The 125,750-nt window shown below is 40.4% G+C and overlaps 6 protein-coding genes across 9 annotated transcripts; 4 read left to right on the plus strand and 2 right to left on the minus strand.

Moving 5' to 3' along the window:
• Positions 1 to 3,161: 3,161 nt before the first annotated feature.
• LOC130167312 (P2Y purinoceptor 14) lies at positions 3,162 to 12,578 on the plus strand. Its single transcript, XM_056373328.1, has 2 exons — positions 3,162 to 3,273; positions 9,645 to 12,578. The coding sequence occupies exons 1-2, from the start codon at positions 3,271 to 3,273 to the stop codon at positions 10,674 to 10,676; spliced, it is 1,035 nt and encodes a 344-aa protein (XP_056229303.1). The 5' UTR covers positions 3,162 to 3,270; the 3' UTR covers positions 10,677 to 12,578.
• Positions 12,579 to 29,877: 17,299 nt separating this feature from the next.
• LOC130167186 (P2Y purinoceptor 14-like) lies at positions 29,878 to 39,401 on the plus strand. The gene is made up of 4 exons (XM_056373146.1): positions 29,878 to 29,951; positions 33,141 to 33,303; positions 33,394 to 33,653; positions 37,583 to 39,401. Exons 2-4 carry the CDS (start codon positions 33,154 to 33,156, stop codon positions 38,292 to 38,294), a joined length of 1,122 nt encoding a protein of 373 aa, XP_056229121.1. The 5' UTR covers positions 29,878 to 29,951; positions 33,141 to 33,153; the 3' UTR covers positions 38,295 to 39,401.
• Positions 38,159 to 88,930, minus strand: clip3 (CAP-GLY domain containing linker protein 3). Of its 3 annotated transcripts, XR_008827247.1 has the most exons (16): positions 88,783 to 88,930; positions 84,141 to 84,544; positions 72,440 to 72,579; positions 68,119 to 68,212; positions 67,075 to 67,236; positions 66,665 to 66,783; positions 65,406 to 65,642; positions 63,603 to 63,653; positions 63,167 to 63,302; positions 62,456 to 62,611; positions 62,148 to 62,279; positions 61,596 to 61,719; positions 61,206 to 61,273; positions 58,739 to 58,811; positions 39,414 to 39,506; positions 38,159 to 38,222 (listed from the first exon to the last, which is right to left on the minus strand). XR_008827247.1 is itself a non-coding variant. In XM_056373142.1 (15 exons), exons 2-15 carry the CDS (start codon positions 84,526 to 84,528, stop codon positions 57,837 to 57,839), a joined length of 1,935 nt encoding a protein of 644 aa, XP_056229117.1. In that variant the 5' UTR covers positions 84,529 to 84,544; positions 88,783 to 88,930; the 3' UTR covers positions 56,055 to 57,836. The 3 variants fall into 3 exon arrangements, 2 of the variants coding, with proteins under 2 accessions (XP_056229117.1, XP_056229118.1); XM_056373142.1 differs by lacking the exons at positions 38,159 to 38,222; positions 39,414 to 39,506 and adding an exon at positions 56,055 to 57,891; XM_056373143.1 differs by lacking the exons at positions 38,159 to 38,222; positions 39,414 to 39,506; positions 63,603 to 63,653 and adding an exon at positions 56,055 to 57,891.
• Positions 41,060 to 44,532, plus strand: LOC130167185 (piggyBac transposable element-derived protein 3-like). 2 transcript variants are annotated; one of them, XM_056373144.1, is made up of 2 exons: positions 41,060 to 41,763; positions 42,554 to 44,532. In XM_056373144.1, exon 2 carries the CDS (start codon positions 42,645 to 42,647, stop codon positions 43,989 to 43,991), a length of 1,347 nt encoding a protein of 448 aa, XP_056229119.1. In that variant the 5' UTR covers positions 41,060 to 41,763; positions 42,554 to 42,644; the 3' UTR covers positions 43,992 to 44,532. The 2 variants fall into 2 exon arrangements, with proteins under 2 accessions (XP_056229119.1, XP_056229120.1); XM_056373145.1 differs by having other exon boundaries at positions 42,557 to 44,532.
• On the plus strand, positions 47,583 to 50,313 carry LOC130167187 (homeobox protein goosecoid-like). The gene is made up of 3 exons (XM_056373148.1): positions 47,583 to 48,234; positions 48,446 to 48,645; positions 49,257 to 50,313. Exons 1-3 carry the CDS (start codon positions 47,922 to 47,924, stop codon positions 49,374 to 49,376), a joined length of 633 nt encoding a protein of 210 aa, XP_056229123.1. The 5' UTR covers positions 47,583 to 47,921; the 3' UTR covers positions 49,377 to 50,313.
• Positions 88,931 to 97,209: 8,279 nt separating the features above from the next.
• On the minus strand, positions 97,210 to 120,013 carry LOC130167205 (NACHT, LRR and PYD domains-containing protein 3-like). The gene is made up of 14 exons (XM_056373169.1): positions 119,989 to 120,013; positions 118,891 to 119,226; positions 118,240 to 118,363; positions 118,107 to 118,117; positions 115,740 to 115,872; positions 115,464 to 115,643; positions 114,030 to 114,203; positions 113,613 to 113,659; positions 112,525 to 112,665; positions 108,784 to 108,819; positions 103,355 to 104,316; positions 100,081 to 100,236; positions 99,905 to 99,997; positions 97,210 to 99,246 (listed from the first exon to the last, which is right to left on the minus strand). The coding sequence occupies exons 1-9, from the start codon at positions 120,011 to 120,013 to the stop codon at positions 112,613 to 112,615; spliced, it is 1,083 nt and encodes a 360-aa protein (XP_056229144.1). The 3' UTR covers positions 97,210 to 99,246; positions 99,905 to 99,997; positions 100,081 to 100,236; positions 103,355 to 104,316; positions 108,784 to 108,819; positions 112,525 to 112,612.
• Positions 120,014 to 125,750: the final 5,737 nt, after the last annotated feature.

Raw genomic sequence — 125,750 nt, forward strand, 5'->3', positions numbered from 1 at the left:
TGCTAGCTTTACATTAGCCGCATGTTAGGTCTTAAATTACATTTAGTTAGGTCTTAAATATGTAAGTCCATTTACTGCTTCCTTCGTTGCTTTTTTTTTGTTTTGTTAAAAGAGTGAATGAAGTTGTGACGGTCTCCGCTGAGACAGAGGAGAGGAGAAGCTACTAGCCCTCTCTCGCTGTCACTTCTAGTCACGTTGCTCTCCTCCCCAGTAATGTTAAATTTAGCACAGAAAAAAACATAATAGTGGTAATTTAAATAGCGGTTCATGGGATTTATTAACCCTCAGGGGTCCCTCTGTCCTTTTTTGGACATTTTCTTCACTTTTCTTTTTTGATTTGCTGATCATTTTGGCTGTGTTACAGCTGAAGGTATGGATTTCTGCAAGAAAGTGTCTTTTTTGACATATTTTTTAAAATCTAATGTCAGTTACTGTTACAGGTGTATTATACACTGGTAACACATTTTATACCCTCTGGGGTTCCTCGCGTCCAAAAAAGGACACACAAAGAAAATGCTATAAAATCATCATATATCAATATTTCTTTCTGCTTTTTTTGCATAAATCTCTTAAACCACTTCAGTTCTGCTCAAACCTACCAAATGTTTATTAGTTTTCAGGATTTTAACCCTTTAAATGCCAGTTTGAAGACATGTTGCCTCTTGTTTTATTAAAAAAAACAACACAGAATATGAGATATTTCCCACATAATACATGATGGAGGGATGTGACATTGTTTTATATCAGAGTCTTTTATATCAAGACATTTCTCAAAACCAGAATATGATCTGGGTGACTTTTGAACACTGGAAATAAATCATGTACTCATCCCGGCAGTAGCCCCCGTGGCACTCAAAATTTCCCTGGAATTTTCTAGTTGTACTTACCATTCGACCGGGGGGGTTTAAAATGTCCGAACTTGATGTGGTATTACTGGGCTGCACAACTGAGGTCTATTATGTTTTATTTTTCAATGGATAATGCCCCTCACTGGGCCGAAATGGAATCTTATGGCTTAAATCTATCTCTCCCTTCATATATTTATTCAGACACTGTACAAAAGCTTTGTAAACAAACTAAAAATCCAATTGTTAAACAAATGATAAAGATTTGGTATGAAGTGAAGAAATACTTAAACGAACCACAATTACTATCACAATTTACCCCGATTTGGGGTAATCAGTTCTTTGTACCAGGCAGGGCAGATGCAACATTCAAATTGTGGTTAACTAAGGGACTAAAAACAATTCAAGATCTGTACACAACAAACTCAGATGATATGATGTCCTTTGAAGAACTAAGAGCTAAATATCATCTTAATAGAAAACATTTCTTCAAGTACCTTCAGCTTAGAAATGATGTTAAAATAAATCAAAGCAATGTACTTTCTAAACCCTGTAGCACAGAACTAGAAAAAATTGTAACAAAGAATTGTCTGAGAAAGGGTGCAATATCAGAACTCTACAATTTGTTGATATCATTTTCAAGTGAGAACTCAACATATAAGCTAAGGGCCTGTAAGGAAAACATACAAACAGATATTTCCAAGGAAGAGTGGGAAGCCGCATGTGCCAACGCTCATTCTGGATCCATAAATGCACGCCTTAGAATAATACAATATAAATGGTTAATGCGGATGTATGTGACACCGATGGAATTGAATAGATATGACCCGAATATACCAGACATATGCACAAAATGTACAGAAGATAGAGGAACACTATTTCACTGCCTTTGGCAGTGTAGAATAATTATTAAATTCTGGGAAGAGATAAGAGTAATAATCGAAAAGATTGTTTCCAAATCAATATCATTGGATCCTAAGCTTTTCTTGCTGGGCCTTTATCCAGAGAAACATAACTTCAGTAAATATGAAAAAGCACTTATAGATCTAAGCTTGTTAAATGCCAAAAAATGTATTACACTACTATGGAAAAGAACCCATCAACCAAGTACCAGTCAATGGTTAAAACAAATGTTATCAAGCCTACCGTTGGAAAGAATTACTTATATTCTGAAAGCCAAACAGCATGTATTTGAAGGTATATGGAAGCCCTTTATTGAATATGTCAAGAACTCAGACTTAACAGAAAACCCAACTGATGACTAACTGTGGGTATGGCAATTTCCAAAATTGTGAATGTTAATATCTTTTTCGCTATTACAGTTATTATTATTATCATTATATATATATTTTTTTTTGTTACTTTTAAAAGCCCGTAGCTTATCATTATCATTACTATTATTTCACAATCCATTACATTGTGTTGGTAATCTGTCTAATAACAAGAGAAGCATATTGTTCGTTCTGTGTTTCTATTGTGATTGTTTTGTTTTAGGCTGTGTTTTTACTATATTTGGCAGCTAATCTATAAGAAATGACATACGGCCATGGCTAGGCTATACATGTCATGATTGTTTGTACTATGACTATCTTGTGCTGCTATAAAACTCAAATAAAGATATTGTGGGAAAAAAAAATGTTCACTGACAACATATTTGCTTTCCACTAAAACATCTGATTTAACCATACAGTAGTGACTCTAGCTGTATTAAAGTGTGTTATGGTTCTGTTCAGACTCGCAGCTCTTGGTTCAGGTCAGAGAAAGAGCCTGGTCTGGTTTAATACAGAACAAGTTCACAACCTGTTTATTTACATTTACAACCACCATATTTCCCTAACCTTATCCAAAGAGCTGCTGTTGTCTAGACCACAGATGAGACTCCAAATATGAACCTGGTCTCTGGTGTGACCATCGTGCGTACACTCACCAACCACTTCCTGATGATTCCACTGATGTTCATGTGCAGCTTCATTAATTTATTTTCATTTAAAAATTCTCAAAATCCAGATTTTGTTTCCTACAAAATGTTTTTGTTGTTGCAGTTTATATGAACATGACTGTGTTGAAGTAAGATGTCTCAACAACTGGACGGATTAACGTGGGCAGACACATGATGGCTGTGTTTAGTGACATTTAGCGAATGCTAACACACCATGCTAAGATGGTGAAGATAACATGCTGATGTTAGCATCAAGCTCAAAGCACCACTGTGTCTAAGTAGCCACACAGACCTGCTAATGTGACTATAGAGAGAGAGCGAGAGAAGGGGAGGAACAGTGAGTAAGACAGGAAGTGGAGCTCCTCCACAGACTTTAAACAGCTCAAACGTTCAGCTCTGAACCACACTGCATCATACTGCAGAGAATTATATCACAGCTGAAGGGAACATCTAAATGGGAACCTGACTGAACATCAGACTCTTCATATGGTGAGTAAACACTTGTTTTGATAAATAAATCTATTGATAGATTTAATACTTATGCTTTCATTTAACGATGGACTTTAAATGTGTCATTGAAAGCCATGAGGCTAATTTTCAACAGTTGTGATGAATTAAAGCAATAAAGCTGACTACAAGTAAGATCGGACCAGGAGCAGGTGGGTGAGACAAGGAGCAGTTAAACACAAATAAAACATAAAGAGTGAGACAAACAACATCCATGGAGGCAACAGATAATATAATTCTGTATAATAACAGGAGACACTGAGCAGGCACAATTTAATGCAGTTGAATCATTTCTTTTAAACCACCTACTGCTGTTATTTCATTTTTTCCAGTTTTCTAAATACATGAGTTCATTGGAATTTTAAATTGTATAAAATCCAAAGAAAAATCAGAAGCTGCAAAAAAACAAAAAAAACGCACACTGTCTGTGGTTATTTACAAAAATACCTTGTTCATAGTTTTCTGTTTGTTTTTTTTTTTTGCTTTGAAATAAACCTTTGAAAATTGGAAGGGAGAGTGAGAATGAGCCATAACAGGAACAAACAAAGAAACTAACAGGACATTAATATAGAAATATATGTGAGGATATTATGTCAGGACCTACAAACACAGGGGTCATCATGACACATTTTTGGGTCACTGAGTGTGGGATGTATGACTGTGTGTTAGAATGTATGAATGTGACCTGTAAAGTGCTTTGAGTGGTCAATAAAACTAGAAAAGTGCAGTGCATTTACCATTCCATTCAATTAATCATAAAGTTTATAAAATGTCAAAACCTAATGATAAATTAATATAATATCTCAGAGCTCAAGGTGACGTTTTCTTGTTTTATACAAACAAAAACATTTTTTTAATGAACTGAGTGCAAATGAAATGACAAAGTCACATAGAATGTAAAACATTAAATATAAATATCCTATTTTGGTATGAGTATTTTAATGATGGGGTTGGGATTTTCATTTGGGTGTTTGGACCTGGCTATAACCCTGAATGTCATATTCACACTGAGAGAAGCAGCTGTGCTCTGTGATGGTAAAACCATTAAACCACAGCACTTCATCAGAATGTTGAGGTTTATTTATTCTGTGAGAAGGTGTTTACTGTGTGATCTCCATTTCTTACGAGCTTTATTCTGAAAATATAACTGCTTTTACTTTAAAAAGAAAAACATTTATTCATAATATAGTGAGAACATCCTGTAAAATTACTATTTTCAAAACTTTATTCTCACAACATTTTTTTTCTCATATTATAACTTTATTCTTGAAGTCTTGAGTTTTCCCCCAGCATTGGCCCTTGTCCCTCCTTGTTCAAAATAAATACATCAGTAGGGCAGCAGCCAAAATCATGTCATAAGGGAGACTCGTGACAAGTCATCCTCAGAATAATTTTACTCTTTAAATACAAAACAAGGCAAGACAAGGCAAAAACACATGATAAGATAAGAATAATTATCATCCAAACACCCAAAGATGATAAGGCATAGCAGGTTAGTGCACAGAACAGAGAAGTCACTCCTCAACTTTTCAGTTGTTTGTGAATGTCCAAGTGCAAAGATTTTCACCACAAGATTTGAATGAACATAATCCACCCACACTTTGGTCATGTTGTCCTGGAAAAAAGTTTAGTTTGAAACTGCTTGATTCACTTTGATCAAACAATTTGAAGAAGGTTAGGTTATTTATTTGCTTGTGCGCAACAATGGGGAGATGTGGCAACAGGTTGACACCAGAAACTGACTCCTCATTGCTTCCTCTGGGTTCTAATAAATTTTCTGTCTGTGGTTTTTATGGCCCACCGAAAGTATGTCAGTGTAAAAAGTTCTGGCTCAACGGGAAATGATAAAACCAACACAGTTTACCAGCTGGTTTACAGGACTAACACCATCAGACGGGAATCAGCTTGGTATTCTATCAACTGAACTGACTACATTGCACTAGGTCAGCGGTCTGCAACCTTAATTATTGAAAGATCCATATTTGGCCCCTCTCCCCCAAATGAAAATCATCCGAAGCAGCAAAACCTATTCAACCCTTAAAATGAAGATAACACAGTGTTAAAGTTTTATAATAGTTATACTATATATTACAAAAAAACTGTTGACATTTTATTGCTGTTTTTACCTGTTATAACAAAGCAATACACCAAACTCTTATGAATAGGGAAAAAAAACACTGGCATGTGTGCCCCTACTTTTAAATAAAACACAGAACTATGCAGGCCTACTTGAGTCCTTCTCTTATTTGTGAAGGATTAAAAAAATAAAAAGTAACCCACTTTGAAATGAATAAAACATATAGTTGCAGCCTAATAGCTTTAAGAAGAGTAATAGCGTTAAGAAGAGTAAACATAAGAACAAGCAAGTTTGTATTTAACTATGACTCAAGTCCATTTCAGTGTGCGATCATCACACCGACTTTTCTTTTTTTCGATTTATCCATGGTTAGCTTACTAGGGGTCCGAAACTCAAGATTAGCCACCTTTTGGCAGCAGGAAGAGGCAGTTGGCTGTAAATGTTGCTATGGAGACATTGTAAGATGTGACGTATATTTTAGTCGACGAAATATTATCAGTATCACCTAAATCTCCAAAATATGAGGTGAAAAAAGAAAAAGACAATAAAAAATAGCCGTTATTTATTTTCATATTATTTTATTTTCATCAAAGCTACAGGGAGCCACTGTAGAAGGGCTGAAGAGCCGCACGAGGCTCCAGAGCCGTGGATTGCCGACCCCTGGACTAGGTGGTCACTACTACTGATGCTTTGACATGTTAGCATTTTGATATTGTTGATGGTTGTGAAGGAGCTAATTTTAACAACTTTGTATGATTAGAGATGTTGTGATCTATTACTGTATCATATTTACAACCCGATTAAAGGTTTTGTTTGTAAAATTTTAAACAGTTAAGTAAGTAAAAGTAAGGGGGGGGCAAGGCAATAATTATATTTTCATTATCTTTCCAGCCACTGGTCAAAGCCACTCACTCTAGGCTTTTCAGAACATTTGGGAAGATTTATAAAAAACTGATGTTAAATTCATGTTAACTTCGGCTTTAATACACTCATTAATACACTCCTAAAACCTTGGTACTCTGGCCTTGACTCCTTTTATGACAATTTCGGAATGCTCTGCCTGATGCACGGATTACGATACAGCGGCACTACATTGCTGTAGTGGCGTGCAGCCGCAGTTGCAGTTACAAATGTCAAATCCACTGAGTACTGAGAAAACAAGTACTAGAATTTTGTCATGAGGTGGCCGCCTCCCAATTCTCTATGCAGGAAAAACCCTTTGTAAAACACTCTCTTACCTTCAGAGTTTTTGATTTAGATAGATTGTTGATTTAGATAGGTAATGTTAGCTAGTTTCTTACTTTAGCCTTACAGATAAGCCAGCTAATGTTAGCTAGTTTCTAACTTTTGCCATAAGGACAGTTTAGCTAACTAATGTTAGCTTGCTGATAGCACACAACTTCATTTCCGGTGTTAGCTTGTCATTTCATTACCAATAGGAAAATGTCATATGTGAACTAATTTTGCTGGTGCTCAGTCATGAGCAGTGAGACAATGGAGGATTAGTTGTTGTAGAGATATGTTTTGACATCAGTAGAGTTTATTATTTCATGCTAATAGTCTTTGTGTGGCTGTGGTGGTTTAGTGTTTTACCTTTTTGATATTAGGCACCTCCTTTCAGGAGTTTTACCTGTTGGGTTATTGAACAAAATAAAATCTATCTGCGCTGAAGGCTCAATAATTGTATGGGCAGTGGTGGAAAGTAATTAAGTACATTAACTCTAAGAAGGCTACTGTGCTTAATTACAGTTTTGAGGTACTTGTACTTAAATGAGTATTTCTATTTTTTGCAACTTTATACTTCCACTACATTTATTTGACAGCTTAAGTTAAACAAGCAAGATTGTAACACTTAACTTCGCTGAAACACTGTACTGCACTGGTTCCCTTTCACCCTGTAGAAAAAGGTTACACCCCTGATTATCATTTTATGATTCACACCCTGACCATACCTGCAATATGTGCACTCAGTAAAGAAAAAAGGCATTACACATGATTCAGTGGTTTAGAGAATTGACGTTAAACTGTTCAGCTCCACATATGAAGGACAGAATCAACAGGAGCATGTATAAATGAAAAAGCAGTGGTCTGAGGATTTAGAACTGCTCATAGACACAATGAAACTCCAGTTTTCCCAAAAATTTACACATGACTGTGTTTAACTGTAACTGTAACTCCTGAACTGATACTTAATGTTTCCTTCTTCCAGTAAATCCCACCTCAATGTGACTCTTTCACACAAACACTCACAGTGAGCTAAAAGCTGTTTTGCTTAACAAATGAGTCTTGCAAATGTTCTAATTTTGTTCTCCTGAACATTCATAGCAGCTCCACCTGAAATGCTGCTGAGGAGCATTGCATCACATCCTGTATTGGATCATCTGTGGGGGAACAAAGCAGAAGTTGTTGCTTTTCTGCTACAGATCAGCTTCATCCAACATCCAACAAAAAGTAGAAGTCAGCTTGAAAAAATTAATTAAAAAATAAAATCTGTGTAAGACAGAAACTTCATTGCAAATTTACTTTTAGTTTCAAGATATATCAGCTGTTTGAGACAGTTAAATGCCCTCATTCCCAAAAAAATGTAACCTTAAGAATCCACTGGCCCCATGATGTTTCACACTGCACCACCCTCAGGACAGATTTCACATCTTTAGCTAAGAATAGATGAATCCTCAAGTGCGTCCAACACTGTACTACTGCGGCTGCAATGAACACGGAGACGGAGATCTAAGCCTCTGATTGGTGGAAAAAAAACAAGTCAGCAGTGTCATTGCTGTGTGTATTTGCTCTCAATCTTGCACTCAAACTAAATTAATTTCTCTCACCCTGTCCAAAATAAAGTTTGAATTTTGCAACAATGCATTTCAGGTTTTCAATAGTATTCTATTGTAATTATAGTATTATAGGTCAAGTATTCAACATCTGTGTTGGCCAAAAACTGGAAGCAAAGTAGTTTTAATTCAGCAAATAACCAAACTGTCAAATCTCACATTCATGTATTTCTGGTAATTCGAATCCTGACATGGAGTCACATTATCAGTCAGAAACGATATTGCTGCTGAGAGTATATGTGTGTTGGAAAGTAGTTTTACATACAAAAGAAACACTGAGATGCAGGAGAAGAACTTCTGTGTTATGAGCTGAAGGTCTTCTTACTGTGGGCCACAGCTGTGTCATGTAAAATATTGTGTTCTCAACATAAGGAGATCAGAGGACATGATATTCTTTAAGATATTAACTGTTTCCGGGACTTAGTGGTTTTCATAACTAGAGTCAGATCAGCACAACAAGCCTCAGTGTTTAGAAGTGTTTCAGGTTGTTCGTAGCCTGAACACTGGGTTGAACCTCTGTAACGATCAACTGGCGAAACAATCATCTGGCACCAGCCGAGGTCACATGATCCACACTGGTTTGGGTCAATACGGGGGCTAAAAATAATTGAATCAGGACAAGAGAACAAAAAGCCACCCAGTGTCGTCCTCCTCCTCTGTCACTGCCAACTGTAAATGTCCTGTTATTATAAGAGTGGATGAAGGAGGAGTGAGGTAGAGCTTGTGTGTGTGTGTTGGACTGGGATGAATCAGAAGTAGGAGGGAAGTGTGTGGGATCAGCAGGACAAACAGGAGTGCAAGAAACTTTTTATTTGTGCACGTGCCCCAGTGTAAACATACCGCTGCATGCTCAGTCCATGAACATGAAAGGCTCCTGTGGGGAGTTAACGGGGAAATTCAGCAGAGCAAGACACACGGAAATTGCTTTGTGACTCCTTTGTTGACATGTGAACGTAAAAGGAGTCATTGTGAGAACAAGACTAAGAGTCTAAGAACACAAGTAAAAATAACCAAACTGTTCTATAGATAAACCAAAGTTTTATTAGTGTGAATTCTTATTTGATGATGGCACTATATGAAAAGTCAGAGCATCACCAGTGTTAACAGTTCATCCTGAAGGGAGCATGGCTCAAACTAATTTTAACACAAGCCAATAGTGGTTGAGATATTTCACTGAAAAGTTGGACCTGGTGGTGGTCCAGAATGTTAGAGGAGCACCAAAGTCTTGAGAGTTTATCCTCTGGGGACCTCGAATCTCCGCAGCAAATTCAGTAAAAATAAATAAATAAATAAAGTCAACAGCTTTCTCTCTGTTTCAAAAATGTGAATCTTGTGGTGGCACTAAACAAAAAGCCACGTGATCACCAAATTCAATAGGATTCATCCTCTGGAATATGCAGAATATATCAGACATGATGATGATTATTATGTTGTGTTTCCAGGGTATGGAAAACCTCAACTCCACCCACTTCCCCACCAACCAATCAGACTTCAATAGCACCTTCACCCGCCAGGTGCTCCCTCCGCTCTATTTTGTGACCTGCATCGTGGGCATCTGCCTGAATGGTGTGGCAGCATGGATCTTCTTCAGAGTGCCGAGTGACTCAGGTCTCGTGGTCTACCTGAAGAACATGGTAGTGGCCGACCTCCTCATGCTGTCCACTTTCCCCTTCAGGCTGGCGGCTCAGCTGGGTCTGGGCGGCTGGCGCATCCATGTCATCATTTGCCGCTACACCGCCGTGCTCTTCTACTCCTCCATGTACGTGGGGATCCTCTTCATGGGTCTCATCAGCCTCGAGCGCTACGTCAAGATCGTCCGACACACCTCCTCCTCCACCTGCAGGTCCAGGTTAGGCGGGATGTCTGCGCTGCACCTCCTGCAGAGTGTCGGCTTCGCCCGGGTGCTGGCTTTCTTCACCTGGAGCCTGCTCCTCCTCTGCGTCCTGCCCAACGTCCTGCTGACCAGCCAGTTGGCAACTGAGGTGAACTCTCGACACTGCATGGAGTTGAAGACACCTCTGGGTGTGCAGTGGCACCGGGTATCTACCCTCTTCAGTGTGTCCCTGTTCTGGGTTACGTTGCTGGTCCTCGCCTTCTGCTACGCCTCCATCGTCCACAGGGTTTACCAGTCATACCGCCGTGTGCGCCGCAATAGCAGTGAAGCCTGCCGCAAGTCCAACCGCAGCATCTTCAGCATCCTGGCGGTGTTCTTCATCTGCTTTGTGCCGTATCACATCTGCCGCGTGCCGTACACGCTGAGCCAGATGCCTGACTCGGGCTTCAGCCATGACACCCGGTTCCTGCTGTTCCAGCTAAAGGAGGGGACGCTCTTCCTGTCGGCGCTCAACGTATGCCTCGACCCCGTCATCTACGTCCTGATGTGCCGGAACTTCAGAGAGTCGCTACTGAGGAAACTGTCAGGGAGGGAGAGGAGGAGGTCCTTGACCACCGCCCAGAGTCTGAGTAACATTTAGGAGGAGAGGAGACAAAGCAAGGACAGGAGACAAGAAGAGGACACAAGGAAAGGAAGCAAAGAGAGGAGGAGAGGAGAAGAGGAAACAAGAGAGCAGGGGATCGATCATTGACAAAACAGTCTAAACGGTTTAACAGCTTTCAAATGTCACACAATCTACATCACCACATTGAATCATTTAAGTGGTCTAAGAGGTTATTTGAGATTGTTTTGTCCACCAGACCTGAATCACACTGTGGTGTAGAAAAAATTAACAAAAAAGATAGAAAAAAGGAAATTGGTAATGAAGGTACCATCTATGTCTGTTTCTCTTGAAGTAAATCAAATCTATATTTTGACTCACAGATTCCAAAGACAATATAACATTTTGATTAAGTATCAGGTCTCCATGAGTGAAACTAAATGTCATTTTAAGAAGGGTTAGTGCAGCAACAATGCAACAATTTACATGTACATGTAATAATGTAATACTCTGATAGCAATGTGTATACATTCAGAATTATGTATACATAATGGTAATTATTGAAATAACAGTAAACTGTATATTATGAAATGAGATTTATATAAAATGTCTGATTCACATAGTTTCATTTTTGTTTTATTTATTATTAAAGAAAGAAAAGGAAAGGAATAGAAAAGAAAGGAAAGGAGGAAGCCACATTGTGATTTTTGCTGTTATGGAAGTGAAACTGGACTCTGATGAATGGGCATCAAACCTGTGGCACCAGACTCTGTTGTGGTGTCCAGTTCTCTTCCAGCATCATGTTACTGTGACTGATTCACTTTTCAGTAAATTCAGCTGATTTGGTGTTAGTGGCTCTGAGGTCACATGAGCTTCTCCTCTCTCTGGAGCTTCAGATGACTGTAATGTTTATACTTTTGAACTGAGGGTGTGTTTGGACTGAATATGTTCCTCCAACCACCCAAAAACGTGAAAATCATGAATTATGTTAAAACTCATAGGATGTCCAATGCCAGATTCAATTAGTGTGGATTCATCAAATAAAACATTCGTGCCGTGAAACAATACATGTTGTGTCTTTCCAGCTGGTGCAGAGTAAGCTGAAATCAGACACTCCCTTGAGAACATTTTATTTTTATCTTCTTTTAAAATATGTATATTTTGAATATCAATATACTATGTAAAAGAGAAATATGCTTAAGTGAACACATTTAAAAGGTTGAACCTTGTAAAGCGCCAGTTAATTTCAAATTGTTGGGCTTGGACAAAAGAGAGATGTGTTTAAAAACATTATTTCAACTTCATTATCGTTGATATTTAAATTGCTAACATAAAACTCCTGTTACATACAAAAGCAAGTGGATAATTTAAATGATGTAACATCAGCACAGATGCTTAGCCTATGCTATTGAAGAATTAAAGCTAACAAGCTAGTGTTACAGCAAGCTAGTGATAATGTTATTATTGTAAACTCAGCTATTTAGCATTTTTAAATGATGATAATACATTTTGTGGCATTACAAGGGGGCAGGTAGTAGAGGGACGCTACATCTCCATACAGGAGCAGCTGCTAGATCACAAAATGGCTGCCGTGGCACACACTCCAACTTCCAGAGTGCCTCACCGCTCAGACAGGTGCAGGTGCTTAAGCCACCTGATTGCAGCACTGAGAAATATGTGGAGTAGATCAAAGAGGGCAGGGAGGACAGAGAGCACAAGGCTGGAAGGAGCAGGATTGAAGCCACACCAGAAAGGACTGTGAAAGGACCCACCTTTAAAGGAAAGTGGACATTTTATGTTGGACTTTATGTTGAAATTGCCCTTCTCTCTGTTGGGACCTTTTAAGTTGAGTCACAGGCCTTGATTTTGAGTGGGAGAACATACCTGAGTTACCTTTCTGTTAACCTGCTGGTTGGAAAATAAAAATTCCCCTTGCTTTGACGCTGATAGTTTGCCTGTGTTTTTGCCTGCCCTAGTGACCTCTCAAGACATTACAGTTTCTTACAATTTATTAGCTATTATGTTATTGCAAACACAACATCACATTATGGCCCAAACACAGTCCGTTCCCTACACCCTCCCAGGGTCTCTTCATTAAGGGGAAGGTTATAAATGACAAGCTTTGGGATGCCCTATTCCTTTCTCTTACAGAAACAGGAAATTCACTTACCCAAAATATTTCAGACAGATATTGTAATTAACTAATTATATTTATCTAAAAGATAATCTTTTACACACCACTGACAGAGATGTAGGTGTGCGGGCAATGACATGGCACCCTTTACAATCATTCCATGAGCTTGTGAAATAAATAGAAAATCACTCCCATGATACTTTAGCTGCATTTCTGTTTTGTTGAATATTTTTTCATTTGCCATCTTAGTCTGATTGGATCTTTGTGTTTTCCCCATAGTTTGTTTTTTTTTAAATAATTCAACACAGGCATCAAGTCAAATAAATATATAGACCATTTTCTCAGGTAAGCAACAGCATGTTCGTTACAAATTACAGTGTAACCTCTAATTTCATCATGTGTGTAGTAAATACTCTATCAAATGTCTGTTTGAGGTGAGATAACTTATGACTTATCCTTTGGAAATGAGGGTAATTCGAAGGATATCAATAACACAGCTACAGAGGGGGAAGAGGAGACTACAAGAGGGGATGCAGCTGATATTGAGGTGAACAGGCCAGTCAGAGAGAGAAATATGGAGCAGAAAACTAGGGTTAAATGGCCGAGGGCAAATAGCAAGAAAGAATGGGAGTCAGTCAATAGAGATCTGTCAGTAATTTTAAGCAGACTAGGAGGAAATGCAAGCGATAGACTAGAGAAGATGGGGGATATAATTTACTCCTATGGTCCAGAAAGATTTGGGGTACAAACAGAAAGAGGGTTGAAAGAGCACAGTTAGTTAAGTCTAGACTGCAAAGAGAAATGGAGAAATTAGTTAAGGAAAGAAGACAATTAAGAAAGCAGTGGAAAAGAGCAACAGAGGAAGAGAGGGGGGGAATTAATGTGTTGCAAGAAGATTTGAGAGGCAGACTAGCAGTACTTAGAAGGGCTGAATATCTTAGGAAAAAGAGAAAGAAGAAAGAATATGTAAGGACAGCGTTTTACAGGGACCCTTTCAAGTTTGTTAAATGATTGTTTAACCAGGAAAAGGGAGGGCAGCTTAAGGCAACAAAGTTAGAAGTGGAAAAGTATTTAAGAAACACTTATTCAGATTTGGAGCAGAATAGAGTAATAGGCCTTCCACCCAACATGCCACCATTAGGAAAGATAGATCATGAGATGGATGTAAGACCACCCAGGTAGTCAGGCGTGCAAAGGCTTCTTCGGCCCCAGGGCCAAATGGAGTCCCCTACCGGGTTTATAAAAGCGCACCTGATATTCTAAAGTTTTTGTGGAAGCAATTAAGAATAGTTTGGGAGAAACAGGTTATTCCCAGAGCATGGCATAGGGCAGGAGGTGTTTTTATTCCAAAGGAGAAGGAATCCTCAGACATAATGGTAATTACATAATGGTAATTATTGAAATAACAGTAAACTGTATATTATGAAATGAGATTTATATAAAATGTCTGATTCACATAGTTTCATTTTTGTTTTATTTATTATTAAAGAAAGAAAAGGAAAGGAATAGAAAAGAAAGGAAAGGAGGAAGCCACATTGTGATTTTTGCTGTTATGGAAGTGAAACTGGACTCTGATGAATGGGCATCAAACCTGTGGCACCAGACTCTGTTGTGGTGTCCAGTTCTCTTCCAGCATCATGTTACTGTGACTGATTCACTTTTCAGTAAATTCAGCTGATTTGGTGTTAGTGGCTCTGAGGTCACATGAGCTTCTCCTCTCTCTGGAGCTTCAGATGACTGTAATGTTTATACTTTTGAACTGAGGGTGTGTTTGGACTGAATATGTTCCTCCAACCACCCAAAAACGTGAAAATCATGAATTATGTTAAAACTCATAGGATGTCCAATGCCAGATTCAATTAGTGTGGATTCATCAAATAAAACATTCGTGCCGTGAAACAATACATGTTGTGTCTTTCCAGCTGGTGCAGAGTAAGCTGAAATCAGACACTCCCTTGAGAACATTTTATTTTTATCTTCTTTTAAAATATGTATATTTTGAATATCAATATACTATGTAAAAGAGAAATATGCTTAAGTGAACACATTTAAAAGGTTGAACCTTGTAAAGCGCCAGTTAATTTCAAATTGTTGGGCTTGGACAAAAGAGAGATGTGTTTAAAAACATTATTTCAACTTCATTATCGTTGATATTTAAATTGCTAACATAAAACTCCTGTTACATACAAAAGCAAGTGGATAATTTAAATGATGTAACATCAGCACAGATGCTTAGCCTATGCTATTGAAGAATTAAAGCTAACAAGCTAGTGTTACAGCAAGCTAGTGATAATGTTATTATTGTAAACTCAGCTATTTAGCATTTTTAAATGATGATAATACATTTTGTGGCATTACAAGGGGGCAGGTAGTAGAGGGACGCTACATCTCCATACAGGAGCAGCTGCTAGATCACAAAATGGCTGCCGTGGCACACACTCCAACTTCCAGAGTGCCTCACCGCTCAGACAGGTGCAGGTGCTTAAGCCACCTGATTGCAGCACTGAGAAATATGTGGAGTAGATCAAAGAGGGCAGGGAGGACAGAGAGCACAAGGCTGGAAGGAGCAGGATTGAAGCCACACCAGAAAGGACTGTGAAAGGACCCACCTTTAAAGGAAAGTGGACATTTTATGTTGGACTTTATGTTGAAATTGCCCTTCTCTCTGTTGGGACCTTTTAAGTTGAGTCACAGGCCTTGATTTTGAGTGGGAGAACATACCTGAGTTACCTTTCTGTTAACCTGCTGGTTGGAAAATAAAAATTCCCCTTGCTTTGACGCTGATAGTTTGCCTGTGTTTTTGCCTGCCCTAGTGACCTCTCAAGACATTACAGTTTCTTACAATTTATTAGCTATTATGTTATTGCAAACACAACATCACATTATGGCCCAAACACAGTCCGTTCCCTACACCCTCCCAGGGTCTCTTCATTAAGGGGAAGGTTATAAATGACAAGCTTTGGGATGCCCTATTCCTTTCTCTTACAGAAACAGGAAATTCACTTACCCAAAATATTTCAGACAGATATTGTAATTAACTAATTATATTTATCTAAAAGATAATCTTTTACACACCACTGACAGAGATGTAGGTGTGCGGGCAATGACATGGCACCCTTTACAATCATTCCATGAGCTTGTGAAATAAATAGAAAATCACTCCCATGATACTTTAGCTGCATTTCTGTTTTGTTGAATATTTTTTCATTTGCCATCTTAGTCTGATTGGATCTTTGTGTTTTCCCCATAGTTTGTTTTTTTTTTAAATAATTCAACACAGGCATCAAGTCAAATAAATATATAGACCATTTTCTCAGGTAAGCAACAGCATGTTCGTTACAAATTACAGTGTAACCTCTAATTTCATCATGTGTGTAGTAAATACTCTATCAAATGTCTGTTTGAGGTGAGATAACTTATGACTTATCCTTTGGAAATGAGGGTAATTCGAAGGATATCAATAACACAGCTACAGAGGGGGAAGAGGAGACTACAAGAGGGGATGCAGCTGATATTGAGGTGAACAGGCCAGTCAGAGAGAGAAATATGGAGCAGAAAACTAGGGTTAAATGGCCGAGGGCAAATAGCAAGAAAGAATGGGAGTCAGTCAATAGAGATCTGTCAGTAATTTTAAGCAGACTAGGAGGAAATGCAAGCGATAGACTAGAGAAGATGGGGGATATAATTTACTCCTATGGTCCAGAAAGATTTGGGGTACAAACAGAAAGAGGGTTGAAAGAGCACAGTTAGTTAAGTCTAGACTGCAAAGAGAAATGGAGAAATTAGTTAAGGAAAGAAGACAATTAAGAAAGCAGTGGAAAAGAGCAACAGAGGAAGAGAGGGGGGGAATTAATGTGTTGCAAGAAGATTTGAGAGGCAGACTAGCAGTACTTAGAAGGGCTGAATATCTTAGGAAAAAGAGAAAGAAGAAAGAATATGTAAGGACAGCGTTTTACAGGGACCCTTTCAAGTTTGTTAAATGATTGTTTAACCAGGAAAAGGGAGGGCAGCTTAAGGCAACAAAGTTAGAAGTGGAAAAGTATTTAAGAAACACTTATTCAGATTTGGAGCAGAATAGAGTAATAGGCCTTCCACCCAACATGCCACCATTAGGAAAGATAGATCATGAGATGGATGTAAGACCACCCAGGTAGTCAGGCGTGCAAAGGCTTCTTCGGCCCCAGGGCCAAATGGAGTCCCCTACCGGGTTTATAAAAGCGCACCTGATATTCTAAAGTTTTTGTGGAAGCAATTAAGAATAGTTTGGGAGAAACAGGTTATTCCCAGAGCATGGCATAGGGCAGGAGGTGTTTTTATTCCAAAGGAGAAGGAATCCTCAGACCTGAGTCAGTTTCGAATGATTTCTCTCGTAAATGTAGAGGGAAAGATCTTCTTTAGCGTAGTCGCACGGAGATTAACTAGTTATTTAGAAAGGAATAGCTTAATACATACTGCAGTACAGAGGGCAGGAATACCAGGTTTCGCAGGGTGTTTAGAGCACACTAGCATGATTTGGCATGAAATTCAGGCAGCCAAAATTCAGACAGAGAAAAGAGACTTGCATGTCATATTTTTGGATTTAGCAAATGCGTTTGGTTCAGTGCCACATAGCCTTATTTGGGAGGCATTTGATTATTTTAGAGTGCCTGGAGTAGTGGTTAATTTAGTAAGGTCGTATTTCCAATACATTAGACTATGCTTAAGTACAGCAGGCTTTACGACAGGGTGGCAGAGGCTAGAAATAGGCATTATGGCAGGGTGTACGATTTCTCCATTGGCATTCACAATGGCGATGGAGGTAATCATTAGAGCTTCTAAGTGGGTTGTAGGTGGAGAGAGGCGGCAGGATGGGATGCGCCTTACACCAATTAGGGCCTACATGGATGACATGACGTTGATAACTACAACGGTGCCATGTATGAAAAGAGTACTTGAGAGACTTAATAAAAACTTAAAGTGGGCTAGTATGAAAATCAAGCCTAGTAAGTCTAGAAGTATCTCAATAAGTAGAGGGAAGTTAAGTGATAGGAAGTTTGTAATAGACAAAGAGGAAATTCCATTAATTAGGTGAAAAATCTGTAAAGAATCTAGGTAGGTGGTACAAGGCAGACTTGAATGACGGAGAACAGGTAGTGCAGTTTCGGAAAGATGTTGCTGAGGGACTTGATAGAATAGATAAATCAGGGCTTCCAGGAAAGTTGAAGTTGTGGTGTCTGCAGTTTGGGTTATTTCCCAGGTTGATGTGGCCACTGTCTGTATATGAGATTCCATTATCTGATGCATAAAAAATGGAAAGATTAGTTAGCTTTTACATTAGGAAGTGGCTAGGTGTTCCTGGATGTTTAAGCACAGTGGCACTGTATGGGAAAGGCATACTTCAGCTCCCAGTAACTAGTCTAGTGGAGGAGTTTAAATGTACTAAGGTTAGGACAGAGCTCCTGTTATCTGGGAGTAAAGATGCGGTAATTAGTAAGGTGGTTCCAAACCCAATCAAGGGGAGAAAGTGGAATCCAAGAATGGCAGTGCAGGAGGCGGAAGCATGTTCAGGCATACAGAGATTGTGGGTAATGTCCAAATAGGCCGGGGAGGCTTGGGGCTTGGCCGGTGTGGAGTAGAGCAGGTCCCAAAGAGAAGAGAAAGCTAGTCGTTGCACAGGTTCGTAGACAGGAGGAATTATTAAGGGGTGCAAAGGCAGTGGCCCAGGCTAAGCAGGGACAGTGGTTGAATTGGGAAGGTGTAGATAAGAAAAAGCTTAGCTGGAAAGAGCTGCGGAGTATGGAGGAAAGTAGCATTAGATATTTGATAGGGGCAACATATGATGTATTGCCAACTCCCCAGAACCTAGAGCTCTGGGTAAATGGAGACCCACTATGTTCATTGTGTTCAGGTACTGCAACTTTAAATCACATTTTGTCAGACTGTAAGGTTAGTCTGTTGCAAGGCAGGTATACGTGGCGACATAGCCAGGTTTTAAAAAGCTTAGCTGCAGGAATTGAAGATTTACGGAGGCAGGCAAATTTAGGAGGGTCTAAAATAAAGAGAGTTGCAATCAAGTTTGTTCAAGAGGGAGAGAAAGTTGGTAAGACAGCAAGGAGGCAAGGCAGCTTAGAAGGTGCTTGTGATTGGGAAATGCAGGTAGATTTAGGAGGAAAGCTTCTTGTTCCCCAGGAAATAGCCAGTACAAAGCTAAGGCCTGACATAGTCTTGTGGTCTAGGAGTAGAATGAGAGTGTATTTCATAGAGCTGACTGTTCCGTGGGAGGCCTTAGTTGTAAAAGCATATGAAAGGAAAAAGCTCAGGTATGTAGAGTTAGGGGCAGAAGCAGAGTAGCGAGGATGGAAAGTTAGGATTTGTCCAGTGGAAGTAGGATGTAGAGGATTTGTAGCAAGGTCTGTTGTCTCTTTGGTAAGGGAGTTAGGAGCAAGTGGACAGAGTGTGAGGAAAATAGTAAAGGACATGTCAGATGAGGCAGCAAGATCCAGTCAGTGGATTTGGATGAGAAGAAGTAATGGTAGCTGGGGGCCCAGCAGGGGGAGCACTTAGGATAGACAGACTCTTAGGAGAAGCAAGGAAGATTTGTTTGCTGAATCTGCTAGTGTGTTTTGTCCTAGTTGATGATGGTGTTGTTTGTGGTAGTATAGGCAAGATAAAGGAGAAAATAGTTGTGGTGTGAGGAGCAGTGATGGCTGGCATTAGGGGAGTGACTCTGGGACGCCAGTGATCACTGTCTAGCCTCCTGGAGGTGTCGTGGGACCAACTAGACGAAACACTTGTGAAAGGAGGTTCCCACCTGATGACCCCAAAGACATGTTAGTTATCACTGCTCATTAGTCTGTATAACTAAATTAATAGTTATCATAGGACATGTTAAGCTTAGGGAGCTATTCACTGAGTCTGGTCCATTTTCTGTAGCACAAGTTTCTTGTGTTTACCTTAAATTGAATGAAATTGAATGAGTTACTAATGGGGAAACATTGTTGCATTTGCACCCAAACTAACCTGTGAATGTTGGCCAACATAAATTAGGTTTACAAATACGTAAAAAAAAAAAAAGATAAAAGAAATATAAAATAAATAAACTTAGGTCGTGTCAAGATTCGCCCGCCAAAATAGGGAACGTGAGACATACAGGCAACAATAGATGGTGTATGTCAAGATTTGTTTGCCAGCCATAATGTGAGATACTCATAAGCTTTAGGTGGTGTATAGAGACCGTTTGCTAAAATAGGGGAGGTGAGACTGAGCCAAAATACGTTTAAAAGTGAAATGCGAAAAGTGTGCGTCAAGAATCTGGAAAAAAAAGACCTTGAGACCCGCAGCTTATTAAAAAACAATGTAAGAATCTCGTTTCATCTTAAAGTGAGCAATGTCAGATCATAGGATGGTGTACGTCTTGAGCAACCGTATGCTTTGGGTGTACATGCAATGAACCAAATTAATTATTAATTATCAGACCATCTGAAGGACCTTCAATTTGTGCATTTATATCCCTATGTATATATTGCTGATGCATGCAAAGTAGATCATGGGGCAACAGACTAGTAAACCATTGTGCCAAAATATGATACTTAAAAGAAAATCTGAACATGATTTACCACTAAAGGAAAGTGAATGGATTCAGAACAAAATTGTCTTATGTTATGTTGAACCGTTTTTTACTAATTTGGATAATTGGACGGGTTCCAGGGTTTTGAGAAGGATAAGATAGATCTGGTCCGGAAATATTTAATTGATAATGAAGATGTAGTAGATCCACATTGGAATCTAACTTATATGAGAGAAGTTTTTAATGCTTGGAAATTGTTGAGTACTCGATATCCTGCTAATATTAATAATGTACAGAAAAAGAAAGAAAACGCAAAATTAAGGCCTTAATGATGACACAGGAACTTGTGAGTGAAAATGTCAAACGGGAATCTGTTCTTTCTGTGACGCAGCCTGAGCCGGCTGTATCCTGCCCTTCAACTAAGAGCATGTACATAGACACAGATTGTATGCGTGATGAAAAGACTAATGACCCTGTTTTTGTGCAGAATGCGGATAAGTGTTATATGCCGATATATATCCAGCATTGTCACAGTTGATGCAACCTCCTGCTTATAAGGATGTGCAATGTGATGATGATGATGATGATCTGGAAATGTGGATGTTTGCTCAGGATGAAAGGCCAGTGTATGGTGTAAGTATGAGTGAGCAGAAGTGTGGAAGAGTAGTTCCAGCTGTAATCTTTCCCAAAGCAGATACGTTGACTAGACAATCTCCTATTTGGAGAGGACAGTGCGGATGTGGTTTGGAAATTGTCAGAGTGTTTGAAACAGCTGAGAGAAAGTATGCTGGGAATGAGACAAGCATTAATGAACGATAGAAACAATTTTTGTGCGTGAATGCATGGAAGTGGAATTTAAAAAGATAATGGCAATTAAAAAAGCAGGTCAGATAATAGAAGTGAAGGATTCTCCGATTGCGGAGAAGTTATTGAAATATCTAGGTAATGCAATAAAGCAATATCAAAGTAATTAACGTGTTACTATTGTTTGGACTGAACTTACTATAAAGCAAATAGGAACTATTCTGTGTCATATTTTATGTGGAGATGTGGCGGAACTCTGTTTAGAGATTCAAGCTGTGATAGTGCTTCAGCCCCCTCCATTGCAAGCCCCAGTACACGCTGGACACAGACCCGCTTCCTTCATGTGGAATGCAGGATATAACCCATAGGGAGACTGACAGAGGGACACGGATAGTTGTCAGTCATAATTAATGCAATGCAAGTGCATGTTTCTGACACACCTATACATTAACATAACATATTTAATTTAAAGGTAGTAGGAAGTTTGATTCATTTTTTGATAGATACATGATTAATTGCATTCAAATATTGTAATTGTCAATAGGGATTCAGAAGGTTGAGCATGGTATATGTTGCCAGAATTGCATCAATTGCCTTGATGACTCATCTGGCCACAGGTGGACAAAGCATCACGTGCGAAGCTCCAGTTTTGTCAGGACTATGTTCACTATTTGGGATATGTTCTGAAAGATGGTTGTCGGTATCTGTCAGCTGAACGAATCAATGCAATCAAGGAGATTTGGAGACCAGTAAACTATTGCCAGGCATGGTTACTGGAATATGCAACATATGATGCTGTGTTACGTGCTGCTACACTAAAAGAGACTACTCCAACTATTCAGTGGACTGAGGAAATGAAACATGCTTTTCGTCATGTGAAATATATGCTGTGTTCTGCTCCAGCTCTGGGTCTGCCAGACTATAAGTTGACTTTTCAGGTGGAAAAGGATGGAAATGTAGCTGCACCTGTGTCGATGTAGATGCATGAGGAGAGACCAAGACCAGTAGCCTAGTATTCTAAAATCTGCCATTAAATGTAAAAAGCATGGTCTCTAGTTTGCGTGCAGTGGCAGCAGTGAAAATAATGGTCGAAAAGGCGCAAACTAGTGTACTGTGACATTCCATGATTCTTCACACTTCCCATGCAGTAAATATTATTTTGTTAAATATCACGACGCAACATATGACTAATCAGAGACGTAGTAATTATGAACATATTTTGACAAGGACACAACATCACCTTCAACAGCGGCACACACAAATCAAGCGGTGTACTTGAATGCATTATTTTAAGGGTAAACAGGAAGAAGATGTTGATATTGATCATGATTGTACAGAGTTAATTAATTCAATATCCAGTATTAGAACAAATTTGTAACAAAATCCATTGGAAAAGAATGACATGGTTTTGTATTATGATGGGTCATCAATGCGTCCAAATTATAAGACAATTTTGGTATGTTATTCAGTTGTGAATGCTGCAGGGAAATGCATAAGAGTAATATCAGTTACCAGTAGAATCAGCACACAGACAGTGAAATTAATTGCATTGACAACAGTTTGCTTGTTAGCAGAAAATAAAGCAGTAACAATTTACACAGATTCTAAATATGCTTTTTAAGCAGCACTTGACTTTAGTAAAAATTTTGGAAAACAGAGACTTTGTAACAACAGCAGGAAAGCCGATTGAACTTGTAGGTCTTATTAAGGAATTATTAGCTGCAATGATGTTGCCATAGATTGCTAGAGTGGAATGTGCATGACAGGCTAAGAGAGATTCATCTGTTGCTCGAGGCAATAACTTAGATGATAACTACTGGTTTGTCATTGCATGAGCTATTAATGGGGTGACCATTTCCTTTAAGTGTTCTGATGAATAAGATCTAACAAAATTATAGGAAAAATAACAACAATATGTCAAGAACTTATACTCTGTTGTATCCAAGTATTTTCGACAGGTGATTGACACTGCCAGGACCAGCAGAAGAAGCACTACACCCATTCCAGCCAGGAGACTGTACATATGGGTGAGGAGCTTGACAGTGACTGCTGGGGAACCACGTTACAGGCCACCAACTCAAGTCCTGCTGTTAACAAGAATGGCAGTTAAGGTCAAAGGTCAGCATCAATGAGTCCATACCAGCAGAGTAAGGCGGGAACCAATGCAACAGTCAAGGAGCCAAGGAGAATCAGTGGACTGAGGACCTTGGAGAAGCAACAACAGAGACTAGAACAGATGAAGGAGAGCTGAACTCTGCTGACTGATGCGGCAATTGGATTAAGTAAAATAAAAGAAAAAGAAAAAAAAAGAGGAGCAATAGAAGATAAGTGTGAACTTTGTTTAGCATGTTTTAGTTTATGAAGTAGAAATTGTAGTTGAAATATTTAATATACTTAGATTTTATGTTAGCATGTATATTATTCATTTATTCATGTTCATGTATTCATGTTATTGTACTGTAAAGGAAATATCAAGGGAAGAATTAAGTGAATGGAAAAGAATATGTGCCCAATGCAAGCCTAAAAACATGGCTGGAAAGTTTTTCTAGGGGTCACAGGGGAATTTTCCCTTTTCATAGGGTTTCTTGCCCCTATTTGCATTGAGGACTTTGATCACAATGTATGTGATGTCAAATGTTATTTCTTATAATTAGATGCTTGAGTTGTTGAACATATGTTAATTAACATGTAACCTCTGCCCCAGAAGGAAGAAAAAAAGAGGATATAAAAAAGGGAGGATTGTAAGGTTGTATTTGTTTTTTTCATGTTGGCAACTTTGGTTTAAGGATGTTAAGAATGTGAACCTTAGGTAAGCTGCTGACCTTTCACTCCCTTCCAGGAGAATGTGAGCAATAAAAGTGAAACACGGAGGGAAAGGTCTTGAGGTTAACAGATGATAGTTACCATACTCAGATCAATTTAGGATATAAGCAGCTCAAGTTCTATCATTCAGTGAGAGACTTGGTGTACCCAGCACCAGATCTGTCCTTCGTCCACAAAATAAACCAGCCAAATTGAAGTGTTGACTTGTTGGTCTGATTTGTACACTTTTCCATCTCTCGGTCACAAGAAATCATCTTTTCAATTCCCTTCAGCTCATTCAAAATGCTGCAGCTAGACTCCTAACTGGTTCCAAAAAATGTAATCATTTACACCCATTTTAGCCTCCTGATATAGGCTACCTGTGTCTTAGGCTAAATTTTAAAATACTTCTGATCACTTTTAAGGCTCTGCCCGAGATCCTCTGGTGAAACTCTGTTATCCGTCCCTAAAACCAAAGGTGACTGCACATTTACTGTTAGAGCCCCCCAACTTTGGAATGCCCTGCCCAAGGAAATCAGGTGTGCTGAGATGTTATACCTGTTCAAATCACTACTCAAAACACACTATAAAGCAGCTTTTAATTCTTGATTTAAATTTTAACTTTGATCCTTACTTTTGGTTTTATTTAGTGCCACGGGTGCTCAGCTCCGAGGCACTCCTCTACAGCTAGAATAGCTGAGAGGTGTTAAAATTCCAATTTTTCCCAAAGTTATTCCCAAAAGCCTGGGAATAAATAATGCATTAGGAATGCATTGGAATTTAATTTAGAAACCCACCTTTTTTCAACAAAATTTCACCTTTTTTCTGAGTCACCCAGCTCTCTCATACCTGCATGTAGAAATGTGATTCAAACTATAAAACGGAGGAAAACTTCTGCTCTCTCAAAAACACAGGAACTATTTTTACATAACATGTAAACTTTTCAAACTGTGAGCACTCAAAGGAGGAGTGCAAATCACTTTTTCTTCAAAGTTAGAGTGACAGTGTCAGTTGACTAGATTGCGTGAAGCAGTAAAAAATAACCTTTATTTTTATTTTTAACTCGAGCTCACGGCCAAACCGTAAAAAGGAGACAAATAATTCTTTCTGAAAATGTAGACATAGTTGTTGGCATTCATAAAATGTAACTTTGACAGGCAGGGTCTGCACAAAACTTAAACGGGGGTGCCGAGTCCGGCAGCAATACCTGTCTCACTCTCATTGACACCTAATGTAATCGTCTTTTTTTTTCAAAAGAATCTCACTCTGTCTTCGCACTGAGCTTACACACTCATTTTAAGGAATATCTGAATAAAATAAAGTCTGTAGAAACTTCTGGCTTCAGTGTCTGTCACGGTCTTTTCGGTTTTTGAAAAGAAGTAATGGTTTTCTCATAATTTGCAGTTGTTTGAAGTCATGTAGAAGTCAAATTCTGGGCAGATTTTCACATTGCCATGGCAACGGCAGCTCCTGACCTGTGTGCGTGCCTGCGTGCGCCTAGCAACCAGATAACCAACTCTCCAAGCTCTGCTAGCTTTACATTAGCCGCATGTTAGGTCTTAAATTACATTTAGTTAGGTCTTAAATATGTAAGTCCATTTACTGCTTTCTTCGTTGCTTTTTTTTTTGTTTTGTTAAAAGAGTGAATGAAGTTGTGACGGTCTCCGCTGAGACAGAGGAGAGGAGAAGCTACTAGCCCTCTCTTGCTGTCACTTCTAGTCGCGTTGCTCTCCTCCCCAGTAATGTTAAATTCAGTGGCGGCTGCTGGTCTTATAATGAGGGGAAGCTCATTTTCGGCTTACATCATAAAATGTGTCAGTTTATTTATATGTAAATTTGCAGAGTGACAGCAGAGAGTCCACTGGTAACACATTTTGTACCCTCTGGGGTTCCTCGCATCCAAAAAAGGACACACAAAGAAAATGCTATGAAATCATCATATATCAATATTTATTTCTGCGTTTTTGCATACATCTCTTAAACCACTTCAGTTCTGCTCAAACCTACCAAATGTTTATTAGTTTTCAGGATTTTAACCCTTTAAATGCCAGTTTGAAGACATGTTGCCTCTTGTTTTATTAAAAAAAAAGACACAGAATATGAGATATTTCCCACATAAACCATGATGGAGGGATGTGACGTTGTTTTATATCAGAGTCTTTTATATCAAGACATTTCTCAAAACCAGAATATGATCAGGGTGACTTTTGAACACTGGAAATAAATCATGTACTAATCCCGGCAGTAGCCCCCGTGGCACTCAAAATTTCCCTGGAATTTTCTAGTTTCATTTAATGTCTTATGGTCATGGTGGAAAACTGATGTGCAAGTTTATAGGTAAACTCTAGAATTAAACTATTCAAAAGTTCCATGGAAAATTACTCTCTTCTCCAAGTTGAAACATAGGAGAAGAAGGGTGACACCCCTGAAACGTGCGCCAGCCCCCAGGGGATAAAACAGTCGTGATCCATTCACACATTATAAAAAAGCTTGATGCTAAGACAAGAGAAGCTAGTGTCTCCAGGGTTACCACGGCAACCAGAGCCACCTGGGTTGGAACCCAAGGGGTCCTCATCTACAGCGCAACTCACAGAAGGTGAGGCTGGTCTTAACGCTCTGCTCATGACTGGGTTGATGTTGAAATATAGTAATATTTAATCATCAAATCTTATTCGTAGACATAGTGTCATTACTGGTATAGCCACAGTGTATAGCCATAACATATTCTCTCCCGCGATTGCTAACTCATCACACCGCTCATTTCATTATTATTTTCATCTTTATGATTATTACACCTTGCATTTACTCTGTAGATAGTAGATTAGTTAATAAACCAGCTGTTGTCCAGTTGTATTCTTTTGACGTAGAGACTGGAGATCCATTGAATCGAGAAATCATGGCTTCTGATATGAGATTGATAAATTTATCAATGAAGTAATTCATTGTTGTCCTCCCAGAGGACTGGTGCCCCATTTCAACGAGAGTAAATTCTAAATTATGGCGTCAACGCTGCATTATATTAATAACTAGAAAATTCCAGGGAAATTTTGAGTGCCACGAGAGCTACTGCCGGGATGAGTACATGATTTATTTCTAGTGTTCAAAAGTCACCCTGATCATATTCTGGTTTTGAGAAATGTCTTGATATAAAAGACTCTGATATAAAACAATGTCACATCCCTCCATCATGTATTATGTGGGAAATATCTCATATTCTGTGTTGTTTTTTTTAATAAAACAAGAGGCAACATGTCTTCAAACTGGCATTTAAAGGGTTTAAATCCTGAAAACTAATAAACATTTGGTAGGTTTGAGAAGAACTGAAGTGTTTTTTTTTTTCTCTTTTTTTTAAAGTATATTTTTGGGGCTTTTATGCCTTTATTTGATAGCACACAGTAGAGAGACAGGAAATGGGGAGGCAGAGAGAGGGGGAATGACATGCAGTAAAGGGCAGTCCGATGCGGGTGTCGAACCGGGGCCAACTGCAACGAGGACTGTGTAGCCTCTACACATGGGGCACCTGCTTAGACCACTACGCCACACAATGCCCCAGAACTAAAGTGGTTTAAGATATATATGCAAAACAAATATTGATATATGATGATTTTATAGCATTTTCTTTGTGTGTCCTTTTTTGGACGCGAGGAACCCCAGAGGGTACAAAATGTGTTACCAGTGTATAATAGACCTGTAACAGTAACTGACATTAGATTTTAAAAATATGTCAAAAAAGAAACTTTCTTGCAGAAATCCATACCTTCAGCTGTAACACAGCCAAAATGATCAGCAAATCAAAAAAGAAAAGTGAAGAAAATGTCCAAAAAAGGACAGAGGGACCCCTGAGGGTTAATAAATCCCATGAACCGCTATTTAAATTACCACTATTATGTTTTTTCCGGTGCTAAATTTAACATTACCGGGGAGGAGAGCAACGCGACTAGAAGTGACAGCGAGAGAGGGCTAGTAGCTTCTCCTCTCCTCTGTCTCAGCGGAGACCGTCACAACTTCATTCACTCTTTTAACAAAACAAAACAAAGCAACGAAGGAAGCAGTAAATGGACTTACATATTTAAGACCTAACTAAATGTAATTTAAGACCTAACATGCGGCTAATGTAAAACTAGCGGAGCTTGGAGAGTTGGTTATCTGGTTGCTAGGCACGCACACACGCACAAAGGTCAGGAGCTGCCGTTGCCATGGCAATGTGAAAATCTGCCCAGAATTTGGCTTCTACATGGTTTCAAACAATTGCAAATTATGAGAAAACCATTACTTCTTTTCAAAAAACCGAATACACTGTGACAGACACTGAAGCCAGAAGTTTCTTACAGTCTCTATTTTATTCAGATATTCTTTAAAATTAGTTAGTAAGCTCAGTGCGAAGACGGAGTGAGATTCTTTTGAAACAAAAAGACGATTACATTAGGTGAGTTAGCTGTTCCTTGCTAACTCTGCTTTGACTCAGGTTGCTTGGAAAATCAGCTGGCTGACCTTGTGTTGTAGCTGCTGATTCTGAAGAAAACTTGGTTTACTCTCAGTTAATCCGAAGCAGGTGGCTGCTGTTGAGGAGAAGAGTGTTTGCAAGCTGTTGTGAGCAGGCTGGCAAGAGAGCTGGTTTCTCAGGTAGCAGGGCTGACCTGCGCTAGGACCTTGTTGCCCTTTGTACAGCCGAGAGGGAAGAGCAGGAGCTGCTCTCCAGCACAAGCTGAGAAGAGAGGGGAGAACAAATAAAGGAGATCTGGTTTTGTTTGGTGACTGCCTGGGGGGTCACATGTCACACACCGACCAACACTGACTGGTAAGTGAGGTCCCTGGGGGAGGGTCGTCCCCAGTGAGGAACCATGGGGAGGTGAGTTCCTTTGTCTGTGGAGCAAAGAAACATCTGGTCTCTTGAATGAGTCCCAACAACTGCAGACTGTGAACGACCCCTAATAGAAACTCATTTTGAAAGAGCAATAGCCAATGGTGTATCTTCATGACTCAGTCACATGGCATTTCTCTTACAAATGGTGTAACTCAATCACACGACTTAATCAGTCAGTCAGTCAGTCAGTTTATAGAGCTGGGTCTGCTGTTGTCCAGCCAACACAGGCCAGTCCAAACAGGTTGCCTTTACATTAAAAGAAATAGTTCAACTTTTTTTGGAAAAATGCATATTCTCTTTCTTTCTGAAACTTGGATGTTCAGACGAATACCACTCTCGTCTCTGCAGTGAATATGAAACCATGAACTAAAGTTTCTTTGTTTGGGGGGGGTGGGCATTTTTGCCTTTATTGTGATAGAGACGGGAAGGTTGGGGAGAGACACAGGGGACGACATGCAGGAGAGGGCCACAGGTCAGATTCGAACCCATGGTTGCTGTGGTTAGGACTAAGCCTATGTGGTACGCACTCTGCCATGTAATGCAACTTCTCAGCTTAGCTTTGCATAAAGACTGGAAATGGGGAAACAGAAGTAACAAAATCCACCTTCCAGCACCACTAAAGATCACTGAATAATGCATTATATCTACGCTGTTTAATGCATACAAAAAACAAAGTGTAAAAAATACACCATTTTACCAGAGGGTTAGTTCACATGCTGTACTCTTTCTCTTTCATGGCTGGGAGCAGTAGCCTCTAAGATTCTGTACTGGTTAATGCAGCACAGAAGCTTTTTAACCTCTTGTAGCTCCTGTAACTTTGACTTTTCATGATTCGGACAGTGATAGACACAAACTCACACACTTAATTTAGAGGCTTTTCCTCTTTTTAGACATTTGAGAAAAACAGTATGACACAATCAGATTAAAAGGTGTTTTCCAGTTAATCACAACAACACAGGAAAATAGTCTGCCTACTGTATATGTTTTCATGACTTGCAAATGAGCTGCAGCACTAAACAGTGACAGCACAGTTATAACCTTTTTTTTCTGCAACCCCCCCCCCCCCCCCCCCCCCTCAGTACTTCCTGATGTGATCGCTGAGCAGGAGGAAGTCAAATAGTTTCTCCCACCAGATTCACACTGACAGACACGCAACGCAGACAGGTGAGTGCTGCAGGTGACTCTGCCCTCATTCTATAGCACTAATATTTGTCATATTCCTGGACTGTAGATACTGAGAAGTACAGATATATATACACACATTATAGCTGTTAAAGATGGAAAATCTGCATTTTTGTGTTTTTCAACTCATCTGTTTATTTGCTGGCGTTTACAACCAATACAAGTACCAATGCAACAATGTAAGAATACTCTAGGAAAGTTCAAAGTCCTGTATTAAAATCTTACTTGAAAAATATCATCAGCTTCATGTACTTACAATACATATTTTAGAACTATATAAAAACAAACTTTTCACTGTTAGTGTTTGAAAATGTAGTGAATTCCGTTGACACTTAACTTAAATGTAGAACTTGAATAAATTAACTTTTTACCACCAAACATCAGTGATGTCAGAGGATCAGAAAATATTACAAATATTTACAATTATTTACTTATTTTCAAATTGTGCATTTTTCTTAGGCTTGAGTTCAAATTTAAGGAAAAAAAAACAACAACAACAATAAAAACAAAAAATCTGAATTGGAATTACTGTGGAATGTTAATTTACAGAGATATTCAGAAATAGTCTTATTGATTTGTTGTGTAAGTTTATTTTCATTGAGAGTAGTTCCTGGATGACGAGGGTTTTGGCTTAGTGCTGAACATGACCTAAATCAAACATATTACATACTCATTTGCAACCACTCTCATGTTGGTAAATATGAAACTACAGCCAGCAGCTTCTTAGCTTAGTTTAGCATAAAGACTGCAAACAGGGGAAAATGTTAGCCTGGCTCTGTTAACTGATTATCATGTAATATCTTGTTTGTTTGATTCGTACAAAAAAACAAAGTGTTCATTAATGAGCTTCAGAAGTGATTATATGGGAGTTTTTTCACTATTGGACAGAGTCCAGCTGTTCGCCTTTGTTTGTGCTAAGCTAACTATAGAAGGCAGTCTGTTGACTGTTGCCTTATATGTAACATCAGACATGAGAGTGGTGTCAATCTGTTTTTACATGTTTTTACCTTAAATGCCTTCGAAACTGAACCAGGAAAAATGATCTGTGTCTGTACTCCTTAACTTGAATTATATATATATATATATATATGTGTGTGTGTGTGTGTGTGTGTGTGTGTGTGTGTGTGTGTGGTCGCAAATACACAGTTAAACAGCTTTGAAAAAACCTTTACCCTTTTCGTTTCCTACAGAATGAACATTTTCAATGATTGTGAAGGACTGGCCATAAGGGGGAAATTTCAGACAGGCAGGAAAACAACATTAAAATCCTGTACAACATTTTTTTTTTAATCTGTAAAATAAGAATCTCATAAAAATAAGTTTGAACATTGATCAACTTTTGCTATCTGTTGTGGTACAAGTATAAATCAGTGGAAGACTGAGGAAAAATGTGATCTGAGCAAAGTAATGTCACAGAGTTGAAATAGTTAAAACATTTCCAGAACCACCATATACAGAATATTGTAAAAGAGTTTTTCTCTTGTAAATTTTAAATTTGCTTGTTTGGTCTCAAATGAATTTCAGTGACCATAGAGCGATATGTTTGTTTTCATCTAAAATATCTGATGCAGCACGACATCCTCCTGTAGTGACTCCAGCTTCATTAAACCGTTCTATTCAGACCTCACAGATCCTGGTTCAAGTCAGAGAAAGATCAAGGGGCCAAATGCATACACACAAAAAACATGCGTACACCATGTTCCACACATAATTGGTTTCTATAAACACGGAATGTGGCACCTCACATATTCCTTTGACCATGTGAATATGATCACTTGTGGCACAGACAGTGTTTTTATACAAACTGATGGATTAAAGGAGTGTCTTCATCCATTTGTGGTTAATTGTCGGAGTGGAAATTAGGCACATGCGCCCAATTTCTCCATGAGTGAGAGTTATAAAGCAGAACTATGCGAACGCACAGCTTTTTAAATCCGATGACAAGAATGTGTATGAATATTTCTGGTTTTGTGCATCACATAGTTTAGTCATGAATCTAAACAGAGCTTTATGCATCCGGCCCCTGGTCTGGTTTTATCTCCTTTATTTACATTTAACCTAAACCACCATCTTTCACTGACCTGAACCAATCATGAATCACGAATTTCCCCGAGGAGATAAATAAAGTATCTATCTATCTATCTATGAAAGAGCTGCTGATGTCTGGACCTCATCTCTGGTGTTACAGTCTAAACCTTTGACTCCGAGGACCATCAGGGCCACAGCAGACTGTAGTCCAAACACAACCGATGGATTTATCAACAATGGTCGAAATAGACGTCAGGGTGAGCACGACCCAAAATAAACAACAACAAAAAAAAAAAACAGTGTTCACTAACCTACTTAAACAAACAAAAAGTAAACGGAATCAAATACAGGCATCTCTGCCTCCTTAACATAACCATGAGAAAAGATGTTTCAACAAAAAGACATCTCACCCCTACAGTGAAATATTTATTTTATATTCAACAAAGATCATTTTAATCAATCAGTCTATCTGACTCTAAATCAGCGATTGTTTGGCTGCATGGTCTGGTTGGGGAGCCAGAACAAAAGCCAAGTGCAGCTGGCATCGACATGTACAGTGGACGCCATCAGTATCCTGTCCAATCAGCAGACAACTCCACGTACGACAGGTGAACAGAACCACCTTCAGGCAGGGAGGGAGCAGATTGAACATGTCAGTCTGATACTTCCTGAGCAGTTTAATCATTTGTATGTTCATGTAAACAAAACCCTGTCCTCCCTTTGAAATGGCTCATTGATCGGATTCAGTTGAGAACATGGTGTACCCTCCACCGTGCATATTGTTTCATTTTTACATCACTATAACTGTTGACCATGATTTATAATTACACTTCAAATGATCATCAGCAACATCCCACTGTTTCCTCTAAATAAACATGTCTTGCAGACCAAGATCTGGGCTGAGAACGGGGTCAAGTAGCAGTGCTGAGTCCGACCTCAGCCTCCTGAGCTTTGGTTCATCCTGTCTGTGGCAGACAGACATGATGTATCTCAGACAGCTGTCGTTGAGCAGCTGAAGTTTTTTCAGTGCTGCTGTGGTGATCTGTCAGTTTCCTTTCAGCTGTCACCACTTCCTCTCTGCAGACTCTTGATGTTTAAACCATTTTCAAAAGATCATCTGCTCTGATTCACCTCTTTTCTCAGAACATCCAGAAACATGAGTGACCTTGGAGGGGTGGGAGAGACCCTGTCCTTCAACCAGTCCTCAGTTACCAACAAGAACGCCACCAGTTCGACTCACTGTGGTCCGGTGGAAACACAGGGGGCTCATCTTTTCCTCATGCTGTTCTACAGCCTAGTGTTTCTGGTGAGTCTCAAATATTCAGACCCCTGCCTCCCTCCCTCTCTCTCTGTCTACCTGTGAATGTTTAAAATCCAGGTCCTGTTCCCTGTGCAGGTGGGTCTGCTGCTGAACGGCTTCACTCTGAAGGTCTACTTCTGCCGTGCTCAGCAGCAGACGTCCAGCAGCGTGACCATCTACCTGAAGAACCTGGCGGCTGCCGACTTCCTGATCAGCCTCTGCCTCCCCATACGAATCATCAACTTAGCCAGCAGCTCTGTCCCTGTCCGCCTGGTCTACTGCAACTTTGGTGCCTCCGCCTTTTACCTCAACATGTACGCCAGCATCCTGTTCATGGGTTACGTCGCAGCCAACAGGTAGGCCTGGGCTGGATAGAACAGCTTCTCTTTGACTGGTCACAGGTTTGATCTGGTTACAGAACACTGTGAGAACAGTGACCCTGCACTCCTGAACTTATACGTGTATATCTGTAACAGTCAGTAAATGTGTCTTTAGTATAAACGGTGGGTGTTTGGCGTTTGGAGTCAACTTAGTCAAAACCAAGTGGTGATGTAATTTCAAAGAAGCTAAATGTGGTTTAATGTTTCTTTGAATCATCAGTCGAGGTTTCTTGAGGTCATTGTGCCACATGTGTTTGTTGAGAAGGATTGATACTTTAACTCAGTGTGGCTGCTCAGCTGGTTGGTTAATGGGCCACATCCTCAATTTGTCTTCAACAGTTTGAAAACCTCAAAGCTATGTGCAGAGTAATTCAACAAAATGCTTAATATGAAGAAGACACTTTATTTTCCTTCAGTGAGAAAAAAACCTCAAGAATCAAGATTTCAGACAGTAAAACAGTGAAATAACAGAAAAGAAAAAAGCAAACTTGAATTTCAGTGAAATTTAACTGAAGCTGTTGTGCAGACAGATGTTGTTAATAAAGTAATTGACCAACAAAAACCTGGTCTGAAGTCATGACACAGCATTTCACTGTTATTTTAAGGGTGAATTATCAAGAGAGTGATATGCTCCTACATAGGCAGAGCCTGTTTCACACAAGCAGAGTGCGCCACAGTGTTTCCCATTCATCAGCGAGACTCCCACCACTTTACCATACATTCACACTTTTCATCATATAACATGAATGATGTCTAACGTTTAGATTTTTGTCACTACTCAACAGTAGAGCTGTGTGCAGTGCGTTGATTCGCTCAGCTCTTCTTTGCCCCTCAGAATGCACAGAGCTGGACTCACTGGTCAGGACTCACTGGACAGGACTGAGCTCACTGGTCAGGACTGGAATCACTGGTCAGGACTCACTGGACAGGACTGAACTCACTGGTCAGGACTCACTGGAAAGGACTGAGCTCACTGGTCAGGACTGGAATCACTGATCAGGACTGGGCTCACTGGTCAGTCACAATATGTGATCAACTGACCACAAATAGAATCTAACTCAATGAAACATGGGAACATTATAATAGCAATATGTCAAGGTGCAAGTACGCCTGGCGAAATAGCAAAAGTGACACAGACACGGAAAGTAGTTTGAAAATTTCTGAATTGTTGTTGTTGCCCGTCAGTGGTAGAATCAGGAAAGACACTGTAGCAGGCAGCTGAAGATAGAGCAGTAAAAACATTCTCTCATTTTCTGGCTCCTGACTGAGATACATCAATGAAATAAAGTTAGAGGTTGGAGAGAAAATTATCGAGGCTCCAGTTGGTTTCTAAATTCAATGTCATGAAAGGTTTATTCCAGTTAAATGTTTCCTGATTTTTAGATATTGACTTGACTCTTTGTATCTTTAAATTGTCAAACTTTGTTATCAAACATTAAAAGTTTTTGTTTAACTATGAATTCACTCAGAGTGAGGAGGAGTTCATGTCTGAGTGTGTAGGATTTTGCTTGATTTTAAAACAATGACTCTTATTACATGGCACCTGAGATAATTCAACTAGATGGAACAGGTAAAGAGAATCTGTCACATGCAGCCATTTCTGTGTGTTGTTTCAGCACAAAGGAACATTGTTGGCAGATGTTTTGTTGTAATATTCAGGTGATTTTATGCACTCGATGCTCCACCTGTTGAACACTACAGGTCCTGTATTAGTAACATATGATAGACGTCAGTACAGGTACATAAATACTAGCAGTCCAGGATCCTTATCTGTATTTCAGAGCAGATTTCAGTGAGAATTTTGTAGAAATACTCAGAAATCAATGGACCTGACGTGAAACCCTTGACATGGTTTTATCAAAACAGGTGGTGAGACAGAACTCACACAGATTACAGTTCAGAAGCTTCAGACTGTGTTTAGCTGCCAACCTGATGAACCTGGATAAGATCAGAAGACAATGAACTGGGAACGTGAACAGACTATAAATATGAGCTGCTGTTCTGAGCAGGTTTCATATCATTAAAAGGATGTGAGATTGTTATGATCACATGTGCTTAAAAAGCATAAAGGATGTGGTTTGACATGATAAAGATACAGACAACACACACGCTGCAGAGTTCCACAGAGACAGAGCTTCAAACCTTTAGTGTTAGAATTTAACCTCAGTGTCTCCAGTTTATTCCTTATGTTTCTTGTGTTTTCTAATGATTCACTCCCACTAGTGTTCATCCACTCTTCAGTAGATCATTGTTTCAGCCAGTGTGTTGTTCAGATGCATGTTGAGAAAAGAATGAAATATTAAAATTAAATAGAATTAAAACAATTTTCAAACATGACCAAATAGAGGTGGAAATTAAATGACAATAATTTATTGGATAAATTATTGGATGTTTTGGCTTCTATGTGACTGAAGAAATCCACAACAAGCTTATAAACACAGAACATAGACATATGATGGCTGATGTGTTAGTAAAGAGACGCCATCCAGCAGACATGGAGCAACATGATAATCTCACAGTTTTATCATTTGACGAGTCATTGTTGTAGTTGTGAGATGCAGAGTGAGATAATATGGGAACATCATAGCAAACAGCTGGACTTCCAACACAGTGAGACTGACATGGTAGAAACTAAATGGATGAAAAAAAGACATACAACTTGATATGCTGCTGTATTCAATTAGGGCAGAACCACCAACAAGATTTAATCACTGTTTTTTATTTTACTGTGTGTGCACCAACCAGTGTGGAACTCATTAACCACAACCATAGTCAGCATTATTTGTATTACATTAATAATGTTCCTGACATAACTAGTTATTGGTTCTAATGTAACCACTGCAGAGTTTTTACAGAGTCTTTACTGTTCTCTGTCACACAGACTGGCTTTAGTCTTTTAGGTCACGTCTGGGCTTGAGACTCACGTTGGAGATGTAGCCTGTGATTGATTGGCAACGTCACACATACAAAACACAGTGTCACTACATGCAGGATCAATGATCAAGACAAAACTTAGCTTGGTTCTGTCACCAGAGGAGGTCTGACCCAGACTCAGTCCAAACCAGCTGTTTAAAACATGCCTGTAACTTCCAAAACAAGAAGGGACTCAAGTCCAGTCAGATCTGATTCAACTAGACCTGAAACATTTAGGCCTGATCCAAAATCTGGTCAAGCTGAGTTATTAAACATAACTGACACACAGACCCATGATGACACAATGGGACATTATTTCAACCCACTTAGGTTGAATTTAATTTGACCTCTGTCTACTGTACAGTGAAGCGGCCAGACAAAGCTTGGTTCTGGTGTGAATTTGGGCTGAGAAGCAGCAAGCATTGGGCCAGTCAGCACCTGGACTCAGACCAGTGTTCTTGTGCATAAATTAGTCAAAAGTCTTGAAGGAACCTTGCAACCAGACATGCAGGATTTAGTCACTGCGGGAATATGGGGTAGCAGGGCCGTTACTACAAGCCATTGGGTCCTTATATAACCAGAGTGAGAGATGTGTTCGTGTTCTCAGCGGAAAGTCCAGCACGTTTCCAGTTGGTGTTTCATGATGTGAAACTTTAATCACCTCCATTTGAACAGCTATCAGCCGGTGTGCAGAGCTGGGGTCTGAGTTTATATCAGTCTGACAGTAAGAACTATTTCAGAACATGATATGTGGTTTCAAGGCTGTGGTCCCCTTTAACTTCCTCTTGAGCTTCTACCCTTGACTTCACTTGACTCATTGATATAAGGGTGTGAAGATCAGTTTGGTCTCTCCCCAAACTGTACTATACCATTGATGCAGAAACCAAGACAATTTAATAATCTTTTAAAAGCTCGTTGTCATTGAACATAACGTGGTTTTGAAGATTTGGTTGGTTATGTCTCATGTCCTGACACCTGCCTCTCCTCTGCAGGTATTTGAAGATCGTCCATCCTTTAGGAACTCACATCCTGCAGACGGTACGAGCTGCTCATGTCATTTCCACGGTAACCTGGGTTCTTCTCCTGGCCATGATGATGACATACGTCCTCCTGTCGCTGCTCACACAGGAATCATTACAGTCTGTCCCCATGACAGCAAGCTGTGACGTCCTGCACAGCCAACTGCTCGGGGTGCTTTACAAAGTCTTCCACACCTGCTCTACCGTCACCTTCCTGCTCGTTCTCATCTCCCTGGTCTTCTTCTACTACAGCACCTCCCACAGGCTGTCGCTGGCACAGCAGAGGCAGCCGGCATCCTCCAGCTCCAAGAAACTCGCCAAGTCCCGCAGGAACATGTTGGTGCTGGTCAGTGTCTTCTGCATTTGCTTTGTTCCTTACCACCTGGTCCGTCTTCCCTACGCCTTCTTGAAGAGGCAGTGCTCGTGGAGCCAAGCGTTCTTCTACCTGAAGGAGCTGACTGTCATGGTGACCGCTCTCAACGTCTGCCTGGACCCACTCATCTATTTCCTCTTCTGCAAGGCCTTCCGGGCCCAGATGAGCCTGAGGAGGATGTTCAGCACCACGCAGGTCACGACACATGCAGAAAGATTTGAGGGGAGAAGCAGCGACGAGCTGAGGAGCACCATCAGAACCAACAGGAAGACGTCACTCAGTATGACAACAAAGCAGAACTGTGTGCTGTAGCTTCAGGCCAACAGAGACTGACACCCATGACTCTTGTTAAAAACAACAATCACATCACAACTATAAGCATACAACAAGTGGAGTCCGCAGGTATAAAAAGACCAGCCAATAGGAGTCGTCCATTTCAGTCACCTGCTTTCAAACAGAAGAATTCAGGCTCCTTACAGACGTGGGTCTTTTACTCTTGCATTTTGTGTTTCTTTCTTCTTTCTGATTTTTTTTTGACACTGAACATTAGAAGGTCAAATGATAAATCATGTAAAGTGACATCAGTGAGCTAAAGTTGCCAGGCCAGATTTATCAAGGAAGTAAATTTCATAATTCATCAACTATTGTATTTTATGTGGTTCAGTACACTGTATGGACATCTAAGGACTATATTTTGAGAACTACAACAGGAATGAATGTAGAGAACATAGCAACATAAAACATAGGCTATATATACAGTATACAGTATATAGCCTATGACTATATGTAATATGTAATATGTATGTTTAAGTATGTATGCTTATATTGTAGTTATATGTTAAATGAATATATATCCATCCCACAGCCTGTCAGTATAAGTCTATATTATATGAAGTAGGGTCAAAAAGTCTGAGAGCACTTTCCCATAATGAGAAGGTAGACGTAATTAAATTAATCAGAAATTAAAAAAAAAAACATATTAAAGTGTGTGTATATATATATGTATGTTTTAATAAACTTACATATATTACATATAACATACATCAGTCTTGATATAGAGACATACTGTATATGTCATAATGTATATTACATTTCTGTATGGACTCCTGCCGCACGGAAACTTTAGTGATGTCCCTCACTTTGGATAAAAGCTTCTGACAAATGAGTGAATGTTAATGTAAGTGGTCACAAAACTGATCCTGTGTTTTGTGGCTTCACAACCTGAACCTTGAGAAAGCTCAAGGCAACAGACTACCACAGCACTGTAACATACTGTTTGGAAGGTCAGTGATGTCTTGACACAGACAACAGTTGAAGAGGTGCAATGATTTTTAAACATCAGCACCATTAAATTATTTGTGTTTGTACATGATGCGATGTGGATCTTTCAGACTGTGGGGCGGTGCAGGTGCAGACTAAGTGTTCAGGTACCTTGAACTTGGATTTCATATCATCTCCTGAGCAGTGCCCAAATTCACTTCCAGTCACCAAAGGAGGTCTAGAACAATATGAAAATGGCAGCATCTGTGACAATGGAAACATATTATGTTACAGGTAGGTAAATAGTAAACAATTGCACTTACATAGAGCTTTTCTAGTCTTATCAACCACTCAACAAGCCACATTCACCCATTCACGCACACATGCATACTGTAAATCCCCGTTTCTCATCATTGTTCTTGCAGTGGAGCACTGCCTCTGTCTGGGTAACAAACTGCTGCTCCACCTCTCTGATAGGAGATATAGATATAGATATAGGAGCAGCATATATAGTGCTCCGCTGCAAAAACAATGATGATATATATATATATATATATATATATATGGAGAGAGAGAGAGAGAGAGAGAGAGAGAGAGAGAGAGAGAGGGCAGTCGACTGTCGACTCTGCTTAATAGCCAAAGTTTGTCCAAAAAGTCACTAGACTTGTCATTATGTTCGTTTTCGAAAAAAAAAGTCTCTAAATGTAGCACCAAATGCTCTAAGTTGTCAACATTGCAGACTGTGAACACCCCCTAATAGAAACTGTTTTCCAATTCATTTCTTTTTTTTATATATATTTTTGGGGCTTTTTATGCCTTTATTTGACAGTATAGTGGAGAGAGAGAGGAAACGGGGAGGCAGAGAGGGGGAATGACATGCAGCGAAAGGCCATCCGATGCGGGATTCGAGCCGGGGCCGAGTGCAGCGAGAACTGTAACTTCTACACATGGGGCGCCTGCTTAGACCACTACGCCACACGACGCCCCCAATTCATTTATAAAGAGCAGAGCAACGGTTAAGGAGGAAACTCTAACTTGTCACGTGGCATTCAACTGACCAGTCGTTTGACTTGGTCATCCATTTTATCAGTCAGTCAGTCCGTCAGTGGTTGTCATTATTGGTACTAGTATTAAAGTATTATGACTGTGTAGGAAATCCTGTGAGGGGAGTTTGCTGAAGGGAAGTGACACTTCCTCTTCTCTGCTCCTGCATTAGACTGTTCAGGCTGAGTCACATCAGGCTGAATGTTGCTGCAGCTAATGGCATGAATAATGGAGAAGGCTGCTATAAGTGTGCTATTTAGCACGGATGGTAACTCATTCACTTCTTTGACATAAGTCTGCTGACAGAAATAAATATACATATTGTTACAGATACAGAACAATTGTTATACTTTCAAGATGTTTTTCTCTCATGTTATTAATCTGCCATCATTATCATGTTGTGCTGAATAGATCATTCTCAACTATAATTCATTTCACACCTACCAAAATGATTGAAACTGACACTCATGGAGCAAAACCTCAGCTCACCTCTCCAAAACTCTAAACACATTTTCACCTTTGCACACAAATTGCAATTCAACATGAAACTTTTTGCAATGCACTGCACACAGCTCACTATGTAAAACAAAGGAAGCTGACATAAAGTTTGCTGACATTTGTTTGCCATTTCAAAACGCTGCTATTCAAAATGCTAAACCTATGGACCAGTTGGCCAAACACCTAACTGCTTAATTATTGACCCATCAATCAGGATGCAAGCACTGTAAAAAAAAAAGACACATTTTTACAACAACAATGGAAGCAGCAGCGAGAGGAAGAAGTGGACGGAGGGTGAGAGTGGGAGGTAGGGGTAGAGCTGGAGGGGGAGGACAAAAAAGGGCACAGCTTTCAGATGAAATCGGGGCAACATTAGTCGACCATGTTATCAACCATAGGTTGACATTGAGAGAGACTGGACAGAGGGTCCAGCCCAGCATCAGCTGATTTACTGTAGCCTCTGTCATCCAGACATTGAGGCTTGAGCCCAGGTAAGTAACCAGAATACCATTCACTCTGCATAATTCAGGATTCCACCAATCATACTGTGTCCATCACTTCTTGGTTGCATTGTTCACAGAGCCATTGTAGATGGTGTCCTCCATTACCATGCCAACCTTGGTCGATACAACACAGACCACATTGTCACATTTTTGGACAGACTGCTACACATTGTGATACTGGTGGACCTCCTCTATTGCATGGCGTTGCCGTATGGCAACAATTACTTTATCTCAATTTTACTAAAAGGCAGTAATGTAAAATCCATGTTTTACTGTTCAGTTGTGAAAAGGGGGTCTTTTATTTTGATAAGACAAATAATGCAGCACATCACATGACCAGGAAATCCTGTTTGCACCTCCTTTTTGCATGGACACAGACATTGGGATGAGTCAGCATCTGAGGGCCTCCAAAGTTGTCTAATTGCTACGTATTTAAGCAAAAGTCCCTCAAGAAAAAAATTGAAATACTATCTGGGGTAAGTTAACTTTTAATTTTCATCATTAAAACCAGTTTAGATATGATATGTTTTTTGTAAAATGCTAAAATGAATTTGTTGCCATATGGCAACTATATGCGAATATGGAAGTGATCTGTGTGCATTCAACCTATTGGACTGTAATTGACTTACATAGCACTAGGCTACTCTGAGACTATGTTAACAGTTTTTTATTAGATTTAAAAGGGAAAAAACATTATTTGTATTTATATTTTGTAATTTCAGACATTACAGTACAGTACTGACAGTACAGTACTTGGAATTATATGCAGCATTTTCTGCTATTTTTGACTGTATAGCCAGTTTACATATGTCGCTTTCATCCATAGAACATGAAAGCCAGTTTCTTCTATGGGAGAGGGAAAGAGAACAGGGCAGAGTTAGCTCTTCCACAAGAGGAGAGTGAGGATGAGCTAGTGAGCAGTGATGAGGAGAGCGATGTTGACGTGAACCTGGATGACCTGGTTGAGAGCAGTGACAGTGCTGAGTCAGAGTCAGGCACAGATACAGAACCAGAGGAAACAGGTATTCGATAGTTACGCTAAGGTGTGGGTGTGCGGCGTGAGTGAGTGAGTGAGTGAGTGAGTGAGTGAGTGAGTGAGTTTCTGTGTGTGAGGAGTGAGATTGGGGGGGCAGGGGACAAGTTTGAAATGAACATGTTACCCTTCCATGATATGGTTAAAATTTTTAAAAGTAATTAGTGAACCGAAACAAAAAATAAATGTTTCATATATAGCAGCTTTCCATCATAGTTACTTACAAATTTCAGCAGGTGGACCAGTGAGAGATGACATACCAGAGTTCCATAAGTTGAAAAACCTGAAGTGGCAGACAAAGAAAACAATTCCACCAGTGCCACAATGGAAAGATCTCTCCCAGAGTCAACTGGAGTAATGGAACCAGTAAATTACTTTCGCCAACTTTTCCACAGAGAAGTAATAGAAGATGTTGTCAGGGAAACTAACCTGTATGCTTTACAGTGCAACGTCACTAGACCCCTCAATGCTACTGTTGCAGAAATGGAGCAGTTCATTGGAGTGTGTTTCTACATGTCTGTCCATGGATTGCCAAAAACCAGGTTGTACTGGAACCCCCAAACGAGGGTGGAGATGGTCGCAAACACCATTACAGTGAATCGATGGGAAAATATCAAAAGATATCTCCACTTTGCTGACAACAACAATCAGGCGCCAGGGGGAGACAAGTTGTTCAAGGTGAGACCTCTCCTCAACTTCCTCAAGGACAGCTTCAACAAAATCCCTATGGATGAAATGCTCTGCGTGGATGAGCAGATGGTGCCCTTCAAGGGGAAAAGCCAACTAAAGCAGTACATACCTATGAAGCCGAAGCGCTGGGGGTACAAGTTTTTCATCCTTGCAGACCAACATGGCATTGTATATAACTTTGACGTGTACACAGGGTCCATTCAGCCCCATCCTGGATTCCCTGACATTGGTGCCAGTGGAAACATTGTGCTACAGCTGGCCTCAGCTATCCCAACCAACATTTCGTATAAACTGTTCTTTGACAACTGGTTCTGCAGTGTGGACCTGCAGGTACTCCTGGAGAAGAAGAAGATCCATAGTGTCGGAACTGTGAGACAGAACCGTCTTGCAGGCTGTACATTTATGGACGATGGTGCCATGAAGGCAAAAGGACGAGGAACACACCAAGAGAAGATGACCATTCACGATGGTGTGACTCTATGGGCCGTCAAGTGGTTTGACAACTGTCCTGTGACCCTCCTGAGCACATTTGTAGGAGCAAACCCAACCACAGAAGTGCAAAGGTGGGACAAAAAAAAGAAAGAGATGATCCGCGTTCCACGCCCCAACATTGTGTCAGTGTACAATAAGAGCATGGGAGGAGTGGATCTTTTGGATTCTTTGATAGCCCTCTACCGCACCAAGATCAGGTCCAAGAAACGGTACCATCGCATTGTCTTCCACATGCTGGACCTGACCCTAGAGGCATGGCTCCTCTATCGAAGAGACTGCCAGTCCCAGATCCCAGAAAATGCCCAACTCCCACTGTTGGACTTCAAACTCCAAGTAGCCACCTGCCTATGCATGGAGAACAAGGTGTCAAACAAGAGAAAGGGGAGACCTTCACAAGTTGTTGTCCTGGAGAAAAAGAAAAGAGGGCGCCCCAGCTTTGTGCCATCTGATCCGATCAGAAAGGATAACACAGATCACTGGCCCTTGTAGGCAAATGAGAAGGGGAGATGCAAGATGCCGGGATGCAAAGGCATCGTGAGGAGCAGGTGCTCCAAGTGTTCCGTGTTCCTCTGCTTCACCCGAGAGAGGAACTGCTTCTTCGACTTCCACAAGGGGTGAAATTGGGTCAGAATGAACAACCTAATGTGAATCTGATTGAAAAACATGTTGATGATGACTAAATGAATGATACTGAATGAAAATTATCAAATGAAATTAAATAAGACATATTGTTAGGAGCAGTTGTTCCAAATTTGCCATGTTCCTCTGCTTCACCCGAGAGCAGGACCTGCATTTTTGACTTTGACAAGAGATGAAATTGGGTCAAAATGGAAAATGTTATGTTAATTTGTTTGAAAAATATGTTGATGTTGATTAAATTAAATGAATGATATTGGATGAGAATGAAAATTAAATTGAATAAGAAATAAATGTGTTTTTGATCAAGAAAATTATGTCCCTGTGTCTTATTACAAGTGTATGTATCTGTCTCATTACAGTGTTATTATTACCATACATTCCAATTAACAACTGAAATTATATTAATTTAACTGTGTAAATATTGGTTTATACATTTCACTAAGTATAAGTAGGATTTGTTTAGTTTTGTTTTCAATAAAATGATGTTTTGAGAGAAAAATTTGATTTTATGGTACTTTCCATATTTGCGCATTGTTGTCATATGGCAACAATATACCAACTACCCCCCTTTAAAAAAGAAAATAATTTTTTTTTAATATTTCCATTATTTAAGCAATTTTAAGTAATAAAAACACATTAAAACATTTTTATCATGTTTAAATAATAATTCATGCAATAGTGATGTTTAATCTTTTACAGCACTTGAATCGGCTCTTTTCCTCCTTAGAAGCTTTCTCTGTGTCTGAGAACTGAGTTTTTCTCACTCGTTGTCCTGTCTGTACAGAACACCTCAGGATACGTTTTCCTGTCTATTTGAGTAGCATTCATGAAGAATAAGATGGATTTCATGTTTACATGTCATAAAGTTATCAGTTACACCTGAGAATGCAATCCTGTTCAATAGCACTGTTTTCACGTTTCCAGCGACTGGATCGGCTCTTTTCCTCGTTAAAGCTGTCTGTGTTTCTCCAAAATCTCAGCATTCACATTAAGTGTGATTCCTACACAGAACACTTCAGGATAAGTTTTCCTGTCTATTTGAGTAGCATTCATGAAGAATATGATGGATTTCATGTTTACATGTCATAAAGTTATCAGCTACACCTTAGAATGTACATACATTCACCTAAAAATGGCTCCTACATACCGGCCCCTAATTGTAATGGATTACAGACATACAATTCTTTCAAATACAAACCAGGGAGCCATAATCAAAATGATACAATGAACACATTTTACCACACAATGTAGTCTTTTTCACAGAAACCTGAGATGGCATGCTAATCTGTAATCTCATGTAGCAAGAAAAGCTTTGTCACAGGACGTTCTATGACGCTAGACTTTGTCTGCAGACGCACTGAACGGACAACTCCCTTTTTATCCTGGAAAACCTCCAAGACTCTTCCTAGTGGCCAGGAGCCTCGTGGGGCAGTAGCATCCATTATGACCACAATATCACCAGGCTTGAGATTTCTCCTTCCCTGGTTCCACTTTTGCCTTTCCTGCAGCAGAGGTAGGTATTCTCGTACCCATCGCTTCCAGAAAAGGTCGGAGATATACTGGACTTTTCTCCATCTCCTTTTCACATACAGATCATGTGGCTCAAACAATCCAGGTGGAAAAGATGGTCTTCCTTTCATAAGCAGGATATGATTGGGAGTGAGTGGCTCCAGATCGTTCGGATCATCCGAGAGTTTAGTGATGGGCCGATCATTTAAGATGGCTTCAGCTTCACACATTACTGTTTGAAGTCCATCGTCATCCAGTCTCTGCTGTTGAAGCACTGAACTCAGAACCTTTCTCACCATGCGGATTACACGTTCCCAGACTCCACCATGATGTGACCCTGCTGGAGGATTGAAACTCCAATTAACTCCCTTTTCCCGCAGAGCTCCTTGAATTTGTGCATGATTCAATGATGCGAGCGCCTCCCTTAGCTCTCTCTCTGCTCCAATGAAGTTGGTTGCATTGTCAGATCGAATGTGGGCAACTTGACCTCTCCTGCAAATGAAACGGCGCAGAGCGTAGGGTTGTCACGATACCAAATTTCTGTTTCGAAACCGATACCAATATGTATTTCGATACTTTTCGATACTTTTTGTAAAAAATATTTCATTATATTATGTATTGCCTTAATGGGTTATTTAAATATTTAAAGAATGTAATTACATTTTTAAAAATATATTTTTTAATGTATTTATTAACCATGGACATGTTTTAGCTCTCTGTATGCAGGCTACTGTAGGTTTACTACTGGGCTGGGAGGGGCTTTGTACTTCTTTCATTGACATTACAGTGCAGTGAACTGGTGAACAACATTATCACCTGTCGTTCTTGACTGAAGTTTCGGAACAAGTCCGCATGGTTGTCCTTTAAATGTTTCGGCAGGTTTGAAGTGTTGGCTCCTTTTCCGAGACACACTTTGTAGCACCGCTTGCACTGCGGTGCCTCTGGGTTCAGTGGCTCGCCTTTATCGTTCGGTTTGAACCTGAAATATTTCCACAACGTACTTCGGGCCCCCATTTTGTCCACAAGTATGGGCTTTTCTGCAGCTGCCATCTCTATCTACTGTATTTTCTTCAACCCGCTCCGTCTGTGTAAGACGCAACTTGTCGTTTCTCTCTCCTCCTCAGTCTAAGTGCGCGTGGGAGGCGGCTTACATTCGCTCGGGCAACTACGTCACACTCGCTGGCCTCGCTGTGCTTAAAGAGACAGGCTCCAATTTACCAATTCATTTGCATTCAATAAAATAAAGTAAAAGTACCGTTTGTTTTTAAATGCTGGTATAGTACCGTTTTCAAAACTCTAGTATCGCGGTACTATACTGGTACCGGTATACCGTGCAACCCTATATCAGATATATTTTTCACAGTCGGACTGTGGTGTTCAACACTTTGTAAATCAACCATGTTTTATATATTATCTGTGTAATTTTCCTGTTTATAGGAACTTTGTGTGTCTGCTCTCTGTCTTCCTTAGTACAGTGAACACAACCTCGAGTATGGCGCCACCTGCAGGCCACCATCTCACCCTGCAGATTTTTCTCCCCCAAACTGGACCTGCAGTAAATATTTCATCAAGCAAGAGAGACAAGGTCTGTGTGGGTCAAACAACACATGTACACTGTACAAAGAACAGTCAGGTTGATTGGTCTGCAGCTGTTTTGTTGTGTGGTTGAATATTTTTGATTTACGATTATATAAATAAATAAATCTGAGAAAGTCATCACTGAAATGAAAACAAATCTATAGATTTGTATATTGTATAGATACACAGAAAAAAGATTTTCTTCTTGCATTTTGGCCAAGTCTAATTTCACTGCATACTGCAACAAATTATTTATTTATTTTTTTTAAATCTAATGTAGCCTGCAAGTATTTTTGAACTAATTAAACAGCTACGGGATGACTCAGTGTTTGTGTCCCATTAACTCTAATAAGAGCAGGATAATTAAGTTGTTTTAAGAACAGTGAAAGTCAACAGTTGAGTGGGAGATTTAATGGACAAAACACTTTTCATATTCAGTCACATCATCTCTCAGTTCAAAGAATCTAAGGGTTCAGAGGTCAAATCAAAGTCCAGATTTCTTCTCATCTCTGACTGAACCTCCAGCATCAAACACTGAATTCAAGAAGCTCATTAACATATTAAAGAGCCGTCAGGTGTTTGATGGCAGCTTTTGTTTCTGTTTCTGTTTAAAACTGGACACTGAAGGACTCTGGAAGCTCAGAGGTTACTGGGACAAGTTTCTGGAAACTTTGTGGATCTTAGAGTTGAATCATGGACGGAAGCAGAGTGTCGGACTTCAGCATCGAGCGCATCCTCTCCCCACAGCTCGGACACAAGCCGCCGGTAATGGAGTTTCCACCAGAGGGGTATCTCCAGGGGATCCCCGGTGGATTCAGTCTGGACTCTGGGAACCTCAGGCCTCCTGCGCCGGTCCCAGTACCAGTGTCAGTGCCAGGCTGCCTGCAATACCAAGGGATGAGCTTTGGAGATGTGTTTTACGCAGCCGGTTTCCATCGCACAGACTTAAGCAGCATTTGTCCAAACCCTGGAGTGTATGTGCACTTCAGCGGCCGGGACTCTGCAGGTTTGTGGTCTAATTATAAAGTTTTTTAAAAATTTAATTTAGGATCAAATCAGACAGATCAGAAAACTATTATTGTTTCAAGTTCAAGAAAAATAGTAAGTAAAAAAAAGTTTAAAGTCATGTCTACAGTAGTAATATAAAATAATAATATAATAATAAAATCCAGTATTTTTTCAACTATTAAATGATTTTCTTTTCTTTTTTTTACCAGATGCTCAGCCGTTGCTGGGCTACCATGGCTACCACCACACCGAGGTGTCGCAGCCGCGTGAGAAGGGCCGGATGAGGACCGTGTTCACCAACAGTCAGACCAAGCAGCTCGAGGCGCTGTTCGAGTTTACCGACTACCCGGGGATGGAGGCGCGCGCTGAGCTAGCGAGGAGCACCGGGCTGAGCGAGGAGACGGTCAGGGTGAGTCCGACATGATGTTTCACTGGATGGAGAAAAGTAAATGTACTGCCCATTCATGGAATTGCGTAAAGTCTATCCAGGAAACGTTTCCAGTTTGCATTTTACGCATAAGTTACCGACTCACCAAGTTTGTTTTTGTTTATGTGGCAATTCAAATCTGTTCATCAGGAAAAAAACTGTTGAATGTTGTAACTAAGATTATTTAACATACAAAGCAAAAACCTCTCTACATTTTACACACGAGCCAAAGACCATTTCTAATATATTTGAATATTAATTAATTTATTTGACAGATAGTTTTGTTCAAAGCAACTTTGAATATTTATTTAAATATTTGTTCAAGATGAAAAAAAAGACAGACTTGAATTGCCATCAAAACAACATGATGAGCAGATTTACAGTAGAATAAAATCCCCACACTGGACTCAAAGCCATAAAACTATCTTTGTTGTACATGTAGGAGACTGTCAATGTGTGAAGATTTTTTACTCTACAAAACATAATCTATATGATTGTTATACTTTATAGCACAAGAATATTCATTTGGTTCATTCTGTTTACTCTAAATGTCCTGTTTAAGAACATGAAACTAAAACTCTCTCCTCTCTCAGGTGTGGTTTAAGAACCGCAGGGCCCGGAGGAAGCGACAGCGAAGTGGGTCAAAGGTCAAATCACCCTCCCCTCCACCCTGCATTGGAGCAGAGAAGAGTCTCTTCACCTCCTTCCTCTAAACCCGATAGACTGTCCACCTGCTGCTCTCAGGTCAAACTCATCCTGTGCAGGGACACTGTCTTCACAACCCCAGAGGTCAAAGGTTAGCTGACCTCTAAAACTGAACCCTGCTCAAGGGAACTTCAGCAGAGTGTGCACCCGTGTTGACCAAAGCTGCTGTGATGAGACTGTTGGTGACCCAACATAACTTTTTTTTTATTGTGGTGATGCATACACGTGCTGCTGGGAAAGTCATACACCCCGGACTTCACACCCTGGGGACAGTTGACTATGAAATGTTTGAGGAGAGCTGTTTGGCCAAAGCTGCAGTTTATTTCTAGATTTAAATTATTTTGTATTTCTATGTAACTTATTGAAATTAGTTTGTTGAAGATATTGTGTGTAGTTTTTAAACACAAGCACAGTTTGTAAGAAGAGTGGTTTCATTAAAAAAAAGTAGTTATCATAAATTCTGTCCTGTGTTTGTTTTATGTTTCAAATTAGCAGTGAATTGTTTTCATGATGAATAGAACATGCAAATATTTCAATCACAAAATACAAAAATATAGAATAAAATATAATAAGAAGGAAACTAATGAGTAAAATGAAGAATATATAAAAAAAAATAAGGATAACATACTGAGATGAGGACAAAAGACAAAAAAGGGCCAACCTCACTGTGATGTTCCCATTTCCCAGCTCCCATTTCCAGCGATACTCCTCCACTTTATGATAATTGCTGTAGAGCAGCCGGGTGAACAAGAGAAGTGTGCCACAGAGACAATGCTGGTGCAGAGGAGGCTCTCTATTGTTTCACCACAAGTTTCTATCCTAACATGAGGGCAGTCTGGATCCAGCATGAGACAGAGTCAAGCCACTCAATGCTGATGGGTCACCCAAAATAAAGAGACTTGAGGAGAAGGGATGGGCTGGTAACTTTCTCTACACTGATATGAATGGCTGACCAGAACTCCTGAATTTTAGGGCAGCTCCAGAGCATGTGTACTAGAGTACCATCTCTGTGATGACACCTCCAGCACTCTGGACGGTTCACCAAACCCACCTTATGCAGCCTGGATGGTGTCCTGTAGACTCTATTTATAATTTTGAATTGGATCAGCCTTGTTCACAATTCCCTTGATATTTTATTCCAATTCCTATAACTCGATCATGATTGGCTGTAAGGATCATAGAACAGTAGGCAGAAGCTTCATGACCAAAGACTTTTAGGACCGTCTCTAGAGTGTTAGCATTAGATGGAGATTTTAATGTTGTAATTCCTGATACAAGTTCCTTAGAACTGTGATATATTTTTGAACCCAGGCTTTCCAGAGGAACAATTATTTATCCATACAGAGTTTGGGATTTGGGCAGATTGCGGCAGACCAGTGAAGATTGGAAGTCAAATTCAAGGATCCGAGCTACTCTCTTCCAAACCTATTGTATATGGGACACAATAAGATGTAACTTACCCTGTGGGCTAGTTTAGCTGTTATGTTTCAGATGTTTGTATAAATTATGTATCAGAAACACATAGGCTATGAAAACAATTACTATAACATAATTTATAATATACCTTGTATGGAACCTCACCATGAAAAACACTTATCAATGATTTAAGATTTGACCACTAGGTTTCAGTATAACATGTTTTGTTTTTTCTCAATGCTTCAAAACAGCTTTATGTTACTAAATACATGTATTCAAATACTGAATGTAATAAAAAATAGTTATGAGTTACTTGTACTTCAAATTTTCATTTTATGCTTGTTCATATATATTTACATAATTCTACTGTACTATACATATCTACTGTATCAAAATACCTGCTAATAAGTTCTAAATCTGTATTTTACATTTTGAGATGAGCCTTTTGACATGTGCTTCATGATTAGGTTAAGATTTGGTCAGAGCTTCACTTACTTGAATATAAAAACATGCACCATGTTTGCGTCTACATGGTCTGCAATTTATTATAATGTCCTTTTTTCAACAAGATTTTCGCAAAAGAGTTAAGCACGTTGTATGGTGTTTACTCTTCTACGTCTCTAGTTGTTTAAAAAATATTTTCTAGATTCGATCATTTTCACAAATTTACACCAATGAAATTTGCATTATTGACCATGACTTGCTATAAGAAATTAGAAATGTATGATGAACACTCCTAATTAAAAAAATTGATCAGAAAACAGGTATCAATATGTTCAGATAAGAATTACTTATTTAAAATGATAGGTTACATGTGGGGTTCCTCAAGGGTCTGTATCAGGCTCATTGTTGTATATTTTGTATGTGAAAGTTATTTGTAAGGTTTAAATTATGCCTGAATCTACTTGTTTAATGTTTACAACAGCATACAATTTTGATAATGCATTTAATCAGGCTTCATTAAGCCTAACTGTGTAATTATAATCGAAATAAATTACAATTTAACCGCAAACTTAAAGCCTAAAATGTTTTCAGTGAGTAAAAGGAACGGACAGGAGAGGTAGAAAAACAACATCAAATTTTTTATTATATTCATAGAGTTGTCACTGTTATTATTAGAAGCATTTCCATGCTGATGAGAAGAAGATACACATACTGAAAAACCCAAATCAGAAAATACTGAGAGAAAGTTATAGAGAGGGAGAGAGAGAGAGCATGCAGTGAGTATCTGTTAGGATGAGGACGCCCGATGCTCGTTCTCCCCTGTTCATCTTAAATGTCCGTCGGCTTCATACACTTTCAAAACAGGAGTGACTCACACACATGGACTGTAACCAAGCACAAAGAAACACCCACACACTACAAAACCAGAGAACAAAAGTACACTTTGTGAAGTTATCAAAATATAGGCTATATACTGTATATTATTAAGACTTATTAATGTTAAAACAACCAGTGCTGAGTTAGTTTCTATTAGAATGACTTCAACATTATATTCTCAGATACACACACCAATCGATTATAGAGGTTTTACAGGACCAATCACTGGTTGTGAATGTTTTAGCCTATCAACTAAAAAAGATCACACTTTCCCTTCCTGCTGATCATTTTCCAAATCATCCATCCATGTTTGATTGATTTCCTTCCTTCCAGGCAGCCATCTGTTTCAGTTCATTTCTATGAAAACCAACTTCACCACAGAGGGATAATCCATTACAGTCAAAATTTTGTTTAGGTTAGAGGTTATGTAACCATCAGGTTGTAATTCAGTGGCAACCATTTTCAAAACTCCCCTTTCTGACACTTGAAATTCAACAACTGGCTGCTAGTGATTGAGAAAACAAAGATGTCTGAAGCAACAAACCATTATGAAGCAACTGTGTTGAAAGTGTTGTCATAGTGATGCCTTCTATTGGTTAACTCTTGGTACTACATTTCTATGATAGGGTTAAATCCAAGAACATAAACGATATCACTGCTTTCTTTATTGATATTGTTATATTATAAAACCGATCACTTTTATCTGCACACCAGCAGCTAAGACAGAAACCACAATCCTGGACATATCTTCTGCTACAAGAAATGGCCATCCTTGTTCAGATTGTCATAGATAATGATACATCTGAGTGCAGTGGGTTAAGGTATGTGAGCACGAGTAAATGTTACTGAGAGATTAATGAAAAGTTTTGTATTGACATAAATTGGTGAATATTGAGCCTTTAATGTCAAATTACATTCTGGCAAATTCAGAAATCTGTATTTGCTTCTTGTTGGTTTTCATGGGTTGATTTTCCGACAGGATAGCAGCGAGCTATCAGTTCTCAGATGTATTTTTTCATTCTTGAATACACAATCAGGTGGAGGTGGGACTAATAATATAAAGGGGACCAGATTTTGACATTTATGCAAAGTTTCTGCAGCAGGTTTCAGATTGATTTTCTTATAAATAAACAGGAAATGAAGGCTCGCTGGAAACAATGAAGTAACTCTGAAAGCTAAATGACAGCTTTGGAAAAGAGTCAGTAGAAATGTGGAGTGAAGGTTCAGTAGCTTGTGTTAAAGAGCTAAAACAAGCAAAACCACTATAGTCCTTAAATGGAGCAAACCGAATAGAAAATATGTAATGAGGAATAATAATATTTTGTTTGTTGTAAGATGAATATCCAGTGACTCACTAGTGACACTTAGTGGCCAAACCAGAGAAGCTCCACATTTACACAGTAGTCAGAACACTATGTTCAAACCAAGAGAGGCTTCACTGGGACATACTGACTGTACTGTACGTTTACTGTACAAAAACAAACTTCCACCATCACTGTTGTCTACCAATGTCAATGTACACCTAAGATGAAGTCAGCAGAACCTGACTCTGTGGAGCTTTAGCATTGAACAGCGTGCTGCAGTAGCTTATTTGTAGAGATACGTTTCCTGTGTGAAATTGTAAACAGATGTAAACTACAACACATGGGTTGACGTCAGTTCATCTTTTGTTTGAGTTTGGGTGGATGGCAGATGAAAGTAGCGGACAGCATGAGTACAGGAAGGTAAAGCGGTTAGTCTTATCGTGTTAACATGATGTCAAGATTCTCACATTTGGACATCTTCAATAACCCAGAGTCTACACTATCAATGCAGGATTATCTCAGAAAAGTGGGTAAAAATTAAGTTTAAGTCTAACTTCATTTAGACATGTATGGTAAATCTGGATTTCTTGGTTTGTAAAACCTCAGTCAGATTTCTAAATTCACTCCAAACTTTACAAGTCAAATGCTAAAATCAGCTGCATAGCCTCACCTAATTCCTGAACAAATTAGGAATTTGCTGGGACATTGTAATAAATTTTGGGGAATTGTAAAGTTGTAGCAAGCTGATCTAAATATTTTACAGTTTTCGAGGGTAGATTGTAGTGTCAGGACATTTTGGTCATTTTTAAGGACATTTCTTCACCTGAAAGCTACTCAAACAAATTAGTTTTCCAAAAGAGGCGGGAACACTCGATTTGCCAACTGACTATGATTTCTTTTAATCAGCTCTTTTCAATGTCAGTTCTTTCCATTCAGCTGCAAGTGCTGAAACTCTGCAACTTAACAAGCTGACAAAACCACGTAGACTGTCAGTCCGAAAAACACCTGGACATGAGGGCTCCCACGACACTACTTTGTGTACCATTACTCAACCTACTACTCATAGCGAAGCTTGAGAAATGGTTGACATACATTTTAGTGACCTTTTACTCTCGTATTCAGCAGCAACACTCGGAGCTAAGCTTTGCGTTTGAGTGGAAATGGAAAAACCTTGGTCCGATCATGTAAGTTCTGCAGCTGGTTTGAGCTAAACTGAGCGCTGTAGTTATCATTTGTGTAATGTTGAAGCTGATTCCATGAGAACAAACAGAACAGTTTTCAACAGCAGTGTGCAGGACCAACCACAAAGTGTTTCCTTTAGCCGAGGCTGCAAAAGACTAGCACAAAATCCAACCGAGAAAAAATATATTCCACAAATCAACCAAACCAATCAGCATTCAGTCACGATTCTGTCAATCCACACAGACACAACCAGTGAATAGGGAAGGTTCAAACTTAATGGCTTCAGACACTGGTCGACTCAAAAGTTCAATAACCAGTTTTGGAACTTTACCAAAGATTCAAGAGCTATCTTCTCGTTTTTACCAGAATATGAATCGTTGAGTAAAAGTGCAAACTGAATATAACTTGGGGGATATAAAATTATTTCATTTAAAAAGCCAACACTATATAAAAAAGCATATATAACCTATTACTGACAAGTAAAGCAATCAATACACATTTTACAGTTTTACAGCTCTGGAAACATGAAGTTGCAGCTGAATGTTTTATCCAAATAAGACTAATGTTTGGTGGGTTTGTTAAATACGGAAAATTAGTGGGAACACATTCAGACGTAAAATAATATCTTTTTTGAGCTGTAAAATAAAAACTATATTTAAATAAATGTCAACAATGACTCATGGTCATAAACTGAGGATCTGACCTATAAAACATACAAATCCTGCGGTGTTATTCATAGATTACAGATGACTGACTTTGGATTTCCATAAACTGTTTGTTTTTGGGTAAAACTGACTGTATTTACTTGCCACTTTCTAATAGAAAAAGTGAAAAATCACACAGAAAATCACAATGGCTCTTGTATTTTTGAGTCTACCTGTCACTGAGGTGTAAACCTGCCTCCACACATTGATTTCTCGTGGTTATCTGGTTATTTTCTCTGAATGTTTTTTGCCCCCAGCAGCCTCGGCCATCAGAGTGTGAGTGTGTTCATCTCTCTGTATGAGTGTGCTTTACAAAGTGTGAAGAGACATTAACACAGGAACCATTTTCACACAGAGATAGGTACACTGTTTACATATTGCTGTTTTCAGTTATGTACACACTTGGTGAGAGAGGTTTTAACATTAAGCACACACATAAGTTTAGATTAACTTGTGTTTTTTGTTGATGCTCACATTCACAAAGAAGTACCAAAGTCTTATTAAAATGGAGCAAGAGGGATGAGAGAGGAGGGGGAGAGAAAGATGGAAGGAAACTTTTTTAAATATCATGGACTTTCTGGAGAGATGATCCAGGTCTAAATTCCTATGGTAGGAAATTAAAAACGTTGAGATAGAGGAGAGGTTTGATGAAGGGACACAGAAATGTACAAATTATTATTTTTAACAGGTCATTAAAGCTGATATTAGCTTTAGATGAAAATCGTTTTCAGATGCAAACAAGACAGCAGCAACACAAAAACCATAATACAACATTTAATGGGGTTGAAAACACATTTCTGATTTGAACATTTTTGATTTTGAAGTTGCATCAAAGATAATGATGATTTTGGGTCTGTTAGCAGTTTTGGTTAATGACTGCAGCTCTTTATTTATAAGATGTCTATAATAAACTGTAATTTAACTCTAACTAGATGGACTAATGTTTGATAAATGATGACAGTTATTCGTCTATCTACTTCTATTAAACTGACTAAAACTGAGTCTTCTGTTGTTCAGGGGAGGGAAGGTCCAACTGTTTCGTTTGTGTTAACATTTCTAGTAAACAACTTAAAGCTGTGTTTTATCTTTAAGATGTGCAGTTACATCAAATTCAACTAGTGGTAAAATGATGGCGTCCGTATAAACTACAGAGCAACGATCCCTGTATGTGACAGGAGATGTCACAAAGAAACCGAGAACTATTTTGCTATCTCACATCCTAACGTTAAAATTAGGCCTGTTGCATACATCTGAGAGGTAAAAAAATATAACTGACTGTAACACTATGATAAAATAGCAGATAAACCCTGTTTTCATTTTGACATCTGAGATTAAAGCATGCAGGGGATAAAAGTTCCTCACACTCAGTTTAGTTATAGAGTTGTATAAGTTTTCTAGGATTGAGACTGGATCTGCAGCTACACATGTGTAACCACAGTGCTCTGAGCAGAGAAGCTATCCCTCTGGTTCAAGGCTGCTCTGAAACATGTTTATATCAGTGCTTCATCAGAGACCATCCATGCACGGCTCTCATTTAGCCATATTCTGCCAATGGACACCACAGCTGAGGTGTCTTAAAGAGTGTCTACCTCAACTGCCCCCATGGGATCAGAGGACGGTGGATTTACACAACAGAGACAGTGGCTGTTATGATGCAGTTCTTGGTCTCAGATAAGTAGTGAGGAAGCAGCAGCCAGATGTTAACAAACAACTCCATATCCAAAAAAATTTCTGCACAAGTACCAAAACATTTTGAGCTACGCAGAATCTATCTCAAACACTGCTGTGTTTGGAAACGTTGCAGAGAACAAGCAAAATGTGAACACTTGTGCCTCCATGTGCTCTTTCATAACAGCACAGTATCATGACTCTCAGTTACACCCCCCTTCATGACTCAGGATTTGTTTCCCAGGTCATTGTTGTTTGTTTTCAGGTACTTATACAAAGTCTGTTTTTTACAAACCACAATCTATGAGTCAAAGTGTTCACGTTATTGTCCTCTTTTAGCTAACAGGTGCCAACCTTGATTGATAAGTAAGTTTATGACAAATTCATCTGGCACTCATTTCAAAATTTGGCAAGACCCAAATCTAGTAGCAGCAAAAAACAAAACATGTAGCAGCACAAACTAATGTTCAGTAGTGTTTGTTAGCCTTAGAGAAAGTATACAGCTGTATTTTTCTGCCCTGAATAAAAGCACAACATGTAAAATACCAGGTTGGGACAATGGGATTATAAGACGAGCGAAGGGATACAAAGATAAATTTAGGGGAATTGCTTTAGCAGAGCTGTTTCAGTTTCATTAAAGGAATGCAGGACGTTTTGATCAGATCCAAGGCACTATAGATTTTGCTATAGAACGGCTAAATTAGAAGGATTGGGCTGAGCGTAAGAGAGACTGGGTTTTCACTATGAGAAGTTTGACCGGCGATAGCGATAGTCTGAAGAGACTCAAAGAGGACGGAAAAGTAAAAGATGGAGAGAAGAAAGAGCAGAGAAATCAATATGGTGGGGGAGCAGAGGGAGAAGGAACAGGGGGTTGTTAGGAATGCATCTCAGCACGCAGCATCCACGGAAACCAACAGCAGAATAGCAACCTGCAGGAGGAGGAAGAGGAGGACAAAGAAGGAGGAGGAAGAAATGAAGAGGTGTTGAGCAGGGCAAAGACCAAAGGGAAGAGGAGTTGAGAAGGATGAGGAATAGGAAAGGCAGAAAAAGTTATATTAGTGACAAGGTCAGGTCATAACGCCTGGTAAAAGAGACACATTCAAACATGGGAAATCTGATACTTTTATGGTTTTATACACACATTTATATAAACATGGAAAAAATGCTGCGTTAATACCACATTTCTGTTACCATAGTTACCATTTCCCATCTTGTAAAAAGTCATAATAAAGCCTGGGAAAATCCTAGATTTCAGATTTAGTGCTGAAAATAACTGAAACAATTGTCTTTCTGCCCGTCTACCTGTCTGTCTGTCTGTCTGCCTGCCTACCTGTCTGTCTGTCTGTCTGCCTGCCTGCCTGTCTGGCTGTCTGTCTGCTTGTCTGTATGTATGCCTGCCTGCCTGCCCGCCCGCCCTTGCCCGTCTGTCTGCCTGCCTGCCTGTCTGGCTGTCTGTCTGCTTGTCTGTATGTATGCCTGCCTGCCTGCCCGCCCGCCCTTGCCCGTCTGTCTGTCTGCCTGCCTGTCTGTCTGTCTGTCTGTCTGGGAAAATATGACTGTAAATCAAAAGTCTGACTCAGACTGAAGTTTTGAAAAGGAGCTAGAAGGCTGTAGAAGTCTGTTTGACGTGTTCACACAATCTGTCTCATTATCTCAACACTATGTCATGAAGGAACCTCTTCTTTGCCTGCACTGTCAGTCTACACCTCCAGAAAGCAGCATCTTCTATCATTAATACACTCGGAACAATCCAGAACCAGTGGTCTCTGCTCTCACCTGGATATGGAGCTCTCAGAGGTCAGGTCTTTAGGAGAACGCATTGTGTTGAAGTTACGCTTCGGCTGTGACACTGCAGGAAACAAACAAACAGATAGTCTGTTAATGACTGATCATTAGACAGAGAGCAGAAACTCAAACCTCTATCAGAACCGATGTTGATTCTTCCACCAGGTTTTTAAGGTTATGCTTCTGATCATAACATCCTGTATTATTTGTTTTTATTTTGGGCTTTTTTGCTGGTAGTTTTCTTCATTAGCGCAGCAGATAACTGCATATCAATGAAATCTTTCAAATCTGGATACATGTATTTGGCACAAATCATCCTTGAGTATTACTTTTTTGATAAAACACCGTAGCCACATGAAAATTCAAAATGGCCACCATTTCACTGTATTCAGATGATGCGCTGGCAACACGTGGCAGCAAGTTTCAGTAGTTTTTTGCAATATATTTGTTTATATTAGTATATAGTTTTTCGATTGATGTTTTTTATTCTACATTGTTGTTTCGTCTGACAATGGACAAAAAAATGTACACAAAGGAAGAACTCCTGGCTTTAAAGTTTACCAGATATGGAGTTTAACATCCCATACCGGCTGAGCTGAAGAAGCCATACCATGGATGCAGAGACCTCATTCACGAGACTGTTGCGGGAGTACAGACCAAGCACCCTGATGCATTCATTGCAATATCGGGGGATTTTAACCATCTCACTCTCATCTCTCAACTGAATGGCTTCACTCAGTATGTTGACTGTCCCACAAGGGAAAATAAGACACTTGATCTGTTGTATGCAAATGTCAAGGAGGCCTACACTGCTTCAGCTCTATCACCACTTGGCAGATCAGATCATAATCTGTTTTTTCTTCATCCTTACTACAATCCCTGTGTACAGAGGCAGGCCGCAACCACCCGCTCATCTATCTATCTATCTATCTATCTATCTATCTATCTATCTATCTATCTATCTATCTATCTATCTATCTATCTATCTATCTATCTATCCATTCTATCCATCCATCCATCCATCTATTTCTGGCAAGGAAATGTTATTTTTTGCAATAAGTTCATCCACTATTTTCTCATATGAATAATCTAGTTGTCAAATCAAACATTTCAACAATGTAGAAGGTGAAATTTAGTACACTGTAAAAAATGAAATGAAAGTATATTTCAGCAAAAATATTACTCACAAAAATGCTTACTAACTAGCCTTGCGCCAGCAAATTAGCGAGCTGATATTAGTGTAGTTAGTGTTAATGTAAGCAAGTAAACTGTTGACTCTTACAGATCTTTTGGTTTATCATTCACCATAAATGTTTTGCAAATACATTGTGTTTTATGCAGAATTTTTCACGTTACACATCAGAAATTGCACAAATAAATCTCTGAGGAAATTTACGAGTTGTGAATTTGACATCCTCATAGTCTAAAACACAAGATTACATTGCAAAATCGTCGAGAGTTGTTCCGTGGGTAAAAGTCTGTGGTAAAATATGTGTTTCCTTTTCCAGAAATGGTGGCCATCTTGAAATTTCAAGCGGCTAATGGGATTTTTCAAATGAATATCCCCGGAGGTATAAACATACCAATTTGTTGCTTGTATCCACATTTGAAGGATTATTGCAGTTATTAGCTGCCCTACATCATTGTATCAGATATGAAACAATTTTACAAACTGCACTGCAGAGACACAACAATATTACCAGACACAATGGAGCATCAACACATGGCAAGTCCAGTTTTACTCTAATAACCACATATTGCTAATGGTGAATGTCTCTCAACTCTCTGTTGTACTGCCGTGAAGAAGCCTCTGTGTTCAGAGTGGGCACAAATGTTGAACAAAGGAATTTTTGAGGGCTAGCTGCAATTCATATTTCCTCTGTTGGCCTCGTTAATAGGGTAATGAGGTAAAACATTAGGCTTGGGCTAATATTCAGTGATATCAAATAGAGCAATATTTCCCAACATATGTGATATTGTTTGTATTATCACTTTTTTTTTCAGTTTTGCAATGTATCTGCCTTGCTCCTGAGTCTGGCCCTTTGAACTGCTGCTGAACTGTTGTTTGGTGGAAGCATGACTTATACCTAAACATAAAATACAGTAATATAATGGTATAATATGAAAGATATCATAATAATATTATATTATATTGGTATATATTGCGATATTTGGGCTGGACTGTATTGCAATATTACCTTTTGGATATCGCCTAAGCCTAATCTACACTGGGTGTAGATGGGCGTGTTTCAGATCTGCCTGATGGCTGTTTGTATGATACTCTGCTGTAAAACTGTTTCCAGTAGTGGCAATAAAACTGGTGAGACAAAACTATGAAGTCAAACTATGAAGGTCTGTCCATACCACAAAAATTTGACATCTCCTGGAAACATGTCAGCCTCAGACACCTCGGTGTGCCTCCTCTGTTTGACCTGACAGTATGATGAGAGATACTTACTGGTGACCTGGTGGACTTTCTTCACCATGGAGTTGTCATTCTGTGAGCCGTCTTTAGGGCCTCCAATTCTGACACAAACAACGACGACGAAAGGTGTTTTTATGATATTGTCGAGAAGAACACATCATTTTAAAGAAGACACTTTTGAAGAGGAAAAAAAAAAGAAAAAACAACACATTTCATGTTGCTCTGGTTTATTATGGAGTTCTACACAGCACCCGGCCTCCACTGATGTTAATGCCTTTCAATATTTTGAATTTGATATAATTTTATATAAAATAATTAAAATCATTATGCACTGATTAGTGAAATTACATTGATATAATCTAGCAACAGACACTAAAGTAAAATAAAATACTGCTACATCTGTTGTTTTGAACACTACCTTACCTCTGGACGCGGGAGGGCGGCGCAAACACTCCATATTTGGGCAGGCAGTTAAAGTAACGGACTCCAAACACTGAGCCGTCGTGTTTCCCTGTCGGCTGATCCAACTCAATACCAAACCAGTAACCTGCAGGGACACAAACGGCTAAGGTCACACCTGTTCTGCCGCTACCTGAGTTTGACCCACTTTCCTGAAGCTGCTGAATCATTATCTCAGGTCAAAACTGTTACTGTTAATGTAATAACAGTTAATGTAATAATAATAATAATAATAAAAAAACTGTAATTAAAAAATTATGTTCACCAGGAATTTACCCCACACAGAACGATCCAACAGCTGTTTCCCTTTATACTCATATTGCTTTGATACCAGCTTTAATAATATTAATACGTTTGTTAAAGAAACTGTTTCCTAATTTCAAGCTGAAAACTGCTTCAGGGGTTTTATATATTCAATCAAAGTGAGAGAGTAGTATTTTGAATTCAGCGGTGTCTAGCAGTGTTGCATGTTAGCATGCTGGCCTATCAAGCTACCAGAGTATAAGGCACACAGACCTGGAGCGAAGTCGGTCTTGCCGTAGAAGCGGACGATGCCGTGTTTCTGTCCGGCCACCAGAACCTGATCTCCAACCTCCACATTCAGTCCCTCTGGATCCAGACTGGCAATGGACGACTTCTTCCTCTGGGCTGACAACACACAGGAAACACACAACCACTCACAACCACGACACTCTCTTTAACACTGTTATAGAAAAAATGTAACACGGACCTACTTCTACTTCTATTCCCTAATGTAAGGAATCTGTTTTTAAGAGATTCGACATGTGACATTAACACGGACTGTAATGTTAGACAAACGTTACCTTTCTCTTTCTCCTTTTCCTTCTTCTCTTTCTCCTTCTTGGTCTTCCCAGCAAGGCGGGACGCCAGGTCCATGCGGGGGGTTCGGGGGGTGGAGGTCACAGATGAAGGTGTCTGGTCCACAGCCTTGGAAATCTTTGACACCGGGGCAAAAATCCCTGTAGCGAAAAAGATATAACATACTATAACATCAAAGATGATTGTCCCACTACAGTGGTGTGTGTTCACCAACTTCTGAGAGAAACGTATCTATCTGCTAATTGTGTCTGTCGTTTTATTTATATTTAAAATCCCATCTTCCTCTAATACAAGTAAAAAGCATGGGCGTAGGTTTGCATAGGGACATTAGGGACATGTCCTTACCAATATGGTATGCTGAATGAACGCATTCAGCATTTATGTTGAAATATTTAAAGTTTAAATTTTCTTGAGAATCTTTCTGCTTGGCGATGGATAAAGTGTGGTTTTGATTTAATATTCAGTTCTATAATTGGTGTTAAAGCTTAGTGCTCAACACCAACATTGTTAGTGTGTGAGAAGAAGCCTTCAGCACCTGAAGCCACACTCAGGTAAATAATCAGCAGCCGCCACTGGAGTCAACAGTATATGTCACAGATATATGACTACAATTACAAACTTCATCACTCCATCAACAAATAATAACAACAAATAACCATCACTGCTGCAGGGGTTGATAGACTTGAAGCTGTTACCTAGCTTCGGAGGGCAGATGAAGTAGCGGACTCCACCCACGCTGCCGTCGTTCTTTCCCTCAGGCTCGTCGAGCTCCACGCCGACCCACTGACCGCTGGCAAACTCTGTCGTACCACAAAACCTCAGGGTGCCGGTCTGTGAGAGAGACAGAGTCCTGAAGTTAGAGGTGAACCCTTAAACGTGCATGAAATATGACTGCAGAGCTCCTTTAGCTGGTTAGGTTGCATGGAGGCAGATAATCTGGGTGTCAGCTGCTGTACTTCATGGAGGGGAGAGGGAGGACATGTAACTCGGCACATACAGTAACATCACTACTATAGATGAAGTGAAGGTGAAAAGCTTTTAATTGGTCATGTGACAGGAAGAGAACGTGTTGTCAGCGTGGTGAGTCAGTTCAGTTAGTCTGTGGTCCAGTCGGAGCCCGGTCCAACCAACCTGTGTGAGGTTTGCAGCCGGGACGTCGTCTCTGCTCTGGTCTCTCTGGAGCTACACAGCGAGAACACACTGTTCAGAGCTCACACAGCGTCATTCTGTCCTGCAGCCATGCATTCACTTCAAACCACAAAGCACCTATATCATCTGCAGTGGTTTATTTAACCAATTAAAGCCACTGTGGACCGATCACACAACATGCCACGCTGAAAATATATTTACAAGTGTTACTGCTGACTTTATGTGTAGCCATGTTCACATGACATCACGTCCCATTTCAGAACACGCTCTTAAGCAGCTTTTTAATTTCATCTGCAATTTTTTATGTCAAAGACAACTAGAACTTTACAGTCTTAAAGATGCTGCAACTTGGGCACTTTTCATACTGATATATGCAACAGAGTGCAATACTATGAATGCCTTTGATTATATGGTGTTATTCCCATTTAGACAATTATCCTGTCTTGTCCCTTCCTGTGACGGTATTATTTTCACCCCACCTTTGAGTGTGGACATTTGGAACAGTTGTAAATATGTGGTTCTGTCCAAACAAGTCCAGTCACCTTTGACTTAGCACTTGTAGAAAAAACTGTTTTATTTATCTTATTATATACGTTATATATGTTGTGTGCAGGGAATCTTGGTTTAAAGATCAGACCTGGAAGTGGAAAGGACCTGTGTCTAGTTTAAACACATTTCAGCAGAGGCTTCAGGCCAGGAACACACTGGCTGTGTGGTGTGTGTGTGGCGGCAGCGAAGGTCTTGGTTTTCATTTCATTTCACATGTTAAGGGGTTAGAGCGACACACTGCATGGCTGCACTGGGCTGTCAGTGCTGGTAATACCCGACTGCTAAGCTCTCCAACCAATCAGAGAGCTTGTTATATGCCACGGACAATTGGGATTGTTTAGTCTGTTTTACAGCACTGAAGGTCCAGAGTGTCTCAGAAAGGTTAAAAGGAGAAGTTAACAATTCCTGTTTTTAATGCCTATCAAAATATGAAATCAAAGAAATGCTTGATTACTTTTCCTGTGATGTCACTGGTCTTCCATACGTGGCCCAGCAAACACAGACAGAGAAAAGACCTGTTGATGTCATAGTGACATCATACCAGCAACATTACATAAAACTGACAGCTTCCACTATAGTTTCAATGTCTAGTCTGAATCTCAATATGATACAGAGATGCAAAGATATAAATATATTTTTAACCATTTTAGCAGCTGCATGTGGAAACAGAGCTGCTTTAGTGACATTTTCTGTCAAAAATATATCAGAAAACTTGTGATGAAGAGAAATCCAACATTCCAGTAACCTGCAAACTCTATGTAGAGAGAGAGAGAGAGCTGCAGCAGCAGCAACGCAACAGAGATGCAAACTGCACTACCCCTGCCTGCCCACTTGCTGTTACAATGACTAGTCTCCATTTACAGTGCATGTAGCTGTAAAAAGTCATATTCAAAGAACAGGGGGTAAAACAGCCAGAGTTGATGTGAAATAGTTAAACAAGGTTTTCATGCTTCATGTAATGACAGTCAATGCATTTACTTTCCTTTCATTTGATCCATTATATTTTATTATTCAATTCATATTTAACCTGAGCTTAAACTACAGGAAGTTTTGGTTGCTGTAGTTTAAACTCAGTATGATGCAGATCTTTGGTATTTATGGGACCTAGCAGCCTTGATGTGATTCAAATGAAACTGTTGCTGTATCATCAAACAGTGTCTGAAACCCCGCACCTCAGTGTGTTTGTTCTCACTTAGTGGACTGACTAAAGTCCCTGACACTCAGTTTGCCTCTGACCTTCATGTCATCCAGCAACACGCGGTCTCCCAGCTTCAGCCCCAGCGAGGACAGCATCAGGTTTCCTGGGATGTTGTCATAGTTGGGGAGAGTGGCTCTAGGGAGGTTACAGCTCAGAGGGACGGCATCCAGCAGCAGTTGCTTCAGCTCTTTGGCCACCATGGCTGCCTCTGCCTTGTCCAGACTCATGTCCATCGGGTCAGGGACCACCTCCCCTGGAACCTGGCCCTTATCATTCTGCAGAGAGGGAGGGGAAATTTTCTATAGGTTAAATAATCACTCTGAAAGTCAAGATTTAATACAGCTCGAGTTCTGATCCAAGTACAGAACAGGTTTTTGGATAGTGTGTGATGGACCTCGCCACTCATTTCTATTTGACATTACATTATGAAATTATAATTATTATTCTTAAGCCCATTATCTTACTATATATATTTATCTTATTTCTGTCCATTATCTCTTATGTTACGTTTTGTCACCAATAAAAATAAAAAAGTGTGGGGAGCAGTAGGATTTGTTCATTGGACAGATGAATTTCTTCCACTGGTCTATTACACACCCAATACATTTATTTAAAATTTGAAGATGGAGGGATTGAGATTTCAAATTCTTCCTGGGGTCTATACAGTTTTGCTGTTGACAATACAACCATAGAAATTCACAATACTCATCACAACACAACAATACACATACACATAATAATGCACAGAATAACAAGTGACTCATCAAATTTAATTTAACACAAACGCTAGAAAATAAACAAGCTCTGACTGAATTTATCATCATCTCACAGACAAATATCATCCTTCCAAATTGCTTACTTGCCTATGAATCTATACACAAAAGTATACTCATTACTATGGAAATTTCTTCTAGGTAATGCTTTTTTAGTGTGTTTTAAAACCATATTTTGTTGTACAATATTATTTGGGACTGAATTCCATTCCTACATGTGCTAAAATGCAAAAAATAACTTAATTAACACTAAAAACAAACATCAAAGGATTTTGTTGTTGCTCCCAAAACAATGATTGGTATTGAGTAAAATCCCTAAAGTTGTGCCTTTGCACCATAAACTTCTTCATCCTCCCAAAGCATTCAGGCAGGATTCAGATTTTAATGTTAAAGAAAACTGATGACTGAAATGAAGCCAAATAATGATTCAGCCTGATTATTATGCTAGAGGTTGACTACCCCCCTCAAATAATAAATAAACAAACAAATAAATAAATACATAAAGTACAGTGGTGTGTTCTTACCCGGACAGTGGGGTTGGCTCCGTGCTCCAGCAGACACTTCACTGCACCCAGACAGAGGTTGGAGGCAGCGATGTGGAGGGCTGTACCGTAGTGGAAATCACTGCAGGTAGAGTTCATCACTGTGGAGAGCACAGAAGAAGAAGAAGTCTCCAGTCCAGTGCTGACTTTAACATGTGCTGAGAGTGAGGAACACTGAGGGCCAGAAAATCTGTGACAGGAAATGATCAAGGACTGTTCTTGCTCTGCTGAACCATCTTCTATCCTGTACTCACACCACCCACTGAGCCTGTGTGTGTGTGTGTGTGTGTGTGTGTGTGTGTATGTGTGTGTGTGTGTGTGTTTGTGTGTGTGTGTGTGTGTGTGTGTGTGTGTGTGTGTGTGTGTATGTGTCTGTGTGTGAGTGTGTGTACCTCTGGGTTTAGCAGCTTTGAGCAGGACTCGGATCAGTTCTGGAACGTCGAAGTAAGCGGCGTAGTGGAGGGCGTTCATGTTGGTCCAGCGACTCCTCAGACTCACGTCGGCGCCCAGAGAGATCAGCTGACTGGTGAGACGCAGCGCCGCCGCCGGATCGCCTGCACAAACAGAGAGCATGAAACTCCGGCTTTACAGCAGCACAGGAGCAGAATCAACACCCACCCTGACGTCATCCTCCACAACACAGATCCTCAACCCTGTGCACTGACTGGGAACTATGTGAGGAACTGATGTTGGTCTCTGGAATCATTGCACCAGACCAGCTCCAGTATAGTTCTTCGTATTTAAGTTTCTACTTTATTTCTTGGAGGGTATTTTTGAGGGTCTAAGGATAAACACAGTTGTCTTTCACATCTTGTAAAATTTTTAATTATATGCTTTATGAATCGTAGTGACCTGACTATGGCACAGACTTTTCAATGAGATCAGTTCACTGTGGTTTTGGTCTTTTCATAAGATTTTCTGATAATAATTAAAAGATACGGTGAATTGAAGCTTAGCTTTGGTTCAGTCAGGAGACTATCTCTATTCTGCTTCCATTCACAATTCTCTTGTTTTCTCCCTCTCTCACCCTCATTCCTTGTAATCAGCTGACTTCAGGTGTTTGGCAACCAATCAGATCTCACCATGATCTCAACCAGCCAATCACGTTGTCCCTGTCATACTTTCAACGCTGTCATTTCAGTGTGATTTGCTGTGACACTTCTCTACTCCATTCACCTCCGGTCCTTCATATCCAGTCATATCCAGCTCATCATCACTCCTTTTTACATCCACATATCCAGCTATGTGCCATCACTATGGGGTCTAATAACCAAGGACTCTCACTTTTCCTCTCTTGTTTTGCACATGGCAGTAAAAGTTTATTCATTAACACAAATGAATTCTGATTGAAAAAAAGGTTCGACTGATCCTTTAACAGATCACAGCAGTGCAGCTGAGCTGGGTTGTGTCAGACTGACTGACTGGAAGTATCTTACCAACTCCATGTGCTCCGGCCTTACAGCTGTAGTGCAGCAGCGTCATGTCAGTCAAACCATCGCGGTCGTTAACGTGACAACCACGCTTCAGGATCTGAAACACAGAAAGAGAAAAGACACACACATTCACAGTGGATAACACTGACTGTAGGTGTTCATATATAGCTTCCACATTATCTCAGTGAATGTTTGGTAAAATGTATGAATGCATTAGTGACACATTGTGGCTTTTAATGTGGTTAATTTAGCCTGATCCTCATCTGCTCACTTATTTGTCTTCAGTTAATGAAACAGTGGCTGTGGAGGGGTGGAGACCCTAATGTGTGTTATCACTTATTTAAACAACACATTTTCTATTTCCCCAAAATCTATTTTTACTTACTATACGCCAGGGCTGTAACAAATCATTATGTTCATTATCAGTATACATTATGTGATAAATATTTGGAAACTAAGCCTTACTCAACTATTTTTATTGTTTTAAATATCGGGAGCAGAGATGCTCAGTAGTTATGTTTTTCAAGTCCAAGTCAAGTCTCAAGTTCCGAACCACACAGACTTTAAGGACTTTAATTAGTGTGTTAGAATTTATGCAGAAACAACAGCAGAATATGAAGCTATACATACTGCTGAAGATACTCAAACTAGATTCCTGTTGTCTTGTGTTTACTGTGTAAAACTGGACTCACTGGGAGCTGGACTGGGAGCTGTGGTGCTAAACTCACTCTGCTACTCTGCTCCTCCAATCTGTTATCTGCAGTTACTGCTCCTTGATACAACTATTAGCAGCTTTTTTTCCTGGATTTTAACTTTTTTTTTTTAGCTTTTCATACCCAGTTTTTCGTTCTTTTTTTAATTAGTTATTGATGTAAAATGAGTCAGCAACAGCCCCATGCTGCCTCAGTGATTCTGGCTCCCTGAAATGACATTCAGCACAGAATCTTGAGTCCAAGTCGAGTCTCAAGTCATTGCAACTCGAGTCCCCATCTCTGATCTGTAGCAGTTTGTTAACAAGTGAAACCCAATAGAATGTGGGGGAATGATCTGAATCTCTTTTTCAATAGATCTGATCAGTCATCTGCCCCTTCCCCCGTCCTGTCCCTCCTGCAGCAGCAATCACCGTCTGAGCCCCCTATGGTCTGCCTCACCCCCACCCCAGCTCCAGTGATTTCTCCAGTGCTTTCCACACCATCCAGCCCACGCTCCTGAGGGACAAGTTGTAATGCATGGGAGTGGACTGTCACCACACCACATAGATCCTCGACTACCTCACCAACCGTATGTGAGGATCCAGGACTGTGTGTCTGACAGAGTCGTCTGCAGTACAGGAGCCCCACAGGAAAGGGTTTTGGCTCTGTTTCTCTTCACCCTCTACACTACAAACTTCTACAACTCCAATGACTCCCACTTGCAAAAGGCCAGCTCTGTTCTGGGATGCCCCCTGGACCCAGGGGAGCGACAGGAGGATGATGGCTAAGCTTTCATCCCTGTTGGACAACATCTCCCAACCCATGCAGGACACTCTGACAGCACTGAGCAGCTCCTTCAGTAACAGGGTGCTGCACCCACGGTGTGTGAAGGAGGGATACTGCTGGTCTTTCCTTCCTGCTTCTGTCAGACTTTACAACAAATACTGCACTCAGTGGCCTTACACACCAAAGACTGACAATCCACCATGTGCAATACAAGTCATCTGCTGCTATTTTTTGCATTTTGTATCCTGTATATTTAGTATTTAATTGTACATATTATATTTTATTTTATTTTATTTTATTATATTATTTATCTCTTTAAGTATTTTGGTTCTTTTCATTTGGCAATCTGTTTTTTTTCCTTTGTACTGTCCACTTTTCTGCTGTGATGCTGGAAATTTCCCCACTGTGGGACTAATAAAGGAATATCTTATCTTATCTTATCTTATCTTATCTTAAACAGAGTACAGCTCCTTTTTAATTAGAGGAATTTACTGTATTATTGTTGTTGACACTGTCACTGACCTGGTATCTACAACTCTAGAATTAGAACTGAGGCTGATGTGAACCTTTTTGTCCACTCTAATGGCTGGAGTTACAGTCTGAACCATGTGACCTGAACGCAGCGTTAACCCACAATGAACTCAGGTTAGAGGAGATGATGTTCATTAAAGGTGCTAAAATAAAATGCTTAAATAATGGTGTTTTGAGTTGATTAGCCTCATCTAGAGATTTGAAGTGAACTGCATGACAAACTGTGTATGTTCTGTTGTGAATTTTTAGCTATTGATGATTTTGAATGAGCTCTTTTGACATCTGAAACACAACCTCAAGTCTCTGTTTCACTTTGGCTCTCTAGAGTATAATTTTCAAGAGTGATCAGCTACCAGATTAAAAATGAAATAAAAATAATATGAGGCAAAAACATGATCAAGTGAAGTGTCAACAGTTGTCTGGACAGGACTTTTTTGTTTCTGAGTTGTGTCACTGTCTGCTCCTTGTTTTTTACTCTTCCAGGCTGAGTCAGCCTCCTGCTGAATCATGATAGAGCCTCAATGACTTCCGAGCTCTCTCTCTCTCTGTGTTTCCCTCTTGTCTCTCTCTCCCTCTGCACCACTCTCTCTATCTGCTCTATGTTTTCCGTGTCCATGCAACCATTTTAACTGGGTCATTATCACAATGTTTGTTTGTGTGCTGGTTATCACTGACATTGTGGGAACTCACCTCCAATTTATGAACAAAATCACAGCCACTATGACATGTTAGAGTTTTTATTCTGATTATGGTTAAGGTTGTGGTTACAACTGGAGCTAGACAGGAAGTGGTTTTAGTTATGGAAGGTGTCTTTATGCTTTAAAAACCTGTTTGGCTGTTACACTGTAACAGCATTGAATCCTGTGTTTCTTTACATTTTGATAGTGATTCATACAGAATGAAATGTGAATTGTTAATACTCAGTATTCAGCCTTTGTTCTTAACACAAGCTCCAAGCTGTTCAGTGGGATTTCATTGTTCATTATCTGCGTGTGTATGTGTGTGTGTGTGTGTTTCCAGAGGGTTGAATCTGGGTCAATGTGACAATGACGATTGAGTGGATCAGGCTCCATGCCAGAACAAGTAGGGCAGGCAATATAGACGTGCAGTGTAACACAACTGGTTAAAGGCTTGACCTACAAGACGACCGAAAGCTGCGGGAGCCACTGTTGTTGTACTATTACCTTCTTGCTTCTTAAGCTTTAGCACTACCTTCTTACCACAGGACATAGGGTTTGTGTCATCTCTGATTCAGAATTTCAATCTGCCTTTTATCATCTGAAGTTTAGATAAACTGCAGCCATTTCTCTCTCTGAAGAAACTAACGCTCTGATTTGTTATGTCTAGCAGGCTTGTCTATTGCGTCACTCTCCTCTCAAAACAAACAATGAACCAGGCGCTCTTTTATGTTATTTAGTGTTTATATTATTTCTCCTTTATCACTTTGATTTTCTTGGACTACTCTCCAATTGTTTCACTTAAAGACCCATACTGTTTAAAGGATTTCCATGTCTGTTTTATAAAGCAGGTCTAGGTTATATATTAACTCTGTGAAAGTATCCAAGCGCTCAGTCCACAGAGAAATGCACACAGCCTTTTATTCAGAAACTGAGCCTTAAAACCAGCGGCCAGGACTTCTGGAGCTTTGTGATGTCACAACAAAGCAGTCACCGCTCTCAGCCATGCCCCAAGCCCAGCCCACCTGGACCCACCATCCAACGTTGCAGGATTTGGTTTCTCTGAGTGTTTACCTGAAACCTGCTATATTTCTATTGGATCACTCAGAAAACAGTCAGAAGAGAAGCTCAGAGCCTCCTCTCTTCTGATTGGCTCACTGACCTGTTGTTACTAGAGCTCCAGAGAGAAGCCTGAGAGAGGAGATGTAAAATTACATTGAGATGGTTTTTGGTTCTTAAAACCACAAATATATCTTCCTATAGATCAAACCTTTTTTATATTTTTTTTTACTTTTAAAGAAACAAGAATCAGTTTATGATGATATGAGATGAAAAAAGCTACAAATCTGTGCAACATAGAAGCTGAATTTTGTTATTGTAATTTTATTTGATAAATTAAGAAAAGAAAATAAGAAAATAATAAATTATGAAAATGTTAATTCAATGAATGTCTCCAAAAATATTCAAAATATAGTGTGCTGACCCAAATTTACTGCCAATAATAGACTAGTAAGTACTTAAAATAACCCAAACTGTCACTTAAAGAATACTTTTCTCTGTAATACTCACAGACAACAATGTGAACAAAAAAAAAAGGCATGGTAGTGTTTCAGTGTTTTGATATTTGTGCGTTCGCACCTCGTTGCCGATGATGTCAATCTTGTGCTGCACTTGGGGAACCCACTGACGCACAATGGCGAACAGCTCTGGGATGGTGGTACGAAGATCCATGAGGATCTCCAAACAGGCGGGGTCGTTCGGGTCGAAAAAGGTGAAGGCTAGAGGACAGAGGGATACAGGAAAATTAGAGGGAAACCCAAAGAAAGAGAATGAATCACTCAAAGAGAAACATGATCGACTGAACCAAAAAGAAAGTAAAGAAAACAAAAGAGATAAGCAAAGTAGATAGGAAAGTGAAGGTGAACTGAAAAAAATAAGTAAAAACACTAAAAAGAGTGGAGCACTCCAGATAGCGATGCCAAGATGTTCCTGTCAAACCCTGATCAAATCAGAAGTAACCTGTGAGTTCAGCAGTTTCTCTTCCTGCCAGGTCTGCAGTCTGAGCTCTGAGGTAGATTTCATTTCACTGAGTAACTGGAATCAGTTTGATAACAAACTTCTCTCTGCTAACTGTCAACAGCTCAGGACTCCAGTTCAAACTGTGGATTAATCTGATGTTCTTCAGACTGAAACAGGATTTCAGGATGGGACTTGAAGCAGAGCGGGATCATTCAATAGTGTTTTAATCAAGGTGATTTTTGAGGAGAGGCAGTTTGATGGGATCAAAGGGGTAAGATATATTTTAACTTAAACTGGTTTCACAGGTTTATTGGTTTGAGTTTTTATTTCTTCCCTCTGGTGTAGAATTGAAAAGTCTGTCAAGCGAAACACAAGCATTGTGTAAGGCCTGTATGGCCCACAGTTGCAAAATTGCAACACTGCTATTAGCCATCCTAAAAAATGATCCCAGATTGGTTGTTTTTCTAAAGACCACATTTACATAGTCAGTAGGTCCTATTGTTTATCTTCCCAATGCTACTGGATAACAGATTTGTTTATAGGTCCAGTCATCTGACCATGAACTCACACTACTTGCGAACTTCCCTCTGAGCTCATCTCCTTGTTTCACTGGACTGGATTTCTCTGGATTTGTCAAGTAAGTAAATGCCTATAACATGTAGCCTAGATATTTAGTTATTGTGGAAAACATTCTTGAGGAAAACGTCCATCAAATTTCATTTTGAGTATTTGATGGAAAAAAATACTAATATAATTAGAAATATAATATATGCATTGATTCACTGTAAGTAAGTTCTTTATGTGTTTTCTCTCTTAAAATTTTCTAGTTTAGACCAGAATTGAATTGAATTAATTCATTGTTTTTGGTATTTGAAACTCTATCTGTATCTTATCAGTCTAAATAAAACTTTGAACCTATCCTGGGCTTTTTTGAGCTTTGTGTGTTTGCCCAATAGCTGCTTGTTGCATTAGGAGACTGGAAACAGGCTCTGAATGTTCTGGGATGGGTTGGGGGATGCTTGTTGCTTTGTTCATGCCTTTGAAGACCTCACCTGTTCCTGATCATAGCAACTGGCATGTGTTCTGGAGGGTGGATACATGTATTCCTTTCAGTATGATAATAGAGGGCATAATAGGCCAGACAGACAGTATTGTGTGACTGTGGAAAGGATTAGGATTAGGACTTGGATCTCCACTCTGAACACTTCCACCACTCTATTTACTCTTTCAGGTTATCTACTACAAATAATACTCATATATACTGTATCTTGTATATGTGTCTTATTATTTTTTGCTTTTTCCATTTCAGAATGCCACCAGCTTGTTGAGATCATCTATACACTGTGAAGGATGTAATCGCCAAGATGGAGCAAGTGATTTTGAGATGGAATCAGACAACACTGATTCAAGTGACTCAGAGGCAGATGAAGATGCCAGTGAAGTGGACAAAGAAAACAACCAACCCACTGATTCCACAGCCGATGATTACGTGGACATCAAGCCCCAACCAGGAAAACAAATCATGCCTTGTGACGGGTATCGTTTGCTGAAAAAGGATTTTATCAGTCCCCATACTGATTTTTATGGTTCAGATATCACCAGTGATGGCATTTCCCTCCACACACCACTGGAGTACTTCCAGAAGTTTGTGTCAGAAGACATGATTCAGGCCTTGACAAAAAACACAAATGAGTACAGCTTTCAAAAGAATGGAACATCTTTTAACACATGTGCAAAGGAAATTGAGAAAATGCTTGGCACGTACCTGAAGATGGGCCTAATGCAAATGCCGTATGTATTGGGAGACAGACACATGGTACACCCCTGTCTCTGATGTGATGCCACGCAGCAGATTCCAATCTCTGTTGATATCATTACATTTTGTTAACAACCTGACAGTGTCAGAGACAAAGAAAAAAGACAAACTCTGAAAACTCAGACCATGGCTTGATTAATTCAGGGAGAAGTGCCTGCAGGTGGTATCTGAAAAGCATAACTCTGTGGATGATGATTCCTTTCAAAGGGAGATTCAGCAACATCAACCAATACATGTGTGGCAGGCCACACAGATGGGGGTTCAAATTATGGGTAAGAACTGGAATCTCTGGCATGCTCTGTGATTTAGATGTGTACCAAGGCAGGGTCAACGGAATACAAGCCAACACCGAACTTGGATTGTCAGATGATGTTGTGATGAAGCTTGCCTCCACGCTTCCAGAAGGTCAGAACTTCAAGATCTACGCAGACAACTACTTCACCTGTGTCCCACTGGTAGTTAAGCTCCGTGATCAGGGAATTCATTACGTGGGAACAGCCAGGCAGGTATGTCTACCCAACTGTAACCTTGATGATGAGAAGAGCTTGAAGAAAAAGGGGAGAGGAAGCTTTGATGTCAGAGTGGAGGGGAACCACAACATCTGTGCTGTCAAATGGTACAACAACAGGGCAGTGACCCTTGTGGCATCCTTTGCTGGTCCAGACACTGTGCAGAAGATTCAACGCTGGGACAAAGCCATCAAAACCAACACTGAAGTTGAGAGGCCTTACATTGTTGGTGCCTACAACAAGTACATGGAAGGTGTGGATTTGTTGGGTTCATTTGCAGTGAAATACAAGTTTCCAATGAAATCTACATCTTCTCGCACGCCACTATCCTCGCTGTGATCAATGTCTGGCTCAAAAGGGACTATAAAGCTCTAAAGATGTCGAAGAGAGAGACACTGAACAGGAGACAGTTTCAGGCACAACTAGCATCCTCTCTCATCCAGGTAAGAATGCATTCCCACAATGTAGTGTTTGTAATATTTTCATTATTTAACTGTTTGTAATATTTTTGGTTTGTATCTTAATTGATTCTGTTATAATACAATTCAAAGCCCTTTGGATGCTCAGGAGTCCACCAGCCAAGTGGTCATCTGTACTGGATGTACGTAAAGACATGATTGCACAATTCCCAGTGAAGACGAAGAGAGGACGCTGCCGATACTGCGAAAAAGGATACACCAACAAGCTGTGCAGCAAGTGTAACGTACGTCTTTGCTTCACAAAGGAAAATAAATGTTTTTTGGATATTCACTGCAGTTAACACAGCTCAACACTGAGACACACAATTCATCAAGGAGCCCTGTGAATGCTCAGAAGAGACCATCCTCAAGTGATGGGAGTCCTCAAGCCAAGAGGTCTGTTGTGAATTATTTTGCCTAGGCCCAAAACACAGCAAAATTCTGCAAAGTTAAAGTGTGTGTAGTGTTTCATGTGCCATGCATAATCACAGACATCACCAGTCAGTCTGTGATCAAAGTGAAGCTAAGCCAGATACTGACCTAGGTAGTACCGATGCTGTGGCGTCTTCTGTGTCCAGCACAGTGAAACTGAAAGCTAACATCCAGAACACAGTTCTGCTTCAGACTGTCAAGGCACAGGCAGAGGGCCCAGCAGGGAGAAAAATCATACACTGTCTGCTAGATGGAGGCAGGCAGAGAAGCTTCATTCATGAGAGTGTAGTTAAAGTGCTAAGACTCCCGACGTAAGGCAAGAGACACTGAGCCTCCATATTTTTGGATCCAGTACTCCACTAACAGTACAGCACAACATTGTGTGAGTATCATTGGAAAATGTGTGGAATACACAGCAGAGAATTGATATTGAAGCAGTGGAAAGCCCTCAGGTGTGCACTGCTGTGATAAAGGTCCCTAGTGAACCCATTCAAGAAGAATTAAAGATAAAGGGTCTGCAGCTCGCCGATTTTCCTTTAGAAGGCGCTGATGAACCAGAACTGTCAGTGTTAATAGGAGCAGACTTTTACTAGCGAGTGGTGACTGGCAAGGTCCAGAGAATAAAGGAATCACTCGTAGCTATACAGAGCAGCTTCGGATGGGCTTTGCAAGGGCCAGATACAACATCCAGCGTAACCGACATCACTTGTATGCACATCAGTCTAGATGAGGACACCCAGATCTCTAAACAACTACACGCCTTTTGGGAGGTGGAGTCACTGGGTATCATTAATGAGAAAACCCAGAGCCCAGAGGAAACAGAGGCTCTTCAGAGCTTTGAACAGACTATGACACACACGAATGGCTGCTACCAAGTTGAGTTACCATGGCAACCTGACAGACCTGAGCTCCCAAACAACTTCAGGGTCACTAAGGGGTGGTTTGAACGACTCATGAGGAGACAAAAAATGGATGCAACTTTGTACATGAGTTACAATGACTTCATACAGGATTACCTACAGCAAGGCATCTGCGAGGATGTACCAGAGAACATTTCAGGGGCAGAGCAACCTGAGGCTGTGAAATACTACATACCACATCATGCTGTCATCCGAGAAGATAAAGCAAAAACCAAACTGAGAGTGGTGTTTGATGCATCCTCACATGAGGAGGGTTGCCCATCACTAAATGACTGTTTACTGACAGGGCCCAACCTTAATCCAAATCTGTTAGAGGTGCTAATCAGATTCAGACTCCACCAGATAGCCTTCGCCGCAGATATTACCAAGGCTTCTTGCAGATAGCTCTATCAGAAAAGGACAACGATGCTGTGAGGTTCCTGTGGCTACATGGACCTCCAACCAAAGACTGTAAAAATGGTTTGCGCATCATGATAATGAGTAGAGTGGTATTCGGTGTCTCTCCTAGCCCATTCCTGTTAGCTGCAACGATTAGGAAACACATCAAGTAGTACAAAACAGAGCAGCCTAGGGCAGCAGAGGCACTGAGAGATTCTCTCTATGTAGATGACTTCATTTCCAGTTCATGTGATGTGGAGGAAGCCTTTTCGGTCACCACAACAGCAAAGGAGATTCTGTCCCATGCCGGCATGAACCTGTGTAAATGGATGAAAAATTCACCAGATCTGTGAGCCAAGTGGAAAGAAAGTGGACTAGAACACACAAAAGAAACAGACACTTGTGCAGATGTACTGAAAGTGTTGGGGTTAGTGTGGAGATCCGGAGAGAAGGATGATTTTGTGTTTGACCTAGAAGGACTACAGAAAATTTTAAAGGGCAAAGAAAACACAAAGAGAAATGTACTCCAGACGTCAGCTCGTATTTTCGACCCCATCAGGTTCCTAACTCCCTTCACTATATGAGTTAAGTGCCTGTTTCAAGAACTGTGGGAGAGGGGAGTCAGTTGGGATGAGCTTCTGCCAGACTTGACTGAAAAATGGGATCAGTGGTGTGCAGAGCTGCCACAACTCCACCTGATGGCCATTCCGAGATGGTACCAAATCGTGATCCAGCCAAAATCACAGACAATCAAACTGCACATCTGCTGTGATGCTAGTGAAAAGGCATACAGTGCTGTTGCTTCAGTGGATCATGTGGACAGATTCACAAGCACAGCATTACAAAGGTGGAAGCCATTTGTGACTGAAATACAAAGTCGATGTGGTTTCACTGCAGTGGCAAAAACAATCCTGCAGATTTACCCACCAGAGGCCAGGGTGTTGAGAATCCTATTAAAAGCCAGCTGTGGTGGAGTGGACCTACTTCACTGCCATCAGCTGTTGAAGCAAAGAGCATAGATCAAGAATATGTTGCAGATTAGGTAAACACAGAGCTTAGGACTAGGTTTCAAGCTGTAGTACAGCTCACTAGCATCGAACAAGCAGAGCCACTGTTAAACGTACAGAAATATAGCAGGTTAAAAACAGTGATGATGGGTGAATAGGTTCATATGTAATACACATTCTAGTCAAAAGATTCACTGCAGCAGAGATGTAATGGTTGAAGGTGATTCAAGAGCATAGTTTCAGCCAAGAAATTAGTCAGCTGAAATCTGGACAAGACATCAAGACAGATTCAAAAATCAAAGATTTGAAACCATTTTTAGGTGAAAATGAACTCGTCAGTGTAGGAAGCAGGGTGCAGCACTCTGATTTTAGTGTCAGGGAGCAACACCCTTGGGTGTTGTCTACAAATCACAGATAGGCTGAACTGCTAGTTCAGTACTGTCATGAGAGAATGATGCACTCTGGAGTCAGAGATACTCTAGTGCAGGTGAGGGACAGATATTGTGTTTTAAGGGGGAGACAGCTAGTTAAGCGGATGATGTCATCTTGTTACTGTCATGTCTGTCAAGTTTCTGTTTTGATTTCGCACATTTCACGTTATGTCTTGTCTTTCCTGTTTTATTTTGAAATCACTAACCCTTTGACTCTGTTTTAGATTTACCTTCCTGCACGCCCTGCCCCCGTCCCGTCACACCTGTTTCCCATCTTCCCTGATTACCTCTTGTATATTACCTTGTGTGTCTCACAGTCTCGTTGCCAGTTCGTTGCACTTCACGGTCCTCGTCCCGGCTCTTGTCAAAGTTATAGTCATAGCCTGTTTTGTGTACGACCTTGTTTGCCTTTTCGACCTACCTTTTTGCCTCTCGATTTTTGGATACCTCTGCCTGTCTGACTGCCTGCCTGGCTGTGTACCGAACCCTGTCTGGAATTAAACCTGCCTTTACGTCAGAACCCTCTATGTTGTGCATTTGTGTCCACCTGTTCTGTGCTCTGGGGAGTTCGTGACAGAACGAACTGGCCAGAATGGACACAGCCGACACGGACCCGGTTCGTAATGCCCTTAGAGCTCAGGGTCAGAAGCTAGCTCAGCAGGAGCAACAGCTTGCTACCCTGTGCTCGAGTCTGAGAGACCTGGCCACACGACAGGACTCAATGATACAAAGTCTGGGCTCGCAGGTTCATATGCTTCTGGAGAAGCTCGACAACGCAGCCCTCACTGCGGCTGCGCCGAATGTCGGCCCTGACCCTCCACCGATCGTGCAGGCGGCAGCCTTTCCCACTGAGCGCTCCAAGATCGCTTTTATCATCTCCCACCTGTCTGGACGCGCTGAAGCCTGGGCTACTGCTGAATGGAGTCGCCACGCCTCGTCATGTGCCTCGCTCGCGGACTTCACCAGGGCGCTGACGCAGATCTTCCAGCACACCTCACCAGGTCAGGAGGCTGCCCGGGCGATCATACATCACGTAAGGTCACAGACTATGCCATAGACTTGTACTCTTGCCGCTGAGAGTGAATGGAATGCTGCTGCGTTAGCTGACGCATTTTTGCAGGGGCTGTCTGGAAGCATCAAGGATCATCTGGTCATAGACTTACCGGAGGATTTGGATTCCCTCATCGCCGTCACCATCAAGATCGACAAGAGGCTCACGGAATGGGATCAAGACCGGGGTCGCCCTCCGGTGCGCACTTCTACTCACCGGAGCGGGAGAGGTGCTTTGCCTGACCGGCCTAATCGACTTCGCCTGCTTTCCATATCCTTCACTCCGCCATCCGACACCAGGGAGGAACCCATGCAGCAGTGGGACGGGTGCTGTTTCTACTGCAGTCTTCTGGGACACCAAGTCGCAGACTGCCATATCAAGGCCTCCAAGTACGGACTCAAGACTGCTGTAAGGGTGAGCAAGAACACTGTTATTCTTAATCCTGTGCACTATGAAGTTAAAGTTAATTTTCACTCGAACACTGCTTCCATGGTGGTGCCAACTTTCGTAGACTCCGGCTCCGATACCAATCTCATGAACCTCTCTCTCGTCAGGAGTCTGGACCTGAGCCAGCTCCAGTTACAACATCCCCTCGAGGTGAAAGCGGTTGATGACAACCCTCTGGGCCGGATTACCCACCATACTCAATCAGTAAAAGTCACGTTTCCTGATAATCATACTGAGAGTATTAGTTTTCATGTTTTTCCCGCCATATCCCATTTGGCTATCCTCGGGCACCCCTGGTTAACCAGACATAACCCCAATTTTGACTGAGTTAAGGGTCAAGTTCTGTCATGGGGCCAGGGCTGTTACCAGTCATGTTTTATTCCGCAGCCAGCATTGGCTCACCAAGACCCTGACCTTTCTTGGGTACCTGCTTGTTACCATGACTTAGCTTCGGTTTTCAGTAAAGCAAACGCTAAATCACTTCCTCCTCACCGCCCTTATGACTGCTGTATTGACTTGTTGCCAAGAGCTACTCCATCTAGGGGTAGGCTGTTCTCTCTCTCCTCCCCAGAACGTCAAGCCATGGAGGAGTACATCCAGGACTCGCTGGCGGCAGGGATTATCCGTCCTTCTTCTTCACCGGCGGGAGCAGGATTTTTCTTTGTGGAGAAGAAAGATAAATCCCTGCGCCCCTGCATAGATTATCGGGGGCTCAATGACATAACAATTAAAAACAGGTACCCTCTCCCGCTCATCTCCACGGCATTTGAACTCCTTGAGGGAGCCAAGGTATTCACAAAACTAGACTTACGTAATGCTTACCATCTCGTATGCATTAAGCAGGGGGATGAATGGAAGACAGCGTTCAACACCCCCACAGGACACTATGAGTATTTTGTCATGCCCTTTGAGTTAACCAATGCTCCTGCTGTTTTTCAGAATGTTGTGAATGATGTCCTACGGGACATGCTCAATATTTTTGTATTTGTGTACCTAGACGACATCCTGTTATTTTCCCCAGATGAGGAAACTCACAAAGGCCATGTCCGGAAGGTGCTACAACGGTTGCTCGACAACCAGTTGTATGTCAAGGCGGAAAAGTGTGAGTTCCACAAGCCCTCTGTGTCATTCCTGGGGTTTGTGCTTGCTGAGGGGGAGATCCAGATGGACCCCGCCAAAGTTTCTGAGGTTGCAGATTGGGCAAAGCCTCGTTCTAGGAAGGAGGTTCAGAGGTTACTTGGTTTCGCCCATTTCTATCGCAAATTTATCCGCAACTATAGTTCCATTGCATAACCTGACCTCTCCTAACCAAACTTTTTTCTGGTCCACAGAATGTGAAACCTCTTTTAACTTCCTCAAGAAGAGCTCCACCTCAGCGCCAGTGCTCACACTCCCAGATCCCCACCAGCAGTTCATAGTCGAGGTTGACGCCTCCGATGTGGGTGTTGGGGTGGTGCTCTCACAGATTAATCCAGATAATGGTAAGCTACACCCTTGTGCTTTTCTTTCCAAGAAACTCACCAGCGCGGAACAAAATTACGACATTGGGGATAGGGAACTGCTGGCGGTCAAGGTGGCTCTGGAGGAGTGGAGGCACTGGCTCGAGGGGGCGCAACAGCCATTTCAGGTCTGGACTGACAATAAGAATCTTGAATATCTGAAATCTGCCAAAAGGTTAAACTCCAGGCAGGCCAGATGGTCTATTTTCTTTATCCGCTTTGATTTTGTTCTCTCGTTCCATCCTGGCTCCAAAAACACAAAATCTGACTCTCTCTCGCGTGTGTTTGACCGGGACAATTCCAATCAGGCTCCCAAAACCATCCTCCCAAAGTCCTGCTTTGTTTCGGCCTTCTCTTGGGGAGTTGAGGACAAGGTCAGAGCGGCTAGTGTCGGTGTCCAGGTTCCTCCGGAGTGTCCGTAGGGCAAACTGTTCGTGGTCCCTGAACTCCGGGGGGAGGTTATACATTGGGGACACACCAACAAGGTAAATTGCCACCCGGGGGTCCTTAAGACCCTGTCTGTAGTGCAGCAGCGTTTCTGGTGGCCCAAGATGAAGAACGATATCACTGATTATGTTAACACTTGCACAGTCTGCGCCATGTTCAAGGTGTCACATCAGAGACCCCAAGGGGAGCTTCGGCCCCTCCCTGTACCCAAGCGCCCGTGGTCACACATTTCCTTAGATTTTGTCACAGGGCTTCCTCCCTCTAGTGGTAACACGGTTGTTTTGACTGTTGTTGACAGACTGTCTAAGATGGCTCACTTCATCCCACTCCCCAAGCTTCCTTCGGCGAAGGAGACAGCCGAAGCACTAATTAATCATGTTTTCAGGATTCATGGCTTCCCTGAGGATGTGGTCTCTGACCGGGGCCAACAATTCATCTCCAAGTTCTGGAAGGAGTTTTGTGGTCTGCTGGGAGCCATGGTTAGTCTGTCCTCAGGTTTTCACCCACAGTCCAATGGACAAACTGAACGCCTCAACCAGGAACTCGAAAAAGGTCTGAAGATCACGGCATCACGACACCCCGACACCTGGTCATCACAATTGGTCTAGGTGGAACTTGCTCATAACTCCTTACCCTCTGCATCATCTGTTTTTTCTCTGTTTCATATAGTCTCTCTCTTTCCTTCCACAGACCCTGATAGCTCTTCAAAACTCTTCAGAAACCTTTGCATGATGTCACAGAGGCTTTGTCCATCTTTATTTACAGTCTATGGTTTCCACGCATCATTTTCAAGTTAATTTTCACTTGTTCTTGATGGCGTCTCGTTGCTCTGTTGTAAGTTAGACTCTACCTCATGTGCATAACCCTCTGGACAAAAGCATCTGTCAAATGAATAAATGTAACTGTAAATGAGACCGACGGCTCGTAGATAATGGCTGTTAAAAGTTCACAGCTCACTGTTTAGACATTTAGACAGGACAAAAAAGATCCTCTGTCAGACTGGTGAGCAGGACCAGTCTGTACTCACTGCCGGGAAAAACACACACACACACACACACACACACACACACACACATGCAGAGTGTATAATGGAGTTGGCCAGCTCTGAGTTTGTCTGATGAATACCAATGAGCCTGTCGTCCATACAGTCTGCAGCTTTTGTCAATCTGCAGCTTTTGAAACCTACTGATCGACCAGGGCAGTCAGAGATACAGACTGTGAGCACTGATGATCCACTGTGATGAACCACTTTGGTCTATGACTCCAACAAGTTCCTTACCTTCACCGCTGTGTGCATAATCTGTGTGTTTACGTGTGTTTTTGTAGCTGTGTGGAGCTTTGGCAGCGTCATGGAGCCTCTGCTGAGGTTAATTTACTCTGCATGTGTTTGGATGTTGTTTTATGGGGCAGGACTCTGGAGTGGCCCCAATCTGTTCATCTCTATGTTTATCCACTCTATGTATTACCATTGAGAAACTCTGGACAATTCTCTCTACTGACATTTAAAAAAAACACAAAAGTTTGATTAATTGTCCCACTAGCTTCTGATCAGACATCAGATCCCACTTTTCACTAATCATTACTAATCACTAATTAACAGCAAATAAATTCTAATCGTTTAATATAATTTAAAGAAGACATGTTGTGCGTTACTTTCAGCAACCTGAAAATGTATGGCCGTGTGTAGTGAGTTTAAGGTGGTATGACTGTGTGTGTTTAAGATAGTGTAACAGAGTGTATTTAAGGTCGTATGACTGTGTGTATTTAATGTGGTATGACTGTGTGTGATTAAGATGGTGTAACAGAGTGTATTTAAGGTGGTATGACTGTGTGTATTTAAGGTGGTAAGACAGTGTGTATTTAAGGTGGTGTAACAGAGTTTATTGAAGGTGGTATGACTGTGTGTTTAAGGTGGTATTGTGTACCATAGTCTTTGGGCAGCGGTGCCTGGGCAGACGGGTGAACCATGGCTCTGCGGCGTGGCTCGTTGACCGGGCTCTGGTACTCGGACACTGACAGGGGCTCGGGCACTGGCTCAGCCTCAGGCTCCCGACCGGCTGGTGGATCCTCCTCTCCCTCCCTCTCCTCTCTTTCCTCCCGCTCCTCCTCCTGCTCGTCGTCGTCCTCATCGTCCACCTCTGCCCTCTCTTCTCCCTCCCTCTCCTCCTGTAGCTCATATTCCTCTTCCTCGTCTTCGTCCTCCTCTTCCTCCTCTTCGGTTAGAGCCTCCTCCTCCTCTCTCTGAACCCTCTCCTGCTCCTCCCGATCGTGCCTCTCCTTCTCCTGCACCTCCAGGTTCTCCTCCTTGGTCATGTTGCTGCAGCTGGGCCTGTGAGAGAGGAGGCGGGACACGGTAAGTGATGTCACATCATTTTTCTTAAATTAAACAGCAATGCATTTTTCTCTAATTAATCACATTTATAAACAGGGATTATGTTTATTTGGGCCTGTTCAAGCTTATTTTGATGACGAAACCCTTATGGTTCACGATATATACAGGTCGTATGACATTAGATATGACATTCTTCTCCATTAGATAGACCAAACTGACTTGGATGTGAGACTTGAGGCCTGATTGATTTAAGAATAAACTCTTTTAAGACTTGACTCAGCTTGAGACTTGAGAGTAAAAAAAACAATCCAGTCAGTAAAATCCAGGAATCGTTACAAACACAGGCCACAAAAGATTTAATTATGAGTCCTGAGAATAGACTCGACCTTACAAGGTCAATTGAATGTTCAATCATTATCATTACAATAAAAAGTGCTCTGAGAATGTACTATTTGGCCTCCGTATCGTTATGGAGTCAGATGAGGGCCGTCAACATCACCTGTGGTGCAGGTTGCTGAGAAACATATTTAAATTGCTTTACTGATTTTAATCTAGAATAACTGTGGATTAAAAATGTATTGTAGGAAAAATACAGGCCAATAAAAGAAATCAGATGGTGTGATGATGATAGGGGCCCCCTGACCCCTTGGCCTGAGCCCGCAATTAACACTTTAGAAGAGGAAATTGTTTCACAGCTGGACCAGAGACATGACTACGACTTACAGCAACTCTAAGTGATCATTAATTCATTTAACCTCCAAATAACTAATTAAATGGATGAAAATGTCGGTAACATCATTGTTGTGTGTGCGTGTGTGTGTGTGTGTGTGTGTGTGTGTGTGTGTCTGTGTGTAAGAGAAAACAAGGAGAAAGGGAGCTAATTGACCTGCTGCATCATACTGATATTGGCAGTAGCTAAAAAGACTAATGCCAACACCCCCTGTCCATCATTAGATGTTGACAGGTCTGACTGGATTAAATCTACTCTCCACTTTAGCAAATGGACAAGACGCTGAAATCCATCCAGCAGCCACTCCCTCCACCACTGATCCATACATCTTCTCCTCCTCCTCTAAGAGGGAAGAAAATATTTGATGTCATGCAAGAAAACTCTTGATCTGATCCTGAAGTGATCATTCAGACTGCACTGTAGATAACTACAGTGTCAGAAGACATCCCCATTCTTAATCCAATCTAGACAAGCTTTATTCAACTTGGTTGTTTTTCCAACCAGGGAAGCAGCCAATCAGGACCACAGCACTAGAAATATCTGAACCACTAAACAAATTAGAGATGAGGGCAGGGATACCGGGGTCTGGAACCAGGCTAATGTCTTTTTTTGAAGTTTATTTATATTAGTATGACAGAGTATTAGGGCCACATGGAGGGAAAATAATTTGAAAATTCAAGAATAAAGCTGTAATTCTGAGAATAAAGTCGTAACATTGTGAGAAAAAAATTATAATATTATGACAATAAAGTTGTAATTTTCAGTTGCATGTTGTTTTAGAGGGGAAATATAAGAAGCCTTAAAATGAGGAACATGGAGCATCCTGTGAAGTTCTACTTTAGCAGAGGTTTCGCTAATAAGGAGAAACTTCATCGTTTGGCTCATCATCATCATCATCATCATCATCAGCAGCAGCAGCAGCAGCATCAACAGGACATTGAAAAGAGTCTATTCTATTGTTAGAAAGACAAACAGCTCAGGCTGCACTGTCTGTCGTTTCACCTGTTTGATCCTGATTGGTCGATATAATATTCCTAAAAAATTTTTTTTTCTCTCAAAATTTGACATTATTAATTCTTAATATTATGACTTTTATTCCCAAAATTTCAAATTTCTTTTTTTCCCTCAATGTGGCCCCAACACTCAAATAACACACTTCATATGCACAGACATAAAACAGAATCTGCATATCGCGCACACACACACACACACACACACACACACACACACACACACACACAAACACACACACACACACACACTCTGTCAAAGGAGGCACATGAGATGTCTCTATAGCCTGAGCCGTGCGGTTTAATCTACACAAACACCAGCTGTGTTGTTTTGGGATTTTTAAAAAATCTCAGTCAGCTACTGACTGTCTGCAGCAGCAGCTACATGCTAAGCTAACCGTTGCTATCAGTTGCATCAGACATCCTACAGAGGATTCGAAGAATTTAAAGTAAACAGTCAATCAAGATCAAATCTGACTAAAAATGAATTACAACTGCAGCCTACACATTTATTTTTCACTTTATTCTCAGAAAATTGAACTTTTCCTATTTTATCCAGCAGCTGAAGTCTGTGTCGACTCAAATGTTTTATCCTGATCTCAGAGCAACTATTTTGTGATAACACAAAAAGTTAACTTGTGTGTGAATCACGTAACAACAGCGTAGCAATCACATGATAGCACACGTGTCCTCTTCCTGTACGATAAACACTCAGCTGAAAACTTCCTACTGATTTGATTTGTCTGTTTAAAGTAATTATTTGTCTCTGTGTCTGTAGTGTGCTTTATGTAATCTGTGGTCCCAGCTGGCTGATTCCTGCCTGAACAGAACGGTGATCAGTGTCTGAACCAGGCTAAAAACAGGACTCAGCTGAGGCCACAATAAAGGTTACGCAACACAATTGTGAGTCAGCGCGGAAACCCACAAATATGAAACGGCTGGACTCAGACCAAGGACCTCTTGTTGTGGTCCTCTGTCCTCAGATCAAATGTATCAGATCCACATTATTCTAATGGATTCACCAGGATCTTTGACTTTTACTTGGTTGAACTTTGTTCACTGTGGGCCTGTCTGATTTGACGTCTAAGGAATGTGAGAGATGATGTCCAGATTTTTTTAAATGTCTCTTTAAAGAAACGATAAATAGATAGATGGATAGTGCTGCACAATTAATCAAAATATAGCTAATTGAAATATGCAATATGGCCAAATGCAATATCCAAATCGCAGGCGCTGCAAAAATATTGCAGGAGCTGTAACTTTTCCATAAGCATTGTGGTACAGAGATGACCCAGCCTACAAATCTTGTTCTCCGCATGTAGAGTAACATGGTTTTTTGGTACAAGACCCAAAAAATATCACATGATCATCAAAAAATGAAATGAAAATGAAGTGAAAATGAAATGACCCTAACTGAAATCGCAATAGCTCCCAAAATAATATGATTTTTTTTGCATATCATGCAGCCCTGATAGATAGATAGATAGATAGATAGATAGATAGATAGATAGATAGATAGATAGATAGATAGATAGATAGATAGATAGATAGATAGATTTTATCATCTATAAAATATGTTATTGAGGAGAATCACTTAAGAATCCCATTGGTAATAGAGAAGCCTGTATAGTTATTAACATTGGATAATTTAATAATAATAATTGAATACTGTTATAAATAGGCCTGTGTGTTTATTATGACCTCGTATTGAATCGGAACAACAGTCTCGTTACAGAGTGGAGTGTGTATCATGCACTGAGCCCCTGTGGGAATACTGGCCGAGATGAAAACCACCGTGATGACCAACAATAAGCTCGTTTTAAAACCCGAACACAACAACAGTTGTACAGAACACAGTCTGGCCGCCTGGTGGTTGTATCTGTAGATTCAGGTTTTATGTGAAGGATGTAGGAAAAGCATGTGATGTGCCAGCAGGTTGTGAGAGGCGGAGGAGGCCATGGCAGCATCCTCCTCCTCCACCTCCTCCATCCAGCCTCCATTTTACAACAAACCACATCGGAAACACAAAATATCGCACGAAATGAAAATTCAAGCAGGAAGCATGTCGTGCACAGACTCAGCACAAACCCTGCAGCGACGCTCATGATCGAAAACAATAAAAAAGACGAGATTCAGTCGGCGACAGGCTCGGTTTGTGGTTTGTGCCAATGTGCGTAGTAAAGGAGCAGCACCAGAAAAACGCCCCGCTGACACGCAATGAAAACACGCACACGAAACACGACATGAAGGACTGGACCTGAACCCATCCCGACAGACAGAACAGACTCGTTGTAAAGGAGCCCAGGTTGACTGTCAGTGAATGTGACGGATGAAGGACAGCTTTATTTCAGAGGTTTTGTTTTGAACAGCGCCCCTTTCTCCATTTCTCCGCCTCAGCATCTCCATCTTCACAGAGACATAGCACGAGACACACCAGATACATATCATAATCACTGATCATGAAGAATGATCAGGTGTGAGGAAAATGTTTTTACCTGAAAACCAGCCGCTGGTTGTTCGATGATGATCCTCTCCCCTCTGATCACAGCGACCAGATCCACAGCAGAGACAACAGTAATGCTCGGCTCCCCCTCCTGCTTCCTCTACATCTATCTCTCTCTCTCTCTCTCTCTCTCTCTCTCTCTCTCTCTCTCTCTCTCTCTCTCTCTCATTTAATTCAATTCATGTCACTGGCGACAGGACAACAATGACACTGAGGCACTTTCCAAAAATAAACTGAGTTTGTGTATTGCAATATTTATTTATTAGGTCTTTATTCAGAGGATATCAGAGGCGTAGTCTTTACTTCAGTCAAATTCAGTCAATTTATCCAGCCCTGTCTAGTGAAGGCTAACATCGCCACCCATTGGTATAATATATCGCCACCTATTGTTATAATAAATTATACCTATTGGTATAATATATTATGCAGGCACCAACATATACCAGTTTTGATATCAATAATATATTTAAAAACCATCTCAATGTAGTTTTACATAGCTCTTGCCTCTCTTCTGATTGGCTGATTTTCTGAGTCTCAGCAACTGATTATACTGTTTTTCTTTTTTCTTTTTTCTTTTTGATTATACTGCTTTTCTAAAGACAGAAAACCACAGCTGTGACGACTTAACAGGTGAGCTTTGACTGTGTTACCTGTTCTGACACTTCATTTCACTCAATTGAATGTTATTTTATTAACTAGTACTTTTATTTTACTACCAGTATGATTTCATTTTGAGAATCAAATCTGGTGTGCAATAAAGTAAAGGTCCAGTCAGTGTAAGAGCATAAATATAACTGTAAGTAAAAGTACCAGTACCAGGTGTAAAGATAATCTGTGTGTCCTAGTGACACAAGCAGTCACTTCTTCACACCACTCATATATCTGACTTACACTACAGCTTGAAAATAAACAGGGACTCTTTCATTATTATAATAGAAACACTGTTTTATTCTTAAATAAATTGTAGCTTTTAAATTATTTTTTCCCAATTCCAAAACCTTTAATACATGTACACAATTGTCTCTGTACAGTCAGTGATCAGCTGGACTGACAGTGGTTGAAGGTAATTTCAGATCCTGGCAGAAAGCTGGTCAATAGCAACTTTTACTGGAATCCACTCCATGTTTTTCTCTTTGCCTTTACAATATGACTCTGCAGTTCTCAGTGAGTTATCTCTGCTGAACTGGCATAAATGACAGATATAGAGATATGGCTGGAAATGCTAAACTTTTCCATCATATATCATACAATATAAACTATTAATGTTATAGGTTGTTTCTGCAGTTGGTGCAGTATACATGACCAGTTTGGTCTCATGAGACATCATGCAAATTATGTCTTTTGGAGCTAATTAAAGCCACCAACTGAACTTTTTTATTTCTTCCTGATGTGACGCGCTCCTCCATTTTCATTGTGAACTGCATTGTAGGACAATAGTCAACAGTGAAGTGAATTTTGAGACTTCAGTGTGAGGCCACAACGTACCCAAGAGTCAGTTATAATTAGTGGTGAAGAGGTTAGTAAGGGGATAGGGCTTTTTGTGTATGTGTGTGTGTGTGTGTGTGTGTGTGTGTGTGTGTGTGTGTGTGTGTTTGTGTGTGTGTGTGTGTGTTTGCTTTCGTATGCCTGTCAGTCGTAACTGCTGCAGTGTCAAAGCACAGCATCTACAAATATGCCTAAATGGGAAATGCTTGAAATGTGAGCATCAAATTCCATTTAATTACCAAGTGTATTGTAGGTTGGCCTTCAGGCTGACCTTTGCAGCTTTATGGCTCATGCTGCACTTTGCTTTTGTTTTCCAGCATAATTATATGGTCATACAGTTATAAGCTGCAGTAATTGAGTATTCATTGAGGGTAGCACATCATTTTTTATGTAATCGGGTGGGTAGTTGGTAACTTTTTAGTCAGACATTCTACCTGATGCCTTAACAATGGCAAAACCAAATCTCCTATAAAAATACAGACATCTACATGAGGAAATTGAAGAGGACGGAAGAGGAGATAGATAGATAGATAGATAGATAGATAGATAGATAGATAGATAGATAGATAGATAGATAGATAGATAGATAGATAGATAGATAGATAGATAGATAGATAGATAGATAGATAGATAGATAGATAGATAGATAGATAGATAGAGAGATAGATAGATAGATAGATGCTTAATTAATTTAGAGCTCCCTGTAATAGACAAGTATTATGGTACATTACTGCAACTGGCCTTTTGCAGGATGATAAGGAAGCCTTCAGGAAGATGACACAGAACACCCACAGCAATGAAAAACATCTTCAAGAGACCTTTTATTCCATACTCTGTCATCTACTAAACAAATTACTATTTTTAGTTATTAGTGACTGCTGCTGTTGCAATTTGTCAAAAGAAGACCACACATTTAGCAGATTCAAGAGCAGATACTGCTCTTCACCTTTGAGACTGTCCTCCTGTAAAAAACAAGCCCATAGGTCGTCTGTGCAGCAGGTTATTATGACCCATAGTAACGCTTTGTTGTTTGTTGTTTGACGGTCCAGTCTGCATGTTATTACTGTAACTGTGAGAATCAAGGTCCGGTAGCGTACGCCTGCTGCTGTAAGGGCACTATTTCAGGAGACACTTCCACATTGCTTGAGCCAGGTGAACTGGTTTTTTAAAAAAATTAAAAAGTCCAGCAAATACACAAGTGATTGCACCATTAGGAGGAACTTGTTTAGCCCAACTGTTAACTTGAATTGTCTAATTGATTTTATTCTACCTTCTCGTGTCTTCTCTCCTTCTTCCCTCCAGATATGGCCTCAGTCAACATTTCCCTATCTGAAGAACATTTATCATGTTCAATCTGTCTGGAAGTTTTCACTGAACCTGTCTGTACTCCTTGTGGACATAACTATTGCAAGCATTGCATCACAGGAGACTTTCCTTACAACCCCTGAGCTGCGAGTCACCACAGAATTTAGAGATATCTTGGAGCTTTTCAACAAAACAAGAGCTGCAGGTGACAGCAGTTGCCTTGCCCAGCCCAGGGAAGTGCCCTGTGACCCCTGTATCCTTTGTGTTGTTTCTGTTGAATATCACAAAGTGTAGGCCTGCTACATCATCAGCCTAACTGATGTACCTGAGCAATCATGCAACACCTGGTATTAATAAGCCATTGTTTCATTGTCACCTCTGCCTCCTGATGATGATTTAAAATAAAACTGGAAGCTTAAAAAAACTGCCACTTACTAGTATGCAGTTGTGTTTGAGCATTGGAGGACAATTTAGAAACATAATTATGAATTCTCTTATGCAATCAGCTGAACCAAAAGTGGTTGGGCTACAGAAAAAATGAGCACTGTTTTTTTGACATACACACCTTACTGTGTAAGAATTTTTACACTAGTGTGGTCTACAGGTGATTGCCAAAAGTGTTTAAATTGACGAGTGTACACTGCCCTCTGGTGCTCACAGTACATACAGTACATTCAGAAAGTTTTCAGACCCCTTCATTAAAAAAAAAAAAAAAAACTCCCTCATCAATCTATACTCAATACCCCATAATGACAAAGAAAAAAATAATTTTGGAAGATTTTAAAAAATGTATTAAAAAGGAAATACTGAAATATCATATTGATATAAGTATTCAGACACTTTGCTATGACACTTGAAATTTAGCTCAGGTTCCTCCATTTCTCTTGATCATCTTTGAGATGTTTCTACACCTTTAGTCGACCTGTGGTAAATGATGATTTGGAATGGCACACACCTGTCTATGTAAGGTCTCACAGCTGACAGTGAATATCAGAGCAAAAACCATGTTGAGGAAGGAACTGCCTGCAGAGCTCGGAGACAGGACTAGTGTTGTGGACATGGCATGAATATCACCAATAATAAACACAGAAAAACACTAATAGATGAGAATAAAAATATATTGTACAATATAGTGGACTATTCATTTACACATGAAGAGTGTCAGTGGAGCTCCCCGCCAAACAACGCTGGTGCTCCTAAAGTAACCCCTGTCCTTTAGGAACCCTTTAAAGATTTATATCTAGTACATGGAAGCACTCAGCCTCACAGATACTGTATCTGACCTATGGAATGTTACATGCTAGAAAGAAACCACTAACACATACCACAAAATACCTGAACATAGAGGATTATGATAATTATAACTGGTAAGAATATGAAACCAATACAAAAACATTACAAATGTTATAAACTCATAATAGAAAAATCACATTTATCCATATTTTATAGAATTCCTAGCATGGACAAAAACAAAGTTAATATAACATAATACTTACATAGCACATACTGCTATCTCATGTTCATATATTGTAAAAACAATAATGCAAAGATGTATTATAACTAGGATGTTTTGTAAAGATGTTTTCATGGTCTTCAAGCAAAATACTTTCACACCTGGAATAGGTAAAATCAAGTCTGATGGACTCGACTCAGACTACGAGACCAGTTGGAAACAAACTAAGATAACATAACCTTTTTTCTTTTTTTGGGGGTGGGGGAGACGTTTCTATACCTTTAATAAAGTAGCAGTGAGAGAGACAGGAAAGTCTAATGGGAGTCCTAATGGTACGCACTCTACCAGGTGAGTCACCGAGGCGCCCCATAACCTAACCCATTTAATTGGAGGTCACACTGAAAGTGAATACACCTGAAATTTCCATGTGTGTCCATGTCCATCTCTCTGCACAGGAAAACTGAGTGCACACAACTTTGGTTTGTACAATGTAAACATAAGAATGACTGAGTCTATGGAAATGATACCCATGTTACTTTCAGCGTATTTGTGTGCAAACAATAATTTATATGTGCGGATGTTATTTACATACTGAAAAATCTTGTCAGCAGTTGCCATAGACAGAATGAACTCACTCTCCTACAGCTCACATAAAGATGCTGAGCACCGAAACACCTCAAGTGTAAAGTAGAACCTAAATGCAGGGTAGACAGGTTGAGTGAATGTGCATGTGTGAATGTGGAAAGTGTAGAGGTGTTTCTGTGTGCCAAAGGACACTGCATAAAAAGACAAAGTGCCAGTGGACCAGTCCAGATACAGTGAGAGAGAAAATTATCTATATATTTCTCCTCCTTTGTTATTGTGCCAGATGCAGTACTTGTCTTCAGAGCAGTCCAGGATCCATGACTTTCTCATTCCCTCCTTGCCAGCAGGCAACATTCTCATCTTTTCCATTTGATTCCTTTGTAAGTTATCCCTATGGAAACAAATCCTTTCCACTCCACCTCCCAGTAACAGCGACAAGTTAGACCATTTCTACATAGCACCTGTTCCCAGGACTCAAACCTGTGTGGGTCAAAAAAGTACATCATATGATGCTGATCAGACACTGGTTTTGACCTTTCACCTTCTTTTTGTTTTTAGTGACAATGATGTAGTGGTGGGCTGTTTTGGAGTCCAGTGTGAGAGAACAGGCATCTGAAGGGGAAAAATTAACATTATTCTGTTCAGCAAACAGCAGTAGCCAAAGGAATGAACTTGCTGTGATATGTTGCTAACTGCAAGTCTACACCGGACACATTTCAGCTGCATGTATATTTTCTAATTACGAACGAAAACTCATAATTTTGAGATTTGTATCTCTTAATTATGACTTAGTATCTCATAATTACAAGAAAACAGACTAGGACAAACAGCTGCATTAGAGCTAAAGTTGCGCATTTTAAAATCAATGTGTTATCAGTTATCGGAAAAAGATTCCGATAATCGTATAAATGCAGATTATTGCATCTGATAATTGGCCAGGCCAATAATTGGTTGATCCCTAATAGCAACACCCTGTTGGTGATGGCCGTGCTTTTGCTCCCTGCTCATAACACGTGTTAGAATATTACTAGCACTGTTGGCAACAGCTTTTAATGATGTAGGTGGTGTTCTTGCTTCCCCTCCCAGTGTACATACAGTGTATCCAGTGGGTGTTTACACGAGTTACCACAATGTTGACACCTAATTACTGAACTGCCCCTCTTCAGGCAGATGATGGCCATGATCTTTGCACCCCTGGTCTTGGTCTCAAGCACCTGAGGGAGGGCCTCTAAGAGCACCTTTGCATGTATTGCAGCTTCATGCCGCGGGAATTGCAGGCTGACAGCTTGGCAGGGGTGGAGCAATTGCTCAGCGGGGAGTCTCCCCATGACATACCAGTTGCCTCCAGGTCAACCTACCCATTCCAAGGTTACATGGGTTGAGGCGATCGCAGCTGCCCACTTCAGAAAGAGGGCAAAATCTGAGAAAGGTAAGGATCAGGGTTATCTTCTCAGTTGGAGCACCTATCAGCCAAATTGGCACAAATGAAGTCTCTTCTCCTGACCCTCCATCCTGGTATTGAAAGAGAGGATGCAGAGACACCTGTTCACCCATGCCTGAGTTGTTGCCTGAGGACACCATCGTGTCAGTGGTCGCTACAGCCACCCTACTTCATGATGATATGGAAGAGCCTCGGAGTCGGGCTCTCACTCCCTGGATGCCACAGGAGTCAGCTCTACCAGGATTGTCATCAGTATGGCCCTTGCTTGTCTGCAGTTGGACATGCCACCAGACCCAACGACACCTTTTTCATACACAGGCCGCCCCCCGCTGCCTTTAATGTTCCCCTTTCAGAAGAATATGTAAGGGGTACCATGGGTACAAACTCTAATTCCAGTGCCAGCCCCAGCTTTCAGCCAGGTAAAACTGATCATAGTCAGTGAAACGTCAAAGGCTTTAGCCCTGGACCAGGAGTTATCCTCCCTCCTGGCATAAAAAAACCAGTACATCCCTTGTCGCATCCCAGGGGGTTCTACTCAACTTATTTTCTTCTAAAGAAAGAGACCAGTGGGTTTCAGGTCCTGCCATTGTTATGTTGAACACAACAGCCGTGCTTTGAACTGTTGCCCAAGGGGAATGGTTTACATCCATTGGCTTGAAGGATGCTTACTTTCATGTTTCCATTGCACCTCGCCACAGGCAGTTTTTACGTTTTGCCTTAAAAAGCAGTTGTGTTCAGTTCAGGGTGCATCCATTCAGTCTCTCCCTCTCCCCACAGGGTTTCACCAGGTGTGGCGGCTTTCTTGCTCCTGCTGTCACAGGGCATGAAAATCCTACCATACCTGGCCGACTGGCTGACCTGGCTTCACCATTCAGATTTTGGGGGGCCCATCTCCTTCTCTTTCTCTTGTGGCCCTGCTGGGTCTCATGGTGAATTTCAAGAAGAGCTCACTGACTCCCTCTCAAAGCACGATCTTCATTGGTCTGACTGCCTGTCCATCCAATCAGCTTGTGGACAACACTCTCCAGCTCCTTCCCCTCTTTCAAAAGAGCAGATTGTTGCCATATATCCAGAGGAGGACTCTCTGGCAAACAGGTAGTGGCCTCAACCATGGGCTTACTATTTCTGCACCCTCTGCAAAGGTGGCTGAACAGCCTCCACTCGGACACTAAGTGGCACAGGCACAGTAGGCTCTGGGTATCATGGCAGTACCTCCTCACAGCCCCATGGCTGACAAGCTTGTGGGTAATCTCTTCAGCAGGGCAGATGTGGAACTCTTTGCCTCAGAAGCATCAACCCACTGCCACCTCTGGTTCTCCTTGATGGTGAGGACCAATTCTCTGAGTCAAGATGTGCCGGCAAACACCTGGCCGCAGAGCCTAGTTCATGCCTTCCTGCTGGTTCTCCTGCTATGGCCTACACTTCAGAGAGTCCTTCAACAGGGCCACAGACTTCTGCTGGTGTCCCCCTTTTGGCCAGTGAGGACGTGGTTCCCTCTGCTTCGCAGGCCCTGGCACAGCTTGCTGACTGGAAGGATCTCCTATTCCAAGAGTTATTATTTAACAATATATGTGACAACTCTGAACTAACTATACAACTTTAGTTCAGTTCACACATTTTAAAGGAGCAGGGAACTTGCCTAATACTATATTTCATAAAAATTTTATTATTTCCTGCACTGTAAAAAAAAAACTTAAAAAAAGGGTAATATTCCGGCAGCCAGAAAAATACTGTAAAATAAGGCAAAAATACAGTAATTTTCCAAATGACAAATTAATCAAAATGTTCATTTTTGGGGCTCAACCCGCCCGATCCGCCAAGGTTAATGCGGATCCACGCATCTAACTAGTGTTAATGTTAAGCCCCTTTTTACACAGCCTGTTCAAGGTGGGAATACCGTGCTTTGCAGTTCTGTGCATAACACTTAAGTCAACATTTACTGGAAGTGTGTATGAATTTGTGTTTGTATGGAATTACTCACCAGAAATGTGCCGAGAGAATACAGAAACTTTAGAAACAGTAGCTTTTAAATGGCTTTTAAAGTTTTAAAAATTTATTTATTTATTCTCAATGTAATCATCATTTACTTTTTCTAGAGTTGTATACAGTATCTTACCTAGAAAAGTAATAATGTCAAGGATTCAGTTGAGGACCACTGGACATATTTGGCTCAGCCTGCTGGACAGCACAACATATGCATTTACTGACTGAATAGATATTCCACAAATGCAACGGGAGTACATCTTTTAAAACTGGTCAAACAGCCATAACATTATAATCATCAACAAACAAACAGTATAACTTAACAAAGGTAAATATGACACTTTGGCCTGAAATACAGTATGTCCTGGCATGCAAAATCAGGCACCATCAGCCACTACACAGGCGATGTCACTTCAAAGAGGAGAAAGAAGCGGGATTTAAAATGCATATATTTATTAAAACCCGTTTTCCAAACATTGACTTTACCATATATATAAGCTTATATAATAGGGAAAAAATCTGAAACTATAACTATATTAACTATATTTTGACAGGTTACTTTTGCTTATACATGTTATACACTGATAAAAATATCCTGCATGATCTACTTAAAAGAATTGAGGCAATTTTTTGCATCAGATTATAACGTAGATCAAGCAAAGCTAGTCTTTGTATAAACAACTTAATTTTTTGAACATAAAAAATTTATTTGCAAGTAAAGTCTACTTAATTTTAGCAATTTTCCCGGCGTATTTTCGAGTGTTTTATCTACTTAATTTCTTGAGTTACAAATATGCATTTTTAATTGAAACTTACTTAATTTCTTTAATTTGATTTTCCTTACTTGAAGTGGGATCTACATAGTTTTTCCAAATGTGCTAGTGTTGTTTTAAAGTTACATTTACTCACATTTTCTAGTAAGCAATTCAAATAATTGGTTATTTTATTAGAAGGGTACACTCAGCAAATAACGTAGCACTCCATGCATTACATAAAGATATGTTGTGTACAAGTCAAAAGTTTGGCATGAGGATGGTACTAGAGAAAGGACATAAGGTCACCACAACCAAGAGGAATCTTCCTTTGAAAAGCATTAATGTACTACTGAAAACTGACATATTGGTATTGAGATAAACTGACAAAATTGACATGGTTCACAGTGTAGAAAATATGAATGTGCTCGTAGAAAGCCATAAAGTCACTAAATTTAATGGATTTATTGACTAAACATCATGAATGTGTTTGCTAAATTCTACAACAATCCATTCATTACATCCATTAATATGCTGCCATGTAGCTGAAGTGTTGAACACATGTATAAATGGACAAGGCCAGACCCTGTCTGCCAACTGAGCAACAGTATGTACTCTGAACAACACCCACGAGTCAACCATCGGTATAAATATTTAACTTGTATTTCAAAAGTTTCTGAAATGCAGTTCAACCAATGTACAACTTGAAGTAAGGTCTTATTTTGAATTATGAATACAATACATCCACATTGTATAGGATCTTCTCCATGAGTTCCCTTAAAATGCTCTTACAACCTTAAATTAACAACAACCCCGTAATAAAACCTAGGTGACAAGGATTCGTCTGAGCTGACCAGGGCCGAATTTTGTGGCATTAAAAGTACAGAGAACTGATGGAATTTACACTATAATACAATACATACAATACATTCCCCAAATAAGCAAACACCAGCATCAAAACAGATCAGTGTAACCTGAGAAAGTGCACGTCGAGACTTTGAGAACCTGAGAAAGTGCATTGGGAGAACCTGCGACACTGCAGTGTAAACACCACAACTGTAAACCTTGACAGGAGGGGGTTCACTAAAACCCTCTGCCTTCAACCAAGTCTGTATGGCTTTTAGGAATGTAATCTGACATTCATGAATGAAGGAATGGAATGAAGGACATCTTGTTGTTCACATCCTCTAGCTCTAGGAAGATCTTCTGAAAAACCCCAAAGGTGTATTTCAGTTTCTTAGGGTAGCTCAGTTCCATGGCATAGATAAGACCCATCAGGTAAGTACAAGCATGTGCCACATCAGGAATACCAAAAAGGACCTCTGCTCCCTCGATGGCTATTCCAGCTTGCTTGTTGAGACTGTCATCCCTGGCTTTGCTGACCACAAAGATGTTGAGGACAAATGTAGTAAGGTCCTCTTGGATGGCTGTGACATCATCATCATCTAAAACCTGCAAAATACAGTAGAGAAAATAAAACCAACTCTAAGGTAGTAATTGGAAGGATGCATATAGTTAACTTTGCTCTACCTTGATACAGAAGATGAGATTGATATTTTGTGGTTTTTCTTTAGTATTGCAGCATTGGATAAGAGGTAAGTATTGTATATTTGGGATAGTGAACAGGCAATAGTATGTTAAAAACTTGATAATTCTATAAATTTCTATTATGACAGTTTAGATGAGAAAGCAAGGTGCAACTTTAATGGCGAAACTTTATTTAATTTCTCTTTAGAGGTTTAAGTATGACAGATACGCATCAAGGGAGTTGGGTTTATCAATAATATGTATTTTGCCCACATGTTAGTGAATATAGGCAGAATCTAAAATGTATATAACCAATCCTGTTTTGTGAATACATACATTTAAAAATTGTGCTAATTTGCAGCTGTTATATAGTACATGCTACTATATTCTATATATTAATTTTCCCAAAATTATAATTGCTGATCTGCTAACCTGTATTCCTTTTTAATAATTTGATAATACTTGAGTAGAAATGTGTATACATGATACAATTCAGCAATCAGCCTAGCTTGCACAATATTGTATACACAGTATATATATATATACAATATACACAGACAGGGCAAAGGTATATTTTCTTTACTTGGTAGTCTTTGATTAAATCCTCCGTCTTCTCACCAAGGTAGAGAATGAGGCCTCTGATTACAACTTCTCTTCAGAACTCAATGCTGTGGTCCTACAAAAGTATAAAATAGGTACAGAGAGTACAGTGCAATTTTGATACATAAAACTAACTTCTACACTGTTGTAAGTACATACCTCATTTAACATGTCAAGGCTCTCATCAAGTTTCTTCCCAGTGGCTCCCCCCTTCCTCCTGTACAGGCACAACAGTTTGGGCGTATATTGGTCCAACTTCCCCAGGAATGTGGACTGTAATGGCTTCAGTGTGATCCTACGGAATTCCTTCTCAATCTGTGAGAAAGACCAAGAGTGAGATGAAGAAAAACATCACAAGATACAGAAAGAAAACAATTAGAAAGAGACAGGGCAAGAGAAAAATACACCTGGTATTCAGCTTGAACTGAATCGTGAGTGCACTATCTAACAATGGAGCGCTTGCTATTACACAGGTGTAGCGTACATACGTGGCCTGGCATCAGTCACAAGCCATTAAGGAAGTTCATTATAAGGACATGCAGAGTTACGGACCCACAATTGACACTTTGCGACTCTTTCCACCATCAAACTATCAGATTGATAGGAAACAGAGACAAAGGACCCCTCTTCCACAAACAGACCATGCTATTAGCATGTCCGAATGACACAGAACCAGACCAAAGGTCAAAGGGCCAGCTCCAGAGGATTAACCAATGGACACCAGACAACTGGAGAATATAGGCAAAATCTCCAGTTTGTAACAATAAGACTCTGTCTAATGATATTTGATTGTTTCTTGTATAGGACAAGTAACAAGAAAAGGACTGATTAACTCTAAGGTGTGAATCCTGGCCTGTCTGTACCATGCATGAACACACACACACACGCACACACACACACCAACCTCCCTTCCTCTGCCCCTCTCTAGATAAGAGTCATAAACTACAACCCACATTCCAATCCTGGGTAGTGACCAGCAGAACTCTCTTCACAGACACAGATCTAAGGAAGATTGTAAAATTAAATATATGCTGTTCTGTAACTCATGAGATGTTCCTATGCAATAGTTTAATCCCAAACTTCTATCCCATAGAATGTTTGAAATGTAACATGTAGATTTTAAGACAATGTCCTTCATGTGACCAGACTGTCAGCATCCTTCACACAAGGTAACACACTACATGACATCCAGAATGTGCATATTATTATTATTACAGTCGAAGAACTGCTGTGTAATCCATATGTATAGACCATTAGCTTTGGGAAAGGTTTATATTGTTGTTTGATCAATTAACCACTTGTATCATAATTAATTCCAGGTTTGAAGGATGTAATATGAAATCAACAACTTATTACTCCTCTCTGCCGTTATTAGTGCAAGTAGTTTTATGTTATTTCATTTAATGTTTTGTGGTCATGGTGGAAGACGGATGTGCAAGTTTATAAGTAAACTCTAGATTTAAATTATCCCAAAGTTCAGTGGAAAATTACTCTATTCTCCAAGTGGAAACACAGGGGAAGATGGGTGACGCCCCTGAAACATGCGCCAGCCCCCAGGGGATAAAACAGTCGTGAACAATTCACACAAGGCCTAAGTCAGGTCAGAAGCCGATTCCAGGCCTAAGCCTAAATCAGGTCAAAAGCCCTGAGGGTCAGAAGCCTCGAAAATCATTTCAGAATCCAGAAACCAGGAGAGAAAGAAAATCAGAGAAACCAAGACGACAAGAAGATGCGAGAGTCGAGAAACGATGCAGAAACTAGAAGCTGAGAACTTTGCTCAAAGCTCTGAGTCCCGGCTCTGTAGCCATGTAAACTCTTAGCTCTAAGCTGCTAGCCATAAACTCATGGCTGTTAGTGTTGAGTCCAGATCCATATACGTATAACCAAACAGGACTCGCGCATTCGTTTGATGAAGTATGCAGGACAACAGATAAAGTTCAACACGTCTAATTTATTAAAAGTATAGTCAAGCATATAAGTTTGAGATTGCTTACAGAGCTCTGGACCACCCTGCTCTCGTCTCGCCTGTCTAAGCAGCATGCAGTACTTTCTTGTTTCAGACATTCATTCTTATACACACATTCTCTGTGTAACAGGGTCACTCCGCCTCTTCTCTCCTCACACCACTCTGACCTGAACCTGTTATCTAAACATGTCATACTTGTACTTTCTTGTCAGTCCCTGTACATCATTCTGCAATCTCAAACGGCAATCAGGGTCACAATGTTTAATGTTCACGTCACAATGTTCATAAACAATCATAATCATCAGTTTAAGGCTGATTTGCCTTTTTAATCATACAAAGCATACAGTAGTAAACATAACATATCCCTTCATTAGTCATTTTTGCACAATTCGCGTCTTTTATTTTTCTTTGCTCCAGGTAACATGATTTTTATCTACATGTGCGATCTTTTATTTTTATAAGCCAAGTCAAGACCAACTGAACCAAAGCAACAGAAGTGCCTCAGAGTAATTTTGTAACTTTTAGTCAACATCAAGTTTTCCTTTTTTGAAGATTTTGACAACTTTAGAGTCATCTGGTCAACACCAGTCTCCTCTAAAGTTATCCAACCAAAGTGAAGAGCATTAAGAGTTTATTTCGCATCAACCCGCAAGAGACACCAGCAGATAACATCTGCACGACCGCCTGCAGAGAAGCCGAGCAGAAATCAAGAGTGCCCGAGACAGAAAGTCTCCTGGCAAACTCCACCAGAGCTGAACCGCTGGGACACCGGCAGAATCCGTCATCGTGATAATGGGACACGGCCTCCAGGAGAATCCACCTAGATCCCACGTCTCCAGGGTTACCACGGCAACCACAGCCACCTGGCTTCCAGCCGAGGGTCTTCAGCTACAGCGCAACTCACAGTAGGCCGGTCTTAACACTCTGCTCATGACTGGGTTGATGTTGAAATATAGCAATATTTAATCATCAAACCTAATTCGTAGATGTAGTATCATTAGCTGTATAGCCATAGTGTATAGCCATAACATATTCTCTCCCACCATTGCCAACTCATCACACTGCTCATTTCATTATTATTTTCATCTTTATGATAAATACACCTTGCATTTACTCTGTAGATAGTAGTTTAGTTAAATAAACTCCTTTACTCACATCCAGTTGTTGTCCTGTTGTATTCTTTTGACGTAGAGACTGGAGATCCATTGAATCGAGAAGTCATGGCTTCCGATATGAGATTGATAAATTTGGCAATGAAGTAATTCATTGTTGTCTTCCTAGAGGACTGGTGCCCCATTTCAACGAGAGTAAATCCTAAAATATGGCTTAACGCTACACAGGTAATCAGATAGACATAACATTTTCCCCCTCACAGCTCCATCAGGTAAGAATACTGCTCATTTTCTGAAACAGGTGATCAGGTAAGTGTATTTTTTACTTTATTCTCACAACACAAGATAAACATACCTGGGAAAGCTCAAACAGGGCAGGCCATCGAGTTTTGAGGTCAATCACAGGTGGTTTCTTGAGGATTACATCATTTCGACGCAGTGAGAATGTTTTGGCCATTTTCTCATTGATGAGCTTGTTATATCTCTTCTTGTACTCATACAGAAGCTCCACTCTCTCCTGTTCAAGGGTTGCATCAGTTTCACCTTGAGGATGAGGTGGGAGGTAGTTAACCTCAGATTTCTTTGCCTTTTTCAAGCCTTTTGCTGGAGTTCTATCTGCAACTGCTTTCCTCTTCAGACAGTTAACGTTGTGCCCAACTTGTACTTCAGGCTGTTGTGCCAATTATATAAACCATTGAAGGACACTGGGTCCCTCAAACACGGATGCTTCGTAACCAGGGCCTCAGCGACCTGCTCCCTTCGGGCTTGTGAAGGATTGGCTGTGTAGACAAAGATGAACTCTGCTAATTTGTTCAGGATGTCAGATTTTACTGCAGGATTGGTGAGTAGGGTTCCGTCCTCTTTGTAAGCTTCATTTGCAGCTTGTAGAACAAGTTCTGTGTCAAAGGAGAAGGTAGGTATCTCAAACTGAGCTGGCCAAGGCACAAAATGAAGGGAGGAAGCGCTCACTGGAGAAGACAGAATTATGGTATCACTAAACACAGTGGAACTGGACCAACATCTTCCTCAGCACAGCTGCTATCAAAGCTCTCTTAGGACTGTTTAGCATTCAATGCATCCTCAAGTGTCAATGTGATCACTGGCTTAACAAGAACCACCTTGACAGTGTCTTTGTCCTTTATTTCGTTAGTTTCAAGGAGAGTAAAAAACTGACCATTAAAATCTTGTTCGATTGCAAATGTCTCTTGTACAGTATGCTTCAATTCCTCCACAGTCTAAGGGATTCCCGAGGGCAAGGAAAGCTTGCAGATTTCTTCCTGCAGTATGACACCAAGTCTGGCAGACATGTTGATGATTCTGCAGTAGGAAAAAACAGACCTTTGTTATTTTGAATTTAGGCATGTAAAGAATCAAATTACATCCTATTACAAAAGATATATGTAAAAAATGTAATGTTAAAGTGCAGTAACCAGCACATAGAACAGGAGGCATTAATTGGTAAATAATGGACTTTACAGACTGTCACATTAACCAGAAGTGATATTTCAGTGTAAGTAAATGTAAGAACAGCTATGTATTCAGCCATAATTCATTTCGATGCAAATTGCTCCACCACTCAATAACTACTTCGATGGTATGTTATACTCACAATGACTATAAAATACGACTATAAGGATAACAACCAACTATCACTTTAAAAAATAGGAATAAGATATGGATCACTTTTTCAAGATGCTAGTGGGGGGGGGGGGGTGGCATAATAGAAACTGTTTGCACCAATTCATTTTCAAAGAGCAATGGCCAATGGGGAGACTGACACTCAACCAGCAAACCATTGGTATAACTTCAAAAGGTCATGGACATTTGAATTTCTACAGCTGACATCACTGTTGTGGTCCAGCCAAACACTGAATAATGACAATGAATATACAAATCGGGAACAATTGAAAACATGTTGATATATTCAGTATTTTAACTACCTAATCTTGGATGTGGATGTGACGCTTCAAGGTGTCAAATCGTTTTCCTGCAACAGTGTATGCTGCAAGAGGGTAAGAGTCTGTTAATTCCTGTTGCTCGAGGACTGTCACTTGTCTTGTGGATTCCAATTCAAAAGCCCTAAGGTGCTCACTCTACCATGAATGTAGACACTTTACAGCAAATACAGTCCGGCCATGCAAAATCAGGATTAGACTTAATTCAACGAAATCTGGAAGCCCTCCAGTGCATCCATGGGGCAAGATCATTCCCACCGAGTGACTGGTGCCATGGCAGGTCACTGTATTGGCTACCTGAATACACGTCTCTCCAGGAAACTTTCTTTGCACTGCTTCCTGTATGTTTTCCTTGAGGACATCCACAGACACCGTGGAAATATTTGAGACACTGAGGGCAGGTTTCAGTATGTCTGTGCCATGCAGATGGTAAGCTAGCATGAGCTGATGCTTCACAGCAAAAGACAGTAGAATGTTGTGAAAACAGCTAGTATGTCGAACGACTCGCTTAAAAAAGCTATGTTTCGCTTCAAAGCGCATTGTCCACATAGCTAAAAGCGGTCCAAAAGCCTTGATTAGTTATGGATAATGCTCAAGGAAATGATGCTTCGGCAGGAGTTTTGCCTGTGGAAAAACCTGCATGTATCTATACCTGTATTCTGATATCTTGGTGTCAAGGTATCTAATTGTGTGATCAGTGTGAAATGGAGAAGCAAGTAATTCAACAACGTCCTTAAGTTCCATTATAAGATGCCATGCTGGTTCACTCTCTGGCACTTTGAAACCAATGATAAGAGAGATCAGAAGCAGTAAAGTCCAATTTTCATGAGCGTTGCCACCTACACTCCTCCGGGTGGCAAAGTTCAGCGGGACAGGCTGTGGGCTGTCAACTTTGTCAGTCCATTTGTAGGGAAACTATCTGATTAGGTTATTGAGTTGACATAAAGTTAAGTATTTTTTCTTAATCAGAACATTGAGGCACAAAGCCAACTCCAGAGGTACTATTCCCTCAAACAGGTCGTGGAGCAAGTCAGGTGGATACCCTGACAAAACATGAAAATATTTTAATCTATTAGTTACAGCACACTGCCTTTTCACACCAAAGCAGTGAGTGAGAGTGGGACTTTCTGAGGCTGCTTGTACATGAAGAGAATGTTCCTGTTTTGTTCTTGCTCGGAAGGATCCAGTTCTTACTTCTTTTTCCTGAAAGTTCGAGAGCGCTCCCAAACAAAACCTGCAGACGTGAGATCCAGAAAAGTTTTCTAAAAAGCCACCAATTGAATGGGCACCTAAATTGTCAGCTACTACACTAACTATTGTGCCCTTGATTTTCTTTCCAAACACAGGGATAAAGTGCCTGCCTCATAACCATACTTCTTTACATCCACAGCCTTGCAAAGCACAGCTAAATAAATTGACTTCAATGTAGCACGAAACTGTGGTGGAACATTTGCCAATACACAATACACTGCAGTAATCTTATGTTTTTTTCAGAAAGTTCCCAGGGGATTGCACACCTAAAAATGTACATATCAATGTACAGGAGAAGAGGAAGACTTATTTCTTCAGTGGATAAAAGTGCATTTTCTTTAAAATGCGTTCCATCATGAAATGACTCATATAGACCCTCATCAGTGTTGTATGAAGAGTTGAAAGCTTTCTCCTGGATGTCTTTCAGACTTAATATCTGTGACAGTGATTCCAGAAGGGGAACGTACTGCAAGGTGCGACCTTCCTTCTTGTCCAGAATGTATTCAACAGGTTCAACCACATGAAAATTCCTCTTAAAAAACTCCTGTCTTTTGTAAGATGTAGCAAGAGGACCATGAGCTTTTAAAGCTGTGCTGAAGAGGTTTGACCCAGACAATTGTTTGACTAAATCAGAGACAACTAGGTCATCAAGTACACAGTCATGTTTCCTTAAACATGAATTTACAGCCTTTCTTATGCTAGGACCTGACACTGAAGAGGATATAAACTGGAGCTCCGATACTACTTCAGTAATGCATTTGCTTGGCACATTATATATGCTCTCCAATTTTAATAAAAGGTGGCCTAACTTCAGTTCAATTTCTTCTTCTTTCAATTCTTCAGTTTCATACTCTTCTGAACAGTGATATGCTCCTGAACATTCATTTGCCACAGAACAATGTGCCTCAGAAATATCATCAGTAATATTTGACTGATCTATATTCTTATGTACAATTTCTGCCCGGAAGTCACTTAAAGAATTTGCTGTGTGTTGTCGTGATCTGTGTGATGCAAAGGTTCCATAGACATTGGTGTAAAAACCACACTCCCTAAAGACGCAATTCACAGTTTCATTTTTCTTGAGATGAACTCCAAGATTTTAGAAGAAGTAATCCTTCTCAGTTGACAAACAAGCACAGCAAAGTTCATAAGTGAAACAAATAACTTCTCGTGCTGATTTGTTAGCTGAATGTTTCCTTGACAAATGTGAATTTAGCGCACTCCAGGTTTTGAAGGAGCAGGGACAATCAGGATGTAAACAAGGAACAAATTCGCTGTGGTTGTGCCTTAACTTGTAGTGCCTCAAAAGTTCATTTGTTTCTGGGGCAACAAAGTTACAGATCTTGCAAATCCATCCCATAAAAGCCAGATGCTAGATCCAAGTATGTCCGGACCCTAAAGGATGAGCAATTCTGTGGTCTCTCTGGGGGATGTTAGGATTGGACTCAGCTGGGAGATTTGTCACCTATGTGGTGCCAGGTTAGGGTCAGGAGCTTGGCTTCCGTTAAGTGCCATTCCCTTCTCTGTCCGCTTGTCCATCTATCCTCAAAAATAAAGAAGTTACAAAACTTGTTAATTTAGCTGATCAATCATTTACAACCTTCAAGTGTTAGTTCAGGTATTTGATTTGGGGTGAGATATGCATCCATAGTCAGTGTGTAACCTGCAGTAGATTCAGATCAGTGCAATGCTAGTTTAGAGATGGAGCAAAGAGCACAAGCACAATAGCTGAGTGATGAGCTGCTGTGCATGTTCCTTGGTGCCTCTCCTAACTGATATGAATCTACTGCAGGTAATTCACTGGCTATGCATAACTACCTCACACCACCCCACGTAAACAACCCAAACTAGTACTTTAACCAACCCAGATTAAGGCAAGATCATAGTGAATTTCTTCCCTGTTTAGATGCCAATTAACCCTACTGCTCCAAAACCTGGAATGCCCACAACTCAAGGAAACATTCGTTTGTGTTGCTCTACTGAGATACAAGAACTACATCATGGAGTTCATGTTAAGATAAAAAATCAACTGTCAATTGTGTCTTTAGAGACGCACAAAAACATGTGTATAGAACATTAGCATCACACAGATCTCCACAACACAGTACATTCTTAGAGTGAGGTTAAGGCACATATTACACATAAGTATATAGATCAGTCAAATATTACAGAGGATATTGCTGAGGCACATTGTTCTGAGGCATACAAATGTTCAAGAGCATATGACTGTTTAGGAGAGTACTGTAGAACTGAAAGAATAAACTAAGCTTAATTTTGGCTACTTTTAATAAGGTAATCGGATAAGTATAGCTTTTATTTCACAGCCTTCATCAGGTAAGGATAGTACTGTTTGCTTACACAGATAATTAAAAAAAAAAACAATTTTCTTAGGGCAGAGTTGTCACTATTCAGCCCGGTATATGCCAACACTTTTTGACAGGGCTACCATGTCAATCTGTTCAGTAAAATGCCAAAAAAAAACATGGGACAAATGTAACCCAAATAATACCAACTTTTTTTCTGGTCCATGAGCTAAGTGACCCATTATAAGCAATAGTGTTGTAGTGCTTGTACGTACCTTAATCCAGTACTGTACTTGACTAGAGAGAATCACCTTGACAAAAAACACAATGTGATAGTTAGCAACTGACCAATGCAAGAAACCAAAACCATAGCAGATAATTATTCTTTTAAGTAACAGAACATTTGCCCACATTCCTTTCTATAATTAACCTAGAGTGTATACACTTGAATCAAGTTTGACTTCAGATTTAGATTAATCTGTTAAGGATACAATTTCCCAGATACAAATTGACCAGTGCAAACAAAACACTGCAGATAATTAGCCCATATTTAAAAAAGCTATTATAATTATTATATGTTAACATACATTTTTAACTTAACTTCACCAGAAAACTTTTACTAACTTCAAAATTTCTTTCTAAAATAATTAGGTTTTATCGTTGATGAACTGATGGGCAATGGCAAGTAATGGTGGGTTTAAACATGCATGGAGGATGCCACAAAATCGGGAAGATGTAGAAAAGTACATAAATGTAAATCAGTTACTTCAATTTTCTGTGTTCTAAAACTTTAAACTGCGTGTGTGAAATACAATACATGATGTTTTTTGTATTTAAAAAAAAAAACATGCCATTGCACTGTCTATCAATGAAGTTTTAAGTTGTGCACTTCGGTGTGCTTTTTGTGCTTAACTCTATCCGTATCCAATATCTACAAGAATGTAAGTGCCTGACATACATGAACATATAAGCTCCACTATGTGTGTAGTTTACATATTTTGCCATATATATCCCATAAGTCTGACATACGATAAAATATGTAAACTAAATACATACATAGAGTATATGGCAAGGCATGTCTTTCACATCATGTGATGTAACCAACTCGTCACCATAAATACACAAATGATATACCTCATCAGAGCGCATCCTGAGGATGTTTTTTTCTTTTTCTCAGCATTCTAAATTGCACACATCCTTTTTCTGGAGCTGATGATATGAGTTGCTAAGGAGAGAACCATCTCTTTCCTTCTCATCACTGTTGAAAGTTGCACTTAAGTTGCAATGGTCGGGCTAGAATTACTGCATTGAAGTAATTTCTCACTTATTGTGGCTGACTTTAGTGAATCATAACATGGAGTTAATCTGCAGATGCTCCGGTTCATGATAGGTGATAGGTGACCGTTTTTGAGCCATGACAAAAGCCAAAATTGTCACGAGTTTGAGGGGTAAGTAGGATCCAAATGCAGCCAACTCTTGGGAGAACGGTTCAGACAGGTTTATTAGCAAGAATAGCAGACATGAACAGACGGCATGAACAAACCCTGAACTAAACAGACGAACCAACACAGACAAAGGGAAGCACAAAGACTATATAGACGAGGGAGGCAAGGGTGATTGAACACAGGTGAAACACATTAGGGCGGGGCCGACAATCACCACACAAACAAGACCAAGACAGGAAGCAAAACACTGAGAGTGGCCTGTAACAGACTCGTTGAAACTTATTTTTAGGCTAGCCGATTGCCAGAAATGTTTTTAGCTATGTGTAACGCTATTATATTGTTAAATAGCAAAAGCTGCTGAAAAGACAAAAGTCAAAGATATAGTTTTATCAAAATTTGTGATACACCGCAACCACAGGAGGACTTTGAGATAGAGACCTACATATGCACAAAAATATTGGGCCGATGAGGTCAGTAGTATGCAAGATTAGCTGCGGACACACACGACCAAATGTATGATGCACTCCAGGCTTACACCTGGCGGGATAGCTATTTAGCCACGCACCAAAGTTAGCTTAAATTCAATTTAGCTTTAGCACTGAGTTTATAGACCCATGCCAACCAAATCTGCAATTTAAAATGAAGCTGTTAGTTTATAATAACGTGTTAACATTAGCTTCAAATTGGAAGCAACTTTTTAATAGCCACTGGTTAATGTTATTTTCAAGTGACATGTGCCACTAGCATAAAGCAATTGCTACCGTCATCTTCATTTGAAAAGCCTCGTTTTTATCTTTTTTCCACAAAACGAAAACAAAAGGCCAGTATCTTACTAACTACTTTGCTAATGTATTTCTTATGTAACCCTAGTCCCATGTAGCTATGTAAATTTATCTGGAATGGTGGAGTACAATGGGACAGGGCCTGAGTTCGTTATTGAACTGGTATATATGATAGTTCCGTTCTACCAAATTAATAAGGACACCACACAACTGTTGTTTTAAATGCAATACTCCCTAATAGGTATTTATTTATAAAAGAAATAAGATAAAATAAAATTTGGTAACCTGGGTTTGTGGACATAAAATATATTGAAAACTACACGAGAGGTTATAAAATGTACACAATTATATCTCTGGTATCTGTACTTTTAGACCTTTTCTTTTTACTCTTTTTTTTTTAAACACCTGTGTTCTTACACCTTTAAGCTAACAAACATACCTTTTAATTTCCGGTAAACAACATTAGTTACCTTTCAAATACCCTTTTAACAAAACTTAGTTACCTTTCAAATACCTTTTTAGCAGAAATTGTGTTACCTTTCAAATAACTTTTTAACAGAAAATTAGTCACCTTTTAAATACCTGTTCCATAAACCACAGTTTGCATGAATTATAATTAACAGAATCACAATTAACATACCTGTAGGCCCCACACACACACACACACACACACACACACACAGTCACTCTTTAACCATACACCAGCAAATATGAGTATTAACCCTGTTGCAGGCCTGATTCTTGAAGCTGGGGTGCGGTGAGACCTAAAACTTATATGGCCACTTCACTCAGAAATGAGCAGAAACAAAAAACACGTGCATACCAGTTCAGTTATTACTCAAGGATCCAACAGGAGTTGTTAGTGAGGGATAGCAGGGGAAACAGGGTGATGGCAGTCACAGGGGGCAATGGCAGTCATAGTTTGAGCAGTTAGTATACAGAAGCGAAGAATAACATGAAGAAAACAGCAGGGACCGTCCACTGGGAAGACCGGGAAAACCACTCCAACCTGTCTCTCTCCACAGCATCCATCTCCTTTAAACATATTAACTCAGTTGAGCCACGATACCAAACAATACTTCTAGGTGAATTAATGTTAACCCGTTTTGACTGGAAAGCATTACAATGCTACGCTAAACAGTACGATATCAAGGCACATTAACATGATAGGCTAGGCTAACTAGCAGGCCGCTAAGTGGCGTTACACATCATGTCTTTTTACACTACAACAGTTAGTTACAGCACGGAAAGCAAGGCACACACTCTTATTTACCTTTTGTAAATAACACATAAGTTATTATCAGGACCACGATTAGTCGACCCGGATGATAAAAACTTAAATGTTCTCCACACGTGAAACCTTTCTCCCCGTTCTCCGGACAGCAATACGTCTGTCCCTCATCTAGTGTTCCCAACTCTACTCAGCACTACTTGGTCCCGCTCCTAACCAAAAGAAGGGGCTTGGATTGGCTGCTAGTTTGTTCAGATCCAATGACAATACAGGAATAACATGACTGACATAAAATGGGTGATAGGTTAGGTTGCACGGCTGATTACATTTGTTTACTTTCAGATCAAACAAACTTTCCTTTTATTTTGAATAACAGACCTTTTTATATTCATTTTACCTTTTAACTGTAAATAGCTTAACTTATTAAACTGTACATATGATATTTATACATTTTATCCAATACATAGACTTTTTAACCAGTCTTAGTATTATGAATGTGTGTCCTTTTAATACAACTATTTATATACTATGAATGATTTTATACAGGGCTACACTTACCTTCAAGTTCAGTCCTGTGCTCCATGCACTCCTCTTTGCTCCTCTTTTCTCCCCGCTTCACGTGTAACGTCTTCTGCTTGTACGTCGCCTAAGTGTGTTCCTGCAAGAGGAATATTCTGGAACTTGCTCTTTGTTGTGGGGCTGTATGTAAGAAGATTGCCCGGGATTAGGTAAATACATCTTGTTAAGGAAAAAAATCACAATGTCTCCTGTTTTGAACAAAGCTTTTGAACTTAAAAACAAGATATATTCATGTAAAGATGCAAACTTTATATTGTAATGTTAATATCACAGGTTTAATTATGCTACATTTACTGCTGCTCGAGTTCATTTTTTTCAGTGTACATTGGCAAAAACACATTTATTCAACATTTTTGTTGTGAAAACTTCTGTAATTACACAAGGTTTTTGTAAATTAACAAACAAATCTCAATAAAATTACAGAACAAATACTTCTTTTACAGTTAATGGTCAGTAATTTTATCTCATTTTACAATCTTTTTACAGTATTAAACTTGAATTTAACAGTTTAATCTGTTAAATAAAGAAATACTTGTGAAATTACGATACAATTGCAAATTTATTGTAACAGTATTTTTATGTGAAAAAAAAAATTAATTTTCTTTTTAAAAAAATGAAATTTTATGTTTATTTACAGTTATGGTGTTTTCATGTTATTTTAGATTTCACATGTAAAATCACAGTTTATTTTTGTAATTTTATTAATATTTTAATGTATTTTTAAAAATACAGGAAAATCTGTAAAATATACAGTAAAAATTCTGTTAAATTACAGATTTTTTTTACAGTGTGTGACGTTACCAGAAACGCTATCCAGAGACATCTCCACTAAAAAATGCTGAAGGAAATTTTGTTATGACGTGCATCTTATTGTTTAGTTGCTATATCAGTCAGAATAGACAGTAGTTTGAAGTCAATTTGCATTTTTCTTGTGTCTGTCAATAGATGTTACCAAAGATCCATATTTTACTTATAGCATAAGCAATCATATACTTTATTGAAACAGTAAGAATGAATGATGTCACCATTTTGAGCAGGGGCTTTCAGAAATTAAAGCAACTACTTACACTTCCTCAGATCTGTTTTCAGCCTCTGTAGTCCTTTATTGTCCATCCTGAAGTGAGGGGTACACAGTGTCAGAACATATCCTCTTTCATTACAGAAGCATTAGCAACAGTATTAATAGTATTTCTAAAATGGAGGAAAGATATGCTGTCCAGGACAAAAAAATATCCAGTCAATAACTAGGCAGATGTCTCTACCTTATTTTCACAGACAACTTTGTCTCTTTAGGTCTATTTATAACTATGATTTTTTGCCAAATGATTACACAACCTTCCCTACATATAACATTTAAAAAAATCAATCAAATCCACCATTAAAACATTTAAAAAAATGACAGGCTAACAGCATTACTTAGCACGGTTGCCTGGGCTGATGCCTCTTTGGGTGTTTTCTCTGTATTACAGCAAGGATCTCCATACCTGAGATTTTCCAGTCTGCAGAGTGGGTCCTCAAGTCTAAAGGAGAGCAGCATCACTCCTGAGTCTCCTGGATGATTGTAGCTCAGGTCCAGTTCCCTCAGATAGAAGGGGTTGGAGCTCAGAGCTGAGGCCAGAGAAGCACAGCCTTCCACTGTTACTTGATAGCCTGACAGACTACAAACACACAAAACATGTTTACTACATGCTACAAGTTCCTGGGGGTTCACCTGAACAACAAACTGGACTGGTCCACCAACACCCACGCTCTCTATAAGAAGGGTCAGAGTCGCCTTCCCCTGCTGAGGAGACTGAGGTCCTTTGGCGTGTGTGGGGCTCTCCTCAGGACCTTCTACGACTCTGTGGTGGCCTCAGCCATCTACTTCACTGTGGTCTGCTGGAGAGGGGGCAGCACTGACAGGGATAGGCAGAGGCTCAACAAACTGATCCGGAAAGCGAGCTCTGTCCTGGGCTGCCCCCTAGACTCCATTGAGGAAGTAGGTGACAAGAGGATGTTAGCTAAGCTGACATCCATCATGAACAATAACTCTCACCCTCTGCATGACACTGTAGGGTCTCTGAGTAGCTTCTTCAGCAGCAGACTTTTACATCCTCGCTGTAAGAAGGAGAGGTTCCGCAGGTCCTTCATTCCAGCAGCTGTCAGACTTCACAACTCCTGCTCTTCCTGACCATGTGCAAACTGGCACTTTTTCATGTACATATCGTGTGTATTGTGTATATTGTATTTATTAGTGTATATTTGGTATATTTTTGTTGTATATTTCCATAGATGTTTTATTCTATAGATGTTTATTTTCTGCTGTGGTAAATGAATTTCCCAGTTGTGGGATAAATAAAGTTAATCTAATCTAATCTAATCTAATCTTACATATTAACTAATCTTAATATTCTATTACATTATTTGTGTCACAGTAAAATCTAAGGAAACAGTGTAACTTGGATAAAAACTGCTGACAGAATTAGCTTTTATCTTTATTTAACTGTGAGAAAATATTTGGCTTTCACATAATATAATGGCCAACAATGACTTATGAGCAGGCCTGGTGTGGTTGATGCAGTGTGTATAAAATATACAAAGCAGCAATAAAGGCAGTTTTGGACCATTATTGTATAAAAAACTGCCTAAACTGACTATTTAGGCAGTTTGGGCATCTGATTTGGATGCCCCCCGGACATCTGTGTGTGTTGGCAAACCAAACACATACAACTGTGACGAGATTCCAGGGCCCACAGAGAACACACTGGAGGTATATCCCATTTCCAGTGCCTCATGAACCAGAAAGAGCTGGAAGATGTATGACAAGTAACTGAGTTGAACTGACACGGTTTGAAAATCACATTAAAATCTTATACTGTTAAGGTGTCTATTCTTAAACATAGATTAATGGTCACTTATTCAGTTTAAGGAATCCTGACCTGAGAGTTTTAAGTCGACAGCGAGGGCTTCCCAGTCCACCAGAGAGCAGTATCACTCCTGCAACACGCAGGTCATTGTTACTTAGAACACTTGTTCTAACTTTCAGACAAGAGGACTCAGAGCTGATAACTGGAGCCAGAACACCACGGCTTTTCTCTGACAGACCACAGCAACTCAGCCTAAAGAAAAAAAGAAAATATCATTATTTTTTATATGATAAATTAATAAATAAGCATGCAATGTCATAGTTACAACATTGCACAATCTGAACTGACCTGAGAGTTTTGAGTCTGCATTGTGGACTCCGTAGTCCAGCAGAGAGCTGCTTCACTCCTGAATCCCTCGGATCATTCGTGCTCAGGTCCAACATTCTTAGACTGGACTGTAATCTAAGAACTGAAGCCAGAGCTCCACACAATCAGCCTGAAAGCAAAAATGAGGACAGAAAATTATTTGCATTTTTTCTTTCTGCCAACAGCTTTAATGCAGATTCTAAGTTGAACTCAGCAAGTGAGACCAAAGATTAGGGTTGTCACGATACCAAATTTCTGTTTCGAAACCGATACCAATATGGATTTCGATACTTTTCGATACTTTTTGTAAAAAATATTTCATTATATTATGTATTGCCTTAATGGGTTATTTAAATATTTAAAGAATGTAATTACATTTTTAAAAATATATTTTTTAATGTATTTATTAACCATGGACATGTTTTAGCTCTCTGTATGCAGGCTACTGTAGGTTTACTACTGGGCTGGGAGGGGCTTTGTACTTCTTTCATTGACATTACAGTGCAGTGAACTGGTGAACAACATTATCACCTGTCGTTCTTGACTGAAGTCTCGGAACAAGTCCGCATGGTTGTCCTTTAAATGTTTCGACAGGTTTGAAGTGTTGGCTGCTTTTGCGAGACACACTTTGTAGCACCGCTTGCACTGCGGTGCTTCTGGGTTCAGTGGCTCGCCTTTATCGTTCGGTTTGAACCCGAAATATTTCCACACCGTACTTCGGGCCCCCATTTTGTCCACAAGTATGGGCTTTTCTGCAGCTGCCATCTCTATCTACTGTATTTTCTTCAACCCGCTCCGTCTGTCCAAGACGCGACTTGTCGTTTCTCTCTCCTCCTCAGTCTAAGTGCGCGTGGGAGGCGGCTTACATCCGCTCGGGCAACTATGTCACACTCGCTGGCCTCGCTGTGCTTAAAGAGACAGGCTCCAATTTACAAATTCATTTGCATTCAATAAAATAAAATGAAAGTACCGTTTGTTTTTAAATGCTGGTATAGTACCGTTTTCAAAACTCTAGTATCGCGGTACTATACTGGTACCGGTATACCGTGCAACCCTACCAAAGATCACTGCTATCCAGCTCACAGAGAACTAAAATGTCCATAGTTTAATTTCAGTCCCGAAAACAGTCATATAAATCTGTCATTAGTATGGTGAAAACTATACAGTATACAGTATATATCATTATGGTCCATACCATTCCCTTACATCATAATTATGTGTCTTTGCTACGGGTGTGTGGATGGGGCATAAAGGAGGATGACTCAATGGACTGTTTTCCGGCATTTATTTGCTCTTGCAGAAGATATTAAAACACATTAACTGCCTCCTGGTCTTGCATTGCTGCAGCAAAAAAAAACGCATATAAAACTTACATTAATGGTATTAATGGTCAAAACAGCACAAAACAGCTTGGTAACATAATAATATGCAACAGATAGTAATATGCACCAAGGATTCTAACATAAATAGGTCAATTTCCAAAGAAAATAACATAATATCACAGCAGCCTTCTCTCACACAATTTACCCTCAGCAATGCAAGACAGAACTATAGGGGGTAGAAGGGAGGAGTTACGGAAGCCCAGGAGGTATGGAAAAGGCAGAGTGCAAGCCGGTAATTTCCACAGGAAATATTAATAAAATAACAGTAAATAAAAATAACTCATTGAGATAAAATTCACAAATACTCAAAAAAATCAGTAAATGATAAATAAAATTCACAAACACAAATTGTGTGCATTTTTAACTCTGTTACATATATAATGCTTTAGGTTACATGTTTTCAGGGGAGACTTTTTGGCAACATAGATAGGAGGAAAAATCTCCTAATGTAAATGATCTAACCTGAGATCTTCCAGTTTACAGAGTGGACGACCCAAGTCAGCAGAGAGCACCTTCACTCCTGAATCCTGCAGGTCGTTTTAATTTAGGTATAGTTTTTTCAGACGGGGGGACTTGGAGCTGAGGACTGATGAGAGCTCCTGACAGCATGTCTTTGGGAGATTAGCTTGATTCAACCTACAAGTGAAATGAAACATTTCCCTTTATGGGTTAAGTTTGTAACCCTTTGAGTGATTATCATACAAATTGTTTTATGTAGGAAATTTATAACTACAAATAGGCTAACACCAAAACACAGCACAAAGATATGAACACGAGTGTACAGAGTTAAATCAAGGCACCATAACTTTATCTATACTTAGAGTTTCTAGTCTAAAATTTGGACTCTTCAGTCCAGTCACTCCTGAATCCCGCAGGTCATTGTTATTCAGGTCCAGCTCTGTCAAACAACATGACTGGGAGCTCAAAACTGATGCCAGAACTGTACAACTTCCCTCTGACAACTTACAGTCAATCAGCCTGAAGAAGCAATAATGAGGATGAAACAATGGAAAAGATATTAGTGCATTTAAAGTAAATTAAATTACTTTATGTTTGTTTATTAGTGTATCTATATACTGTATATTTATTTCTGAACCTACAGAGCTTTGTTGGAGGCTTTGACCACTGACAGCAGCCTCAGAAAACTCTCCTCTGAAGCAGAGTATTTCTTCAGGTCAAACATGTCCAGCTCTTTCTCAGATGACAGTAAGATGAAGACCAGAACTGACCACAGAGCAGGAGGCAGTTTAGTTTATCTGTGAAGTGAACTGATCTCAGGTAATGTTGAATCTCCTCCTGTAGAAGCATTCATTAGTTCATTCAGAGAGTGGAAAAGATGGATGCTTCTCTCTGGAGACAGATTCTTCCTGATCATATTCTTAATGTACTGGACTGTTACAGCCCTCTCTCCTCTTTAAAGATCTGTGTGAACACTCCTGAGTACACTGAGGCTGCTCTGATATCGATGCCACACTCTGTCAGGTCTGATTCATAGAAGATCAGGTTTCCTTTCAGTAGCTGCTCAAAAGCCAGTTTTCCCAGAGACTCAATCATCTTCCTGCTCTCTGGACTCAAGTGTGGATCTGTCTCAGCTCCTCCATCATACTTGATTTTCTTTAGTTTGGACTGAACCACCAGGAAGTGGATTTACATCTCAGTCACGGTCTTGGGCAACACTCTTTCTCTGTCTGGTTTCCAACACCTCCTCCAGAACTGTAGCAATGATCCAGCCAAAGACTGGGATATGGCACATGTCATCCTGCTGGCCTGATTCTTATTTCTGAACCTCTTCCTGAAGTACTCCTCCTTCTGGGGGTCAGTGAATCCTCTGAACTCTGTCACCATGTCAACACATTCAGGCGGGATCTGATTGCAGATGGCTGCTGCAGGTCGTGTGGTTATCCAAAGGTGGGCAGAGGGAAGCAGTTTCCTCCTGATGAGGTTTGTCAGCAGCACACCCAGTGAACCTGACTTTGTAACATCAGTCAGAATTTCATTGCGATAGAAGTCCAGAGGAAGTCGACACTCGTCCAGACCGTCAAAGATGAACACCACCTGGGGCTTATCATAGCTGTAGGTTGCTGCTTCTTTGGTTTCAGAAAAGAAGTGATGAAGAAGTTTTTTCAAGTTGTACTTCCTTCCTTTCAGCAAATCAGCTCTCTGAAAGTGAATGGAAATGTGAATTGTATGTCCTGGTTGGCTTTGTCTTCAGCCCAGTCCAGAGTGAATATCTGTGTTAAGACTGTTTTCCCAATGCCAGCCACTCCCTTTGTCATCACTGTTCTGATTGGTTCATCTCTGTCAGGTGATGGTTTAAAGCTGTCTTTACATCTGATTGTTGTTTCTTGTCTGTCTAGTTTCCTGGATGCTGTTTCAATTTGTTTGACCTTGTGTTCATCATTGACCTATCCGGTCCCTTCCTCTCTTATGTACCTGTGATGTAGAAATCTGTGTAGATCTGATTCAGAAGGGTTGGATTTCCCGCTTTGGCGACTCATACAAAACTTGAATTTCTTCTTCAGATTATTTTTGAGTTTATGCTGGCAGATGAAGACATGTGTTTCTAGATGAACAAACAACAATGTCAGCAGGTGAATGATACAACACAGATGGCAAAAGAAGTCGAGTATAAAGGGGTTATTCTTGATTTAGGAAGAACATATGTAACAAAATAATCTACAGTTTAAAAAGTCAGTTTTATTTTATCATACATTTGGATTTGCCCATTCACTATTTGATATACAGTATACACCTTGTTGCACAAATGCTTATATTAATGGGTAGTTGTAAAAATCTACTTCTCTCATTTTCCCACTATTATCCCTTTTCATCATATTTGAGCATCTTACTGTTCTGCAGCTCCTCCTGCTTCATTTCTTCAGGAAGTACAGTGTGATCTTCAGAAATGCTGCTCTTCTGTTCTTCTTCTGCTTTTTCTCCAAACTGTCTCCCACCTCTTGATCATCTCTCCCAGTCTCCGAATATTCTGGGTTATCTGAACTCAGGACCCTTTGGATCCTTTTCAGCTCGTTCTTCAGTAAGGTAGTAATGTTCTCCTCAAGTAACTGGAACAGAAAATAAAACTATTTCAAATGTGACACTAAAGTCAAATTTTGCAACATCAAAGCAATGTTGCATGAGGTGATAATAACTCACACTGGTATAAAGAGAGTGGCATGGAGATTCAGTACTGAGAGGTTGCTTTTCATTGATTTTAGAGGAGGTAAAAGGTGTTGTTGAGCATTCACATACTATAAATATGGAGTCCAGGTCTATTTGTTGCCTCTGGTCAGACTGAACACACTTGTCCAGAAGGTCTCTGTGAAGAAAATATGATACATAATGTGTTCTCATAGCTGACACATTTACATATAGCAAAATAAAGTGTGGTCATGCTTAGCTGTAGCAGAAAGACTTGGGCAGTAGTGTGAGTACAACAGTCATGATGACACATTTTTGAAAGTCTCAAAGAAAAATTCTATATCTCACGACTGAGAGTCTGACACCTATAAACTGATTTTCTTTGGGTTGCCACTTTTAAATCATCCACTCTTTTCAGGTGGAGGGTGTCCATCTTTGAATGTAAGAGGTTCGGACTTTGACTTGTCACTCTTCATAGACACACAGCTAGGTTCAGAGGACATCAAATCTCTCCTGATGCATCCTGAGAGAAACAAAATGACCATATAAATATAAGAGAAGTAGCAGTCACTTCTAGATGTCACAATGTGAAACAACCTGCAAAACCAGTTTTGATGGAGCCTCAGTTACTGGAAGCTCTGCCTGTCAGTACACACAACTACACTTACAGTATACATAACTCAACTGTGTTTATCATCAGCTTCAAATTCTTACTTTTTATTAGTATAGAGTCAGTAACAGCTTACTTCTCTTCAGAAGGAGGGTGTCTGTCTTTGAATGTAAGACGTTTAGACTCTGATCTCTCCTGATGGATCCTAACAGTAACATTGGACGGACTAAACAGTGGTGATGGCATAAAAAAGATAGGCTGATGTTTGTTCACAACATTCTAGAACAGCTATGTTGTCATGCACATGAATATATCTAGGAATCACATCTATATTGGATGAATCTGCAGATCAGAATTTCCATTCATTTCCAGTGTAGAAGGGTGTGGAGGATAGGGTGGTGAAAGAGCATGTAGTGTCTTTGACCTTTGTGCAGGAGATCCAACTTAACAAAGGATGATACAAACAAAAAATAGCCAGTGTAGGTTGATGAGTAGCAGATTGACATGTGTCCTTTTGGGCTGATCAAAGACTAGACAGGGCCACCTGGAAGGGTTTCACTGTGAACAAATGAAGGCCCGCCAGAAGAACATTATATTAATCGAAGGGAGAGATAACCATGGCCTGTACTAAGAGCTAGGTGGAGTACTGAGTCAAGTAAGGCCTGATTTTTCTGATGTTGTATAGAACAAAGTGACACAACCGGGAAAGAGATGCAACACAGTCAGAAAAATAAAGCTGGTCATCTACCTTGACACCCCGGTGTCTTGCCAGGATGACCAAGAGTTTTAGAGAGGTTTAGTTGAAGGTGGCATTCCTTCATCCATGAGGATATGTCTGAGAGACAGGATGAGATCCACGCCAAGATCATGGGATCGTCTGGTGAGAACGTGAGGTATAGTTTGGGCGTCATCTGCATAGCAGTGATATGAGAAGCCATGCGATTGGATAATAGGACCCAAGGAGGTGATGTATATTGCAAGGATGAGGGGTTCCAGTATCGATCCTTGGGGAAACCTTGAGGGGAGGGGATGGCATAAGGACGTTTGGACTTGCCATGACACATTTGTAGCGTACATACCTGGCCTGGCATCAGTCACAAGCCATTAAGGAAGTTCATTGTAAGGACATGTAGAGTTACGGACCCACAACTGACACTTTGTTACTCTTCCCACCATCAAACTATCAAATTGATTGGAAACAGAGACAAAGGACCTTTCTCTCATCAACAGTCCATGCTTTTAGCATGCCAGAGAGACACAGAACCAGACCAAAGGTCAAAGGGTCAGCTCCAGAGGATCAATGAATGGACACCAGGCAACTGGAGAATATAGGCAATATCTCCAATTTGTAACAATAAGACTGTCTTATGATATTTGATTTTTTCTTACATGGTACAAATAATACCAAAAGGACTGATTATCACTACGGTGTGAATCCTGGCCTCTCTGTGCCACGCACACACACACGCACACACACACACCAACCTCCCTTCCTCTGTCCCTCTCTAGATAAGAGTCATAAACTACAACCCACATTCCAATCCTGGGTAGTGACCAGCAGAACACTCTTCACAGACACAGATCAAAGGATGAATGTAAAATTAAATATCTAACTGTTCTGTAACTCATGAGATGTTTCTATGTAATAGGTCAATCCCAAACTTCTATCTTATAGAATGTTTGAAATGTAACATGTAGACTTTAAGACAATGTCCTTCATGTGACCATACTGTGAGCATCCTTCACACAAGGTAACACATGCTACATGATATCCAGAATGTCCATATTATTATTATTACAGTCAAAAAACTGCTGTGTAATCCACATTTATAGACTATTAGCTTTAGGAAATGTTTATATTGTTTTTTGATCAGTTAAGTACTTGTATTATGATTAATTCCAGGTTTGAAGGATGTAATATGAAATCAACACCTGTATTACTCCTATCTGTCATTATTAGTGCCATTAGGTTTATATGTTATTTAATTTAATGTTTTATGGTCATGGTGGAAGACGGATGTGTGAGTTTATAGGTAAACTCTAGAATTAAACTATTCAAAAGTTCTATGGAAAATTACTCTCTTCCCCAAGTTTAAACAAAGGAGAAGACAGGTTATGCCCCTGAAAGATGCACCAGCCCCCAGGTGATAAAACAGTCGTGATCAATTCACACATAGCTAAGAAAAACTGGGAGAATCTAGTGAAGGCTAGCAAGCTAGAAGCTGAAAGCTCTGTAGTCCAGGCTTTTACCAACAGCCCGGCTCTTAGTGTCAGGCCTGGACTAGAATGAGGACTCAGATGCAGAGTGTCAATAAGGCAGTCTTTATTTAAATACTCCTACCTCGAGAGGGAGTGACAAATAAAACCAACTATGAAAAATTATGCTATTCAGGAAGAATCTAATAAACAAAAACCACTCCAACTGGAGGGACAAAACTGCTGAAACAAAAAAGGAATAAACCAACAGAAAATCACTCCACAAGGAGGCTACAAAACTGCTATGAACTTGACAAACAAAACTCTACACTATGAGAATACAAACAAAAAAAACCACTCACATGGAGGTTACTAAAACTACTCTAAACTTGACAAACAAAAAACTCTATTCTATGAAATTACAAACAAAAAATCACTCACAAGGAGGTTACAAAAACTACTATAAACTTGACAAACAGAAAACTCTATATTCTATGAAATTACAAACAAAAAAAATCACTCACAAGGAGGTAAAGACGAAGTATAAGGCAAAGACAAGGCAAGGCAAGGCATGGACTGTGATAGGAAGCTGGGGTGCACGACTGGAACGAGACACTCTGGCACAAGACAAAGGGAGACGCAGACTATAAGACACATTAGGGCAAATGGGGAACAGGTGGACACAATCAGGAATCAGGGAAGACACTCAGACAGGTGACACATGAGGAAGGGCAAGTGACCTGAAACGAGAGGAGAGTTAACCTTTCAAAATAAAACAGGAAATGACAAGACATGGAGACAGGACAAACCCAAACTTGACCTCATCGTGTGACAGTAACCCCCCCTCTAGGGCCGACTCCTGACGGCCCAGGCTGTTCAGGGTGGTCCCTATGAAAGTCCTCTATGAGGGTCGGGTCTACAATGTAGCGGGAAGGGATCCATTGTCTTTCTTCAGGTCCATAGCCTTCCCAGTCCACCAGGTATTGTCTACCCCGGCTGCATACCGCCAACAACTGCTTGACCTTGTAAACTGGACCGCCGTCTACCACTTCAGGTGACGGCGGAGGTGTGGCAGCTGGAATCATCCGACTCTCCTTCGCAGGTTTGATCTGGCTCACGTGGAAGGTAGGGTGAACACGAAGGGATCGAGGCAGGCGAAGGCGGACTGCTGCAGGACCGATGATCCTGGTGATGGGGAATGGACCAACAAACCGTGGCGCCAGCTTCTTGGAGGGAACCCTGAGGTGGAGATCCTTAGCCGACAGCCACACCCTCTGACCTGGCTGGTAGGCTGGGGCGGGTCGTCTCTTGCGGTCCGCAGCCTTCTTGACTCGGTCCCCTTGGCGAATTAACACCTGCCGGGCGGCTGCCCAGATACGGCGACAGCGATGAATCACGGCATGAGCGGAGGGCACTGACACCTCGGGCTCGTTGTCTGCAAACACAGGAGGCAGATAACCAAATACACATTCAAAAGGTGAGAATCCTGTGGCTGAGGTGGGCAGTGAATTGTGGGCATACTCGACCCAGACCAGGTGTTTGCTCCAGGAGGAGGGATTCTGGGCAACCAGACACCGGAGGCCGGTTTCCATTTGTTGGTTGAGGCGTTCGGTCTGGCCATTGGCCTCCGGGTGGTAACCTGAAGTCAAGCTGGCCTTAGCTCCGATGAGTCGACAGAACTCCCTCCAGAACCGGGAAGTAAACTGGGGCCCCCGGTCAGAGACGATGTCCTTGGGAAATCCATGAATCCTGAAAACATTGTTCATCATGATCTCCGCCGTTTCCTTGGCGGAGGGCAGTTTCGGCAAAGCAATGAACCTAGCCATCTTGGAAAATCTATCCACCACTGTGAGGAGAGTGGTGTTACCTTGAGAGACCGGGAGCCCCGTGACAAAGTCCATGGAGATGTCAGACCATGGTCTGGAGGGGATGGGGAGCGGCTGCAAAAGCCCCATACGTGACCCAGAGGATGTCTTGTTTCGGGCGCAGACCGAACATGCCTCTACGTACTCCCGGACCTCCGGCTCCATGGGCGGCCACTAGAACCTCCGAGAGATGGCGAACATTGTCCGCCGAACTCCCGGATGGCAGGAAAGCAGCGAGGTGTGGGCCCAGTGGATCACCTGTGGGCGCAACTCAACCGGGACAAACAAATGATTCTCTGGGCACCCACTAGGTGGCGGAGCCTCACCATTGGCCTGCTTGACCTCATTTTCTATCTGCCAAGTCACCGCTCCAACCACACAGGTTAGTGGGAGGATAGTTTTTGGATCTTTGGCAACAGGCTCGGGGTCAAAGAGTCGAGACAGGGCGTCTGGTTTGACGTTGCGGGACCCCGGCCTGTAAGAGAGGGAAAAAGAAAACCGGTTAAAAAAAAGCGACCACCTGGCCTGGCGAGAATTAAGTCTCTTGGCTTTTCTGATATATTCAAGGTTCTTGTGATCAGTCCAGACAATAAAGGGATGTTTAGCCCCCTCAAGCCAATGTCTCCACTCTTCCAGAGCGACCTTGACCGCCAGCAGTTCCCGATTGCCGACATCATAGTTCCGCTCAGCTTTGGACAGCCGCCGTGACAAGAAGGCGCAGGGATGCATCTTACCATCCTGCTCTGACCGTTGGGAGAGAACTGCCCCTATCCCTTCGTTGGATGCGTCTACCTCGACC

Source organism: Seriola aureovittata, chromosome 4 (assembly GCF_021018895.1).
Source record: "Seriola aureovittata isolate HTS-2021-v1 ecotype China chromosome 4, ASM2101889v1, whole genome shotgun sequence".
In the NCBI taxonomy this organism is placed as follows: Eukaryota; Metazoa; Chordata; class Actinopteri; order Carangiformes; family Carangidae; genus Seriola; species Seriola aureovittata.

What these genes read in the sequence shown, in the direction of transcription:
- LOC130167186 (XM_056373146.1), top strand. Translation starts at nt 33,154, where the DNA reads ATGAGTGACCTTGGAGGGGTGGGAGAGACCCTGTCCTTCAACCAGTCC. An exon ending in TCTACAGCCTAGTGTTTCTG is followed by an intron (nt 33,304 to 33,393) that starts GTGAGTCTCAAA and finishes TTCCCTGTGCAG; the next exon opens with GTGGGTCTGCTGCTGAACGG. An exon ending in GGTTACGTCGCAGCCAACAG is followed by an intron (nt 33,654 to 37,582) that starts GTAGGCCTGGGC and finishes TCTCCTCTGCAG; the next exon opens with GTATTTGAAGATCGTCCATC.
- LOC130167185 (XM_056373144.1), top strand. Translation starts at nt 42,645, where the DNA reads ATGGAAAGATCTCTCCCAGAGTCAACTGGAGTAATGGAACCAGTAAAT.
- clip3 (XM_056373142.1), bottom strand. Translation starts at nt 84,528, where the DNA reads ATGACCAAGGAGGAGAACCTGGAGGTGCAGGAGAAGGAGAGGCACGAT. An exon ending in TGTTGCTGGATGACATGAAG is followed by an intron (nt 63,654 to 65,405) that starts GTCAGAGGCAAA and finishes CTCGCTGTGTAG; the next exon opens with CTCCAGAGAGACCAGAGCAG. An exon ending in CCGCCCTCCCGCGTCCAGAG is followed by an intron (nt 61,274 to 61,595) that starts GTAAGGTAGTGT and finishes TGTTTGTGTCAG; the next exon opens with AATTGGAGGCCCTAAAGACG.
- LOC130167187 (XM_056373148.1), top strand. Translation starts at nt 47,922, where the DNA reads ATGGACGGAAGCAGAGTGTCGGACTTCAGCATCGAGCGCATCCTCTCC. An exon ending in CAGCGGCCGGGACTCTGCAG is followed by an intron (nt 48,235 to 48,445) that starts GTTTGTGGTCTA and finishes TTTTTTTACCAG; the next exon opens with ATGCTCAGCCGTTGCTGGGC. An exon ending in TGAGCGAGGAGACGGTCAGG is followed by an intron (nt 48,646 to 49,256) that starts GTGAGTCCGACA and finishes CTCCTCTCTCAG; the next exon opens with GTGTGGTTTAAGAACCGCAG.
- LOC130167205 (XM_056373169.1), bottom strand. Translation starts at nt 120,013, where the DNA reads ATGAAGCAGGAGGAGCTGCAGAACA. An exon ending in GCAGGAGGAGCTGCAGAACA is followed by an intron (nt 119,227 to 119,988) that starts GTAAGATGCTCA and finishes CTGAAACCAAAG; the next exon opens with AAGCAGCAACCTACAGCTAT. An exon ending in GAAAACAGATCTGAGGAAGT is followed by an intron (nt 112,666 to 113,612) that starts GTAAGTAGTTGC and finishes TCTTACATACAG; the next exon opens with CCCCACAACAAAGAGCAAGT.